The sequence below is a fragment of the Chiloscyllium plagiosum genome, unplaced genomic scaffold, assembly GCF_037043375.1.
Source record: "Chiloscyllium plagiosum isolate Xiang-an unplaced genomic scaffold, Cpla_swu_hap1 HiC_scaffold_26, whole genome shotgun sequence".
In the NCBI taxonomy this organism is placed as follows: Eukaryota; Metazoa; Chordata; class Chondrichthyes; order Orectolobiformes; family Hemiscylliidae; genus Chiloscyllium; species Chiloscyllium plagiosum.
The window spans coordinates 12508303-12652481 of NW_028270164.1; the positions used below are offsets into that span (position 1 = coordinate 12508303).

The window sequence follows — 144179 nt, forward strand, 5'->3', positions numbered from 1 at the left end:
TTCTTCAGAACTGCCCTGATGAGTGCAAGATGAAAAGCTTCAAGAAATTATGCCTTTTCTTAGCCAATACTCCTTGTGCTTTATGGCCCGGTTGTGGTGGGTTGATACAACAGAATTGCTTGCTAAGCCTTTTGAAACAACAGTTAGAAGGCAATTAAGTTATGGGTCCTTCCTTACCACGTCTGGGACTGTATGTCGGTCATTTAGGAATGACAACTATCATTTCCAAAACGGTGTTCATGAAAACATGCATTTACGTAACAGCAAAGTAGTTTCTTGATCATTGCTACTTATTTGAACTGACACCTAGAATGAAATGGAAACAGGCCATTTGGCTCTAAAAGTCCACACTAACCCTCCGAAGAGTAAGCCATCCAGACCCATTCCCCTGCCTTATTACTCTACATTTCCTGACTAATGCACCTAACCTACACACCCCTGAACACTATGGGAAATTTAGCATGGCCAACCCACCTAACCTGCACATCTTTGGGCTGTGGGAGGAAACCCATACAGACGCTGGGAGAATGTGCAAACTCCACACAAACAGTCACCTGAGGCTAGAATCAAAGCCGGTTCCCTGGTGCTGTGAGGCAAAATGCTAACCACTGAGCCACCGTACCACTCTTTTCAGCAGTATCCCAGTGACATAATGGTTATACTTCCCCCTCCCCATCTTCCTACCTTTCCCTCACCTTTGACGCTTTACATTGCCCTTAACGGGCTTAGCATGTAAAAAATTCGACTGGAAAACATCAGTGATTTACTAATGGCGGTTAATAGATAGAAAAAAAAGGATGACTTATTGATGGGAAAAACAAAGTTCAGTTGTATGTAAGAACTTTGGGCTTTTTATTTTAAATCACAACACTACGCTACATTACAAGAGTCAAGAAAGTGGTGCTGGAAAAGCACAGCCGGTTAGGCAGTATCCAAGAAGCAGGAGAATTGATGTTTTAAGCGTAAGTCCTTCATCAGAATTCCTCAGAAAGATACGGAGATAATGGTTCAAGTCCGATGTGACTCACCTTTGGGTTCTCTACATAGGTGTTGTCAGACCTGCTGACGTTCTTGAGCAATTTCAGTTTTTCGTACAGATTTCCATCATCTGCCTTAATATTCTTGAATGAGAGGTAGCTCCAAGAACCTCAGGCCCTCAGGACATGCTCCCTGTAACACAGATGCCAAAATGCCACCAATGCTTATAATGCAATAATAATACCATAATGCCATGGACATACTCAACAATATCGGCTGGGTCTTCACAGACAGTCTCGTGGTTTTGGGGGGAGCTTGTGGGGGGGAGGTGAGTGGGATGGTGATCCTGATCTTCTGCAACACTGCATTATGAGTCAAGTTTCCTGACTGCCAACAGTTCTTTTTTCCCTTCTGTGAATCATAAAGAGGGGATTTTCTGTGGCTAAAAACTATTAACGGAGCCTTTCAGGAAATCCCCGAAACAGGAAATTGCCTCATTCAGAATAAATCAAGCCCCACTGAAACTAAATTAAATGTGTTTTATCACACAGAGAGTACCCCAGAGTAGCACAATAGCATCTACCAACACTATAATTCATATCGAAATTACAGTATCTACTTTCCTCAGTTGGAGATCTCAAATGGAAGTTTTATAGTGTTTCAGATTAGATGGAAGGGGCTAATTGGCAGAGTTGGTGCTGGGAGGCAGTTGCCCCCCGGGCTCCCTCCTGGATGGAGGGCGTGCAGCATAAATTTACCAACCCAATTCCTGGGATGGCAGGACTGATATATGAAGGAGGACTGGATTGGCTAGGACTTTATTCACTGGAGTTCATTAGAGTGGTGGAGAGGAAATCTCATAGAAGGGTGTAGAGTTCTAGTAGGACTAGACAGGGTAAACGCAAGAAACATATTCCCAATGATTGGGGAGTCCAGATCCTGGAACACAGTTTAAGGATACATGGACAGCAGCACTCTCAAGGCCATGATTTGTTGCCCATTCATAAAATTGTCCCTGAACTGAGGCGGAGGGGCTTCTTACTTAGCTGGGTCAGAGGTGTCAGCATCTCTGTTATCACCTGTATCAGTATTTTATCAAGATTCATTAATTTAATTTTGAAATATATTGCTTATAGTCAAACTGGGTGCTGCAATATCTGAGGAGTAGTGAATGGTGCTGAACATTTTGCAATTATTGGCGAACGTGCCCAAACTTATGATGGAGGGAAGATCATTGAGGAAGCAGCTGGAGATGGTTGGGCCTAGGACCCTCCCCTGAGGAACTCCTGCAGAGATTTCCTGGAGCTGAGATGACTGACCTCCAACAATCTTGACCATCTTCCTTTGTGCCATGTACAACACCAATCGGTGGAGAGTTTTCCCTCGATTCCTATTAACTCCAGTTTTGCTAGGGCTCCTTGATCCCTGACTTGCTTTCTGACCATTTATCTATCCAGCACTTTCTGTTTTTATTTTATATTATGAACAATAATATTAACCAAGTACACTGAGGACTCCCTTTGTGATCGGACAGATACTTCTTCATTAGTAAAACATGCTTTGATTTTCTGCAACAATACTGTTACTTGCCAATTAGAACCTAAATTAGCATCCAGGGAAACAGTTCAGGGGTAACATTTATGTTGCAATTTATTAAGACAAATCAAATACATCCTTGAGACACAAAATATTGCAAATCTTGCCTTTTTTCTTATCATTTGCCCTCAAAACTTAATGGTTGCAAAAGCCCACACCGGAGAACAGGATACTAAGAAATGATTGCAGCTGGGCCTGTCTTTCTGAGAACTAGCTTCTGTTCTTAGCTCCTTATCATGTGTGAGAAATAAAATGTGGGCAGAGATCAAAGATAGTTCAACCTAATCTTTCACCAAACTCAGTGCAATTTCACGACCATCTGCTCAATTGCGTGTGTGAGTAGGTGAGTCCAAGAAATTGCACAGGGTGGTATACTTGATGACCCATTTTTATCATTTTCATTGGTTTAGCAGGTAAGGAATTTGTTATTGCTTTAACTCAAAAGGAAAAGTCATCATTGTCACTTCATTGCTTACAGTGAAGTTAGTTAACTGTGGTTACCATGTAGTCAAATATACATGATGTAGAGGAGCCGGTTTTGGACTGGGGTGGACAAAGTTAAAAATCACACAACACTAGGTTGTGCAGAATTATATTCGCAGATACATTCTATTCTGCTCAAAAAATGTGCAATTTGCAGGCAGTCAATGCAGACAATGAATCCATGTCATATTCTCTAAATTCCACTTTGGAACCAGTCTGACTCAAAACCTGACAGACTCTAACCTCACACCTTTGATGCGTTGTCTGAGCTGAGGTGTCACTATTTTTTTGTAAAGCCTATCTTGAGAATATAACTTAAAAGAAGTTCTGGGATTTACACATTACTGAACTGAAACCTGCAAGCTATTCTCAAAGATGAAAAACTTAACAGCAATCTAGGTTTCTTCAATACATCATTTCAGTTGCATGACACTGTAATCTTTTGCTATAAATTCTGTGTCTTTTGATCCTGCTCCATAACCACTTGATGAAGGAGCAGCGCTCTGAAAGCTAGTGCTTCTAAATAAACCTGTTGGACTATAACCTGGTGTTGTGTGATTTTTAATTTTGTCAACCATAGACTAATTGGAGAGGAGCATAGCTTTTTGCTAAAATGAACTTAAAACCTTCATTGTAATCAATTGGGAGCGTTCAACTAAGGGGAGCCAACTTACCCCTTCGCATTGGGTCATAATATTGAATCAGGTTAAGTGAAACTGAAAAATGAAACTGGGAAGCTTTCTTCAGAGAGTTGCAAGAATGTGGGGCAACTCAATCTCTGAAGACCAAAGCTATTGCATAAATTGATGGTTTCCTCTATGGTCTCTTGTTTAATCAAAATGCTGACCTGAATGCGTACAGCAGCATACTAACCCATGGGGAAGACTGGTCCAAATGAGGATCTTCACGTAGTACTTAATGTCTCCAAAATTCTTGAATTACACTGAATCAAGAAAGTTTTCACGGAGCATCAGGATTTGTTAAGAGTCATATCATGCACATTCATGCCAACAGCATGTAGGTGTAATATATTGTCATTGTCAATGGAAAATTATGTTTTTTGAGTTCGTGCCCTGGAAATTTCCTTACCAATATATATTTTACTATTCTCTCTCCTGTGTACCAAAGTGGAAAGGGTTTTCTGTTTTGCTTTTAAAAAAACTTTTATCAGCAGCAAAGTGTCATCGGAGCAGAAGTCATGACCCTAACCCCCTCCTCCAGCTTTCTCACTTTACTCCAATGTCACCATTCCTGGGTTGGCAAAAGTAATAAATCTGTGTGTGAAACTAGACTTTGAAAGATGAGAATTAAACTACATTTTTAGAGGAGCTAAAGTCCCTCTTTTCTCTCACCTCTTCTATCAGAGGATAGAGCTGATGTGAACTCTTTACCACAGAGAGTTGTCAAGGCAGAGTCATTGAATATATTTGGAGATCGACAGATTTTTACTCAGACAGGGAATGGAGAATTATGAGGAAAAGGCAGGAAGGTGAAGCTGACGGTTGTCAGATCAGCGATGATCTCATTGAATGCTGGAGCAGACTCGATGGGCTGAATGGCCTACTTCTGGTCCCATATTACATGGTCTAAAGTGAAAATTAATCAAACAAGCACCTACTATCTTCTATGACTGATGGCTAATCACTCCTTTCAGAGATGTTATCACAAATGTGACATGCAGACGGGTTCCTAAGGCAGCAGCTTGATGTGTATGTGAGACCACATCCTTGATGAATCTTTGTTTTGGGTTTTTCCACTGCTTTCAGTTGCTCTTCTTCAACACACAGGCTTTGGGCTTGCGTGTCATCAATGTTCATGACGAGTAATGCAGAGGAGAAGGAGGAGGGCGCGTAAAATCCCAGGATGGAGCGATAAACCTGACTATAGTTGGGACATGGAAGAGCTGCTGATTTTAACATCAGATTCCTGCCCCAAAGTCTGGGCTGTCATGTAATGAATACCTGGTCAGCAGTAGGAGGCACAGAACCCCATGGACAGAGGGCTACTGGCAGGGACACATGAGAACCTAGTAATCAGCAGGTTTGATGGGAATGATTGCAAGCCTGTGTAACTATCAGTTAAGAGTGGGTTAATGCAGGGAGATGCTGGGAAAGAAACAGGATCCATGCAATGTAACCTGACCACCTGAAGTACAGCCTCCCAATTCCATTGCTATCAGGTTAGCAGAATTACTAAGCCAATAAAGTGAACTTTAAAGCTCATTTCTTCAGGATCTTCTACTTAAGATTAACTAAACAATCTGTGGAACTTCAAATCTTAAGTGGCACTCGATTTTTGTATCCTACAATTCTGCCTGTCAAGAACCAAGTCCACTTTGAGACAGGGATCATGTTCAGTATTTGTCTTTGAATGATGTCCCATCTCAATGTTACATGGACCATATGTTTTTCTTTAATATAATATATTTCTCTCCTAGATTTTATATCCTCCTCTTGCCTTCTGTACTCTGCTGGTTTTCAACAGGACATGATGCTGCAGACATCAACTGATGGTGTGATTGTTTAGCCATTCTTTATCAGGCTTGAAGCTTCCTTCCATGTAGAGGCAGTTTCCATCAGAGGCAACTGGCAAAGTGTCTCAGATAATTAAAGGATTTGACACATAGGCTGGCAGTTTCACTCCTAAAGGGCATAAGTAAATCAGATGGCTTTTTTTCATTATCATCAGACTCTTAATTTCAGATTTTTATTGGATTCAAATTTCACCATTTGAACCCAGGTCCCCAGAATCTTACCTGTATTTCTTGAATTAATAGGTCTGGTGATATTGTCACTTGGCTGGCATTTCCCCTAATCAGCCTTGCTCTATAACTGATGAAAGAACAGGGTTGAAGGACTGAGTGATGTAAGTTTCTATGAGAGAAGAAACCTTGGGGGAATTTTCTTCCCAGAACATTATATTCATTTAACCAAAAAAATTTAAAGCCACAAGGTTCTACAAGTTGTAATTTCTATTCAAGTTTTTTTTTTAAGAAACTTGCTTTAAGTGAAGTGGGAGATGAGTGAAAGATGAAAAGGAATCAAGAATTGACCAAGTTATCATAGACAGAGGAGGGAGTGACATGGTGGCCCAGTGATCAGCACCACTACCTCACAGCACAAAGGAGCCAGGTATGATTTGGGTCTTGGGTGACTGTCTGTGTGGAGTTTGCATGTTTGCATGGCTGCATGGGCTCCATCTGGGTTCTCTGGTTTTCTCCCACAGTCTAAATACATTAGTTGGATTGGTCATGCTAAGTTGTCCTGTAGTGTCCAGGGATATGCAGTCTATGTAGATTAGTAATGGTGAACGTAGAATTACAAGGATAAGGGTAGGGGTGGGGTGCTCTTTGAAGGGTTGATGCAGATTCAACGGGCCAAATGGCCTCTATCTACATTGTGGGAATTTGAACACCCTGCACAGACTGAGGATAATCTGGTGCTTTCCTATTGTTGTGCACTGTACTGACTTCTTTGCCGTTTTGAATGGTTTAAAAGTAGACCCCCCACTCACCCATCTGAAACTTGCTTCTGGTGCACCTGCTCCTCTATTGTGTTTATTTTATGATGTGATTTGCTTAAATGTGGCCGACAATACAAATCTAATATTTCCTGTATGGTATTCCGTATTAACTGTGGAGCCTTTGTTCCTGTGACTCTTTCTGTATTGTGTTAAAATTACAAAAATAACCAGTTTTAAAAGAACAAATAAACCAAACTGAAAGACCTCTTTATTAATCTCAACAGCTGTGTGGCAGTTTTCCACTGCAAGTTTACTCAAGTAATTCATAAGATGCAAACGCATAACTTTAACTGAACTGTTGGAAGAAGATCATTGATTACTCACATATAAAAGACTGCAAAATGTGCTTAGACTTAGTCAGCTGAACAAAATGTGCTGACAGGTGATCTAGATGACTGTAACCCATTCATTGTATTCCACCACTTCTTCCGCTCCTTATCAGACACACAGTCCATGACTGAGAGGATGACACACATCATATAGAAGAGGGAATCAGTTATTCATTAGCAACATGCGGAAAGTCCAATGCTAGCAATATGGGAGGTTCAATAAGAAGCCATGGGACTCCCACTACAGGCGCTGTGGGTGGTCCAGATGGAGGGAATGTTGGAAATCCCACAGTATTATTCAAAGAAGAACCAAAGAGTTTTCCTCAGCATTCTAGCCCCATAGTCATTATCAATCAAGATCTCAAAACCATGAAGTGGTCTATCTCATTGCTGTCTGTGGAACACAAACTGTGTGCAAAATGATGACAATGCGCTTTTTATTTTACAATGGTGTCTGTACTCCAACATAGCTATGCTATTCCAACATACATTGGGATGTCCTGAGGGCAGAGTAAGCATTATAGAAATGGTGCAACCACTTTCTCATCACTGCACTTCATTACAACTGGGTAGGGTAAGCAAACTTGTAAATACTATCACCACATGCTACAGCTAACCAAGTGCTTATCCAATATAATTGTGACAACTACTGTTATCAGTACTGCAGCAACATTCTAATGATGGGAAGCTCAGAGCAACATCTGTCATAACTGCATCTCCATTCCACTTCAATCTCAATTCTTCTCCCTTCTGGGACTGTACAGTATCACAAATGCCAGGTTCATGCTTTCACACCAGGAAACACATGAAAAGAAGCAGCTGCAAACGGATTGAAAAAAATTTAATACTAGTCTAATACAATGCAATGTAAAACAAGTTTGGGACATGGGTTAGAAGAAACTGAGAGGTTCCCACAATTTATTTGGGGTTTTCAGGAACTGTGAGACATTATTCACACAGTCTTTCACTAATGATCCTCCAACACAGTTATGAAATTTGAGAGTGCTCCTATTTGTCTAATTAAATCACAACAGAAGTTATTTCTTTCCCTTCAATTACAGGTGCATTCAATAGTCTCATTTGAATGGTTTAGTCTTCAGTTTCACTCTGTAACTGATCTGATGGTGAGGATAGCCTCAAATTATACCTTGCAATTGATTTGATTACTCTTAAGTAGCACCTTGCAACTGGTTGATAGACAGGTTCCAATTCTCGCAAACGGGAGTTGATGTTTGGTCTACCACAACATGTAGATTCATGAATTGGATTGTTCACTATGATCAGAAAACTGAACAATAGTACACGAGATGGAACGCGATGTCCGTATGAGTTTCCATTAATGCTGCTGAGAATAGCTAAAATAGCAAGAGAGTGCAAACAGAAGCTTTGACATAACCTGTAGGCCTTTTTATAAAGTAGGGTGACTTCAGATTTTACTTTCTTTAATAATGGGTGACATAGATCTTACATATTGCTTATATACTTAGATACCTTGCAGGACTATGAACAGTGAACCAATTGAACAACTATTCCAAAAAGCTGGCACAGGTATGAAGGGCCAATGGGCCTATCTCTGGGTGCAAGATGCTTTTACTGTTTAAAAGTCTAGTTCAAAATACGTTCTTCCTTTGGTGCTTTAATATATTAGAAGCTGTATGTTAGAAGCTATTACTAAATATGTTATGGCAGGGCACTTAACATATTCAAAGTACTGAAGAAGCTGCCAAAACGTTAACTGATTTCTCTCCACAGAAGCTGCGAGACCTGCTGAGCTTTTCCAGCAATTTCTATTTTTGTCCCTGATTTACAGCATCCGCAGTTCTTTTGGTTTTTAGATACAATCAAAGTACTGAGGCAGAGTCAACATGGTTTTGAGAAAGGGAAATCAGGTTTAACCAATTTATCAGAGTTCTTTGAGGAAGAAACATTTGCAGTGGATAAAGGGGATGTACGGTGCTTAGACTTTCAGAAGACACTCGTTAAAGTGTCACATCAAAGTTTTTGTTGTAGAGAAGTAAAGCACATTAGCCTGTATAGAATAATGGCTGCAAAGAAGGCAACAGTGCATGTGCAAACTTATATCTTCTTCAGGTTGGCAAGGTGGAACAAATGGCATGCCACATGAATTAGTGCGGGAACTTCAACAGTTCTCAATTTATATAACAGTCTTAAATGAAAGAATAGAAGGGATGGTTACCAAATTTGCTCTCGATGCAAAAATGGGCAGGAAAGCATGGATACTACAGACAGATATGGATTGTTTAAGTGAGTGGACAAAATGAGGCACAAGGGATATAATATGGGAAAATATGACATTGTCCATTTTGGCAGAAATAATAAAAAAAGAATATTATGGGTGGCACGGTGGCACAGTGGTTAACACTGCTGCCTCACAGCGCTGGAGACCCGGGTTCAATTCCTGTCTCAGGCGACTGACTGTGTGGAGTTTGCACGTTCTCCCCGTGTCTGCGTGGGTTTCCTCCGGGTGCCCCGGTTTCCTCCCACAGTCCAAAGATGTGCAGGTCAGGCGAATTGGCCATGCTAAATTGTCCGTAGTGTTAGGTAAGGGGTAAATGTAGGTGTATGGGTGGGTTGCGCTTCGGCGGGTCGGTGTGGACTTGTTGGGCCGAAGGGCCTGTTTCCACACTGTAAGTAATCTAATCTAATCTAATCTAATTATCTAAATGGTGAGAGATTGCAAGGCTTGGAGATGCAGACAGATCTGGATAGTGCATGAATCACAAATGTATTAAATAATTAGGAACGCTATTAGAGTCATTGAGTCATAGAGATGTATAGCATGGAAACAGACCCTTCAGTCCAACCTGTCCATGCCGAACAGGTATCCCAACCCAATCTAGTCCCACCTGCCAGCACCCGGCCCATATCCCGCCAAACCCTTCCTATTCATATACCCATCCAGATGCCTTTTAAATGTTGCAATTGTACCAGCCTCCACCATTTCCTCTGGCAGCTCATTCCATACACGTACCACCCTCTGCGGGAAAAGGTTGCCCCTTAGGTCTCTTTTATAACTTTCCCCTCTTACCTGAACATATGCCCTCTAGTTGTGGACTCCCGCACCCCAGGGAAAAGACTTAGAATATTGTCATTGGAATATTATCACTTACCATGAGGGGAATTGAATACAAAAGTAGGAAGGTTATGCTTCAATTATGCAGGGAATTAGTGAGATCACATCTGGAGTATTGTGTACAGTAGTGGCCTCTTTATTTAAGAAAGGATGTAAATGCATTGGAAAATGTTTAGAGAAGTTTGATCAGACTAATATTTGGAATGAGTGGATTTTCTTATGAGGAACAATTGCACAGGCTATCTGCTGGAATTTAAAAGAGGAAGAGGTAACTTGATTGATACATAAGAGATCTTGAGGGTCATAATAGGATATATATGGAGAGGATGTTTTCTTTTATGGGAGAATCAATAACAAGGGAGTCACAGTTTAGAAATTACTCATTTAAAACAAAGATGAAATAAAATTATTTCCGTCATAATATGGTGAGTCTTTGGAACTGTTTTCCTGGAAAGGTGGTGGAAGCAAAATCTTTCAATATTTTTAAGACAGAGGTAAATAACTCTTTTTAAACAAAGGGGTGAAAGGTTATCCGTGTAGATGGGAATGTGAATTTGAAGTTACAGTCAAGTTAGCCATGGGAGCACAGTGACACAGTGGTTAGCACTGCTGCCTTGCAGCTCCAAGGACCCAAGTTTGATTCCAGCCTCCGGTGGCAGTCTGTATGGAGTTTACACATTCTCCCCATATCAGTGTTGGTTTCCTCTGGGTGCTCCAGTTTCCACCCACAGTCCAAGGATGTGCAGGTTAGGTGGATTAGCCATGGGAAACGCAGGGTTGTAGGTCTGGGTGAGATGCGCTTAGGAAGGTTGATGTGGACTCGATGGGCCAAACAGCCAGCTTCCACACGGTATGGATTCTATATAGTAGCAAATGGTGGAACAGGCTCAGGGGGCTGATGGACCACTCCTGTTCCTTGTTGGTATTTTTGTATATTATGGTTATCTTAGCAACAGGACATTGTATTATGGAATGGGATTCCACTTTCTCTTCCTCCAAATCTGTCGTGCACAATATAATTCACTTACACACAAGGTCAAATTTATCTGACTGCTGTGAAATTATAGGACAGATATGTGTATTGACATAAAATATCACTCTTCAAGTTATTGACTGATAGGGAGCAGCAATGTTGAGAATGTGAACTGTTTCCTAATACTGAAGGCATCACTGGATAGCACAAATGGCGTGCCAACATTAAGGAATTACAATTGTGGATTGAGCACTTAGAGGGTGAGGTTGCTGTTACCTGGACACAACAGATGAAAGATGAGCAGCGTGAAATATTCTGCTTTCTAGCTTTCACATCCTGGAATTGCATGAGGCACTGGAAGATCAGTTGATACATACAATGTATTATGACATTCAAGAACTATCAGGAGCTGTAATCTAGTGATGAGAGTAAAGATATACTCAACAGGCAAAGGGTAGCAGTGACAGGGAAGCTTCTGGCTGGCCTGTCCATAGTTTGCAATATTGATAGTCAGACAAAGCCAACCATTGCCTCCAACTGATAATGATTTTGCTGTTGCCATTTCTAGTATCTTGTGCTGCCTCTTTCTTTATTCCCATTACCATTCCTTCTTTTTTTCCCCACCTATATCCATTTTGTAATGTAGCCTGTTCTGCCTTCTGCTTGATCATAAGCTTTCTCTTTTCTTCTTTCCTCCCCTTCCCATGTTCTCTGAATCTCTACTTGGTTAAAACCCGTAACATCTCTAACTTGTCTCCATGAAAGGTCAGTGACCTGAAAAGCTAGCTTTGTCCCTTACCCAACAGATGCTGCCTGCCCTGGTTATTTCCAATGTTTTGTTGTTTATTATCCTAACAAAAACAATATGGTTCTTGATTTTAATGTCTGATTCAGCCAGGCTAATGTTAAACATGTGGTACCAGTGAGATTGCAGCTTGCTGTTGAATATAAGATGTTATGGGTGCTTTATTGAGCAGGAATAATGGTATAATTATTGTTGTATTCAACAAGGCAATTGATTTTTAAGGATAGTACTAAGATATGTAGAATTTCTGCCTTTCCAAAGCCATGGACTGCTTCATTTATCAATTGTCTTCTTTTGGAACAACTGTACTAGTTTAATACCAATGGAATAGCTTGTTAGGCCACTTCGGAGAATAGGTAAGATTAAACCATATTGGTGTGAGACCGGAGACTGATAAAGATTTATACCATTAAGGATGGTCTGAGTAAGTTGGTGCATTGCATGCTGTGGATAGTAATGCTGCTTCCATGTGGAGGAGTTGGTTGTTCAAGCTGATGAATCAGGTCCCAATCAAGCTGACTGCTTTGATGTCTCGCTGTGTTGCTGCACCAGTTCAGGAAAATTAACAGCATTTCTGACTAGTGCACATTTGTTGGCGATGACCGAATCTTTGGGGGCAGTCAAGAGATGAGAAGCCCAGCACTATGCTCAACTTTGGAATCTCTCAAGTTGCTCCAACATTTATGTGGCTTCTTCAGTTATGTTGCTAGTTAATAGTGACAATGTTAACATTGAGTGTTTCACTAATGGTATACCATTGACTATCAAAGAGGGGCAGTATTCTGCTCCTTGTTGGTGAAAGTCATTATCTGACAAATCTCTAGCATAAATTTTACTTGACAGTTAATAGCCAGAGCTTGAACACTTCTCAGCTTCAACCCCTATATGAGCTGCTGCTGCTTATAGAACTCCTTTCAAGAGTTCCTCTGCCATGATACTCCACACTTGTCTGTTTTGCCCCATTCTCACATATCCACTGTAGTTCGTCTACAACTGCACTACGTCATCTATCATCTAACTACACTTAGATCCACCTCCCTTTCTGATGCCTTCCACATTCCTGTGTAGATTTTCAGTACTGATCAAATGTCTGAAATACTGACATTTTCTTTCCTGAGTGTCACTATTTAAAGTTCTTTTTGTCCTTATATATTTCAAGCACCTCTGCAGTTATCTTATGTTTTATGTATGGAATTGTTAAGAATGCACAAAAGCATTCACACTTCAAAGGTCTCAATTTTTCCGAAGCATACAAGAAGTTGGCTAAATGCAGCATCTTATGCAAGCAGGCATGAATCGCCTATCAGAAGAGTTACAAGCAGATTTTTTTTCTGGTGCCAGTTTGCTATAATGGTGTAGCTGAAAAGCTGTGTGTAGATTCACAGCCAACAATCCATTTTATTGGAGTTCGTCCAAGTTACTGATACAATGTGCAAAAGGGTGGCCACACAATGCATCCAGCAGAAGATATGCCCAATCTTGATAAACATGTTTATTACATTGCCTGTTATAACTAATTATAGTGTATCTGAGATACATAATGGTCTCCAGTGAGACATAAGCTCAACTTAAGAGCGACACATGTTATGGTTAGCTACATGGACTAAACACTAGAATTATGGGTTCTGAAGAAGGATCGCTGAATTCAAAACATTAACGCTACTTTCTCTCCACAGATGCTGCCAGACCTGCTGACTTTCCCAAGAAATTTCTCGTTTTGTTCTAAAATAATGAGTACTGGGACACTGGTCTTAGAACAAATTCACTGGTCATTGCTTTAAGGAGTAGACCTTTATATCGTGATGGATGGAGCTTACCTCATGGTGTCAATTAACCCTTTCAGGTATCAAATACATTATAAAATACAAGCAGAGCTAGACTCTTTAGAATAATCAGCAAAAAGACACATTTCTGACCTAACGATTGAAGGAACATCACTAATAAGGCAGCTCAAGATGATTGGGCCTACTACACCGACCTGGGAAACAAATATGGTTGATATCTTGAGTAATAGTCCTCCAACCTTCACAATTCATCTTCCTTTTTACTGCAATCTGTGGCAGACCTTCCTCTGGTCCTGATAGCATCGACATTACTAGGACATATGGAATGCTGTTCACAGTTGATGGAATGCTGCTTTGATACCAAGGGCAGTCATTCTAACCTCATCCCGAGAGGCCAGCCCCAGGAACCAAGTTTGGATCAAGGTTTTTTTAAGAAGTAGGATCGATAGGTCCTGGTGGAACATTAACGGAGAATCGTTTTTTTTTAAATTTATTCATTCACCTGATTTGAACATCACTGTCTTGGTCAACATTGATTACCCATTCCTAACTGATGAGCCTTTTCATCAATTTGTTCCTGACTGTTACTTGTGGCATGCTACATTTTCATACATACTATCTTTGATGGATTGTCTGCCTCTGCTATGGAATTCTTGGACAAGTCTATAAATACTTGGGATAAGTCAATTTTAAATGGGTTACAAGTTGTGAGGATAAAGTTAAGGATTGGCATGCTTTGAGCTGGTGTTTGACCTAGTAATCTCTACTGTACTCTTACCATGCCAGCTTTCTTCAACTCCTTTTTGACGTGCTACCAGGATCTGATTGTGTGGGCGAGATGCATCCTAACTTCTCCCACTTTCCAGATCTGATGTACTAGCCATGTTTACAGAAGGGCCTGTTGCGTGTGTTTTGACCTTTATATTCAGCAAAGAGCTGCCAGTTGACTCTTAACAGTGATAAGAAATTATCTTTATCTATTTCAACACAAATAATACTATAATAACAAATACACTACAAACTAACAATCAATGGTATAAATCTAATTCTTAGTTCACAGGTCGACACAACATCGAGGGCTGAAGGGCTTGTTCTGTGTTGTATTGTTCTATGTTCTATCTTACACTTTAACTGAACTTAGAATGATTAAATACCACCACACAAGATTTTGGCCTTGATCCATGTGACAATAATCGGCTGGTCATCTTCTTCTGGTGGTCCCAAGGTTGACTCCTCTTCACGATTGTTAGTCTTAAGTTACTGCACCCAAGGATGGTGCTGCGGTGATTCTTACACCTGAGACCTTTGGGAGGGTCTTCGATTCCTACCAATGTCTCGATCAGGGCTTGATCCCCCTGATCCATCGGGTCCAATCAGACGTTGATGTGTTAATGGTCCTTGAGCCTCCATTCCTGAAGGCGTTAGGTGCACGTAGGTCAGGTAGCTTTTCCCAAATAAGGGTGTGAGTTGCCCCTTTATTCTGGAGAACAACTTAATGCTTCCAATTGCTCTGGGAATGGGCTGGGTCGATTATATATCATGCTGTCTGCAGCTGCAGCCTGTCTGGGTCAGTGAATTGTTTATTTCAGTGCTTTTAGCACAGATGCTTCTGGCCAATGCTTGGCTTGATTTCCCAACATGCTTTACTTATTATCCAGTTTTTCGTAAGTCTGCCATTTTAAGTGGCCCTTCCAGCCACATGCCTTTCTGCCTGGCAAAGCTTAGTTTGTATCTATAGTTCTTGCAATGCGTTCTCTGTTTTACTCTCAGATCCTTGGGGTTAGAGTTTGAGAAAACCGATCAGGAATCCTGTACTTCACCCGTGCAGTCATGGCTGAGGTTGTGCTACCTCTTACAAAACGTCGCAGAAAACCATCTCTATGGCCGGGACCTGATCTGCTAGGACTCTGCCAATAATCTGCTGCAGGGCACATTAGAAACATCAGTGTAACAAGTGACTAACAGCTGTCTTGCTGTACCATGGCTGCTCAGCAGATTAATAGATGAAAATGTTCCACTAGCTAGCCAGCTGCATAAGTGAAAGATGACACACACCATGCAAAGTGGAAAAAGTTACCTCAGACGGGCCAACAAACTTTTTCTGGACAGCTGTCCATCACCCAACGTCAACTCCCACTTAGTATAGTGCCATCAATTTCCACACTGATGTCCAAATGCAAAAGTTTCTCATGAATTACACCAACGGTGAATGACACACTAAGTCAACGGAAATCATAAGATAGTCATCAAAGTTGTGAAAAGCATCTTATTCTGAGCTGAATAGTGAGGTGAGTGCCAACACTGGCAGATAAGCAGCTTGAATTAGGGCTAACTGAGCAGCACAGGCGTAGCCTGGACAAGCAATATAGCAACTGAAAGAACCTGTATTTCTGTAATATCTTTTGCAATCTCAGCATGTCTCAAAAACACTTTACAGTCAGTGAAGTAAATTTGAGTTTTAGGTGCTATACTAATGGATGAATTAATAATGCAATAATAACTAATAATCTATTTTCATAAAACTTGGTGAGGGAGAAATATAACCAGATCATCAGGAACTGGAGTCTGTGTGTGATCTGGCTGTCTGTCTGTGTAATCATCTACTATGGTGCATAGTTGCATGTCCTTTTATTTGTCTTTACGATGATACATGTGAACATTACTGTGTCTATACATGTGTATGTGCGTGTGTGTATTAACCAGTTATGTGCACATCTTTATTTGCATGTCAGTGTGCTCTGCATGTGTTGTAGTTAAGGGCTTTAATTAGCTCAGATGGCTGAAAGGCTGATTTGCAATACAGATTGACACCAATAACATAGGTTCAATTCCCACACTGGATGAGATTAGCATGATGGACCTTCCTTCTCGACCTCTCCCCTCCTTTCATCTGTGGAATGGTGACCCTCACGTTATGCTACCACCAGTTCTCGCTCTTTTAATGAGAGAATGATCTTGTGGTCCATAGGCTGACTCTATTTTATTGTTTATAGATGTCAATGTCCACATGAGTGTCTGAAGATTTGTGTCTACTATAGGTAGGTATATGGGTGACTTTTCTTGTGCCTGTGCTGGAAATGTGGGTGCATTTTAGAGAAGGCATGAATTAAATTAAACAGAGAGGAATATTAAAGTATAGATTGGAAAGTTAATAATACAGAAATGTAATTATTGTAACTAGGTCAGCCAGCTGGTCCTCAAAAAATATGAGTTCCCTGACTGGGGCTGTTAATCCAGTCCAATCAGAGAGCCCTGGCTAACGTATGAATATGAGTGAAGGTCAAAGATACTGAACTCTGGTACCTGACTCTGAATGAGGCAGTACTAAAGTCAAGGACTGTTCATGTGTAAATCACTTGGGGCCTTGGTGACAGATCCTGGCCTCTGTGGAGTTATTTCAAGAAGATTTTAAGAAAAATGGAACAGAAAACAAAACATTCTTAACAAATAAACTATAATTAAAATTTTATGTAAATGGAGAGAAACTGCAGAAAACTGCAGTACAAAGGGACTTGTGCACAAAATACAGAAAGCTAGCACACAGGAGCAGCAGGTAATCAGGAAGGCTAATGGAATTTTTCAAGAAGGTTGGAGTATAAGAGTTGGGAAGTCTTACTGCAACTGTACATGGTGCTGGTGAAACCAGATCACATAGTCATAGAGATGTACACCATAGAAACAGACCCTTCAGTCCAACTCATCCATGCCGATTAGATATCTTAAATAAATCTAGTCCCATTTGCCAGCACTTGCCCATATCCCTCTAAGCCCTTTCTATTCATATTCCCATCCAGTTGTCTTTTAAATGTTGTAATCATACCAGCCTCCACCACTTCCTCTGGCAGCTCATTCCATACACACACCACCCTCTGTGTGAAAAAGTTGTCCCTTCAGTCCCTTTTATACATTTCTCTTTAATTTCATTTGCAAGTTAATGTTAGCAATGTTCAATGATCCGGAATGCATTCCTGACAGTTGTAAATGCAGAACCAGTACAGCACCCAAACTTAAGGTCCATAGTTCTGGACTTCACCACCCCAGGGAAAAGCCTTTGTCTATTTATCCTATCCAGGCCCCTCATGATTTTGTAAACCTCTATAAGGTCACCCCTCAGCCTCTGAGGCTCCAGGGGAAAACAGCCTCAGTCTAATCAACCATTCTCCCTAGCTAAAGCCCTGCAATCCTGACAACATCCATGTAAATCTTTTCTGAGCCCTTTCAAGTTTCACTGCATCCTTTCTATAGGAACAACACCAGAACTCCATACAGTATTCCAAAAGTGGGGAGTTGACCCCTTTATTGAAGAAAAGATATTATTTAATTCGAGACAAATTGGAGAAGATTAACTAGGATGATTCCTAGTGAAATCCTTCGCTAGAAACAGGATTCGGTAGAACTTCTGACCTCTCAGAAATGAGAACTTCCTTCTTGTTGGCTCTGTATGATTCGCCGAGTCTCTCACGAGCATTCGGCATAAAAAGTAAGATGAGAAGGATGTAGTGTGCGAGATAACCCAGCCCAGGCAACCTTAAACTTATTCACTGGCATCCGTTAACATAAAGGAACAGCCACTGTCGTCGCAACTAACTTTGTGGTCAGAGTGAACCACATGATGATATACATTGTGTAAAATTGATAGGAATTTGTTATGGAAGATAACTATGATGCAGTGTTTATCCACTTCAGTCCCTTGCCCCACTCATAAAGTTATTATAATTCTTAATTTATTGTCTATAGACTGAATTGCACTCATCCTCAGGGGATTCACAATTCAAGGTGTTTTGGGGAGCCAGATCCAAGAGCATGCTGTAATGATCATGTGATTCTCTTGTCATACAGTAAGAAGCCATTGTATGTCCTTCAGCTACCAACCCGAAGGAGAAATGTCGAACTTCCAGTTTGTGCTTCTAAAAGTGTGGATCTGTGTTGTAGCACCAGACTCCTCAGTACACGACACATCTGTGGTCAGAGTGAGAAGAATGATGATACACTTTGTATAAAATCAATAGGGATTAGCCGGGGTTTTAACACATCAGACTGGATTTGTTAGGAATAAGTGTCAGGAATCAAGCTAAAAAAAAAACTGTTTCACTGTAAGAGACTCAAATATCAGAAAAAAGATTCAGTGAGAGGGTGGAGCTGAACACAGGGTACAGCTGTGTTAGAATTGGGTCAGAATTTATTGGACAAGAGGATGGTTGACATGGGGCCCCAGTGTTACTTTCCCTGCTTTATTTCAGCAAAATTAACGTTATATTAAACATCTGTCAAATGTTATTACAGTCACAGTTACACATTCCCTGATTGGAAGATTACTAAGAGGATATAGAAGCACTTGGGGGAGTGGAAAGGATGAGACCAGAGCAGCTGGGATACGCCTGTTAGGAAAGAATGAACAGGCTAATTCTTATCCTGATTCTAATTCTTAATCCTTGAAAAATGAAGGAAGTGATCTTTAATAGAGATCTTTAAAATGATGAAAATGTTTGCTAGAGTGGACAAAGAATGTTTCCACTTGCAGGGACAACAGAACCAGAGACCATGACTGTAAAATAATAGTCATAGTGTCATAATGACCCTTCGGCTTCCTAAAGTGAATGAGTCCCATTGACCTGCATTTGGCCCATATCCCTCTAAACCTGTGTACCCATCTCTACTACGTCCTCTGACAGCTTGTTCCGTACACGCACAGCCCTCTGTGTGAAAATGTTGCCCCTCAGGCCCCTTTTAAGCCCTCCTTCTCTCACATTAAACCTGTGCCTGATGCAAGAAATCAAAGAGAGAATTCAGAAAATGTTTCTATATCCACAAAGTACTGAGGACATGGAACTTGCTACTACAGGGAGTAGTTGAGGCAAATAACAAAGATATTTGATATGCATGTACGGGACAGGAGAATAGAAGGTTATATTAGGGCTCTTGTGGTGCAGTGATACTATCCTTATCCTTATGCTAGGAAGTCTGGATTCAAGTCTCACCTGTTCCAGAGGTGTGCCATACCATGTCTGAACAGGTTAATTCAAAATATCTAGATTATGTTGATTGAATTACATGGGCAATGATGGGAAAAGACAGAAGTGAAGCATGAAAACTGACTATAGACTGTTTGTGTTGAATGCCTTGTTTCAATGCATTCAGAAGCAAACTTTCCTCTGTACATTCAAATACTGCAGGATCGATCAAGCTGCCTAAATCTCCACCAGAAATAACCCTTCAACTATGCAAACTGATCTAATTCAACTACTACTTCAAATGAAGCAACAACAGAACAATGCAGTAACCAGTTGGACTGCGGAATGTGCTCCCTTAGAGTATGGGGAATGCAGATTCAATTATGGCTTACAACAAAAAAATTGGATAATTATCTGAGGAGGAACAATTTGTTGAACAAATGGAAAATGGAGGACAGTAGCACTAGCTGTGATATATTTGGAGAGAGTCAGTAGAGCTATGATGGCTTCTTTTGTGTAGTCACCATCTGACATAAAAACTTTATTGCTGAAACTATCTCAAGATACTTTGCAGAGAAGTAAAAATCACATTAAAAGAAAGCAGAAGGAGACACCGATCACCATGGTGACTAGAAACTTAATTGAAAAGTGGTTTTCAGAAGGCTTTGAAAGTTGGGCAGGACAGGTTGATGAATTTAGGGAAGGCACTTTTGGAATACTGAGTTCAGTTCTGGTCTCCCTGCTGTAGGAAAAATGTGGAACTTGAAAAGGTTCAGAAAACATTTACAAGGACGTTGCCATGGTTGAACAGTTTGAGTTATAGGGAGAGGCTGAATAGACTGGGTTGTTGTTTTTCCTGGAGCATTGGAGGCTTAGGGGTGACTTCTATGGAGGTTTATAAAATCATGAGGAGCATAGATAGAGTGAATAGCCAAAGTCTTTTCCCCAGGTACAGAGGAGCCTCAATTATCCGAAGGACATGGGTGGGGAGTATTGCATTCGGTTAATTGAATGGTGGATAATTGAATGCTGGATGAGATAGTTTAGCCAAGCATTGGGACCTTGCGATCTTGCTGGATAATCTGAAATTTGGATAATTGAATGCTGGATAATAAATTAAATCTGGGTGGGATACTCTTCAGAGGTTTGGTGAAGATTTGTTGGGTCTACTGACCTGTTTTTACACTGTAGGGATTCTATTCTATTCTATTCTCTATAATCAAGGTTCCTCTGTATAGGGGTGTCCAAACGTAGATGGCAGAGGTTTATGGTGAGAGGGTAAATGTTTAAAAGGGACCTGATGGACAACGTTTTCACACAGAGGGATGGTGCCTTACAGAATGAGCTGCCAGAGAACGTGTTAGATCCTGGTACAAGTACAGCATTTAAAAGACCTCTGGATGGATATATGAATAGGAAGGGTTTAGAGGGATATGGGCCAGATGCTGGCAAATGGGACTAGATTAGTTGAGGAGATGTGGTTGGCATGAACGAGTTGGATGGAAGGGTCTGTTTCTCTGCTGTATACCTCTATGACTCTATGAAGTGGTTACAATTTCCAGCATTATAAAGCAGGGGGAGAGCTGAAAGACCACAAATAACAGATGTAAAAGAAGATTTTCCACAGAGTGAAGTATCCAAAGAGAGGAGAAGGAATTTTGATTCAATATCTGGAGAAGGCGAACCAAACAAGACCAGGAAGAGTTGGAATAGCCAAGCATGAGCTGATAATGACAGGATGTGGTATCTGATATTCTTTAACAAGAACAATGCTGACTCACGCACAATCTGTTTTTAAAAAACCCTCGTTCCATTTGATTGGAATTTCCTGTGAGACAGCCTAGTTCAGCCAAGTGACTGTCTCCTTTCCCTTGTCACAGAACACAAGGGGGGAGTTAGACATTACTGATCACAAGGAGGGCAGAAGTGGGAGATTGTTACTGATAGCAACTGACCATCAATAAATTAAATTCTCGTTGGCATTGAGGTAGGATTAAAATTTAATAAGGCCTGCAACAAAAGTCACTCTGGCCTCTTCTAACTAAAGTGTTTGTAGTGAGCTTCAAAAGAATCAAAGTATTCTCATTTGTATAAATGAAATAAAAGCATTTAGTAACTTGAGCTCTACAGTGTGAGGCACAACATAGTGTAGAAGATAGACAGCTGTTGGATTTGCATCGACAATGTCCTCACACCCCTTAAGAAATGCAGGTTCTTGTCCATTTATAGATAATGTCGCTATGCACACTCCTATCTAACTTACTGGCTACCTCAAAAAAAACAATTTGATTAACAAATATTCTTCAAACCCTTCAAAGGTCCATACTAAACCCATCTGATCAGCTTGTATCTGGACAAGCATAAGAATCTGTTTATGTCTTGTGCAAGTCTCTGTGGGATCTACATTCTAAGTACGGTAGCGCCTCGACATACGAACGACCCCATTCACGAACAAATCGGTTTACGAACAGGATTGTACGTAAAATTTTGCTTCAACGTAAGTACGAAATTCAAGGTACGAATGCAAAAAGCCCATGTGCGACCACGTGGTTTCATTGTTCTGCTTTGCTACGCACTTGTTGAATGCAAAAGCTCTCGGGCCCCATATGATCTCATTCAATTTGTCTTTGGCGCGTACGCTGTGAACAGCATTCGTTGCTACGTCCAAGCATTCTTACGCTTTTCCGAACAATGGGAAAAATTGATGCAGTTCACGAACTTATCGGTTCGCGAACCGGGTCCCAGAACGGATTAAGTTCGTAATTCGAGGCGCTACTGTAAATGTGAAAAGTTTCATCTGTTATTTGAAGACCGGACATCTTGTTTAGAGCAAAAAATGTAGGAAGAAACAAAGTCAGCATTTGGCTCAGACATTTTGGGATAGCTGGAAGAAGTTATTCTTTTGTTATTGGGCATTTTCCTCATTCAATGTGGCTGTTTCTGGCTGGGCCAGCATTAACTGCCCATCGCTAATGGTCCAAAAAACAGATAGGAGTCATCACATTTCTCCAGACCAGATAAGGACAGCTAACTTCTAAAGGACATTCATGAACCAGATGATTTTTACAATAAGGTGTGCAGGTCAGGTGAATTTGCGATGCTAAATTGCCCCATAGTGTGAGGTCAATTAGTCAGAGGGAAATAGGTCTGGGTGGGTTACTCTTCGGAGGGTCGGTGTGGACTGGTTGAGCCGAAGGGCCTGTTTCCACACTGTAGGGAATCTAATCTAATCTAATGTAATGTAATCTAATCTAATAATCATCAGAGTTTTCAGGATTGCTATTAAGCATTAAATTCAAATTTGAGCCATCTGTCTTGGTGGGATTTGAACCCATGACCTCATAGGTCTCTGGATTATTAGAGTCGAAAAGTGTGACTCTGGAAACGCACAGCAGATAAGGCAGCATCCGAGGAGCCGCAGAGTCGATATTTCGAGCATGAGCCCTTGATCAGGAATGTGGGAGGGGGATGTGAGGAAGGGGGTTGAGAGATAAATGGGAGGGTGGGGCTGGGGAAAGGTAGGTGGGATGGCGATAGGTGGATGCAGGTGGGGGGGTGATAGTGATAGGTCAGTGGGGAGGGTGTACCGGATAGGTGTGAAGGAAGGTGGACAGGTAGGACAGGCCAAGAGGGCAGTGCCGAGTTGGAGGTTTGGATGTGAGATGAGGTGGTGGGAGGGGAGATTTGGAAATTAGTGAAGGTCGATGTTGATGCCGTCTGGTTATCCATCTTCCTTCCTACCTATCCACTCCACCCTCCCCACCAACCTATCACAATCACCTTCCACCTACATTCACCGTCCCAGCTAACTTTCCCCCAGACCCATTCCCAGCCTCCTATTTATCGCTCAGGCCCCATCCCCCTCCACATTCCTGATGAAGGGATTATGCCCGAAATGTTGACTCTTTGTTTCTTGGATGTTGACTGACTTGCTGTGCTCTTTATACCCTTCCACTTTTCGACTTTGACTCCACAGCATCTGCAGTTCTCACTTTCTCCTCGTCTCTGGATTATTAGTCCAGTGACATTACCACTTTGCTACCACCTCCACGTTAATTTATTATCTATCCCTAATTCCCCTTGAGACAGTGGTAGTGAGCACTTTCTTGAAACACTGCAGTCCATGGTGCAGAGGAGGGTGTGAAATGGTAGTGGTAGGCCTGTGGGAATGGGGGAGAGAGAGGGGTGGTGTGGAGAATTGGTACATCTACAATGCTTTTCAGCCAGTGTTTGACCCAGCAGCTATGAGGGAACTTGGGGTTCAGCTATGCAAAACAGGATGGTGTGTGACTTGAAGGGGGAGCTTGGAATTAGTGTTATTCCCATTTATCTGGTGCTCCCGATCTTCTAGGGGGTGGGGACAGCAGGGTTGGAAGGTGCTACACACTGCTGCCATAATATGTCAGTGATGGAGGAAATGTTTAAGATTGTAGGTGTGTGCAAATGAAGTGGGCTATTCTTTATGAATGATTTTGAGCTTCTTGAGTGTTCTTGGAGCTGCACTCACCCAAGCAAGTGGAGAGTAGTCTATCACACTCCTGATGAGTGCCTTGTAGATGGTAGGCAAGCTTTGGTGAGTCAGGAGGCGAGTTATCCACGACAGGATTTCCAGTCTCTGACTTGCTCTTGTAGCCAGAGTACGTATGTGGCTGGCCCAGTTTAGATTCTGGCCTACGTTAAATCCTAGATTGTTGATAATGGTGAATTCAATGATAGTGACATCATTGAATGTCAAAGGTTGGTGGTTACATTCTCTATAATTACAGATAGTCATTGCCTGACATTTGTGAGATGTTAGGCAAAAGTGAGGACTGCAGATGTTGGACATTAGAGTCGAGAGTGTGTTGCTAGAAAAGCACAGCTGGTCAGGCACCAGCATCCAAGGAGCAGGAGAATCGATGTTTTGGACAAAAACCCTTCATCATTAAATAAGGCCTCCAATCATTAACAAGGAGGGTAGGAAATATGTAGGGAGCCTTTCTATAGGGACTTCCTGAAAACAGTTGACAAGATTTAACACAAATTTTTAGTAAAAGTGTATTGAATTGGAGAGCTTTGTGACATGTAGAATGCAGAGAAATGGGAGAAAGGAAACACATGTTGGTTGATGACAAGAGATTCTCCCAGGGGTCCATAATGAGGTCTCAGCTATTCACCAGATACATTAGTAGCTTTACTGAAGGAATAGACAACTGTATATCCAATATTACAATGCATATTAAAAGGCACTCAAATTGTGTAGTTAAGAACAGAACATTTCAAAACAACAAAGGCAGATTGAATCAGTGGACAAAATTCTGTTTGATGGAGCTTCACAGTGGGCAATCCATTTAGATCCAAGGTAGACAAAACAGTATATTTTCTAGAACTCTAAAAAAATTATTTTGTAGGATGTGGGTGTCACTGGCCAGGCCAAGGTTTATTGCGCAACCCTGATTACCCATTGAGAAGGTGGTGCTGAGTTTGCCTTCTTGACTGCTGCAGTCCATGTGGATTATTGGGACTTCCACAGTGCTGTTAGGGAGCTTCAAGATTTTGACAGCCTGACACAAAAGGCTTCATCTGGTTTCAATCTTTATTGATTTTTCTGTTGCACTTTGATACAACTGGGTGGCTTGTTGGGCCACTTCAGTGGATATTTAACAGTTAACAACATTGCTGTGTGTCTGGAGGTTTATGCAAATCAGAGCAGCTAGGAATGGTACACTTCCTTCCTGAAGTAGAAACGGAGAAAAAGATTTTCTTCTTTGAAAATCAGCAACGGTTTCATAGTTACTGAGGTCCAGCTTTTAAAACCCAAATGTATTATTTAACTTTAAATTCTATCAGCTGTTGTAGTGAGAGATAAACTGGTGTCTTTAGAACATTAGTCTGGATCTCTAGATTGCTAATCCCGTGACATTGATGCCACTGCCTCTCCCTAACGGGAGTAAAAGGATGCATTTGTTCATATATATAAATTATTAAAAGTTGGTGCTCATGTTGGATAATCAAGACGGTAGATTTTAATCAAATATTTAGTTTTAAGAACCTTAACCAGATGGCATCAAGAATACTGTGTGCAGTTTTTGAGAAGATACACTTCAGATTCACCAGAAAGGTGAATTACAGCCAGGAATTAAACAGCTAAGTTTAAGTGCTTAAATAAGGAACATTTCATTGTTGCTAAGCATGTAAGAGTAACAAAACCAGAAGGAACTGTTCTGGTGCAAACCTAATTCTGTGGTCTCTTCTGTATCTGCAACCTGCAAGAATTAAATAAGATAGAGTTTTCATTATTTCAAGCCTCAAGTGTGATTATTTAAACATCAAAAAATTTATATCATATCTCAAGGTTATCAAGACGTATGAATCAAAGCCAAGTAAATGAGGTTGAACAGGTACTGATCATCAAGGTCTAATTGGAATCTGAAGAAATACTGTCTGAAAGCTCTGCTCCTGTTGCTATGTTCCAATGTACAAAATCTACAGGCCCAACTTTGGCCATACAGACTGGTGAACAGAATTGAGATGCCTTGCTGCATTGGATTTCCTCATGAAGGACTTATGCCTGAAATGTCGATTCTCCTGCTCCTCGGATGTTGCCTGACTTGCTGTGCTTTTCCAGCACCACATTCTCGACACTGGTTCTGACTCAAGCCAGAATACGGGCACATAGATGGGTGGCACAGTGGCTCAGTGGTTAGCACTGCTGCCTGGCAGTACCAGGGACCTAGATTCGCTTCCACTCTTGGGCGATTGTCTGTGTGGAGTTTGCACAATCTCCATGTGTCCCCCTGTGTGGGTTTTCTCCAGGTGCTCCAAATCCCTCCCACAATCCAAAAATGTGTCATATAAGTGAATTGGCTATGCTAAATTGCCCATAGTGTTCGTGGATGTGTAGGCCAGGTGCATTAGTCAGGGGTAAATGTAGAGTAATAGGGTAGGGGAATGGATCTGGGTGGGATACCCTTTGGAGGGTCAATGTGAACCTGTTGGGCCCAATGGCCTATTTCCACACTGTAGGGATTCTATTCTAGATGCTTGATAAATTTGACAATGGGAAAGGAACATTAGAGCTTCTTTGTGTTCTCACTCAATATCGACAGCAAGTCTCTGCAGCAACTAGGCAGGGATTCTGCTGAGATTGGATGTAACAACAAACCAGAGCTCAGCCAACTTAACACAGGCTGACAGTTGGACTAAGATCTTCTTAGTCCAAAAACCCAGCACTAACTTGCCAAGTTCATTTATTTCCTGAATCAGAAGGGCTTGGAGAAAGTCAGATTTCCTTTTTTGTTCCCAATTGTAACTGGAGAGATCTCTGGCCCGACTGCAAGGAGTTGCAAAGAATGAGCAATTGAAAAATCCATAATTCACTCTGAAGGCATTGAGGGAAAGTAACAAAATAAAATGAAAAATAAAGTCAAGACAAAATGAAAGAATTTTTTAAAAAAAAGAATTCAATTAGCAAAATAGCCTGTTTTGTCTGCTATTCTCTGTGGAGTTAACAAGTCTGTGGGGATTTGAGTTAATGGGCTAAAATAATAGGTTACAAGGAAAGAAATGAACATTTTATGAGACATTAAATAGTGTGTGGTCAGTGAATGAATCACAAGGGGATGTAATGACTGTTGCTCATCCCCAGTTAAAATAGCTTTTTATCAATGATGCTTTACACATGAATGCAATACAAATAAAACACAGAGAAACCTTTGAATAGATTAAGAGGCTATCTCCAAATCACCTCCATGGTATTTAATATTATAAACAGAACCATTCGGAACTCCTCTGATACAATCTGATTCAATGTCCTCTTTTCCACTAACAGCCAGCAAAAATTATACACAGTCGAGTTTCCATTACATTAAACCTAAAGGGTGATTATTAAACACCACAAAATTCATGAACAAGCTTATCAAGAGAACAGATATAGATCAAAGGCAAGTAAATGCAATTGATCTGGTACAAATCTTCAAGGTCCAATTGGAATTGGATGGATTTCAGACTCAGAATGCTCTTGTCACTATGTTACACTTACAAAATCTACATTCTCAAATCTGATAATCCATACAGGTGCACAGGATTAAAATGTCTTTCTTCATGTAGCTAGGCTTTACAGTTCACTAATGTCCTTTTTAGGGAAGGAAATCTGTCATCCTTATCTCGTTAGGCCTAAGACCCACAGTACGGGTCGGCACGGTGGCACAGTGGTTAGCACTGCTGCCTCACGGCGCCAGAGACCCGGGTTCATTTCCCGTCTCAGGCGACTGACTGTGTGGAGTTTGCACGTTCTCCCCGTGTCTGCGTGGGTTTCCTCCGGGTGCTCCGGTTTCCTCCCACAGTCCAAAAGATGTGCAGGTCAGGTGAATTGGCCATGCTAAATTGCCCCTAGTGTTAGGTAAGGGGTAAATGTAGGGGTATGGGTGGGTTGCGCTTCGGCGGGGCGGTGTGGACTTGTTGGGCCGAAGGGCCTGTTTCCACACTGTGAGTAATCTAATCTAATCTAATCTAATGTGGCTGACTCAAAATTAATCTCTGAAATGGCCTTAGCAAGCCAATCAGATCAATAGGGCAATGAGGTCTGTCTAGGGCAATAAATACTTGCCAGTCAGAGACCCCTACATCTCACGAATTAATAAAAGAAGTAGCAGAACTAGTACATTAAGTGCATGCAAATACTCATGTGACTCAGCCAATGTTGTCTATCTCATGCGCTGCAGACAAGAATGCCCCAAGGCATGGTGTATTGATGAGATCATGCAGATGCTCTGACAATGGATGAATGGACACTGCACAACAATCGCCAGACAGGAATGCTCCCTCCCAGTCGGGGAACACTTCAGCAGTCGAGGACTTTCAGCCTCTGATCTTCAGGTAAGTGTCCTCCAAGGCAGCTTTTGAGATACACAACAACACAGAATCGCCGAGCAGAAACTGATAGCCAAGTTCCATACCTATGGAGGCGGCCTCAACCGTCATGTTGCGCTACATGTGGCCCCACCACACTGTTCTGTGTCTGTAAAATCTTTCTTACTCTTCTTTTTGACTTCATCACCTTAATAAATTATGATCTCTCTACCTTAATTAATTTGTACAGTTTTCGATTACTAGATGAATTTCATCCAACAAGTGAAAGAGAGTATTGGTATACAAACTTGTGTCAACAGCAAAGAACTAAAAGGGAATTGAAAGGGGAAGAAAGGAAGCAACTCATTGAGTCCTGTGGTCCCGACTAGTGCCATTGAACCGTGTTCCCTGAGATTTTCTCCGTTTTCACCTTAATATCCAGGTGTTTGTCTGTCTTTGTGTGTTTGTCTGTCTTTGTGTGTTTATCTGTCTTTGTGTGTTGTATGTCTTTGTGTGTTGTCTGTCTTTGTGTGTTTGTCATTGTGCATTTGTCTATCTTTGTGTGTTGTATGTTTTTGTGTGTTTGTCATTGTGTGTTTGTCTTCGTGTGTTGTATGTCTTTGTGTGTTGTCTGTCTTTGTTTGTAGTATGTCTTTGTGTATTGTATGTCTTTGTGTGTTTGTCTGTTTGTGAAGAGGGGAACTTACAAGTTTAAGTTGGACTGTTGTAAGGTCAAATTCATATTTACTAATTGCCATTGATTAAAGACAATGTGTTCATAATAAACAATTATTTTCTTATAAAGTACAAGAATGTAGTAATTGTTTCCTTTTAATCTGAGCCCATCAGTTAGGTAAACGGAGGACTTTGATCTAAATCTCTTCACATTAATGATAACTTTGGGAATAGTGGGGCTTGATTTCCAGTGTGCCACCTCAGTGATGAGAGTGTGGTGCTGGAAAAGCACAGCAGGTCAGGAACCATCCGCAGCATCTGCAGACCCCACCACAGCCGAGGATGCTGCCTGACTGGCTGTGCTTTTCCAGCATCTGCAGTCCTCACTTTCGCCAGCTCAGTGAATCCTTAAACTGTCCTTAAACCCCAAGGATTGCAGTAGTTGACAAAGGCAGGTGACCATCACATCCTTCTGGGTGATTAGAATGGGTAATAAAATGCTGGTTTAGTTAACAGCACACACATCCCAATAATGCATTTTTATTTTAAAAAAGCGCTAATTACATGATTGCACCAACACACCAAACTTCACTGTGAACAGAAATATCACAGTTTAGGCTGACTCATAAACTACCAAATTAGAAATAACAACTATACTGCATGATCTCTTTGTTGACTTCTCATTTAAATTGCAAACTGTACAGGACAGATAAATGTAACCTTTTAGAATTAAAAGTTCCAGCAATAGCAGAAAATGTAATCCATGTAAACCTTTCATTCTTGAACCACTGTAAATGTTGCTTCCATGACCTCTGAAGAATAGTAAAAATAAATTAGCTGGAGAGGTTTCGTTGTTGCCCCTTTGTTGGTTTATCCAGTTTAGGATGAGTTCCATTCATTGGGATTTTTAAAATGGCACAACCAATTGGCTCAATGAAACCCCACCAACGTGCATCCACTGTGGATCCTGATTTGCAAATCCTAATGAGGCTCTCACAGGAGAAGCTGTCATTTAAATCATACCTTGGTGAAAAAAATCAAGTTAGTTTTTTAAGAATTAACTCAGCATTGACCTATTGGCTTTCCAATTTTGTCTTGTTACCTGGTTATCTGAGTTTACTTGTGCATGAATTGCAGAAAACTGATATGCAGGTACAGCAGTTGAAAAGGGAGACTCATGGAATTTTGGCATTGATTGCTAAAGGAACAGAATATAAAACATAGAAACAAAGAAGATTGGAGCAGAAGGAGGCCATTCAGCCCTTCGAGCCTGCTCCACCATTCATCACAATCATGCCTGATCGCCCAACTCAATAGCCTAATCCTGCTATCTCCCCAAAACCGTTGGTCCCATTCATCCCAAGTGCAAAATCTAGCCACCTCTTGAATACATTCAATATTTTGGCATCAAATGCTTCCTGTGGTAATGATTCCCACAGGCTCACCACTCTTTGGGTGAAGGAATGTCTCCTCATCTCCATCCTAAATGGCCTACCCCAAATCCTCAGACTGTGACCTCTGGTTCTGGACACACCTACCATCAAGAACAACCTCCCTGCATCTACCCTATCTGGTCCTCTTAGAATTTTATAAGTCTCCATAAGATTCCCCCACCATTCATTTGAATTCCAGTAAAAATAACCCTAACCTAGTCAATCTTTCCATACACGTCAGTCCCGCCATTCCCAGAATCAGCTTAGTAAACCTTTGTTGTACTCCCTCAAGAACAACAGCATCCTTCTTCAAGTGATATTGAAAGGCAAGTGATATTGAAAACTGTACAAGGTATTAGTAAGACCTGGAGGTTTGCATCATGTTTTGGTTCCCTAACTTGAGGAGGGACATAGTTACCTTGGAGACAGCTCAGGAGGTTCACTAGATCGATTCCAGAGATAAAGGGTTTGCCTTATGAAGAAAGGTGAACAGGTTAGGCCTATACTCTTTAGAGTTTAGAGGAATGAGAGGAAATCTAATTGAGGTATGTAGAGGTCATACAGCACAGAAACAGACCCTTCATTTTTAGATTAGATTCCCTATATTGCAGAAACATTCCCTTCAGCCCAACCAGTCCACACCGACCCTCCGAAGAGTAACCCACCCAGACTCATTTCCCTCTGACCAGTGCACCTAACACTATGGGCAATTTAGCATGGCCAATTCACCTGACCTGCACATCTTTGGACTGTGGGAGGATACTGGAGCACCCGGAGGAAACCCACGCAGACACAGGGAGAATGTGCAAACTCCACACAGACAGTCGCCCAAGGCTGGAATCGAATTTGTGAGGCAACAGTGCTAACCACTGAGCTGCCCCAATTCAAGGAAATTGACAAAGTAGATGTTGAGAGGCAATCTAGTTGAAGAGGTCATTGTTTCAGGATAAGGGTTGACAGATTTAAAACATGTCGAGTTACTTCTCTCAGAGGATTGCGAATTTGTGGAATTCACTCCCCCTGAATGCATTGAATGCCAGGACATTGAGTAAATTGAGGGTGGAGGTGGACAGATGTTTGATTTAGTAATAGGTTGAAGGATTATGAAGAGTGGGAAGGAATGTGGAGTTGAGGCTAAGATGAGATCGGCCATGGGATCATATCAAAGGGCTGAATACCCTATTCCTGCTCCTAGTTTTTAAGTACCTGCCCTGTTCACATTGAGTGAAAGGCATGGTATTAAATTGAAAATTGCTCCTGAACTCTTTTAGTAATCTCTTTAAAGGGAAGTTAATAATCTGTTTATTATATATAACATTGCTAGAGGTAGAATTCCTACTATGTTCATTCCTCCCATACAAAGACTTGCAGTTATGTAACATCTTTCACAGCTTCTGAATGTCACCATCAATAAAGTACTTCAGCAGTGTTGCAAAATAGGAAATGCAACAGATTCTATGTGCACAGCAAGAACCCACATATAACAATTACCGTCTCATTGATCAGGGGTTGGGGGTAGTCAGTGCAGACTTGATGGCCAAATGGCTTCTTTCTGCACTGTGCGGATTCTGTGATTTTCCGCTGGCTGAGAGATGAATGTTGGCTATAAGAGAGACACCCCATCTCCCTCCATCTTGTTCTTTTTCAAAGTGCTTCTGTGGAATTTCCTGTTGAAGCTAGAGTGCAAATCAGAAGGAAGGCTGCAGAATTTACAAAAACTAGTCCCTTTTCTTTCTGCAATGTCATCTGATTACAGGCGTGAGTTTATTTTACATTAGACTTATTGATCAAGGCGGTAAGCTTTTGCCCGAAACGTCGATTTCGAAGCTCCTCGGATGCTGCCTGAATTGCTGTGCTCTTCCAGCACCACTGATCCAGTTATTGATCAAGGCTCCCATTCATTCAACTATTGCTCAACAGCAAACAGATCCAACTACCTCAGCGATCATCTGTGTTGGTGCTGTCATGACTTGTTTAGATTTTACATCAGTGACAGTTTAATTGAAAATAATTTGGCTTATCAAGATTTTTGTTTGATAAAACATTGACATAACATTGGTGAAACATGATCACATTCTCATCTTCACGCCAGTTTGAACTAATTGTGCAAGAGGGTTCTGTGGTAGTGTCTCTACCTCTGACCTGGATGGCTTGAGTTCAAGTTCCAACTACAGCAGAGGTGTGTCATGAACAGGTTGAATAGGAAATATCCAATCCTGCAAAACTATGTCAAAACAACCTTGAAATGAAATCTGATCTACGATCATTGTTATTTTTATACTGCACATACTGCAGCCGATAGGCAATCGGTAAATATGCATGAGTTTATTTTATTTGTTTTATGAGAAGTGGGCATCACTGGATGGACCAGCATTATCTATCCCTACTTGCCCTTGAAAAGGTGGTGGCAGGCTCCTTTCTTGGATCTCTGCAGTCCATTTGGTGATGGTAGACCACACAACATGATGTGGTTTTTTTTATTTGAACACAGTTGATTCATTTTCCGTGAGAGAGAAGCTTGAATGGTTTCATTGCAAAAAGTGACAGCCTTGGAACAATTTGCAGTCACTTTTCCTTTGCTTAAGAAGTCACATTAATTTTTCAATCAGTCACACTAAGCTCCACACTCAAATTATGACAACTATTCCTTGAACCTCTGTAATGGAACATCAAGCACTGATTAGGAAAATGATAAGCAGAGTACAATGTAGTCCTTTCAAGTAGGACTTGTGGAATCTGTAGATTGTCTGGGATTGCTTGTGGAAAACCTTAGTTTTGCGAGAATCAGACCGGCTGATGTCACAGTCGGAAAATGCTAAAAATAGCCAGCAGATCTGGCAGAGTCTACGGAGAAAGAAATTAGTAGTGCTTCAGCTCCATGGTTGTTTTTCAGATTCTATCAGATTTCAGGTATTTTAGGAGCAGAAGAGAATGTAAAGGCCATTCAGGCTTTTAAGGCTGGTCCACTATTCTGTAAGATTGTCTTGGCTTTGCTTTCCTCTCTGCACCCTAAACCCCATTACCCTTGACTTCCTTTGCTTGTCCATCAGAAATTTATCACCTCGACATGAGTAAATGCAAAGACCAGGCCTCCATTATCTTAAGGGGAAGGAAATTCCATAAAAGACCTTGTGAGGGGGAAAAAACATCTCTGACTTAAAAGGTGGTGCTCTTATTTCAACATAATGTTCCCTAATTTTAGCATCCCCCTACACAAGGAAACATCCTCCTGGTATCTCTGTCCAGTCCCCTCACGAGTTTGTGCTTCATTTGAGATTTGCAGCATAATAATGTTGCATTATTATGCCTTAGGCGCCAGATTACCAAAACGTGAACTTTAACTGCATACCGAATACTACAATATTGACACGACACTGTGCAGTATACATCTTACTGCAGGATAGTGTTTAGAGTTAAACTTCCCAACGGTTGGCAGGAGAGCCTGGGGGTTGTCAACACACCATGAAAGAATAAGACAAAAGACAAACCACATGGCAATTGGTACATTTAATCGGCAGTTGCTATGCTCTGTGCCTTGAATGCAATATAGAAACAGAAGCAGAAGCAACCTTCAACACAAGGCCAGCTCATGTCATGTCTCCTCATCAGGTGAAACACACACAATACATCAAACAATATCAAGGCAGTTACACTTCACTGGTAAACCATCCAACTTGTCAAAATGTGTCAGGTTTCAGAGGAAGCCAAGCATCAAGTACATCAGTATGTCACGTTTGCAGTATGGTTGTTACACTTAAAGCCTAGCTGGAAGGCTGAACTTAAATCAGCTTGCAAACCACCATGGCCTTCCATGAGAATGTCTGTAAATCTCACTGATGTGCTTCTTACATCACCACGCTCCAGCTGACATCAAAGGTGCACAAAGCTCTCTTCTTCAAATTAAAACACCACAACCCTTTGTTGAACCTGTTGCAAAGCCACATTTCGGAAATTTATTCGTGTTATGAATCCATCTCAGCAAGATATGCAATCAGTGAGCCAGCTTAAGTATTGCAAATCTTCTTTCTGGGTCACGTAGCCAGGGAGACTCAGTGGAGAAGGTTGTCTATGCACACTTTGTACAGCAAAATACAGAAGCTGTTTAAACTGGGTATACAGTTTTGGTTACATGCACATGAAAAAGCTTACCCCTGGTGTTTGAAGAACACAACAGATCTACAGGATTCCAAACTCCCAGCATTGCCCTAGCATTACTAGGAATTAAAGGTTAATCTTCAGGACAGCTAGGGAGAAAAATATTTGAAAAAAAAAAGCCTTTGGAAATTCTCTTTAGTTACAGGAGATGGCAAGAAAAGGGTCGATTGACCGGGCAGGGTAGTTGAAGCTGAAATGGTGTTGCTGGAAAAGCGCAGCAGGTCAGGCAGCATCCAGGGAACAGGAGAATCGACGTTTCGGGCATAAGCCCTTCTTCTCCTGTTCCCTGGATGCTGCCTGACCTGCTGCGCTTTTCCAGCAACACATTTTCAGCTCTGATCTCCAGCATCTGCAGACCTCACGTTTTTCCCAGGGTAGTTGAAGGCAATTGAAAGAAAACTTAAGGAATAAGTCAAACCTGAGTAGGTAACCCCATCTTCAGTCCAGCTTACATTCTGGTATGCTAATGGTGTCAAATACATAATTTAAACTATTCTGATATGTTGTTCCAGCATCAATACAAAACAAACCTGTCACCGCTACATGACTCCCTTTCACAAATTATACTATTCCTAGATTGGTGCTATTAGTTTCCCAATTAAATTTTTATTTTGTTGTATAATAATACTGTGACAAACGTGCAGTTGATAGTATTACCATTTTTGGAAGCTCAAGTGGATGAAAATGGCTCACAATAAAGTCAATGGCTACAGAATTCTGAATACAAAGAGCAATACCTCAAAAAGCAATGCAGCATAGAGTAAAAAAAGAACTGAAAGCAAGAGGGAGAAGGAAAAAACAGAAATTGAGAAGGCGGTTGATAACAAAGTTAAAGAGAGGTCTTTTTGTTTTTTAAAAGTAACTCAATAGTGGGACAGTAAAGAGATCAGAAAACATTTTTTTAAGAAATCCCAAATCCCCTTCATTGCCAAGTCTGTCCATACTCTATTTGCACCAAATCCCATTTACTTATCCTCCCTGCTTGCCAAGATATCATCATTTTCATTTTGATCATTAGAAACAGGAGCAGTAAAAGGCCATTTGGCCCCTCAAACATGCTCCATTATTCAACAGAATCATAACTGACCTGACTGTAACCCGAATGCTTGACCCCTCTGTCTACTTCAGCCTTGAATGACCTAGCCTCCACTGCTCACTCTGGAAGAGAATTCTAAAGACAAGACTATCTGAGAGAAGCAATTCTTCCTCTTAAACAGGAGACTCCTAATATTTAATCTGTGTCCCCTAGTTTGAGATTCCACCATGACAGGAAACAGTATCTCAGTGTCGATCCAGTCAAATCTTTTCAGAGTTTTACAAGTTTCAATAACGTCACCTCTCATTCATCCAAACTCAAAGAGTATAAGCTCAACCTACTCAACCTTTCCTCATAAGACAGTCTCTCTATACTTGGAATCAGCCAAGTGAACTTCCCCTAAACTCTTTCCTTGGTGGCACGGTGGCTCAGTGGTTAGCACTGCTGCCTCACAGCGCCAGGTTCGATTCCAGCCTTGAGCGACTGTCTGTGTGGAGACATTCTCCCTGTGTCTGTGTGGGTTTCCCCTGGGCGCTCGAGTTTCCCCCCACGGCACACAAAGATGTGCAGGTCAGGTGAATTGGCCATGCTAAATTGCCCATAAGTTAGGTGCATTAGTCAGAGGGAAATAGGTCTGGGTGGCTTACTCTTCGGAGGGTCAGTGTGGACTTGTTGGGCTGAAGGGCCTGTTCCCACACTGTAGGGAATCTAATCTAATAAAAATTATTTAAGGAAAGAAGTTAAGGTGCAATCTCACCAGTTCCTGTACATCTAGTGTCTGCCAACACTATTTATGGCCATTCCCTTCCTTAGCTCTATAGCTTCCTCAAACCCTGTGATCCTCAAAGATACCTGTGTTCCAAAATCTTGGGTCACCTATTCTAATATTTGACAGATTTGACAGATTTTGTTTCATGAAATCTTCCGTGGAGTACCAAAAGTGCTATAGAAATGTGGTTTGATTATTTTTTTGTTTTAGCAGCTATGGAAATGACAGTGGAACAGAGAGAACAAGGATCCAAACTGTGCCAGAGAAGCAAGTTCGTGCCTCCTGGTGCCTGCCAGCAGAGAGAAAAGAGGCATTAGAAGTGAAATCTACAGTCATCAGTTGAAAGTACTCACCACTGCATAGTGGAATAGGATTGAGGGGCTGAATGGCCCGTGACCTCTTATGATAGAGGCCAAGGAACTCATACATGTGGCTGCTAGAGGGAGTTGGAGGGATATATAACGGGGAGAAGCAGTTTTGGAAGCTTGGACTTGATAAAGGCATGGATTAGGATTTTGACATTAATAATTAGTGGCAATTGATAATACTGAAGAAAACCATTTGAGCAATGGAACAAAATCCCTAAAATAATGAAAGAAAAATGGACAAATAATGAACAATTACTGATTGTGTAAAAAAAAAGTGCTGAGATAATGGAAGCACAGATACACATCAATTTTCCAATGAAATTGGTGAAAATTCAACATCGTATGTCCACACATTAGTCAAGGAAGCTTGACGGCAGTACACTAAATTTCATTCGAACAAAGTTATTCTGAAATCACATTTTTCCATGAACACTGTGGAAATGACTTTAAAAATCTATTCATCTCAAGTTTCCAACATTGTCAGTGCTATCAGGGACCAACAAATCAAACAAAATTTCTTTATCAACAGAATTCTCATAGCTGGAAGAAGTTGTAACAGAGTTGAAGCAGAGTTACGATTTACAGATTTCAGGCGAGTCTCTTGATGTCTTTATGGTATTGGTTTGTTAGCGTGACAGTAATCCAGTGATCTGTGATTCCATTGGATTAGAAGCTATACAAGGACCAAGAGTTAATGGATTAATAAATCAACAGTGATACTGCATCAAGTTGACTCAGTGATGCTGTGGTGACCACAGATTGTTAACTTGATGTGACTTGGTGATGCCAGTCTATAAGCTCGATGAATATTGGTAACGTTTGAGGACTCTAATCAGTAACATCTGCTTTGGCTACTATCCTACTCTTTATGCAGTTTCTCTTTTGTAAATATAAAAATAATTTCTCATCAGGAAGCAATTGTTTGCAGAAAGTCTTGAAGGGCTGTTGTAGCTCACACTCCCCTTGATTAACTTGAAGCAACCAGGTATGGGGCAAGTTGGGTGAAATTATTTGGCTCACACTCTTTCTCTGTTTTTAAACACAAAACTGCTCATCATGCTGCCAGTACTGCCCAGCTGCTGATGTCACATCAAATACAAAGCCGCTTTGTTTGCTGCAGGGATCTTATATTGTTTGTTTTTTCACCACTGTTAATTCCAGTGCTCTAACTGCTTGGTGTGCAGCCAACTTTGCTGCAGCCAGTTTCCAGCACAATGTTCACAGTCACTTCAGGTCTCACTGAATATTTTGGGGAAATTTGAGGGGATTCCCAGCTGCATTAATATGTGACGAAAAGCCATTTGTTGCTTCATGGAAGCCAAGTGCCCATGATGTTCACAAAGCTGCAAGAAACAAGACAAGAACATTACCATCTGCAGGGAGTAAGACACTAAAAACAAGTAACTGTAGCATTTATTCTCAACATACTTGTGAGACCTTGCCATCAGTTCATTTCTACTCTGCTAGCTAGATGTATGAAGGGGTATGGAGCTAAGCAGGGTGAATGGAGTTGATGTGATGTATGAACAATGGAGAAGATTCAAGGGGCTGAAAGGTCTTCTCTTGTTCCCATCTATTTGCAAAATACAATGAGAAAAGTTCTTAAGGACTATCCTCATGGCTGTGTGCAAAATTGCAGCATGGCTAGAATTTCTTTAGGGGTCCTGAAGCATTTCTGATCGATGTCTACACCCCCATCCCAACTTTAAAATGGTAGAGGCCTCACTGTCATGACCATTTGCAAGAACTTGGAGCCTGCTTCTAAGAGGGGAGCTTGCTCCTTACTCAATAAAGCTAGTGTTGTCATCAAGTCATAGAGATGTACAGCATGGAAATGGACCCTTCGGTCTAACCTGTCCATGCCCACTAGATATCCCAACCCAATCTAGTCCCACCTGCCAGCACCCGGCCCATATCCCTCCAAACCCTTCCTATTCATATACCCATCCAAATGCCTCTTAAATGTTGCAATTGTACCAGCCTCCACCACAACCTCTGGCAGCTCATTCCATACATGTACCATCTTCTGTGTGAAAACGTTGCCCCTTAGGTCTTCAAAGTTTGTGAGAAGATTTGTAGCTCGGGTGCTTGTTGCTGTGGTTCTGTTCGCCGAGCTGGACGTTTTTGTTGCAAACGTTTCGTCCCCTGTCTAGGTGACATCCTCAGTGCTTGGGAGCCTCCTGTGAAGCGCTTCTGTGGTGTTTCGTCCGGCATTTATAGTGGCCTGTCCCTGCCGCTTCCGGTTGTCAGTTTCAGCTGTCCGCTGTAGTGGCCGGTATATTGGGTCCAGGTCGATGTGTTTGTTGATGGAGTTTGTGGATGAGTGCCATGCTTCTAGGAATTCCCTGGCTGTTCTTTGTTTGGCTTGCCCTATAATGGTAGTGTTGTCCCAGTCGAATTCCTGTTGCTTGTCTTCTGCGTGTGTGGCTACTAAGGATAGCTGGTCACGTCGTTTCGTGGCTAGTTGGTGTTCATGGATGCGGATCGTTAGCTGTCTTTCTGTTTATCCTATATAGTGTTTTGTGCAGTCCTTGCATGGGATTTTGTACACTACATTAGTTTTGCTCATGCTGGGTATTGGGTCCTTCGTTCTGGTGAGTTGTTGTCTGAGTGTGGCTGTTGGTTTGTGTGCTGTTATAAGTCCTAGTGGTCGCAGTAGTCTGGCTGTCAGTTCAGAGATGTTCTTGATGTATGGTAGTGTGGCTAGTCCTTTGGGTTGCGGCATGTCCTCGTTCCGTTGTCTTTCCCTTAGGCATCTGTTGATGAAATTGCGAGTAGCCACACACACAGACGACAAGCAACATGAATTCGACTGGGACAACACTACCATTATAGGGCAAGCCAAACAAAGAACAGCCAAGGAATTCCTAGAAGCATGGCACTCATCCACAAACTCCATCAACAAACACATCGACCTGGACCCAATATACCGGCCACTACAGCGGACAGCTGAAACTGACAACTGGAAGTGGCAGGGACAGGCCACTATAAATGCCGGAGGAAATACCACAGAAGCGCTTCACAGGAGGCTCCCAAGCACTGAGGATGTCACCTAGACAGGGGACGAAACATTTGCAACAAAAACTTCCAGCTTGGCGAACAGAACCACAGCCCCTTAGGTCTCTTCTATATCTTTCCCCTTTCACCCTAAACCTACGCCCTCTAGTTCTGGACTACCTGACCCCAGGGAAAAGACTTTGTCTATTTATCCTATCCATGCCCCTCATAATTTTGTAAACCTCTATAAGGTCACCCCTCAGCCTCCGATGCTCCAGGGAAAACAGCCCCAGCCTGTTCAGCCTCTCCCTGTAGCTCAGATCCTCCAACCCTGGCAACATCCTTGTAAATCTTTTCTGAACCCTTTCAAGTTTCACAACATCTTTTTGATAGGAAGGAGACCAGAATTGCATGCAATATCCCAACAGAGGCTTAACCAATGTCCTGTACAGCCACAACATGATCTCCCAACTCCTGTACTCAATACTCTGACCAATGAAGGAAAGCATACCAAACGCCTCCTTCACTATCCTATCTACCTGCGACTCCACTTTCAAGGAGCTATGAACCTGCACTCCAAGGTCTCTTTGTTCAGCAACACTGCCTAGGACCTTAGCATTAAGTGTATAAGTCCTGCTAAGATTTGTTTTCCCAAAATGCAGCACCTCGCATTTATCTGAATTAAACTCCATCTGCCACTTCTCAGCCCATTGGCCCATCTGGTCCAGATCCTGTTGTAATTTGAGGTAACCCTTTCACTGTCCACTACATCTCCAATTTTGGTGTCATCTGCAAACTTACTAACTGTACCTCTTATGCTCGCATCCAAATCATTTATGTGAATGACAAAAAGTAGAGGGCCCAGCACCGATCTGTGTGGCACTCCACTGGTCACAGGCCTCCAGTCTGAAAAACAACCTTTCACCACCATCCTCTGTCTTCTACCTTTGGGCCAGTTCTGTATCCAAATGGCTGGTTCTCCCTGTATTCCATGAGATCTAACCTTGCTAATCAGTCTCCCATGGGGAACCTTGTCGAACGCCTTACTGAAGTCCATATAGATCACATCTACTGCTCTGTCCTCATCAATCTTCTTTGTTACTTCTTCAAAAAACTCAATCAAGTTTGTGAGACATGATTTTCCACGCACAAAGCCATGTTGACTATCCCAAATCAGTCCTTGCCTTTCCAAATACATGTACATCCTGTCCCTCAGGATTCCCTCCAACAACTTGCCCACCACCGAGGTCAGGCTCACTGGTCTATAGTTCCCTGGCTTGTCTTTACCGCCCTTCTTAAACTGTGGCACCACGTTTGCCAACCTCCAGTCTTCCGACACCTCACGTGTGACTATCGATGATACAAATATCTCAGCAAGAGCCCCAGCAATCACTTCTCTAGCTTCCCACAGAGTTCTCAGGTACACCTGATCAGGTCCTGGAGATTTATCCACCTTTAACCGTTTCAAGACATCCAGCGCTTCCTCCTTTGTAATCTGGACATTTTGCAAGATGTCACCATCTATTTCCCTACAGTCTATATCTTCATATCCTTTTCCACAGCAAATACTGATGCAAAATATTCATTGAGTATCTCCCCCATTTTCTGCAGCTCCACACAAAGGCCGCCTTGCTGATCTTTGAGGGGCCCTATTCTCTCCCTAGTTGCCCTTTTGTCCTTAATATATTTGTAAAAACCCTTTGGATTCTCCTTAATTCTATTTGTCAAAGCTATCTCATGTCCCCGTTTTGCCCTCCTGATTTCCCTCTTAAGTATACTCCTACTTTCTTTTTACTCTTCTAAGGATTCACTCGATCTATCCTGTCTATACCTGACATATGCTTCCTTCTTTTTCTTAACCAAACCCTCAATTTCTTTAGTCATCCAGCATTCCCTATACCTACCAGCCTTCCCTTTCATCCTGACAGGAATATACCATTAGGTTGAAATCAGATGTGGGGACATTTTTACTCGATCATCTCAATTAGATCTCAATGTATGCTGGAGGATAGTGGAAGCAGATTCAATGTTAATTTTCTCATGGAATTGGATATAATTTGAAAGAAAAAATAATGCAGAGATCTGGGGAAACAATGGGAAATTGGGACAAACTGTTACTTTTTTCAGATGAATAGCCCGCGCATGACAAGGCTCCTTCATGATTCTGCACAGCTCTATGCCACACCAAAAGGTAAATTTGTTTACAAACTAATAGAATGCTTGGAAATAGAATAAATCATTGAGCTGAGGTTGCTGCTGAAGCACAGGAGCCAACTTGCATTTTGCAAACACCCTGAAGCAGCAATGCATTTATGATTTGATCATCTCTTTTGCAACATGGGTGGCGGGAAAAATATCGGCAGGGACAGTGGGCAGAAGCCACATTTTCTTCTTTGTGACAACACCCTTTATATTAACCTGAGAGGGAAGACTGAGCCTTAGGTTAACATCTCAACCAAAGGACAGTCAGAATATGTCTTTTAGCAGCCCGATGTCATTGCCACATTAGGACAGTTGCAGCACCTGTGAGGGTGTGGGATAAAACTTGAGCCAATTAAACAGTGAGACAGTGTGTGACACTAAACCTGCCAACAGCAGAATGGTGACTTGTATATACATCTCCACCCACTGGACAATTACATGCATTGGGAAATACAGTTTAGACTTACCGTTCTCCCGTTCCTTTATCGCCCTTAGATTTCCGTTGTCAGGAAACTTTTGCTGCAATGAGAAAATTGCAGGATATTGGTGGACAGCCTCAGCAATACTTAGACCTGTTGAGTGCCAAATCTTAACCAATTTGCCATTTGATAACATATAGAGTAAAACAGTATGCAAAGAAACCCTTCCATCCAACTATGTTTGTAAACTAAACTAGTCCCACTTGCCTGCACTTGGTCCATATCCCTCAAAACTTTTCCTATTCATGTACTTACCCTAATGTCTTTCAAACTTTGTAACAGTTCCTGCAACCATCACTTCCTCTGGCAATTCATTCCACACACGAACAACTCTCCATGTAAAAATATTGCCCCTCTTCCTTTTTAAATCTTTCTCCTCTCACCTTAAAAATATATCCCCTAGTTTTGAACTCACCTACCCTTGGGAAAAGATCCTTGTTATTCACATTGTCTACGCTCCTCTTGATTTTATGAACTTGTATACGGTTGTCTCTCAATCTCCTACACTCCAGTGAAAAAAGTCCAAGATTTTCTGATCCAGTTTTATATTACAAACCATCCGTGCCCAGCAACATCCTAGTAAATGTTTTCTGAATTCTTTCCACTTTAATAATATCCTTTATTATTAGGGCAACCAGCACTGCATACAGTACTCCAAAGAGGACTCACCAACGTCCTGTAAAACCTCAATATGACATTCCAATTCTTATACTCAAAGGTAAGGAGAAATGAGGGCAAGCATGCGAAACGCCTTCTTAACCACCCTGTCTACCTGTGACGCAAATTTCATAGAATTATGTACCTGAACCTTAGGACTCTCTGTTCTGCAACACCATCCTGGCCCCAACCATTAATTACATAAGTCCTGTCCTTGCTTGTACTTCCAAAATGCAATATCTCACATTTATCCAAATTAAACTCCACCTTCCACTCCACAGCCCATTGATCCAATTGACCAAGATCTTTTTGTACTCTTCGATAACCTTCTTCACTGTCCAATATACCACCAATGTTGTTGTCATCTGCAAACTTACTAACTATGCCTCCTATATTCTCATCCAAATCGTTTATATAAATATCAAACAAAAGTGGACCCAATACTGATCCCTGTGGAACACTGTTGGTCACAGCTCTCCAACCTAAAAAAAACACCCTCCACCAATACCCTCTGTCTCCTACCATAAAGCTAATTTTGTATCCAACTGGCAAGCTCACTCTGAATCACGTGTGATCTAACTTTACCAATTAGTCTACTATGGTTGCTAGCCCTCTCCCAGTGAATGTTAGTCATTTACAAAACCTGCTTAACCATAAGACCATCAGACATAGGAGCAGAGGTGGGCCCTCAGTCCATCGAGTCTGCTCCAACATTCAATGAGATCATGGCCAATCTGATAATCCTTAAGTGCACTTTCCTACTTTTACTCCAAAACCCTTAGTGATTCAAAATCTGTCTAGCTCAACCTTGTATGTTTTGAATGATCCCAGCCTCGTCAGACTTCTGCGGTAAAGAATTCCATACATTCACAACATTCTGAGAGAAAATAAGGTGTAGTCGTTTTTCTGAGATTATACCCTCCAGTCCTATACTCTCCAACAAGACTCTTCCTTTCCACATCTGCCCTCAGAATGTTTCAATAAAATTGTCTCATTTTTCTATATTCTAATGAGTACAGGTCTTATCTACTCAACATCTCCTCAAAAGGCAGTCTGACTATTTCCATGTCAGCTTTGTGAACCTGCTCTGGATTCCCTCTTATGCCTGTATATCTTTCCTTAGATAAGGAGCCTAAAACTATTCTCAGTATTCTAGCTCACTAGTGCCCTAAATTTTTTTTCTACATTTATACTCCATTCTGTTTGAAATAAAGGTAAACATTCAATTTTCTTTCCCTATTACCCCCTTAAGTTGGATGCTAGTTTTATGTGATTCATGGATAAGAACTCTTGATTTAAATAACTTAATGAGAATTTCATGTCACACCAAAGTTTAATTTGGAATAGAATCTCCACAGTATGAAAACAGGCCATTCAGCCCAACAATTCCACACCAATCCTACCACTCAGATCAATCCCCCACCCTATAACCTTGTATTCCTATGGCTAATGTACACATCCCTGAACACAATGGGTAATTTATCTTGGCCAACCCATCTAACTTGCACATCTTTGGACTTTGGGAGGAAACCAACTCAGACACTGGAAGAACATGCAAACTCCATACAGCCTGTCGCTCGGGGTTGGAATCGAGCCCTGGTCCCTAGTCATGTGAGGTAGTAGTGCTAACCACTGAGCCACTGTTTTTATGCTAGGTAGCTGGCTCATGAGGTGTGGTCACTGCTAACGAGGCAGAAACGTGGAAGAAGGGGACTGAGAAGCAACTGATGAGAAGATGGCGCCAATGAGGAGAGGGAGTTGACTCCTGGTCTCTGTGTTCTGCTGACAGAAAGGAAAGAGTGACCAGTTTGCTTTGTCATAAGCAGGAGGAAGGAGAAGCGTGTGATATATTTTAAGGAAACTACAGAATTGAAAATTTTGTCAAATTTTACCTGGTTTCTGTGTCGTGGTCTTCCAAGTCTTTATTCCACAATCTTTGCTTCAGCCTCTGTAACAAATAGAAACCAGATCACGTTAAGTCCAGAGGTGGCACCGAGATAATTTTCTCCTAATCCTTCCTCTCATTTCTCTTCACTCTCACATAACCTTTCTCAGCCAGCAGGATTCTACAGATGGCATGGCATGGTTCCAGTTTAAGTGCAGTATTCCATTAACCATCTGACCATGGTGACCCCATCTATCCTGTTGCTAATGTCCATTCCTGACAAGGGTAGTAGTCAGCATGGCATTAATGATGACAGCCCTGACCAAAATAATGTCCCAGAATCCAAGAAGCACAAATTCCTGAGAGAAATTCTGAAAGCAACAAATTGAACTGCACATCTTTGATGCTTTTCATGAATGTGGAGGAGTACAAGATAATGTATAAAGGTGAGCTCATCAGTAAGCCAGTTTCCTGTTATGTCACAGACAATAATGAACTACTTTTCTTTATACTTCTGTGGAATGTGGGTGCCATTGGCAAGATCAGCATCTGTTGCCCATCCTTAATTACCCTTCTGATAAATGAAATGGCTGAGTCATCCACATTGCAGTGGGTCTGGAGTTACACTTAGGCCAGACCTGGTAAGGATGGTAGATGCCCAAAAGGAAAGTAGTGGCAATTCCTGATACTCATCATGGTCACCGCTACTGAGGCGAGTTTTCAATTCCTGGTTGCTACAGAGTCATACAGCACAGAAACAGAACCTAAGGTCCACCCACCCAATGCTGACCATGTCCCAAACTAAACTACTCCCACCTGTCTGCACTTGGCCCATATGACTTCAAACCTTTCTGAGTCATGAACTTATCCAAATGCCTTTTAAATACTGCAGCTGTACCTGCATCCACCACTTTTTCTGGCAGTTCATTCCACACATGAACCTCTTGCAGTGCAAAAAAGTTGCCCTTTGTGTCCTTTTTAAGTCTTTCACCTCTCACCTTAAAAATATACCCCCTAGTTATGAACTCCCCATCCTAGGGAAAAGACCCTTATGTATGCCCCTCAGGATTTTATAAACGTTTAGTTTTCATTGAATTTAAATTCCACCCACTGCTGTAGTGGGACCTGAACCCATGTTCCCTGAACATAATTCTGAGCCTCTACATGATTAGCCTAGTGACGTTGACATTACAGTACCATCTCCCCTCACTAATATCACTGACAAGTTAGTGAAACAGAATTAAACCACTTTCTTCACTTGTTCTCTGGCTGGGTCTACCCAACTCTAATATTGCTTGATAAAATGGAGGTGAGCCACTTTTTTGAATGCAACTAAGTGGCTAGCTTGTCAGTCAGTGTCAGCCAAGTTATTCATGGTTGGGAGTCATTTTGTAGGCCAAGTAATAACAGCAGGTTTCTTTCCCTAAAGGGCACTTTGAATGAAATAATGCTTTTCACAATAATCTACTAGCTTCACATTCACCACCAATACCATCAGCTTTCTTTGAATGGAACCAAGATTGTCCAACTGCAATGGAATTTGACCTCAGAGGATTAGCCCAAACACTAGTATGAGTATCATGACCATTCTACCCCTCCCCTTTGTCGAGCAGTGCCCTGTTATAGTTCATCAGCCTAGAAAATGCTTTGAAACACACAATCATATACAACCTCGGCTTCCCCATCATTTTTCATTTATCCACATTCAGCCTCTTTATCTTTATTTTGGGTAAATTCAAATAATGTTGCTGTGAAAAAAGCAGTTCAGCACATGCCTGACTGTACTGAAGCAGTTGGATACTGTGCATTCAGAAGGTCTGTTTGTTGGCAAGGATATCTTAAGGTTATGCCAGGGTAACATTCCAAACTATATCTGACTGCTTTATACACTGTACTGGAGGAGATAGAGCTGGAATACTTGGAAAGGAATTTCCAGACAGCCATAAAATATAGGAGCAGAATTACACCATTTGGCCCATCCTGTCTGCTCTGCCATTCCATCCTAGCTGATGAAGTTTTCATTTAAGACAGTTGATGACAAGCTGCCAACAACAGGACAGTGGAAATTGGGAAGATGCAAGTGAGCAGAATAGCAGGAGCAGTGGGCTGTGAAGCTTGAGGTGGTTACCGAGATGGGGAGAGGCAGGACCACAGAGGCTATGGAGAATTTTAATCTGAACTGGAAGACGATGCAAGCCAGCAGTGACAGCATCATTTGTGAGCATTCAAGCAGGTATTACGCTATCCTACTCCAACCAGTGGATCATTACAGAAGGTTGTGGAATGTCTGGAAGCTGATAAATTGTTGCTAGGGAATTAAGGGAACAAGATTGACAGGCTTGAGGTACCCTGAGGTGTGACTGCAGATGTAGTCTCTGCCCTCAATCTCACTGTCTTGCTTGTCAAAACATGACGTGCTTTGTGTTTGCTATGGAAACTCTAGCACAGTGCAGGACTTGCTGGCTGACTGATGTTTTTGTGAGTCATGAACTTGCTTTTTCAGTCTGTGCGAGTGGGCCACACTCCACCCAAAGAGGAGCAACAAAAAAGAGAGCAGATTGTAGCCTATGATGACAACATCAGATTTTCTATAGCCCGCACTTCCTTCTACACATACTGTTTTGAATTCAGACCAACTACACTGGTCCCAGATCAGATCCCTACAGAAACCTAAGAGCAACTTGCCTTTTTAAAGCACTTCAGGAGGGGTGACCAATAACATGGCTGAGTGATGGGTTTAAGGATGATCTTATAAGTGGAGCAGGAGACGGAGAGGTCATAGGGATTATGGAACAGATTCAACAATGTGCTGTCCAAGGTGCAGTGGGTGTTGGTGGAACATAAGCAGGTAGACTCAGGGCATGGGAATTCAGGTGGGGATTTTAGGACTGAAAGGGGTTATAGGGGGGCAAGGTCATGAGAATCATTTTATATTTGAGATGTTAGGAGAATGAGACCCAATATAGGCCAGTGAGCAAGGACACTGCCCTATAACATAGAGAGTGAAGAATTAAGTTACATTAACAACAAGCCTATGCAAACAACTGCTCAAGGATTAGCTGAGCTGTCTTTTTCATTTGATATGACCCTCTTTACTCTCCATAGTGACACTGGGTAACTAGGGTGAATAGGTAACCTTGCTGTCCACCATTGTTAGGACACAGATGATATCAAACAAGTCTATTTCTGTTATTTATGGAGCATTTTTGCACCTTTTTGATCAGGTATATCACAATCCCCCACCACTTATTGTGGCATTGTGGTTATGGCATTGGACAAGTAATCCAGTAAGCCCAGGCTGATGCACTGGGGAAATGGTTCAAATCCCATATTGACAGCTGATGGAAACTCAATTCAATTAACAAGAATCTGAACTTGAAACTTAGTCTTCGAATTTGTGACCATGAAATGATGATTCACTGCTGTAGAAATCCATCTGGTTCACTAATGGTGTTCTATGAAGGATATCTACCATCCTTACTTGGCCTAGCCCACAGACCCACAGCAATGTGATTGACACTTAACCATCTGAAATGACCTAGAAAAGCAAGGGCAATTAGGGATGACGGAACAAACACTGCTCTTGCCAGTGACTTCCACATCCCATGACAATAATAAAGAAAGACACCCCCACAGAAGTAGCAAGGACTAGCAGACAGCTGGTGGAGTGATTCAGAATTCACATTTACAGTACCCTCAGGGCATCTAGAAAATGTAGACTGGAAATCTTCACTTGGAGTGGATATCATTTGAACTTCCAATATGTTCCATTCATTTCTCCTTGGCTTCAGTTGACTTTCATCGACATGGAAGTCTATATTCCACCACACCCCTCACCGGCCAATGGAACATTCCCCTCCCCCCATTTCCCCATGGTTTCAACCTGCTATTAAATACCATCAAATGTGTCTCTCCCAGCTTTGGCTTTTGCTCCACGTTCTGAAAGGCAAATTTAGCTCCCCTGAGTTATTAGTTCTTTTCGCAGTGACTAAATGAAACCCAATAGAAGCTTAAGATGGAACATGGGAGTCATGTCAGATTAAGAAGTGAAGAGAACAACTTCTTACCCTTATCTTGAAGTGCGAATGAACGAGTGCAGAGAGTGTGAGAACCAGTGCAACAGCAGTTCCTATGAATAGATATTGAAATAAGTGGGTGTTTGTGTGCTGCTTGTCTTCATGTAGACCAGCTTTTCCTGCAGCACCAGTAGGTTTACTGAGAGTCTGTGATGGAGATGCAGCAGAGATTGATGCAGGCTGCATATTAGGTACAGTACTTCCACCATTATTAACCTCTGTTTGCATTAAATTGCCAGTGCTGTTATGTGGGTCATCAGTCGTGCTGCCAAACAAGGGATCCTTTTTAGTAACAGTGCTTTTGTCTTCTGTGAGTACGTTGGTCACTGCAGACGTGGCTTCTGTGCTGGGAATAAGCTTGTAACCCGTCACACTCTGTATAGGAGACATCAAGGAGCAGAAAGGCTCTGGTGTGCTGACATTATACAAAGGTTTTGTGGGAGAGTCTCTGTAAAGATAGCTTGAATGTGATCCATTGTGCAGGTCAATCAGGCAACAGTTTGAAGCAATGGAGATCTCAGAGGCTGTGGGAATAAATTGATTAGATTAGATTACTTACAGTGTGGAAACATGCCTTTCAGCCAAACAAGTCCACACTGACCCGCCAAAGCGCAACCCTCCAGATCCATTCCCCTACATTTACCCCTTCGCCTAACACTACGGGCAATTTAGCATAGCCAATTCACCTAACCTGCACAACTTTGGACTGTGGGAGGAAACTGGAGCACCCAGAGGAGACCCACGCAGACACTGCGAGAATGTGCAAACTCCACACAGTCAGTCGCCTGAGGCGGGAATTGAACCCGGGTCTCTGGTGCTGTGAGGCAGCAGTGCTCACCACTAAAGTTGAGTACATTAATTACTTGGAAGAATGTTTTCTTTAAGATATTTGTCCACGTTCTTGAGCTGCTTTAAAGATTCTTTTCTGTCTAATTGGCTCATCCCCGTAATGAGTCCTTCGCAGGACATCATCCATAGAGGAACAGTACAATAAATGTATAGACCATGGTTAAAATCACTAGAAAGGATACTAACTGTCCCAATTTCAACAAACATTAACAGAAAGGAAATAATGTTGGTGAGATGGTGGCCATAAAGATTGAGAGCTGGAGAGAATAGCAGAGTTCAGTAGATAACACGATAAAGGACAATATTGTAGAGACTGGACCATGTACAATTGAAGAGATGGGGACTTTTATCCCTTTGTTATTTTACTGGATGTGGGTGTTGTTGGCAAGGCCAGCATTTGTTACCCATCCATAATTGCTATCGATCTGAGTGGCTTGTGGGGACATTTTAGAGGGCAGTTAAAAGTCCATCACTTTGCTGTGGGTCTGGAGTCACGTGTAGGCCAGGTAAGCAAAGTAGGTTACCTTCCCTTTAGAGCTTTTATGGAATATATTTTTAAAACAACAATTGATGACAGCTGTCACGGTCACCATTACTGACATCAACTCTATATTCCAGATTTAATAAATAAAATTAAATCCCACCAGCTACAATGTTGAGTTTTGAACCCACATCTCCAGAGATGGAGTCTCTAGATGAATAATCCAGTGACATTGTCACTTCACCACTATCTTTCCACTTAGCCCTTCAAGCCAGTTGCATCACTCCTAGCCAATCTACAAACTAACACCATAAACTTGTAATTGGCCATATTATGTAATATTGGAAGTTAATACAGAACATTATATAAGAGAGGAGATTGTCTGGGTAGAAGATTCTGCTCAAGTGTGCCACGTTCGGGAAGGAAGACTACACAGAAAATGTACAAAGTTCACAATTAAACTTCAAAGGAAGTAAAGAAGCAGGCAGATATGGAATTGAGATAAACAGAAGTTAGTGCTTTTGAAGTAAATCTAGGAGTTATTAAACTTTGGAAATAAAGGCACACAGCAGACAAGTTTAAGAACGAGGATGAAAGCTACAAGGATATGTGGAAAGTCTAGGTAATAGGGATTATAGTTTTTCAAAGGAAGTGTAATGAATTCTCTAGAGCCGTGAAATTCAAAAGAATCCCAGTTACCTTTCAGGAGGGAAAGATAGCCCTCTGACTGCTCTGTGGCTTGTTTTACTGGGTTGCACTGGTCAAATATGTATATATAGTGATTCAAGATAGCATGGAAGTAAGCAAACAGATCACTTTTACACCCAGTAACAACCTTCGTATCTGGTTTCGAGCATTGATGGGAGTTCTGTAAAACAAAACAAGGAAGTGTTTAATTCCAATTTTTAAACAAGGCATCCTCCAAATCCCAATGTATATTTTATAGTAAACATAAACAAAGTCCAGTTAAACAAATTTATATTGGACACTTTCCAAAGAATGATAACTAAATTGATCATTTGGTATAATTCCAGCACTTCAAGCTGCTCAATTATTTCAGCTTTTGTGCAACTCTCGCATTTACTGACAGAAACTATAGGGAAAACTAGGATGCCAAACGATAGATTAACGTCTCACCTCTAACCTCCAAATTCTCTCTCCATCAGCTCCTAAAGTCTATTTGTTCTGTGATTCATTGAGAGCAAAGCTGATCTTTGATCTAACTCCATTTGGCCCATGCCTGGTCAATAAACACCTATCAATTACAAGTTTAAAATGTACTAATTTATTAACAATCTTTGTGCACAGAGGCATTTCCTAATTTTGCTCTTTAAAGAAGTGGGTCTAATTTTTAAACTTTCTCCCTTAGTTCTGCAACTGGTACTTTGGTTCTGACATGATCTCAGACTAATGCCAGTATTGCACCAAAAGTTTTAAAATTATAAGTATAGTTAACATTGTGATAATGATTTGCTTATCTTGTTTAATGAAGCTGACTGAGGGATAAATATTGGCAGGATAGTAGGGATAATTCCTCTGTGTTTCTCTGAAATAGTGCCACAGCATCTGGTACATTCACTCAGGGTCTCAGTTTAAAGCTTCACCTGAAGCACCTCTGATAGTCTCATGCTCCCTCAGTTTTTATGTGCTCAAGCCTTAGGGTGGGTTCGAAACCAAGGACCATTCTGTTCAGAGGCAAGAATTTGACTGACTGAGCTATAGCTAACATTCTAGCTTTGTTCCCTTATCTGTTTCTCAAAACATTAGAACTTAAATCAAATTGCTCTTTAACCTTCAAGACTGTGGGAAATGGAAATGCAGTCAACGTAATCTCTCCTCATAATTTAACTTTAGATAGCCAAGTTGCAAACATGGTAAACCTACATTACACTCCCTTCGAGGTCAATATGTCCTTCCTAAAGAGCAGATTCCAGAATATGTATGCAGCAACTCAGATATATAACCAAATATCTTTGTGTCATGGTAGTATTTTATCTTGTAGATTGTTGTACATTAGAGGTATCTTCCACTGTGGGTCTTTACTCCTCACTTCGATTTCTCAGTATATCAAAATCTTTACTTGACCAGTTCTGCAGTATGAACATTTTTAGCCCTTTACTGATCATTGACATGTCTTACATTACAGCTTACATATATTGATAAATGTAAGTTTCACTTTGCTATTTTACTTAATGTAACAAAGCAATAACAAAGTATAATCATGGATAACAATTAAACCAGTCACAGAAACAACAAAGGAATAACCTAGATGTCAGCAGTTCGCTAACAATTCATTAAAATGTAAATGAAGACTGGTTTCTTTCAGTGACAATATTTTGAGATACAGTATCTGCTGAAATTTGAATTCAATGAAACTTGAATAAAAGCAAGTCTCCTGAAACTATGTAACTTACCATCATCATTTACTATAAAATCTCATTAATGTCCTTTAGGGAGGAAAATGCAGCAATGCAATTGATACTTAACTGCCCCATGGGCAAATGAGGATGGAAAACGAGTACTGGCCTCGCCAGATATGCTCATGTCTCATGAATGAAGTTTCAAAAAAGAGATATCATTTTCTTTAGTTAGGTGGGTAGGGGGCCTCTATATCAAAACACAACAATCTTAAACTGAGTTCAAATTCATGAATCAAATCGGAGAACACGTGAATGAATTAAAACAAAAGTTAAAATCAAAATTAATCAAATTAAAGGGACTCAGAAGATTTGAAATGGATATGAGGAGGAAAGAAAATTCAGAGATAAGACTGGCTATCCGGTTTGGAGAAAATTTGGGTCCTGAATCAATCGGCCAGCTGCCTGGGATTCATGACCTCTAATCATGGCAGCCACATAAAGATTTCTACTCATTTTGACCCTGTGTTAAGATTATGACTCTGTGACCTTCATCACCAAGAGTGTCTACTCCCAGTTATGTAACATCAATTGTCTCCACCCCTACCTTTCAGTTCATATGCTCAATTTTTATATGCAATCATCCAGGTCTCTGTTGGCTCTACATTTACTGTGTTGTACCCTCCCATGCTGTTTTGCAAACTTCAGCTCATCCAGACCTCTGCTGCTTGTATCCTAACTCACACTAAGTGCTGGTTCACCAGTTTGCATCAGTCTGGCAATGTCTCTGTTCCAAAATTCTCCCCCTTGTTTTCAAATCCTTCCCTCACGATAAACTACCTCAAAGCCTCAATCTAAATGCCTGGAGATCTCGTATTTTTCTCCTATTCTGGCCTCTTGCATATCCTTGATTTTCGTCACTTTATCATCAGCTGCTGAGGTCTTCAGCTACGAAATTCCTCTCTCCCATAATCTCGTTTCTCCTTTAAAGTACTCCTGCAAACTCCAGGCTCTGTCATGTTTGTCAAATTACAGTCCCATCAATCAACCTTGTATTAGTTTTTACATGAAAAGGTCAAGGCACCATATTCTACCAGAATATCAAGCTGCTCCCTCATTAGAGAGAGAGAACTGGGTCACTGCACCTCAGGTGAGGAGAGAGATTGAAGGGGTGGTGAGTCCTTCACAGAAACTCAGTACAGAAGTTGAATCCATGCTATCAGCATAACTCTGTATTGCAAATTTGCTGTCCAGCTAACTGACCTCCTATGCTATGCTTGTTTATATACACTGCAGCAATAAACTATGTGTATCTGGTAGATACTGACCCGAGCTTGTAAGCTGTATCCCTGTATGGGTGTTCAGGTAGCGAGAATGCTAAATCCATGCAATGTGAGCAACATATATGCTGTCACTGTAGCACAATAGCCTCTGTAAGTAGTGGTGACAGATTTCCTTCCAGATAGAACTGTGGCCTCTCTGCAAATAGCAGTCCTGCTGCTGCATAATTTAGGGGCTCCCTCTCTTATAGCATTGCTGTTAATGCAACTCCCTCTTCATATACAAACAACGCAGTCATGATTGTGCCTCCCACAGGAACTCTCAGGTATTAAAGAAGGGCTTGTGGTACTCACTGGATTTGGCCAGTTCAGTCGAATGCTGAGGTACATTCCCTACGCAAAAGACAACAGGGAATTCTGGGAGAAAGTATCACATGATTTGGCATGAATGCTGCAGTTGAGTCAGAAGGATCACACGGAGAGATGGGGGCCTGTCAACATAGCTATTCCTCTCACTGACTTGGCACTTAAATCTTGAGACTCACTGATAAAAGATTAGAGTAACGCTGGAAAAGCAGAGCAGGTCAGGTAGCATCCGAGGAGTAGGAAAATCGACGTTTTGGGCGCACACACACACACAAGAGGCAAACAAATGAAACATTGTAGTCAGGCACACAGTAAGGAAATAAATTCTTTCTCTGGAATGCTTTGTATATATTGACAGTCAGAAGCAGGACTTAAATGGTATGACAGTAAAAAAAAGGCAGGGTCTGAAGCAAATGCAATAGTGATTGAGAGTAGTTTATTGCAGTAACGGCCACAGATCAAGCAAGACTCCAAATATAGTTGAAGTTCTCTCAAAACAATGATTGATGCATTATCCTTCCTGACTGCTCTCCATGAAGCCTTAGTTATTTTATCTTCATCTTTCTCCTTCTCTTCTGCAATTGACCAGATCAATATCCTTGATTCACCAACCCATAGGACTCCCCTCCCCTTCTTTTTCAGAAACATTATTTTACAATTCAAAAATGATTTTTGGATCATTTCTCAGGTCTATGGAACACGATCCCACCTATCCTATGGTAGAATAATGGCTGTAACATGTCAGATTTCCACAATGGATGTGTGTGTGTGTGTGTGTGTGTTGGGGGGTGGTTCTTGACTGATGTTAATAACAGTCGAGAGTGTGATGCTGGAAAAGCACAACAGGAAAAGCAGCATTCAAGGAACAGGAGAATCAATGTATCGGGCAAAATTTCGGAATTCCTGATGAAGGGTTTTTGCCCGAAATGTTGATTCTCCTACTCCTCGGATGCTGCCTGACATGCTGTGCTTTTCCAGCACCACACTCTCGGCTCTGATCTGCAGCATCTGCAGTCCTCACTTTCTCCTCGTTGAAGCTAGTAGAATGTCTATGGAATTAGCTGTGCACCTGATTAACCATCTAATAACAACAACCGTACTTTGGAGGAAGGGAAAACAACATCAAAAATCGGATAATGGTACCTATCATAGAGACACTAAGGAAGAAATAACTACAAGGGAAGCTCGATTATCCAAACGAGATGGGCGGGCACTATTCGGTTAATCGATTAAATGCCTTTCCTCTGGGGGTCGGAGTTTTTAAAGTCTGCTCCCCATTCAGGAGACTGCAGCAGCACACAGCATGCGAACTCCTGCCTCCAACACCGCGCCCCACACACCTCCAGAACCCCGTCCAACCCCACCCCCCCAACCGCGTTCAACATCATTCCCTGCCCCTGCCCCCAACTGCGTCCAATATCGGTGACCCTCGCCTCCGTCCACCCCCGCCCCCTCTCCGGGGCTGCCCTGTACAGGACAATGTTGGAGAGATTATCTGGGGAAGGGGGGTTTTAGGGCATACCCCTTTGTAGAACTCCAGGGAAAGTGGGAGAGAGAGAGAGGGCGGAGGTCAGTCATTTGGAGACGGTGCCTGTTTAATCACTGTAAACAAAAGGTGCGAAACACGTCTTTGATGTAATGTTTCTAGCAGGACCTCGAGATCTCCTTCTGACAATCCGATTTTTGGATAATTGGTATTCAGATAATCGAGGTTCCCCTGTACATTGTGCATTTTCAAAGCATTCTCAGTGGCAGCGTTAAAAATGAGAATTCTGGAGTGAACAGCATGGAAGCAGCCAAGTGCCCATTTCAAATGGGTGAGTGTCACTCAGAGAGTTGTCTCTCAAGAATGGAGGGAATTCTTGAAGGAGACTTGGTAGCATCTAACTGCCCACTGGACACTTATGTGGCTGTCTGACTCAACAATACCTATGCACCACCTACAAGGGCCTGCTTCCCAAGAGCTATTGAAGAATGTAAGAAATAGGAGCAGGAGTAGACCAGAAGGTCTCTCACGTCTGCTCTGCCATTCAATACGATCACAGTTTACAAATGCCCTTAACTCTACCTTCTCCCTCTATCCTCCTTGTGCTCAATTCCCCTGAAATTTTTTTAAAAACTACCGATCTCCATTTTTAATATATTCATCATGGAACATCGACAGTCCTCGGAGGTAGAGATTTCCAAAAAGTCACTGGCTTCTGAGTGAAGCAATTTTCCTCCATTCAGTCACTGGGCTTTGGGGTAATCCTGTTTTAACATTGCTTAATAAGACAATAGCAAGAAAGATAAACACATACTTCATCAGAACAATGTGTGTGAAGTATATTCAGGAATGTCACCACTTGTTGAGTCAAATGGTAATTGCTTGAGTTCGTCTTAAAGTGGCTCATCAGGAGCTGAAGAGAGTTGTTGAGTTGCTCAGCAGTGACAATGATAAAACAGCGATCAGTCTGTAGGGAAGAAAATAATAAAATAATTAAAAATTGATAGGAGTAAGAAACAAGAGCTCTCATTATGACCATAAAATCAGGGTGAAGTGAGCCAGTGATCCTGAGCCAGGCCCTAACACTTGGATTGGGGTCTTGCAGATTCAAAAGGCACCAGGTTGGATTCACAAGATCAAAACGTACAAAGTAGGACCAGGAGTAAGTCATTCGGTCCTTCAATATGATCATGCCTGATCATCCAACTCTGTACCTTGTTCCCTCTTTCTCTACATCCCGTTTGATCAATTTAGCCCAAAGAACTATATCTAACTACAATCCATTCAATGGTTAGTCCTCAACTGCTTTTTGCTAAGGCATAGAATTCCACAGGTAAAGAAATTTATCCTTGTGTAGTAAATTAGCAGATAACAGAACAATGTAATTGACATCTCTGTCTCTAAGGTAGAGAGGGGAAAGTTGGCAAATTTCCACATTTGATCACCATCTTGTGAGCCAACTGCCTACCTTGATTGCAAGTATGAACACCAGAACAGTAGGGCAAACTATAATGTCCCACTGTCCAATAACCTTCTGACTATAACTAAGGTTACACCTCGAATGGATAATCACAAAATGACGGTCACAGAAAGCTGTTTGGAACCACAGACCAGCAGGAGTCACCTCAGGACAAATCAAAAGGCAGGAATTGGATGCTGTGGGTTTGGAATGTATTAACAGGATGTTAAGAGACATTAACATGTGTGCCACCTTGGCTCTGTGGTAGCACTCTCAATTCTAAGACAAAAGTTTTAAAAGTTCAAATGCCACTCCAGAAAACTCAGCATATTATCTCTGCTGACACTCCAGTGCAACACTGAGGGACTGTTGCATTGTTGAATATGCAATCTTTCTTTTAATGAGGATTTTCTGTGCAGAAACTAATTTCATACATGCATGCAGAGTAAGAGCAGATGCATTCATGAAATAATTCATTTAAGCACTTTGGGATAAAAATGAAAGGAAAATGTTCTAATCTTTTTCTATGAGCCATTGTAATTGTAAATAAAATTATTTGTATCAATCTCACCAGTAACAATCAGAAATTTTGGCACCAACTTTGATTTTTGGCAAGAGGATAGAATTTTGGAACAGATTATCACTTGAACAGTTCACTACTTTCTCAAGTGCTTTTTGGGTGAAGAGGTTTATTTTCAATTCCCTATTGGATTTCTTGATAAGTGTCTAACGTTAAATGAAGCAATATTTTGACAACTTCTACCATTTAGAAGGATAAGGGAGGTAGATACATCAGAACACCATCATCATTAAGTTCTCTTCCAAGTCACACACCCATTTTGACTTGGAATTATATTGCTATTACTTCATGACTGCTGGGTGAAAATTGCTTCCTAACAGTGTTGTGTGTATACCTGCGCCATGGCTACTGAAAAGAGGTGCCACATCACCATCTTTGCAAAGGTTATTCAAGATGGGAATGAAATGTTAGCTCTGTCAGTGATGCCCACATTCCATGCAAGAATGCATTTTTTTAAAAAGCGAACCTGTAGGGTTTTAAATATTGCTATTTTGAAGTTCTAGAAATATTTGCATGATGCTAATAAAAGATATCATTTTAGTCTTGCTCATGCTAATGGCCATTCAAGGCAATAGGCCTCACTTATACTGTAGATTAGTTTAAATTTGCTGAGGAGAAGGCAAGATCAGAGTAATCATATACCTTTAGTACAGGAATGACCTAGTGCAGACACAGTTGGCCTGAAGTCATATTTGTTGAGGATCAAATCTCCTTTGATGGCAAGACCTATTTGTAACATTTGGCAGGATCTACCTGGGAACCTGGAAGTTCTCCTCCAAGCCACTCACCATCCTGATTTGGAAATATCTCACCATCTCTCAGTGGTTAGCACTGCTGCCTCACAGCGCCAGGGACCTAGGTTCAATTCCACCCTCGGGCGACTGTCTGTGTGGAGTTTGCACATTCTCCCCGTGTCTGAGTGGGTTTCCTTTGCATGTTCCAGTTTCCACCCACAGTCCAAAGATGTGCAGGTTACGTGAATTGGCCAAGCTAAATTGCCCATAGTGTTCAGGGATGTGTAAAGTAGGTGTATTAGTCAGGAATAAATGTAGAATAATGGGGAATGGGTCTGGGTGGGTTATTATTTGGAGGGTCAGTGTGGACTGGTTGGGCCAAATGGGATTCTATTCCTTCAGTACTACTGGGCGAAAAACCTGGAATTCCCTCAGGAATCCCTACAGCAGCATTATGGACTGCAGCAGTTCAGGAAGGCAGCTCACCACCATCTTATTGAGGGCTTCTAAGTATGGTCAGCAAAGCCCGGCCAGTGATCCCACCATCCCAACCAAAACAAAAGGATCAGTATTGTAAAAGCCGTCATATTAAAAACAGAAAATAGTCAAACACACTGGCAAGCTAATATTTCTTGATTCCACGTTTATATTGTTGCGAAATTGTATTTAGATCTTATTGCAGTGGCTTTTGTACTGCACGTTATATAGTAACATTATTCAAACTGTGAAATAGAATAATGTAAAAATAGGCTGAATTTAAATGACACCTAATCCATGCTCATTCCCCCAAGTTTAAAAGCTGAGGGAACTCCACCTGAAGGACCAACAGTTGGCCCACACCCATTTACCATTGGCGGCTTTTCCATTCATTGATTCCAGGAAGTACTGCTCCCCTCAGCATTAGGAAATACTGCCTCAGACAGCCGTTGGCCAATCAGAGGCTGGAAGTTCTCCTGTACTGCCAGTGATATTACACAGGGCAGGGGAGGCCTTTGGTGACTGTGGGCAGTTTGCAGTGACAAGGCAAGGGAGTGGGATGGGAGAGCAGAACACAATGCCCAAGACTGGAGTCATGGCTGTGACTTGAGGAAAAACGGGTTTGAAAAGGAGGGAACTCTCCCACTCCCCCTTCTTCCTGAGTCTGAGGAGGGTATCCACCCTTCAGTTTGAGGAGGGTATCCTGTTGATTGGTCACTTGGCATGTACCACTCTTATAAAAACTCAACATAGTGTCATAGAGATGTACAGCACAGAAACATTGGTCCAACTGATTATTAACTGTCCATGCTGACCAGATTTCCTAAATCAATCTAGTTCCATTTGTCAGCACTTGGTCTAGATCCCTTTAGACCCTTCCTAAGTGGCCTTTAAGTGGAAATTAATTGCTTACTGAAGGGCATTAATTAGACTACTGGTGGATCACAGTCCAATGTCTCCTACTAGAAGAAAAAAAAGGCAATCTCATGGACACCTGTACAACTTTAATAGAACTAGACAGGGTAATTGCACAAAGGATGTCCCCAGTGACTAGGGAGAACCAGGGCTCATTGTCTAAAGATACAACTATTTAGGACTGAGATGAGGAGTAATTTCTTCACTCAGAGAGTGATGAGTCTGTGCAATTCCCTGCCTCAGGTGCATAATTGTTTAATTGTTCTGTTTCAACATTAAATCAAAGCAAGGGTCACTTACCAATACAGCAGTTTTCATATTTGTAAAGGTGTTGTACTTTATCATACTCGGGAGCAGATTATCATTCTGGGAAAGAAAGATCCAGTTAGGCCCTTAGAAACTATTACAACTGAGGCAACTGATGTCGATTGAAACTGAAGTGTATTGAGGAATGTAAGACAGTCAGGAAGTATTATATTAAGCACTATAAGCTGCATCAAAGTCAGCAGCACTACCGTGAGGGAATAAAAGCGTAGAGTGTAAATCATCATATATACTTGTGTAAAAATTAAGATTTTGAGACCAAATTTTTCATAAAACGTAGTGGGCTGACTACTGCTCGAGTAGTAGGCATGTTAAAATAAGAGTTACAGGATTTATAAGAATGTGGATGACAGGAAGTATGTCTGGCTGAAGTTACAGTGAAAATTGTGTGTTGCGTTGCTTTGTTTCTCTAACCAGATTGTTGATCTTAATCTGAAGCTGTTCCGTTAGCCATTTGAAGTCATCGGGGCTGTTGCACCATTTGTCTGTTGCAATAACAGGCAGAAATACCAGAAGACTCAAGCAGCAGAGTGCCTATAATAAAACACAGAAATGATCATGACCAGCCATGCCTAGCAACCAGTTGGATACATTAGCATGCACATATATACCATGGGAACAGGCCATTCAGTCCAACTAGTATGTACTGCTGTTCCCATGTCACACCTTCAATTCAATCAATATATCACTCTAGTACTTTCACTTTCATCTGGAAGACAGTTAGCTCGGTTGGTTTGCAACACAAAGTAATGCCATAACTTGGGCTCAATTCCTGCATTGGCTGAGGTTACCATGAAGGATGTGCCTCTCAATCTCTCTTTCCTCATCTGAGGCATGGTGACCCATAGGTTAAACCACCACCAGTCAAGTCTCCCTGATGAGAAAGCAACCCTATCGTCCAGTAAGATTGTGGTTATTTTACCTTTATTTCTATCTAGATTCCTCTTAGTATGTCGACAATAATTATGTGTGTCTTTTTCCTTTCATTAAACCTTTATTGTGAACGTAATGTCCATTGAAGTTAGTGCTAATGCAAGTCAGTGGTGATATCAAGCAATCTTGGGGCTAAAGAGATCAAATGATATGAGGGAGAAGCAGAAACAGGATGTTAGATTTGATTAGATTCCCTACAGTTTGGAAACAGGTCCTTCGGCCCAACAAGTCCACACCGACCCTCCAAAGAGAAACCCACCCAGACCCATTCCCCTACATTCATCCTTGACTAATGCACCTAACACTACGGGCAATTTAGCATGGCCAATTCACCTAACCTGCACATCTTTGGACTGTGGGAGGAAACTGGAGCACCAGGAGGAAACCACGCAGACACGGGGAGAATGTGCAAACTCCACACCTGAGACTGGAATCGAACCTGGATCCCTGGCACTGTGAGGCAGCAGTGCTAACCACTGAGCCACCGTGCCACCCCGTTGAGTTGGATCATCATGAATGGTAGAGCAGGATCGAAGGGCCAAATGGTCAACACCTGCTCCTATTTTCCATGTTTCAATGCTTCATTCATGGGTCAGAAACAGCAAGTCAGATGCAAAGCAACGCCTCCTCCATTAGACGTTACTGGAAGGTTTGCGTCACAAGAGAGGCTGGATAGACTGAGAGTTTTTTCCCTGGAGTGTAGGAGGCTGAGGGGTGACCTTATAGAGGCTTTTAAGATCATGAGGGACATGGATAGGGTGAATAAACAAGGTATTTTACCCGGGTGGGTGAGTTCAAAACTACAGAGCATAGGTTGAAGGTGAAGGGGGCAAGTTATAAAAGGAACCTGAGGGGTAACCTTTTCCACATATAGGGTGGTGCCTGTATAGATCAAGCTGTCAGAGGAAGGGGTAGAAGTGGGTACGATGACAACGTTTAAGATGTTTGAATAAAGGTCTGTTGGGATATGGGCCAAATGCAGTCAAGTGGGACTAGTTCAGTTTAGGAAACATAGTTGGCGCAGGTGAGATGGGCTGAAGGGTCTGTTTCCATACTGTATAACTCTATGATACTATGCTTCAACAATTCCCCTCAGCATAGGCCCGACAAGCAATCCTGGGTTTGTTTGTACATGCCAGGGGCTGACCGTGATTGTTCGCGGTTTTAGATCATCCACTTTTAACACGGCAAACCTATTGCACTGCAGCAACCACCTCTGATTTTGGCTGACCAGGAGGCACTCCCACTTTTACAGAAGGATTTACAGATTGATAATCATCTGATTGGCTGTGTTACGGCACACCTTCTGTGCTAACCACATAGTGGTAAGAACATTACCCTCTCCTCCACAAGATCTCAGGGTAATCCTGTCATTTCTCTGTGTGACCCTGTGGCAACAATTATTGTCAAATTCTATGCCCATGATGGTTGGAGATTCAACATTCAAATATATTTCACGAATCCATCCATAAGATATACAGAGCTTCTGTCTCATCTCTCTAAACTGGATTTGATCTCAGTTTGTACAAGTGAAAAGCCAACATCAGAATCCTTAAGTTAACAGCCTTTGTGTCTTTAGTAATTCTTTTGTTGTGACCGCAGGAAATTTATAGTTGACACTAAAACAGAAAAGACTTTGCTGTGTTTTGAAACTGCAACTGGATGATGTCGTCATTTGGAACCATGCACACCGAATCTAAATACTTCTCTCTGACAATCAATAGCTTTATCATGAAACAAACACAGAGAATGCTGGAGACCAGTCAGTCTATCGTCTGTGGTGGGAAATTGTTGAAGCTTTTGTCTTACATTGCAAATGATCTGGGCAAAGAGGAATGGAATAAGCCAGCACAGAGGTGCACCTTTGTAATTGAGTCCAACAAGCCATCAACTGCAAACTCTAGTCTGTCAGCTGTGCAGATTGAGAGGAGCTTGTGAGGGGGGGCCATGGTAGAGAGGCCCAAGTTCAAGTCCCACCTGTTCCAGAGACGTGGAAAAACATTTCTGACCAGGTGGCTGAGAAAATATCTTCACAGATTGACCGTAAACCAATTATCCTAAATTCCAAAAAAGTTCTAAAATGTAAAGATTTGCAGCTCCAGTGCTGGTCATTGTAGTTGTGGGTATGTTCACTGAGCTGAAATGTCACCTAGGCAGAAGTGGGAACTGCAGATGCTGGAGGTTAGAGTCAAGATTAGAGTGGTGTGCTAGAAAAGCACAGCAGGTCAGGCAGCATCCGAGGAGCAGGAAAGTCGACGTTTCGGGCAAAAGCCCTTCATCAGGAACCTTTTGTTCCTGATGAAAGGCTTTTGCCCGAAACGTCGATTTTCTTGCTCCTCGGATGCTGCCTGACCTGCTGGGCTTTTCCAGCACCACTCTAATCTTGACTGGGATGTCACCTAGACATCGGACGGAACATCGGCAAATAACATTTGCAGCTAGCTAACATTCCCACAACTATGACACGTTGTAAATCTTCAGGAAACTCAGTATTAACCATTGTTAATTCAGAAGTTCCTAACCTGCTTGACATTTACAAAACTGGGATTTTGGAGATGCCTGACTCTCTCAATTGGTTCCAATTAATAGACACTGCAGAGAATTTGAAAAATTGCCAGAGAAATCTAAAAGGAATTTGGGGGATTTTCTTTTGAACCGAGCAGCAAGGAAAGTACAGGCCCAAAGAAAGTTGTTTTCTAGATTTCTATATAGCAGGATTAAGAATTTCACTATATTCTATGGCCAAACACATCATTTTATAAAAATCAAAACAACTGCAGATACTGTAAATCAGACACAAGAACAGAGATTGCTGGAAAAGCTCAGCAGGTCTGGCAGCATTTGTGGAGAGAAATCAGAGTTAACGTTTTGGGTCGAGTGACCCTTTCTCTGAGTTCTGAGGAAGGGTTACTCAACCTGAAACGTTAACTCTCATTTCTCTCTACAGATGCTGCCAGACTCGCTGAGCTTTTCCAGCAATCTCTATACTTTTATGCCATTTTATAATTCTCCTTTGATTTTCATTTGATGTGCATTCACTACCACAGTCTATCCCAAATAATTACCTACCGAGTGATAGTTGAATATTCTTGCTCCTAACCTGAAGTTGTCAGTTAAAGTCCCACTTCACAAACTTGAGCAGATAATTAAGGATGACATTTCACTGTAGTTCTAAGGGAGTGCTGCACTGTCAGAAATGCTATCTTTTGGGTGAAATGTTAAACTGATGTAAAATTTTCTAGCAAGAAGTTCTTCCCAGCAAGCAGTCTGAGATTTATACCTCACCAAAAACCTAAAATGACAACCTGGCTATTCATTAGACTTGGGGTTTATGGGTGTTTGCTGCAGCAAAAATAATTGCCGCAATTTCCGTGCCTACGCTTCATTGACTGGAAAATGTTTCAGAAAATCCTAAAGTGCAGAAAAGTGCTACATAAATTCAATTTCTTCCTTTTACTTAGTCATGACTGAAAGCTGGGTCAGTTCCAAAGTCTCAATGAGAGATTGCTTTGCATAGCAATTGGCATATTGGCTTTTGCACACTTCATGTGGTCGCACTGGTTACAAAGGCTCAACAATGTCTCTTCTTCCTCAGGGAGCTGAGGAAATTTGCATAACGGTGAATACTCTTGCCAACTTCTATAGGTACGCCATCGAGAACATTCTGGATGTATCACTACCTGGTATGGCAACTGTACCATTCAAGATCGGAGACGGTTACAGAGAGTGGTGAACTCGGCCTGGACAATCACAAAGGCCAACCACCCATCTAGAGAATCCATCTACCAGGCTCAATGTCAAGGAAAGGCCACCAGAATTCTCAAAGATCCATCCCACCCTGGCAATGTTTTTCTACAACCTCTACCATCGAGGAGAAGGTGCAGAAGCCTGAACACACTCATCAGCTGGTTTCGAAACAGTTTCAACCCTACTGTTCTCAGAATACTGAATGGACTCACAAACTCTTATCATTTGCCTGTACCTGTGTTTTTGTTTTTGTCGTGTTTACCTATTATTTACTCTCTATGCTACTTAACTCTGTGATCTTCCTGTGTTGCTCACAAGACAACACTTTTCACTGTGTTCGGTACACGTGACAATACATTCAATTCAATTCAATTCACACTGACCTCAGATCTGCACAATGGAAAATATTTTCCACGCAACACAAGTCACTTCTGCACTGGTTTCTTCAGCTCTGCTGTGAAAACTGAGTATTTAAGAACTTAAATATGCCATTCAATTCCCCCCTTCCTCCCACATTCAGATACAACTTCATTTATCTGCACCTCAACTCCATCCCCATCTTCATCTCCCTATCGCATTCCCAGCTACCTTCCCCTCAGCATCACCCCCCTCCCATTTATCTCTCAGCCCCCTTGAGACACCCCCAATATTCCTGATGAAGAACTTATGCTTGAAATAACGACTCTCCTGCTCCTCGGAAGCTGCCTGACCTGCTGCGCTTTTCCAGCGCCATACTTTGTGACTCAGATCTCCAGATTTGGCAGTCCTCACTTTCTCCTCAATACCCCACCCCTTATAAAAGCTATTGTCTCAGTCTTGAAATTTTCAATCAATTTAAACTCATTCAGGTGTGGGAGGGATGCATGAAAAATCCCAGATTTCTGCTTCCCATCACCTTACACTTGTGTAAGTGTTTCCTTACAGAACCCATGAATGGTCTATTTCCAATGTTTAAGCCATCAATCTGTGAAACCTTTGTATTCCTCTTCTCCATCAGAGGAATACGTTGCTCTCTATCCACTCAACTAGCTCCTTTAATCACCTTACAATTAGATCATCCTGCAATCTTCTATACTCAGATCCTCGTCAATACAACCATCCTTGCAATTTAATCCTTTCAGTCCAAATATTGTTCAATTAAGTCTGTGCTCTTCCTCACCTCATCATTAAAGAAACATGGTGCTCAGAACTGAATGCAGAACTTTAAATGGGTCTGCATTTAAGAGTTTACCCAGATTTTAATACCTCTTTCCGAAAAACTTTAAAACTCACGTTTCCATGTGATAAGCAATGAGCACTTACTGTTTGTCAGCAAAAGTGATCAATTTATTAAGAGTAGTTGACATGGGCTTTGACTGTGATCAAAAAGCTTATGATTTGACCTTTCTGAAACTGTAAAGGGAGTGCAGATATTTGGAATCCACCTGCACTGCACTTTTCAACTCATATCACGAGTAACACCTGCCATTATAATGTGGTGAAAATCACTGCACTACATATATGCAACATTCACACCCTTCTAAGAAATAATTGTGTGCCATTTCAAAGGAGGAATTAACCTTGGAAACAACCGTGTTGACACTTTAATTGAGCTGGGGAACAGTCGAAACTCATGTGTTAACCCACTTGCATGCTAAGTCTCCTACCTGTGACAAACGACAGTATCACACAGCAAACATTTTCAACATTACCATCTACTAAGTCAATTACATCTTGCCATAAGTCTTCAACTTACATCATTCAGTAGGTTGCAAGCTAGTAGTGAGGGAGAGAGAACCAGGATTCTTGCAAATGCTCATATATTTGCACAGTGATAAATAGATGAATGAACAAATGGAATTAAGGAAAGGATGGGCAGAGGGATGGATGGTCTTTACCAAACTATGCAGTGGGCAGGGTTAATTAAAGTTTAAGTTTCATTTTCATACAAAATTATCCAGTTTGATGAGTGATAGTTAAAGTCTGATGTCTCTAATGATCGTTTTCAGCAAAATGCAGCAAGAATTCAAGGATCTAGGTTTCTGAATTGCATAACCACATTGGAACCACGACAGAAGACCAATGAGAATTTTACATCATCCATTACCAACACCAGTCAATTGACTGGTAAGAACTGTTCATGATTCTCAATCTCTTGGATCATTTAAATGCAGGCAGATCCTCAATCTTAATGCTGCTGGGAAAAATCATCCACTTATTTCCAAACACATGACATGCAACCTCACAGACACCAACTTAATTAACTATCAGCAAAAGAAAAGGAGATTTCAAAATCACCCACAGTTCCAAGTCCAGAATTCAAACACTGTGGTAAATATCAACCGAAAACAAATCAATGGTTAACTATTGGTATCCCAGGCAGCATCCGAGGACAGGCAAAATCGACGTTTCGGGCAAAAGCCCTTCATCAGGAATAAAGGCAGAGAGCCTGAAGCGTGGAGAGATAAGCTAGAGGAGGGTGGGGGTGGGGAGAGAGTGGCATAGAGTACAATAGGTCAGTGGGGAAGGAGATGAAGGTGATAGGTCAGGGAGGAGAGGGTGGAGTGGATAGGTGGAAAAGGAGCTGGGCAGGTCGGACAAGTCCGGACAGGTCAGGGGATCGAGTTTCTGGAGGTTAGAAGCTAGGATGAGGTGGGGGAAGGGGAAATGAGGAAACTGTTAAAATCCACATTGATGCCCTGGGGTTGAAGTGTTCCGAGGCGGAAGATGAGGCGTTCTTCCTCCAGGCGTCTGGTGGTGAGGGAGCGGCGGTGGAGGAGGCCCAGCACCTCCATATCCTCGGCAGAGTGGGAGGGGGAGTTGAAATGTTGAGCCACTGGGCGATGTGGTTGATTGGTGCGGGTGTCTCGGAGATGTTCCCTAAAGCGCTCTGCTAGGAGGCGTCCAGTCTCCCCAATGTAGAGGAGACCGCATCGGGAGCAACGGATACAATAGATGATATTAGTGGATGTGCAGGTAAAACTTTGATGGATGTGGAAAGCTCCTTTGGGGCCTTGGATGGAGGTGAGGGAGGAGGTGTGGGCGCAGGTTTTACAGTTCCTGCGGTGGCAGGGGAAAGTGCCAGGATGGGAGGGTGGGTCGTAGGGGGGCGTGGACCTGACCAGGTAGTCACGGAGGGAACGGTCTTTGCGGAAGGCAGAGAGGGGTGGGGAGGGAAATATATCCCTGGTGGTGGGGTCTGTTTGGAGGTGGCGGAAATGTCGGCGGATGATTTGGTTTATGCGAAGGTTGGTAGGGTGGAAGGTGAGCACCAGGGGCGTTCTGTCCTTGTTGCGGTTGGAGGGGTTGGGTCTGAGGGCGGAGGTGCGGGATGTGGATGAGATGCGTTGGAGGGCATCTTTAACCACGTGGGAAGGGAAATTGCGGTCTCTAAAGAAGGAGGCCATCTGGTGTGTTCTATGGTGGAACCGCTCCTCCTGGGAGCAGATACGGCGGAGGCGGAGGAATTGGGAATACGGGATGGCATTTTTGCAGGAGGTAGGGTGGGAAGAGGTGTAATCCAGGTAGCTGTGGGAGTCGGTGGGTTTGTAGAAGATGTCAGTGTCAAGTCGGTCGTCACTGATGGAGATGGAGAGGTCCAGGAAGGGGAGGGAGGTGTCAGAGATGGTCCAGGTAAATTTAAGGTCAGGGTGGAATGTGTTGGTGAAGTTGATGAATTGCTCAACCTCCTTGCGGGAGCACGAGGTGGCGCCAATGCAGTCATCAATGTAGCGGAGGAAGAGGTGGGGAGTGGTGCCGGTGTAATTACGGAAGATCAACTGCTCTACGTAGCCAACAAAGAGACAGGCATAGCTGGGGCCCATACGTGTGCCCATGGCTACCCCTTTGGTCTGGAGGAAGTGGGAGGATTCAAAGGAGAAATTGTTAAGGGTGAGGACCAGTTCGGCCAAACGAATGAGAGTGTCGGTGGAGGGGTACTGCTGGGAACGTCTGGAGAGGAAAAAACGGAGGGCTTGGAGGCCCTGGTCATGGCGGATGGAGGTGTAGAGGGATTGGATATCCATGGTGAAGATGAGGTGTTGGGGGCCGGGGAAACGGAAGTCTTGGAGGAGGTGGAGGGCGTGGGTGGTGTCTCGAACGTATGTGGGGAGTTCCTGGACTAGGGGGGATAGGACAGTGTCGAGGTAGGTAGAGATGAGTTCAGTGGGGCAGGAGCATGCTGAGACAATGGGTCGGCCAGGGTGGTCAGGCTTGTGGATCTTGGGAAGGAGGTAGAACCGGGCAGTGCGGGGTTCCCGGACTATGAGGTTGGAAGCTGTGGGTGGGAGATCTCCTGAGGTGATGAGGTTCTGTATGGTCTGGGAGATGATGATTTGGTGATGGGGGGTGGGGTCATGGTCAAGGGGGCGGTAGGAAGAGGTGTCCTCGAGTTGGCGTTTGGCTTCAGCGATGTAGAGGTCAGTGCGCCAGATTACCACTGCGCCCCCTTTGTCCGCTGGCTTGATGGTGAGGTCAGGATTGGAGCAGAGGGATTGGAGGGCTGCGCGTTGTGAGGGTGAGAGGTTGGAGTGGGGGAGGGGGGTCGACAGGTTGAGGCGGTTAATGTCCCGGCGGCAGTTGGAAATGAAGAGGTCGAGGGCAGGTAATAGGCCAGCGCGGGGTGTCCAGGTGGATGCAGTGTGTTGGAGGTGGGCGAAGGGGTCCTCAGAAGGTGGGCGGGAGTCCTGATTGTGAAAGTAAGCTCGGAGGCGGAGGCGACGGAAGAATTGTTCGATGTCACGGCGTGTATTAAATTCATTGATGCGTGGACGGACGGGGACGAAGGTGAGTCCTTTGCTGAGGACTGATCGTTCGTCCTCAGTGAGGGGGAGGTCTGGGGGGATGGTGAAAACTCGGCAGGGCACCGGCACCACTCCCCACCTCTTCCTCCGCTACATTGATGACTGCATTGGCGCCACCTCGTGCTCCCGCGAGGAGGTTGAGCAATTCATCAACTTCACCAACACATTCCACCCTGACCTTAAATTTACCTGGACCATCTCTGACACCTCCCTCCCCTTCCTGGACCTCTCCATCTCCATCAGTGACGACCGACTTGACACTGACATCTTCTACAAACCCACCGACTCCCACAGCTACCTGGATTACACCTCTTCCCACCCTACCTCCTGCAAAAATGCCATCCCGTATTCCCAATTCCTCCGCCTCCGCCGTATCTGCTCCCAGGAGGAGCGGTTCCACCATAGAACACACCAGATGGCCTCCTTCTTTAGAGACCGCAATTTCCCTTCCCACGTGGTTAAAGATGCCCTCCAACGCATCTCATCCACATCCCGCACCTCCGCCCTCAGACCCAACCCCTCCAACCGCAACAAGGACAGAACGCCCCTGGTGCTCACCTTCCACCCTACCAACCTTCGCATAAACCAAATCATCCGCCAACATTTCCGCCACCTCCAAACAGACCCCACCACCAGGGATATATTTCCCTCCCCACCCCTCTCCGCCTTCCGCAAAGACCGTTCCCTCCGTGACTACCTGGTCAGGTCCACGCCCCCCTACGACCCACCCTCCCATCCTGGCACTTTCCCCTGCCACCGCAGGAACTGTAAAACCTGCGCCCACACCTCCTCCCTCACCTCCATCCAAGGCCCCAAAGGAGCTTTCCACATCCATCAAAGTTTTACCTGCACATCCACTAATATCATCTATTGTATCCGTTGCTCCCGATGCGGTCTCCTCTACATTGGGGAGACTGGACGCCTCCTAGCAGAGCGCTTTAGGGAACATCTCCGAGACACCCGCACCAATCAACCACATCGCCCAGTGGCTCAACATTTCAACTCCCCCTCCCACTCTGCCGAGGATATGGAGGTGCTGGGCCTCCTCCACCGCCGCTCCCTCACCACCAGACGCCTGGAGGAAGAACGCCTCATCTTCCGCCTCGGAACACTTCAACCCCAGGGCATCAATGTGGATTTTAACAGTTTCCTCATTTCCCCTTCCCCCACCTCATCCTAGCTTCTAACCTCCAGAAACTCGATCCCCTGACCTGTCCGGACTTGTCCGACCTGCCCAGCTCCTTTTCCACCTATCCACTCCACCCTCTCCTCCCTGACCTATCACCTTCATCTCCTTCCCCACTGACCTATTGTACTCTATGCCACTCTCTCCCCACCCCCACCCTCCTCTAGCTTATCTCTCCACGCTTCAGGCTCTCTGCCTTTATTCCTGATGAAGGGCTTTTGCCCGAAACGTCGATTTTGCCTGTCCTCGGATGCTGCCTGAATTGCTGTGCTCTTCCAGCACCACTGATCCAGAATCTGGTTTCCAGCATCTGCAGTCATTGTTTTTACCTTATTGGTATCCCAGATTGGCTCATTCTATAAAAATAGATCAATCCAATACGAATCTACAGGACACAAAGTTCTTTCAGATGATATCAGATTTGGCCCATAGTATCATCTGGCCAAAACTGTCCCAGACTGAATAATGACAATTGGAAGACACGAAATATGGTAATTGCTACTTTGATCAGTTGATGCAATGAATTAGCTTAGCTTTTCCAAACTCTATTTATTGACTCAACAGGTCCCAAGGACATCCAGAAGATGAACAGACCATTTGGCCTGAACAAGTTAATTCCCTTTCTAGACTTCTTCTGAGACTACCAAGCAGATGTAAAAACTTAAAGATTGTAATACTCCAGAAAATTTCTAGAAATTCTAACTGATTCATGCAAACTTCAGGATATGATTTCTGATTCATGCTGTTCACCTCCTACGAATTGCATTCTGTGTTCATGCTGTCACCAGCACTGGAAAAATATCAAATCCACATGGTATTTCTTTGTGCAGTTAGACTGTGGATGATGCCAGAGTGAAGGCATTCAGTGCTTAGTCTCATCCTAGCTTTGATTTGGAGGAGTTGGTATTGGACTGGGGTGGACAAAATTAAAAATCACACAACACCAGCTTATAGTCCAACAGGTTTATTTTGAGGCACTAGCTTTCAGAGCACTGCTTCTTCATCAGGTGGTTGTGAAGCAAGACCATAAGACATAGAATTTATAGCAAAAGATTAGTGTCATGCAGCTGAAATGATATATTGAACAAACCGAGATTGAGTCTTTCATCTTTTCGAATGGGTTTGCTAGTTGGTTTAATATGTAAATCCCAGAACTTCTTTTAAATCATATTCTCAAGATAGTTTAATGCTTTAATACAAAAAGTGCCATCTTAGCTCAGACAATCCATTAAAGGTGCCTGTATCCCAATTTTGAGTCAGGCTGGATCTATTTCCAAAGTGGAATTTACAAAATATTACATGGAGGTAGGTTATGCATTTTTTGAGCAAAGTAGAATATATCTGCAAATATAATTTTGCAAAATAGAATTACAGTGAAAACTGTGTAATGTTGCCACACACAGCACCATATTAGTTACCACCAAGTAGTAAAAGATACACTTAAAGGTTAAGCATTACGCTCAAAAAATAAGTAGAAAAATAAATAAATAATAGTTAACAATAATGTAATTCTTAATATGAACTGGAAAAATTAAGCAATTAAGTTAAAAGTTCCACAATCTTTGATGAATCCTCCACACAGCTCACTCTCTGGGAAACCTCAGCTGCCTGTTTTCAATGCCGCTAACACTGCAGATACTCAATGCTCCCACATTGGCCCACAATGCCGTCGCTGCTGCCTCCCCATCTCCTCCTGCTGCCACTGGATCATTCATTCACTCCGAAAGGCCCCATGACCTAACTTTTTTTAAAAACGGTGCCAACCATCCAATAAAAGGCAAACCCAAAGGCTATCATCAGAGAAGGAGCATCCGCAAAGGAGTGAACTATTCTGAGTGTCTCTGGCATACCCAGGTGCCCCGGGAGGGGAAACTGACAAATAGCAATGGCAGAAAGAGCATCTGACCCACTGGTGAACAGCAAACACTATCTGTGGCAGGGTGTGTGGGTCCAGTATTGGGTTACTAATGAAGCATTAGTGCAGGCTTCTGGATTACACTCAAGTAGCATGACCACTACATCACCATCTCTCCTGTGCCTCCATATTCAAGTCAAGTGCAACAGCCTCTCAGTGTCAAGCCTCTTCAGAATCCTGCAATTTTTTTAGTGAGATCATCTCTCATTCTTCTAAACTCTGGAGAACATCAACTCAATTTCCTGAGCTTTTTGTCATAGGACAACCCTCTGAGCAGGGGGACAAAGCCAATCCAATGTAAGCCTCTCTGCATATACTTTATTAGGCTTTATTACGTTGCTACATTACAAACACCTTGGAGAAACTTCAAGTGCAGGTTAGTGTTACCAGCCTATAATTGCTGAGAATTCTTTACAAAAGGATAGTTACTCATAGATAAAACCAATAACCCACCTGGCTGGCCTGAAGGACAATGGCCATCAGTAAGGAGGTCACAACAAAGCACTGGGGCTAACCAGTTAGTTTGCAGAAGTTACTAAAAGTGTACAAACAGCGCACTGACAGCTGTGTTTTATCAGAGCCCACTGTTTTTTTGCTGTGTCACACTATTGCTGAGGGAATATTGGAATGAATAAAGCAATGCATTACTAATCCACCAGGAAGTGAAAATTCCTGATAGCCACAACCCACAAAAAACTCAGCAATGACATCCAGGCTCTGTCTGAATGAACAATAAACACCTGCACATTAACATAACAGACAGAATCCCTACAGTGTGGGAGCAGGCCCTTCAGCCCAAACAGTCCAAGCCAACCCTCCAAGCAGCATCCCAACCACAACCATCCCCCACCTTATCCCTGCATTCCCATGGGCAATCCATCTAACCTGTACATCTTTGGATGTGGCAGAAAATCTGAGCATATGCAGGAAACCCACACAGACACGGGGAGAATGGGCAAACTCCACGCAGTCAGTCACCCAAGGGTGGAATTGAACACAGGTCCCTGGTGCTGTGAGGCAGCAGTGCTAACCACTGAGCCACCGTGCCGAGGAAAATTTCACATAAATAAAATGAATGGGCAGATAGGTACAAGGATGCCACTCTGCCCTTCATGCCCGTGACATCATTCAATTATCATGGCTGACCTTAATTGCAAGTCCTCCTTACCTACTTTGGTTCTGTTTCATTGGCTGCTATTGTTGAAAAGAAATTTATCAAATTCAGAAGTAAACTAATCTCAGATCTTTTTTTTGTGGGGAAGAGAGATTCAGATTGTCAGGATGCTTCGTGTGAAGAAATGTTTCTTGATATTACCACTGCATAGCCTAGCTCTAAATGGAAGCTTTCCATTCTTACTCTGGTCTCCTATACACGAGAAAATAATTTTACCTTAACTACCCACTCCTTTCATCATCTGGCATTACAATGGTCAAAGTTCAAGGCAAATGAATCCCTCCTCAGATACAATAGGATTGAAGGAACAAGAGTAGTCCATTCAGCCCCTTGAACCTATCCCATCATTCACCAAGATTGTGGTTGATGCGTGGCTTAACTCCACTTACTTGCCTTTGATACCTTTGTTTAACAAAAACACCCTCTCTATCAATGTCTGGAATTGAACTTGGGTTCAAAGAGAGGTTGGCATAACTTAACATTATCTCTATCCTTTTGCATAGTCCAGAGAGATAAAGGCTAACATTCCACTATCTCATTCATCATATTGTGTCCAATAGATAATGACTAAGATGAGAGGGGTATAATGCATTTCCCTTTAACCCCACTACTCCACTGACCATAACATAAATGTAAACATTTTACCCAGTTACCAATAGGGTGGCATGGTGGCTCAGTGCACTGCTGCCTCACAACACCAGGGTCCCAGATTCGATTCCAACTTCGGGTGACTGTCTGTGTGGAGTTTGCACATTCTCCCTGTGTCTGCGTGGGTTTCCTCTGGGTGCTCCGGTTTCCTCCCACAGTCTAAAGATGTTCAGTTCAGGTGAATTAGCTATGCTAAATTGCCCCATAATGTTAGGTGCATTAGTCAGAGAGAAATGGATCTGGGTGGGTTACTCTTCAGAGCGTCGGTATGGACTGGTTGGGCTGAAGGGCCTGTTTCCACACTGTAAGGAATCTATTATCAATTAGATACCTTATATTCAGTTTAAAATAAACAGATCCATCAACCAGCTTCCTATAAGAATTCAAAGAATGTATCAAATTTTGACACATAATCATCTGATGAAAATCCCTGAGAAATGATCCTAAGGGATATTTCAACATACAATTCCTAGGACAATGATATTCTTCTCTTTGTTTCTCTTGTGAGAGCTCAATATTGGAACTCAAAAGAACCCAAGTTCAGGAGTCCTTAAGAAATCCCGAATTAACTGTATGAAAGATTGGGATTATCAAATGGTATATGGCCCACATTTTAATTCTCACTATTTATTACTAGAGTTGTGCTTACTGAGTGCATGAACATTTGTCTAGATATGTGTTAGCTAGGCAAACTTGAAATGCTTTTGGTTACCCTTACTGGTGTTCTTGGCATTGAGGCATCCCGCTCTTTCTACATCAGACACTGAGCAAATTCCGGGATCATTTCTGGGTTCTGCATTGAATAAAACAAGTATGTCACTTCAATCCCCCACCCAGATTCAATCAGTCCAGTTGTCTCGGAGGCAGAAGCAATTTGCCTTGTAAGAAACCTGATTTTGAAACTGAAATTTCCTCCCACATCCTCCACATCAATGAAGTACTGCACAGAAATAATGAAAATATTTCTGTCATATCGACTGCGATGTACCCCAGCTTAAACTAGCCACGGTTATTAGGACCCGGCCTTTGACAAGTATAAGTGTATAACCAGCACATGTAATTTGCAAAGAGATTAGGAGTCATGCAGGATTTGACTTATTCCTGGAGCTTCCATCTCACAACATCCCCATCCAGCCAAGCAACCATTCTGCCCTCATCTCCAATTGATTTTTAGCAAATAACGCACTCAAAGAAAATAAAATAAAAACATTTGGTTCTGGTGCCTCTATGATATTTCCTTAAGGGCAGCTTTCTGCAGTGTCCAAGAGATTAATCTGTAGTTCTCAGAAATGCCAATCCTGGAGACCTGGCAGCTCTGTCCAGGAAGTTGCTCACTGCCTAAACACAACAAAGCAATAAGCCATCTCTAGTTGATACATCTCACACACAACTTGCATCACTAGCACTGCGGTTTATTTGGGATTTCAAACCCAGTTTCCTGTTGAAATGTCTCCTGTTCAAAGAATCTGGTTTCATTTTCATATTCATAGGTCTTCTCTCAGGTTTATCTTGAAATAAATAAACAATGCCTTGAATCACCACTGTTGTTCCAACATCCTCAAGGATGTTTTTCAGTGTACCTATTGGATTATGGGCAGTAATGGACCATATTGCCCAGCATGGCAACATACATCATAGAGTCATAGAGATCTACAGCATTGAAACAGACCCTTCGGTCCAACCCATCCATGCCGACCAGATATCCCAATCTAATCTAGTCCAATTTGCCAGCACCCAGTCCATATCCCTCTAAACCTTTCCTATTCATATACCCATCCAGATGCCTTTTAAATGCTGTAATTGTACCAGCCTCCACCACTTCCTCTGCCAGCTCATACCATACACACATGGAAAAAGTTGCCTCCTAGGTTCCTTTTAAATCTTTCCCTGCTCACCCTAAGCCTATGTCCTGTTGTTCTGGACTCCCCCACCCCTGGGAAAAGACCTTTGTCTATTTATTCTATCCATGCCCTTCATGATTTTATAAACCTCTATAAGGTCACCCCTCAGCCTCCGATGCTCCAGGGAAAACTGCCCCAGCCTATTCAGCCTCTCACTTCAGCTGAAATCCTCAAATACTGGTAAATTTTTTCTGAACTTGTTCAGGCTTCATAACATCCTTCCAATGGGAAGGAGACCAGAATTGCACGCCATATTCCAAAAATGGCCTAACCAATGCTCTGTACAGCTGCAACATGACTTCCCAACTCCTATACTCAAATCTCTGACCAATAAAGGAAAGCATACCAACCACCTTCTTCACTATCCTATCAACATGTTTCAGCACACACACTGTTCCACTGGGGTCACTGGTTAGTGACCAGGCCTCGGAGTCATTAGAGTTAACTCATCAACCCTCCAGATTACTCATCAATCTGATGGAGGCTGAGGGTCCTCCTCCTCCTCCTCCTCCTCCTCTTCCTCCCAATTGCACCTCTCTGGCTAAGATAAACTCACTCAGTAACAGAACCAGGGAATTCCTGATCTGAGGGTCTCAGTTAAACACAACATTGAAGCAAGGGGACTTAAAAGTTTTGTCTTTGGATTTCCATGAACATGTGCAATATTAAGAGACTGACCAGTTCTCATCCCTTTCCCTTTCTAGTTAACACAACCGCAGGTTCAATGATTACTGCAAATTTATGTGGATGCTGGAGGTAAGGAATTAAAAACAGGAAGTGCTGAAGAAATTCTGCAGGTCTGGCAAAGCCTGTGGAGAGAGAAAACAGAGTTGCTGTTTTCAGATCAACATGACTTTTCTTTGTAACCCCAGAGTTTGATGCAAGAATGATATTGGACTTGAAATGTTTCTCCCTCTGAAGGACTTGCTCCTCCCCGTGGAGAATGTCTTCCCCTTTGGGTTAATCCCATAAATTTTAAAGTTTGACTCTATTCTGATCACATTGCTTGAGCCAAATTCAGGGGCTGGCCTCTGCACGACTTATTACAGGAAGATTAGAAGGAAAACAAAAACCTTGTCAGGTCAGAGTTTAGATTTTATCAGATGTTGCAATTTTCACATTGGGTAATAATGCTCCACTGTCGTGACATGGTTGAAATATATAGGCACAGCTCATTGGTAAACTCCTGCTTTTCCATGGAGCCCTGTGTCTAAAGTTTGGGACATAAATTACATACTGTCAAACTATGCAAATCACAGGTCCATCTACAATTGGGCCCATGAAATAATATACACACATTTTAAAGACGTTCTTTGGTTTTAGCCAGAAGAGAGAAACACACATCACACACAGATATGTTTCTCTCTTTTACTCTTTTTCTTTAGCTACATCACTACAATCTCACCATTTAGTACACATGCAGAGCACTGATCATAACTGTAAAACAACAAAGTGCCACTTCAGTTATGAAGATAGATTAGAGAGTTTAGGGCTATTTCCATGGAACAAAAGAAGGTTGATAGGAGATGTGATCAAGGCATTCAGAATCTTGTGAGGCCTGGACTGAACAAATACGGAGAAACTGTTCACACTCATGAAGGGACCAGACACACGAGGACACAGTGTTAAAGTAACTGGCAGCAGGGACAAAGGTGACATGAGGAAAAATATTCATGCATCTAGTGGTTAAGTTCTGAGATACCTAGAATATGTTTTCCTTCAAGCCAGAAGTAGTCTATGTAGATTGGAATATCCACATTTCAGTTCTAATTAGAAGACTTGTGTTGAATGAACAATATGAATTTTATTGCATTATTGTAACTATTGATTTGATTTGATTGATTATTGCGACATCTACCTCAGTACAGTGAAAAACTCTGTTTTGTATGCAGTATAGGCAGATCATAATATACAAAGACACCAAGATCATAGGGTGATTGAACAGAGTGATGAATACAAATTTACAGTTATTTACAGGCTATGTGAATATGACCTACTTTCCAATAGAGAATATAGGAGCACATTACCTCAGGTCTGTCCCATACTTTACCCTGACCAGATTCCCATAGTATCATCACAGTGGATGGTGTGCTCTGTATTCAATCAACTATTAACCCTTTTAGACCCATATACAATGGAACGCATTGCCTGAGAATGTGTAGAAAGAGGTTCAAATAAGGCACTCAAAAGGCAACTGGACCGCTGTCTGAAAGAATGTTCAGGACTACGTGGAGAAGGCAGGGTTTGGCACTAAGTGAATTATGAATTTGGAGAGCATTCTCCTGTGCAGAAGTGATGGACTGAATGGCAATTTTCTTTTATTCATTCACAGAATGGTGGCATCGCTGGCCAGGCCAGCATTTATTGCCCATCCCCAATTGCCCAGAGAGCAGTTAAGAGTCAATCATATTGCTGTGGATCTAGAATCACATGTAGTCCAGATCAGGTAAGGATGGCAGATTCCCTTCCCTAAAGGGAATTAGAGAAACAGACAGGCTTTTATGACAATCAACACTGGTTACATGGCCATCACTTTATTCCAGATTTTTACTGAAATCAAATTTCCCGGCATGGCAGGATTTGAAACCATATCTGGCCAAGTGATATTACCACTATGAAACCATCTCTTCCTGCATTGTAACCTTCTGTGATTTCAGGAACTGAAAAGGTAAAACAAGGGTAAGTTGCCATAGTCTTAGAGGACCACAGTGCTGTTCTCTCTTAGATAGAGAGTGACTGGTGGTGAGGTTACCCTGAGAGTCACTATTCCTCAGGCGAGGGGAGAGGTTGAGAAGGTGGGACCTTCGTGGTGACCTCAGCTGGTGTAGGAATTGAACCTGTGCTGTTGGCTTCACTCTGAAGATGTAGAAATTACACTCTCCATGGCAAGGATTCAGTCACTAGCTGGAAGTGTTCCTTTCAAACGCTAATAAAAGTGGTGAAAGTAGACTTTTACAATCTGTCTCCTTTTCTGGAAGACCTTTTCACTTCTCTATTTTTCAAGGTTTTTATGAAAAAGCCTTAAAAGAATGACTGACATTTACATAGCGCCTTTCAGATCCTCAGGATCTCAGAGAGTGGCAGTAAATTGTCACACAGCAATATTCCACAAACATCACTTTGCTAAATGACTGTTTAAAGTTAATAGAGTCATACAACATTGAAAGAGGCTCTTTGGCTCACCATGTCTATGCTGACCAACAAATGCCAATCTGCACTAATCCCCTTTACCAGCAGTTAGTCCATAACATACTACGCCCTGGTATTTTAAGTGCTCATCCAGATGTTTCTTAAATGTTGTGAGAGTATCTGCCTCCACCACCCTCGCAAGCAGCATATTCCATATATAGGATTCCTACAATGTGGAAGCAGGCCATTCAGCCCATGGTGTCCACACGGACCCTTCGGACAGTATCACACCCAGACCCAACCCTATCCCTGTAACCCGGCATTTCCCATGGCCAATCCACCTAGCCTGCACATCTTTGGACTGTGGAAAGAAATCAGAGCATCTGAAGGAACCTTGTGCGGACATGGGGAGAATGTGCAAACCCCACACAGACAGTTACACGAGGCTGGGATCCAACCTGGGTCCCTGGTGCTGTGAGGCAGCAGTGCTAATCACTGAGCAACCGTGCTGCCCTATCCACCACCTTTGGGTGAAAACAAAATTTCCTCAGGTCCCCTCTAAACCATTTACTCTTCACCTTAAACATATGCCATCAAGTATTAGACACATTTGCCATGGGGAAAAGATTCTCACAGTCTACGCCTCGCATAATGTCTTTTGGTGAAGGAAAACATAGAAACATTTACATCCACCTGACACAGAGTTGTGAAAGATTAAATCTCTGACATTGCAGTACTCTCTCAGGGCTGCATTGAAAAGCCTGACTTTCTTTAAAATCACCCAGAATTTCTAAGCAGTGGTTTAAATGTATGGAAAGCTGTAAGCCTTCTGCAGGCAATCTCCTGATCCATGCAGGTAAAGACCAAATCAGTTCTGTGATCAGAAGCAACACTAAACAACAAACCCTCCAAAATATGCCAATCCTTTCAAAACCAGAACTAGTTAAATAGTGTATGACTTGAGTTGAACCTAATCTATATCGAAGTGCTGGTATTGGACTGGGGTGGACAAAGTTAAAAAATCACACAACACCAGGTTTTAGTCTTCCAAATAATACTGTTGGACTATAACCTGGTGTTATATGATTTTTAACGTTATCCAATCTACATTGTGCAGTTCCATCCATCTTTATTGAGAACTTTGATTGAGATTCGTCTTCACACTAAAGTTCTGCAATTAAATTTCTATACCATGCAATGTTTTGTATGAGCAACTTCCCTGTATATGAGTTCACCAGAGCCTCTCACGTCTTCTAATATCTGGTTCTAATTACCATGCTGCAATTTAACCACAAACAGTATCACATCTCTAACGAGAATACTGTACTATATAGGCGACAGGGGTTAAAGAACAGTGCTGGGAGTGGGGTAAGGGGCAAGTAGTGGCTTGATATCCTAACTGGTCTTCCTGAACTTTCTCTAACTGGTCCAATTTTACATCAGTGAACAGATATGTAAATGTCTTTCTGCCATAAAGTTTCTAGTTCAGCCTGTTCATTAAAGTGTTGCTTGTGCATTTTCTTTCTGTGGCCTTGCTTGACTCAATCATGTGACAGAGAGCAATCTTTACACAAATGGAATGCAAATGCTGGTACCAGCAGAATGGTTTGTGGCATTTTGGAATGTTAGATGACTGAAGTGATCCTACCACCACTCACATGACTAATCAAATAATGGCTTCACAAATAGTCAATTACTCATAAGGAAATTACTCTTGGAATTTCCAAGGCTTTCTCTAATAACAGGTTTAGAGAACAAGAACATCACTGTAACTAGAGAAGGGGTCCTTAGAACTAGCAACACACAGAGAAGTCATTTACCTCCTGGGATCAAGCTTGACTTCCACAGCCCAGAGAAATGCATCATTTCCTGCCAAGCTTCCAGTGAAAGAAGTCCCAAAGAAATTCCAGCTGATAGCATTCCCCTATCATCACCTTTCACCGTTTAAATAAAAATCTCTATCAAATCTCTACTTAGACTCCTCTGCTCCAGCAAAAATAGTCCGAGCACCTAGTGCTAACAGCAAATTACGGCTGGAATCTGTACTGACAGCAAGAAAAGGCTGGCGATCAGTGGGTCAGGCAGCACCCATGGAGAGAGAGCCAGCTAATGTTTCAAATTTAAATTCGAAATGTTAGCTTGCTCTCTCTCCATGGATGTTGTCTAACCCACCGCGATCTCCAGCATTTTTTGTTTTCATTATTCTGGCACTCATCCCCTGGCATAGTTTGAGTCTTTCAATCCATTCCATTCCTGAAACTGCTTTTCCACTGACCCCAGATTTATTGCACTGCACTTGACCTTCATGTTACAGATGTAATGGAAATGCAGTTTAAGATGATTTGTGGTTAGAAGTGCATTGATGAATATTGCTTGGAAATGTATAATCTACTCAAGTGGAATAGTTAACAGTCCCTCTCTTCCATCCCACTGTGTAAAGGGTTGCTAGAGGCCACTCTTCTCTGTAATGGATCACACAGTAAAAGCAAGATGGGCCATTTTGAGGAACTTCATTTTAATACAGAAATATGGATATACACTGAGATCTAAAGGTGGCTTTCATTGATTATCTGTTCTATTGCTTTTGCAATTGATCCCCAAGCTTTGGATAGAGTGGATATTGTCAAACACTATTACTATCCTGTAGTAAGGAGGATATTCCAATGACCACATCTTAACCCAGAGTTGGAAATTGTGCAGTTATCCTTTGGGAAAAAATGACAATTCTTTTTAGCCCTATATCTAAAAGTGGCAGAGATATCTCTTATGTTAATTATGCCACATAGAAATACTTTCCTCCGGAAACCGATACTAATCTATAAATCTTCAATATTCCTTCTGAACAGAACAAAATAAACAGCATCTTCCCCTCAAGAAAAGCTCACTCTGTGAACGACCACCTGCCCCTGTTGATTCTCTCACCAATTAAGGACAACTAATGAAGGTCCCACCTTCTTAACCCTGCCCCTTGACTGAGGTGTGGTGACCCTCAGGTATGGCGAGTCTATTCACAAACCTCCCACACTAACCCAGCCTCGACCAACTTCATTCACATAAGCAAAACTGAGCCTTCAAAGATAAAAAAAAGTGTCTTGCATTTGTAGAGTGCCTCCATCAAGTAGCCACTGAACATTCTAAAGTGCTTTCTAGCCACCAGCCTGATGATCTGTTTTCTTTTTCCATGATCTGATTGAGGGATAATTAATGGCCAAGGCACTAATGGCAACTTTGCTCTTCCTTGAAACAGTGCTCAGGAATCTTCTACATTCACTTGACAGGGCAGGAGGGCCTTTGGTCTAACATCACATCCAGAAGGCAACACCTCCAACAGAGCAGCATGCCCTCTCTACTGCACTATGGATTCAGCCTTGATCCCTCCAATCCCGGGGCAGGATTTGAACCACAGCTTTCTGAGCTAAGGGAGAGGGCTGTACTGACTAAGCCCCGGCTAGCTAATACACAGGGGCCAGATTAAGGCTTGTTCTGCGCAGTCCTGAAAAATATGCAGTTGGGTTTTTTGAGAATGGCTCCAGGGATGAGGCACATCAGGTAAGAGGAAAGATTTGAGAAGTTGGGACTGTGGAAGATTTTGTAGGAATGGAGGCTTTCACAATCATGAGGGGTTTGAATAACATAGACAGAAACTGTTCATGACTGAGGGCACATAGAGTCATAAAATAGAATCACTGAATCCCTAAATGCAGAAACAAGACCCTTCAGGCCATTAAGTCTGAACCATCCCATGCTTGGAGCCCCGTATAGGGTGTTTTCCCATGGCTAACCCACCTAATCTGCACACTACAGGGCAATTTGGTTGGCATGGTCAATCTACCTAACCAGCATATCTTTGGATAGTTCTGCACAGCTTAAAAAGAGCGGTGCAAAAGAAGTAAATGTATAGTGAGAAATTTTTTTTTTACATCGCGACGGTTTGGGTTTGGAATCCACTCCCTGAAATTTTGATGGAGGCACAATTGAGGCATCCAAAAGGGCACTAGATGATTATTTATGTAGAAACAATGCACAGGGCTATGGGGAAAGGGCGGGGGATTGGTGCTAAGTAAAAAAGACTAGACAGCTGAAAGGATGTGTATGTGTGTGTGTGTGTTAGTAAGTGAAGGTCATGCGTGTGCACGTGTTGTACGTGACAGAAGGGAGCACAATTTTGATTTCCCAATCTTGTTTGAGAAGATATATTACTTAACGCTGATAAGAAAGCGCCGGACTGGAAGTAGAGGGAAGGAAATGGGATCAGGGACCTTAATCTTCACTGCTTTAGGAATCAGCAAATATTATGGAAACATGTTTATTTACAGCAGAGGAAAGGCTATTGTATCTTTGGTGGCTCCATCGCTCCAAAGCTATCCTCATTGACCAATGCCTATGGTCTAGCATTTCATTCTTCTTCAAACTTTTATCCAATTTGTCCCAAACCAGTGCATTCATCTCAGCTTGACTACTTTCATAGTACAGCAGACCGTCTGAAAGCAATCATCGTGTGCAGAAAATTCTTCCAAAAACTCTCCATATTCTGTCAGCAATCATTTTAAATTGATGACCCTCTTAACACTGTCACGCTAACTAAAGGAAATCTCCTTTATCTCCTCTTCAGGCTATCAAAACTTTTTGTAACATTAATAACTGGCTTGTGTAGCCACAAGCTTTGTAGCATGAGGGTTCCAATTCTGAACATTGGAGAAGTGACTCTCCTCTCTGCTGATAGTTTGTGGCCTGCATTGGTTTCCCCCGTTGTTTATTGGTTTTCTGAAAGCTCTTTCATTGACACCACTGCACATGACACTGTTCTCTGTCAGTACATTTCTCACTAAAGCAAATAATTTCATCCTTTCTTCACAGTTTCTCGCACGTGGCTGCAGGTGTCACTGTTAAATCATTATGTACCTCAGCATCTTAATATCCAGTCCAGTCTCATTTTGCTACAACAACCAATATCAATCTAAATTTCGTTTACTTACTGCAATACTGGTACTCCCAGAATCTTTAATCTAATTTCTTACTGAAGAAGGCCCAAAACGTCGATTCTCCTGCTCCTTGGATGCTGACTGACCTGCTGCGCTTTTCAAGCAACACATTTTTCAGCTCTTATTAAAAACTGCCCATCCACAGCATGACCTTAGTGAATGATTTTGAAAAGAACTTTGACTAAGATAAGGGAAAGTAAGAGAATCCATTATTAAGAAGGTAATAATGGGATTTTTTAAAAATCACAATGCAATCAGGCAGAGTGAACAAAGCTTTGGATAGAAGACATTGTGTTTAACTCATCTATTTAATCTTTTTGACAATGTAACATTTACAGTAGACAGAGGGGAACTGGTAGGTGTAGGTACTCGGATTTTCAAAACACATTTGATAATGTGCCACATCAAAGGTTGCTGTATAGGGATAGAGTGCATGGTACAGGGAGTATTATATTACTTGGGATAAGTGGTTCATTTTGAGGTTGAGAAGCAGGAGCTAGTAGAGTGCCGCAGGGAACAGTGCTGCGCTGCCGACTATTCACAATTCATGGCAATGACATGGATGAAGGACCAGAATGTATGACAGCTACATTTGCTAATGATGTCAAGATGGGGTAAGAAAGTAAATTGTCAAGAGGAGTTAGAGAGGGATATGAACAAGTTGATTGAGATAGATTTGTAGTATCTAAATCCAAATTTGTCCATTTTAGCAGGAAGAATAGAAATGGGTGGCAAGGTGCCTCAGTGGTTAGCACTGCTGCCTCACAGCGCCAGGGACTCGGGTTCGATGGGCGACTGCCTGTGTGGAGTTTGCACATTCTCCCCGTGTCTGCGCGGGTTTCCTCTGGGTGCTCCGGTTTCCTCCCACAATCCAAAAGATATGCATGTCAGTTGAATTAGCCATGCTAAATTGCCACGTCAGGGGTAAATATTGGGTAGGGGAATGGGTCTGGGTGGGTTACTCTTCAGAGGGTCGGTGTGGACTTGGTGGGCTGAAGGGCCTGTTTCCATACTGTAGGGCATTTAATCTAATGTAATCAAAAGCAATTAAAATGGAGAAATCAATATTTAAGAGGCATTTGGGTGTCCTAGTAAATGAATCACATACAGTTAGTGTGGAGATCCAAGTTATTAGGAAGGCAATGAAATGGTGGGGGGGGATTGTGACTGTTGCAAGGAAAAAGGAATGTGAACGTAAGGAAGATATACTGGTGAGACCACATCTGGATTGCATTGTACAGTTTGGTCACCTTATTTGAAAAAAATATATAAATACTTTTGAAGCAGAGGAAGTTTACTAAAGTAAGCCCTTGGGTGAAGGGTTATCTTACAAACAATGGTTAAAGTGGTTAGGCCTAAATCCACTGGAGTTTAGAAGACTGAAGAGCTTGAAGGTGTCTGACAGGGTAGGTACCAGGAAGATGTTTCCTCTTTTGGAAGAGGTTAAAATTAAGGAATGTAGATTAAGAAGAAGAAGTAGAGATCTACCCTTTAATTTTGTTCAAATTCCCTACAATTTGGAAACAGCCCAACAAGTCCACACCGACCCTCCAAAGAGTAACCCACCCAAGACCATTCCCCTATACTTACCCCTGACTAATGCACCTAACACTATTGGCAATTTAGCATGGCCAATTCAGCTGACCTGCACACCTTTGGACTGCGGGGGGAAACCAGAGCAAACCTGGGGAGAATGTGCAAACTCCACACAGACAGTCACCTGAGACAGGAATTGAACCTGGGTCCCTGGTGCTGTGAGACAGCAGTGTTTATCACTGAGCCACTCAGTCAATGTGCTGCTGCATCTTAAGCAAAGATACAGAGATTTTCTTTCTCCCAGAGAATCATTAGAGTGTGAAATTCTTTTCCCCAGATGATACACATAAAAATTTAGAAAATAGGAACCGATGTAGGCCATTTGGTCCTTTGAGTCTTCTCTGCCATTCGATTTGGTCACGATTAATCATCCTACTCAGGACCCTGTTCCCAGTTCTTCCTACACTCTTTGATCCCTTTAACCCTGAGAACTAAAACCTAACTCCTTCTTGAAAGCACTTGATGAATCGGTCTCAACCACTTTCCGTGATAGTGAATGTCACAGGTTCATCACCCTCCAGGTGAATAAATTCTTTCTCATCTCAGTCCTAAACAGTTTACCCTGCATCCTTAGACTGAGCCCTGGTTCTTGAACTCTGGTAATGGAGGCTGGGTTTTTAAATTTCGTCAAGGCTGAACCTGGCAGATTTTTGATAGCCGAGAGTGATAAGAATTCTGAGGTGGCAGCAGGAGATTGTAGTGGAGATCAACTAGATCAGCCATGATCTTACTAAAGGCTGCAACAGGCTCAAAAGGCTAAATGGCCTACTCCTGCTCCTGTATTCCATATTCCTGTGGCATTCTCTGTAGTGATGAGTTCAAAATTACACAATACTCAATCTGTAGTTTAACTAATATTATGTATAAACTTATTTTTATATTTATAGTCCTGCACTGTCTGTCCTATTTATAAAATCCAAATTATGTAAGACTTCTTATGGCATTACTTGCATTGAAACATTTTGTGCATTTTAGTCTCTGTTTGCCCACACTCTTTACTGCCTTCTCATTGATGTAAACTCCCATTTTAACCCAAAACACAAGACCAGGCTTAGATGAATCAAATGGCCAAATCAAGTTGTATTTCTCAGGCATGGCATATGTGCAGGATACTGAAATTTCTGGATTTTGAGAGGATCCATCTAAGGTGGGCATGCAGGGCTGCAAATGTGACTGCATGTGACACACCTTGAAGCATGCATCGCAAATTTAATATCTTATTTGTTGGTCATCCGTGAAGTTTGGAGTTAAGACAGTGAGTAGATATCAAGAGAAGTAGAGACGGAGAGATCAGAATTTCATAAGTAGATTGTCTGGTCACTTCTTGTTTTTGATGTTTATGGGAGCTTGCTGTGTGCATATTGCTGTCATTTTGCTTGTTACAGTAGTTCAAAATTACTACAATGATAGAAACATAACTTGTTGAATCCTGAATCTATGAAATACACTGTGAGAATGAAATGTAGTTCTTTCCTTCTTTGCTGCTTTCTTTGCATTTTAATCTTTCATTGGATTAGGGTCTCCTTGCCATGACCACACTTATATTGACAGTGGTGGTACAGTGACTCAGTGGTTAGCACTGCTGCCTCACTGCAGCAGGGACCCAGGTTCGATTCCTGCTTTGGACGACTCTGTGAGGAGTTTGCACATGTGTGGGTTCCCTCTGGATGCTCTGGTTTCCTCCCACAATCCAAAGATATGCAGAGAGGGTGAATTGGTCATGCTAAATTGCCCGTAGTGTTAGGTGCATTAGTCAGGGGTAAATATAGGGTAGGGGAATGGGTCTGGGTGGATTACTCTCTAGAGAGTCGGTGTGGACTTGTTGGGCCAAAGGGCCTGTTTCCATACTGTGGTGAGTCTAATCTAAAATGAGATACTGACTCCGCAAACTTGTCATCATGTAGTTACACCTCCCTGCAGTATAGCATTAAAGATTATATATGGTGATGATTGGGAAGGGGGTGGTGGTGAGTATATTTGATGATCATCTCCAATTTATACCAGTTGTGTCTTTACTTAATAACTGAGTGGTCTGTTTGCCCACTGTACTGTATTCTAAATCTTCTAGATTCTGTAAGGAAATAAGAATGGAAAATCTTACAGGAGGTGAGCACTGAGGAAAGTTTTTGATGCATGAAGATAGACTGAAATTTAGAGACCAAGCAATATTGCTCTACAAGATGCATAATTATGGGATGATGGCCATTATTCCTTAAAACATTGCCAATAAATGGGAACAATAGGAATTATTAGCAGGAAATGGTCAAGGTCCACATCATTTATCGTCCACCATCTTGGTAGTCTCAAGATACAACAATAATGCCGATTATGGCGATTCATCTCTTCCAGTGAGTCTACAACTGACTGAGAAGCTGAGGGGAGAAAAACCTGGTGATGAATAGCTTTGGAAAGCACGGATCCAAAATCACTTCTTCCTCACAAATGTGCCACATTTAGCATAAATATCTAAAAGACTTAAGTAAAAGTTTCAAAATATTTGTTTGCTTGACAAAAAAAATTGAAATTTTATCAAAAATCATCATACTGCCAGCACTGGAGAAGTAAAATCCTAGACTTCACAAACATTTAATAGAGGGATTAGATACAAACCCACCTTCTCCACATTGCTAGCTGGAGGGAAATGGGCACTAATTTACAGCTAACAGCAAATGAGGAATTAGAAGCAACCATAATGTTATTGTGCGAGGAACAAGAGACTGACAATACTCAATGCTACGTTGTAATGGACTGACAGAAAACCAAATCCATTGGAAACAGAATCCAAAAGCAATTCAAACAAAACTAAATTTTGTTGTGGATGCCATCGAGGAGCACAGAGCCAGTGGGGCTGTATTCTGTAGTAGCTACATTAGCAATGTTAGAAGAGTAAGTTCCCTTGTTATGTAAATTATACTTTGACGGTTAAACATTGAATGGAAAGTCTGGACACTTCAAATTCAATTTTGGTAAAGCCTAAATAATACTCACTATCTTATTGTCAGCCAAGCACAATCTAACAGTACTTCATCCAAGTCACTGTTAGATGAGGGATTTGCAAAATTTTGCTTAGTTATAGAGTCATGGAGATGTATAGCATGAAAAAGACCCTCCGATCCAACTTGTCCACGCCAAACAGATATCCCAACCCAATCTAGTCCCACCTGCCAGCACCTGGTCCACATCCCTCCAAATGCTTCCTATTCATATATCCATCCAGATGCCTTTTAAATGTTGCAATTGTATCATCACTTCCTCTGGCAGCTCATTCCATACACTTACTGTGTGAAAAAGTTGCCCCTTAGATCTCTTTTATATCTTTCCCCTCTCACCTTAAACCTATGCCCTCTAGTTCTGGACTCCCCCACCCCAGGGAAAAAAAAACTTTTGTCTATTTACCCTATCCATGCCCCCCATGATTTTATAAACCTCTATAAGGTCACCCCTCAGTCTCCAATGCTCCAGGGAAATCAGCCCTAGCCTATTCAACCTCTCCCTATAGCTCAAATCCTCCAGCCCTGGCAACATCCTTGTAAATCTTTTCTGAACCCTTTCAAGTTTCACAATACCTTTCCGATAGGAAGGAGACCAGAATTGCACGCAATATTCCTACAGTGGCCTAACCAATGTCCTGTACAGCCGCAACATGACTTTCCAACTCCGGTACCCAATTCTCTGACCAATAAAGGAAAGCATACCAAACGCCTTCTTCACTATCCTATCTACCTGCGACTCCACTTTCATGGAGCTATGAACCTGCACTCCAAGGTCTCTTTGTTCAGCAACACTCTCTAGGACCTTACCATTAAGTGTATAATTTCAGCTAAGGTTTGCTTTCCCAAAATGCAGCACCTCACATTTATCTAATTTAAACTCCATCTGCCACTTTTCAGCCCATTGGCCCATCTGATCAAGAACCCATTGTAATCTGAGGAAAGCTTCTTCGCTGTCCACTACACCTCCAATTTTGGTATCATCTGCAAACTTACTAACTATATCTCTTATGCTCACATCCAAATCATTTATATAAATAATGAATAGTAATGGACCAAGTACTGATCCTTGTGGCACTCCACTGGTCAGTTAAAACGAAACTGATTGTTTTAGGAATTGTTTCATAAATATAAAAGTTAATAACTAACCATTAAAAATTAACAATAATGAATTAAGGCATTTATTCTCTCAATATTACTTTCAATCTGATAAGCACAATTGTTACACTGAGGGGAGACGGAGACGGGAAGGAGAATGACAAATGTAGTTCTGCTACCAAATGTGCAGAGAATAACTTTTTCACACAGAGGGTGGTGTGTGGATGGAATGAGCTGCCAGAGAAAGTGGTACAATTGCATCATTTAAAAGGGTACATGAATAGGAAGGGTTTAGAGAGATATGGGTGAAGTGCTGGCAAATGGGACTGGATTAGGTTGTGGTCTGTGGTCGGCATGGACGAGTTGGACCAAAGGGTCTGTTTCCGTGCTGTACATCTCTATGACTCTCTGACTCTATAACTACAGAGCACCATGTAATGTAGTACAGAATACACTGATTTGGGAACAGTGAGAAATTATGATCGACAGTAACATTAATCTTATTGAATCCGATGCCTCTGATCCTCATCTCCACAAACATTCATTCCCTACTACCAACCACTCTGGTCTTTTGACACCAAGGATTTGTGCATTCAATCTTAATTTTTCCTCATTAATTATGGCTTCCTGAATACTATGCTTTGTCATTCCCTGGTAAAACTCTCCATCTATTATGTAAAAAATTGCAAAAGTATGAACATAATTAAGTTTTGTTACAATGTTGGTGAGACCAATCTACTGTTCCATATACAGTTTTGCACTTTGTATTTAAAAAGAGATGTAAATGAATTAAAGGCATTTTAAAGAAGGCTCGCTCAACTAATAGCTGGATTTGAAAGCAGAGGATTACCTTACAAATAAAGATTGGACAGCTGGGTCTGTATCAATTGGAGTTTAAAAGAATGAGAAAGGATTTTATTGAAACTTATCAGAGCCTGAGAGGAGTTGACAGGGTGGATGCTGAGAAGATGTTTCCCCTTGAGGAGAGAATAGAACAATTTAAAAATTGTGATCTCCAATTTAAGATTTCTTCCCAGGCAAACAGAGTGAAAGGCTGTTGGTTGCGAGTGTGAAGAGTTGAGGAAGGAGAGAGGATATAGTGACAGGAAGGAGGAGTGGGATTGTAAATGGTCGTGATTTTATAAAGACAATAAGTTGGGAGCTATGGAATGTAAACATTAACAATGACCAGGTATGGAATTGTTTGGGAATAATTTATTTTTAAAAATTAGAAAATGTCTTATTTTCCTCTTGCCATTCATGGAAGGGGGGAAATCTTGCTGGTAGATAATTTTATAAATATCAAGTACTCTTCAGCACCCTGGCAGAATGTGGAGCACAAAGTCGGATATACTTGTTGCTTCATTGGGAAAACCAAGCAACCTCCTGACAACTATACTCAGCTGAACTCATCTGTCTCAGCCTTGTTCTCTGAATTTAAAGCTTGTGGATTCATATGCTGTTGTTGAACATCAGTACATAATCTGAAGTTAGTATTTAAGTACTGAGAGAGTGCTGTATTGTCAGAGGTTCTCTGCTTTGGATGCAGTACTGGAGCGAGGCATACTGGGTGTCTGATAGGTAGATGTAAAAGGTTCCACATCGTCATTTGATGTAAGTGGGGCTCTCTTTTTGTGACCCTGGTAAACCTGCATCTCTCAAATCACATGGATAGATTAAGGTTAATTATCCCACAGCTTCCTGGGGTTATGTTGGTCTATAAGATAACAGTGGAGAAAGTGAGGGCTGCAGATGCTGGAGATCAGAGCTGAAAATGTGTTGCTGGAAAAGCGCAGCAGGTCAGGCAGCATCCAAGGAACAGGAGAATCGACGTTTCGGGCATAAGCCCTTCTTCAGGAATTCCTGAAGAAGGGCTTATGCCCGAAACATCGATTCTCCTATTCCTTGGATGCGACCTGACCTGCTGCGCTTTTCCAGCAACACATTTTCAGTATAAGATAACAGTGGCTACACTGCAACAGTAATTAATTCTCTGAGGAATATTGTGGAATGCCTTGAGGATGTGAAGGTGTGCTACAAAAATGTAAGTCCTTTTATCCTCAGAAATTATAATGATCACTGGGATAAAGCATTGCAGAATAGTATGCTTCTTATAAGGGATTAATTGCAACATAATTTAACAATTGTGTCATCAGCAATTATGCAATATAGCAGAAGGTTTAGTTGGAACAGTGACATAATTGTAATATATTGAATCCCAGCTGTTGTTATATTTTCCTTTGGTGAGCTGAGACAACACAAAGACCACAGAACATTAATTACCCTGGATGGACAGTGGGCTATTGATAGATTGCGATTTCTCATGTAAATCATTCCATATCAACGGATTCATGTCTATTGAAACATTTCAACAACTCTGCTTTAAGGCTGCTCTTCCTCTAATCTGTTATCTTTCCTCGTTTACTTTGTTGGAGGAACTGCAAAGGACAGAGAATCTTTAAGATCCTGAAATAGTTTGACAATGGTTTTGACCATAAAGAAGATATTTCCAATTGTTGGGGAGACCAAAACTAAAGGTGTGAATATCATTAACACACTTAGGGTGAAGTTAGATAAATAAATGAGGGAAAGAAAAACAGAAGAATACTCAAATAGACTTGGATGAAGAGGGGCAGTAGAAAGCTCATGTATAACATGAACAATTGGTTTGAAACAGTTGGTTTGTTTTACATTTTATGCATCTCTATAAAAGCAAGAATTCAGGCAAGTCAAATTAATTATTTTTATTGCAATTAGTATCTTAAAAATCTCCTTTTATACATACATAGCAGGATGATACACATGAATGTGATCAGATATTGTCGGGTATTAAATGGTTTTCACTTGCTCAATGAGGAAGAAAATTACTGTTTATAATGTAACACTTTTGGACAATCAACTCTGATTACAAACCACACCCACACCAACTATAGCATGGCTGGATGAGTGAGAAAACTTTTACCACTGAAACACATTTTAACGGTAACCTCAACAGGGGATCCCAATGTCACCTAAGTTAATGTTTTAACTTCCAGCATGGCTATCCCTGAGCCTGACTGACAACCTATGCCAAACTGTTGGCAGTGTTCTGCCCCTTCCTAGAGATTTGTGGAGATAGATTAGATTAGATTCCCTACAGTGTGGAAACAGGCCCTTCGGCCCAACAAGTTCACACCAACCCTCCGAAGAGCAACTTACCCAGACCCATTCCCCTACATTTACCTCTGACTAATGCACTTCACACTATGGGCAATTTAACATGGCCAATTCTCCTAACCTGCACATCTTTGGACTGTGGGAGGAAACCAGAACACTGAGAGGAAACCCACACAGACACAGGGAGAATGTGCGCTGGGTCACTGGCGCTATGAGGCGGCAGTGCTAACCACTGAGCCACCGTACCACCCCAAACACCAGCGATACGGTAAGCTGGGGTTAAGTCTGAACACATACTCCTAATTTAAAGTAATGGGCTGCTTCAGTCTCATTATTAGGTGGAGTACGATATTTGGACTTTAGATTTTACAATTCATGAAGAAAAACCTTAAACTTCAGACTTTGAAAAAAAAATACACTGCAACTTTGGGCTGTGCTAATGCAGGTATCTTTGTCATACTTATAATAACTTCATAGAATTGCTACAGTGCGAAAGGAGGCCATTTGGCCCATCGAGTCCACACTGTCCCTCTGAAAAGTATCCCACCCAGACTCTCCATCCCTGTGCTCCCCATGACTAATCCACCTAACCTGCATAGCCCTAGAGACTATGGATAATTTAGCATGACCAAGCCACTTAACCTGTATGCCTTTGGACTGTGGGAGGAAACAAGGGCACCCGGAAGAAACCCACACAGACAGGGTAAAAATGTGCAAACTCCATACAGAGAGTCAGCCAAGGCTGGAATGGAACCAGGTTCCTGGTATTGTGATGCAGCTAACCACTGAGCCACCCAATTTAACACACACAATATCGCACAGAAGCTAAGAAATATTTCAGACAGAGGATATAGGTCACATCCTTCTTTACTTATTTATCGCTAGATTGCCAGAGGTTCAGGCATGATATTTTTTCTCTCTCTTCTTGCGCTGACTCCAACTGCTGTATGTCACCTCTGCTCCTTCCTGATAGGCCACTCTCAAAGTGAAAACCAAGGAAGCCACTGCTAACAGAAGATGTGGTTCTGAGGGGCAGCATACCCCAATTTGTTCCTCAGGCCTGGGACAGTGTTTGTGCACACTGGGATAGATTTTTACCTTCACTGCCTGGGACTGGAAATTCCATAGAATGTAGAGTATAGAAGCAGACCATTTGAGCCAGCTAGTACATGGTAATCTTCATTCTCTTCTGAAACATTCTCCATCTGCTCTTCAGCTAATCCAGTCCCCATCACCATTAAACCCTGCTCCCTCATGTCTTTAACCTTAAATGAGAAATGCTTACAAAAAAGAAATGTTCAGATGTGTGTACTTTTTGGGGCCATTGCAATGTCTTGAACCCATATTCTAAATGTGACATCTCAGAAATGACCTTTCTCTGAGGTTGAGGTTGAGATGTTTATTTGTGTTTTAGGAAGTTTTCACAATTGTCTGGCCACACTAAAGCTATAATTAAGGCTGACCATTCAAATGTGTAACATACTGACCACTGCTATTCTTCCTCACTGAGCAAATAGAAAGCAAATACAGTTTCAAATCCGATACTGAATGTGAATTATAAGTCACACCCATGTGTCTTCCCCTCCGTATGGCTGCTACACTGTGTATTACAGTAAAGAAACTTGATTCCTGACACCGTTCTTGAATTTCTATGTTTGCAGATTGTAAGGTTCAGTACCCAAACAACACATTCAATCCAATTGGAGCATGGCAGTTTTATTGCTCCACATGAGCATTCAACTGATCCATTTCTTGCAAACCTGTCAGTCATTCTCTATTCACTTCTCCTTCATAAGTTTTTCTCACTTTCCTGTAAATGTGCAATGTTGTTCACCTCAATTACTCCTTGCAGCAGTGAGGTGCACATTTTAACCACTTTCTGGCTAAAGAAAGATTCCTGATTTCCTTCTTGGACTTATTATTAACTGTTTTATAGTTATGACTCAGTTTTGGTTCACCCATACATTCTACACCTACTCTATCAAATCATTTCATAGTTTTACATATATTTAGTCGGTCTCCAATTAATCTTTGCCTTTCTTCAGAGGAGAACCACAGCTAGCTTTTCTTGATAGTTAATCTGTCAGAAGAAACTGCACAGTTGATACTGTTGTAGTGCCCCTATCTCTGAGTCAGAAGGCCTGAGTTCAAGTCCTATCTACTCCAGAGGAACATCATTGAAGAAGAGCCGTACCAAACTCAAAACATTAGCTCTGTTTCTCTCTCCACAAGTACTGCCAGATCTGCTGGGTTTCTCATAACAAAAACCGCCCACCTCCAGGCTGAATGATATTGTTGATGGTTTCCTCTTAAGACCATAAGAAATAGCAATAGCAGTAGGCCATTCGGCCTCTCCAGCCTGATCTGCCATTCAATAGGATCATGACCAATTCGACATTCATCATGTCCACTTTCCTTAAGCACTCTGGGCCATTCGGTACCATTCAAGGTGCTAGGTAAGTGCAAGCAGTTGTTGTAGGGATCTGTGAGCTTATTAACGAAGGAAATATTCCATCATATTCACTTTTCAGACAGTGATCAGTCACAGAGTCATACAGCAAGGAAACAGAGCCTTTGATCCAACCAGTCCATGCCAAGTATAATTCCAAACTAAACTAATCCCACCTGCCTGTGCTTTGGCCCATATCCCTCCAAACCTTTCCTATTCATGTACATATCCAAATGTCTCACCACTTGCCCTGGCAGTTCTCCAGCCTAACCTGTCGTTTTCCTATTCCAGGATACATTGAAGCCCTAAACAACTCACGGCAGAGGATTTCAAATTTCCAGTTATAGACTGGAGAGCTAAAAGGCCTTCCTGAATGAAGAGAGGAAACAAATGCTTTAAACATGAGGTTAGGTAAACACTGGAGTCTGCCAGCTCCAACTCTATTAATGAGTTCCTGCCGAATGTCTTCAGGGACAATCCCTAAGCAAGTGCAACACAATCTGAAAAAAATCAAACAATGATGTATTTAAGGGCACCCAATTATATTTTTTTTATTCTCACGTGGGATGCTGGGCATCATCAACAAGGTCAATATTTGAGATTTAAGATTTAACTTCTGTGACTGAGAATCACATTTAGTCCAGGGCAGGTAAGGATACCAGAATTGCTTTCCTAAAGTACATTAGTGAACCACATGGGTTTTTAATAACGGTGCTTACAACTGAACTGGCTTTTAATTCCATTTTGTTTTCCCAAAAATTGAATTTAACTTCACCATTTTCCAAGATGGATTTAAACCCATACATCCAGAGAGTTACCCTGTCTCTCCTCACCCACAGATATTACCACTACAACACCACCTCCCCTTAATGCCTGTAGAAAGAAAGGAATGGGAGGAAATGTTGATAGAGTGAGATAGAGTAAGGTGGGAAGAGATTTGTGTGGAATATAAGGACTATGGGGCAAGGCAGGAGAATGGGGTTGAGAAATGTATCAACTATGATTGAATGGCAGAAGACTAGATAGGCAGAATGTCCTAAATATGCTCCTATAACCTGCATGGTCACATACATGAACTAGTTGAGCTGAAAGACTCTTAAATTCCAAATTGCACATCATTCAGAGCTTATGCTGATTATTAAGCAAAAATGTAACAACAAACTTCACACCCACAGTCAGAATAATGTAGAGTTGAAGGAGATCACTCAGTACATCCTATCTGCTTGGGTTTATTTGATAAAAACTATTGGATTAGTCTCATTTCTCTTGCACTTGGCCCACAGCCCAGAAGATCATTCCTTTCCAAGTAAGAGAAGAGTCTGGGGCCTCTTTCTCTACAACAGCAACCTCTGGGGAGGACAATAGAACAGTGGCTTTTAACATTGTGAAGGGGTTCGATAGGATGGGCCCAAAAATGTTTCTGCTGGCAGGCATGCCAAAAGTCAGGGGTGAAAAATTAAAGGTGGCCATACTAAACCCAAAAGGGAATTTAGGCGAAGCCTCTTCACCCGGAGATGTGAGTTTGCAGACACAGAGAGAAGTTGTGGTGAATAGAAGCAAAAATGCCTTGAAGGGGAAGCTGAATGAATACATAAGGGAGAAGTAGATTACAACACGTGCAGGTAGAATTAGAAGGTGTGGAGCTTAAAGAACACCACAAATCACATCAGCTGAATGGGCTGTCTCTCTGCTGTAAATTCAATGTCAAAATCCAGCTGGCTTTAAATATTTAATGTCGGACCTACTTCAGGCCAAACAATTCAGCTTATAATGACCCATGTTATCTGTATCTCTTAGAAATTTCTCCTCATCCCCGACCGTCCTTTTTGCTTTGGATGAGAGAGGAAGAGTCGAAAAGTGTGGTGCTGGAAAAGCACAGCCGGTCAGGCAGCATCCCAGGAGCAGGAGAATCAATGTTTCGAACATAAGCTCTTCATCAGCGCCACACTTTTTGACTGATCTCTAGCATCTGCAGTCCTCACTTTCCCCATGAGAGAAAATGAAAGCAAATAGGTCTGGCATTAAATATTTAAAGCCAGCTGGATTTTGACATTGAATTTACAGCAGAGAGACAGCCCATTCAGTTGATGTGATTTGTGGTGTTCTTTAAGCTCCACTCCTAATTCTACCTGCACGTGTTGTAATCTACTTCTCCCTTATGTATCCATTCAGCTTCCCCTTCAAGGCATTTTTGCTTCTATTCACCACAACTTCTCTCTGTGTCTGCAAGCTCACATCTCCGGGTGAAGAGGTCTCGTCTAAACAAAATCAGAAAAAGCTGGGAGAAACTCAGCAGGTCTGGCACCATGTGTGGAGAGACAAACGGAGTTAATAGTTCAGCTCGATAACTTTCCACCCGAACTGAGGAATGGTCATCACCTCATGTCTGTCCCTCCACAGACGCTGCCTGAATATTTTCAGCACTTTATGCTTTGATTTCTAATACATTTACTTGAAAAATGAATGACTGGACACATCGATGCATTTATATTGTATCTGAAGGATACAATGCAAACTGGATTTCCCCATCGGGCCATATTATGGAGATTAAAGCGGCAGGACTTAAATCAAGGTTGTCAGATGTAGAATGCTCATCAGTTGTGTAACACTGATGGGTTAACATACATTAATCTGAAAGAAAGAACCTGAGAGGGTATTATGATGCATTAGCAGTGTCCCTACCTTTGGGTTAGGAGGTCCTGTGTCGAGTCGCATGCGTACATGTTAGGATAAGTTTTTGTTTTAATTTGTTTTTGAAAGCCTACTAGAGTTTGCACTATATTTCTCTTCATTCCTCCCATGTCATTTCTGATAAGCCACTCTCTTCTGGATGCCTTCCTGCTGCCCCTCATCCCAGGGGTATCACGAAGGGACAGTGTAATTCCCAGCAGGGAAGGGGAATGGGATAAATTCAAGCGCAGACTGATCTCCTCCCCCCTCCCCAAGACTGGGCGCTGCAGACCGAACTTCGTTTCTTATTAACAGCGAGGCCACGCGTTCCTGACCCACACTCTCCCCCCTGACCTGAGGCATAGCAACTCAAAGAAGCAAGGGGTAATGAGTACCTGGACACACACACACACAGAAAAAAGATCAGATCTCCAAAGGCTGGAACTGACTTAAAAGCTGAACTTATGTAAAAACACACACACCACGAGAGAACCCAATAGCGACACTCGCGAGAGAAAGTGAAAGCAGAATTAAAAGATGGGGCCGAACAAATAGATCAGTAATCAAATAGCTTCGTCCCCCCCCCGCGTTCAGGTGAACCCAGCCCCAACACCATGCATCCACTGCCAAATTATTATTTCTTATTTTTGCATTGCATTTCAGAGCAAAGTTCCCCTTTTACAACCCAACCCCCCCCGCAGAGGGATCTTCATGTACCGAGCGAAAGACCTCTTTACCTGGAGTTTGCAGAGGGAAGCTAATTTCTTCATAGGGAGTAGATGTTTGGGTGTTAACTCCTGGTCTTAAAGGTCTTGATCTTGAGGAGCAGGTCACATCGCTGGGAGGCTGGTGCTAACACATATCCCGATCGAGCGCTCGGACATACACACACACACACTGACACAGACAAGACAGCGAGTGAAATGTACTAACCCACCCCCTCACATGTGATTTCCCAGCACAGTTGTGTAGTTTGTCCGCGTTGGCTCGGTAACCGGCGTCTGTGCCTGAGCTGGGGTGGGGTGGAAATGATTTTACTTCGCACCATCCCCAAAGTTAATCCTGGGCGAAGGACAGCCCCCACCATCCAGTCCAATACAGAGTCTCCAATACTGCCCAGGGCACTCCACAAATATACTGCCCGCTTATAGTCCCGGAATACAATGTGGAATCCATTCCCAGTGTTCCGCACCGTGTCCTCGGATACACTGCTCAGTAACTTCCCCACATTTAAGCTCCAGTAGACGTCCCTAATTCAGAACGGTCCTTAAGATAATGTGCTTGTCTAGTGTGGGTCACACCACACTGTTCAATGCAATGTTTAATAGAGGATTCAGTCTAACTGCAGTGCAAAGTTCTGCATTGTTATACCAGTGCATGTTGCGTATCAACACAATGTTTAATTTACTCTCCAATCCAGTGTCTAGTGGAATGTTCAATCGTTCCAGTTCCTGTTGAGTGATCAGTACAATCTCAATACATCCAGTGTTAACCCATTCAGATGTCAGTAGAGAACCGAGGAACAGGAAGAGGGCTCTTAATGCTTAGAGAGATTGACCTGCCATCAAACTCCACATATTTTCCTCTACCTCATATCCCGTTGTACCATCAGTGAACAAAATCTAGCAATCTTAGATTTAAAACTAACAAGTGACCCAGCATCAATTACCTTTTGCAGTTAGAAAGCTCCAAACATCCCATCCCTTTGTATGACAGGTATAGACAAGATAGATTGAGGGAATCCTCAGAAGAGTATAAAGGTAGTAGGAGAATTCTTAAGAGAGAAATCAGGAGGGCAAAAAGGGGACATGAGATAGCTTTGGCAAATAGAGTTAAGGAGAATCTGAAAGGTTTTTACAAATATATTAAGGACAAAAGGGTAACTAAGGAGAGAGTAGGGCCCCTCAAAGATCAGCAGGTCAGGCAACATCCAAGGAGCAGGAGAATCGACGTTTCGGGCATGAGCCCTTCTTCAGGAATGAGGAAAGTGTGCCAAGTGGGCTAAGATAAGAGGTAGGGAGGAGGGACTCGGGGGAGGGGTGTTGGAAGGAGGTTAAGGTGAGGGTGATAGGCCGGAGTGGGGGTGGGGGCGGAGTGGTCAGGAAGAAGATTGCAGGTTAGGAAGGTAGTGCTGAGTTCAAGGGTTGGGACTGAGACAAGGTGGGGGGAGGGGAAATGAGGAAATTGGAGAAATCTGAGTTCATCCCATGTGGTTGGAGGGTTCCTAAGCGGAAGATGAGGTGCTTCTCCTCCAGCCATCGTGTTGCTAAGGTCTGGTGATGGAGGAATCCAAGGATCTGCATGTCCTTCATGGAGTGGGAGGAGGAGTTGAAGTGTTGAGCCACGGGGTGGTTGAGTTGGTTGGTCCGGGTATCCCAGAGGTGTTTCAGAGAACATCTCTGGGACACCCGGACCAACCAACCTAACCACCCCGTGGCTCAACACTTCAACTTTCCCTCCCACTCCACCAAGGACATGCAGATCCTTGGACTCCTCCATCGCCACACAACGGCTGGAGGAAGAGCGCCTCATCTTCCGCCTAGGAACCATCCGATCACAAGGGATGAACTCAAACTTCTCTAGTTTCCTCATTTCCCCTCCCCCCACCTTGTCTCAGTCCCAACCCTTGAACTCAGCACCACCTTCCTAACCTGCAATCTTCTTCCTGACCTTTCCGCCCCCACCCCCACTCCGGCCTATCACCCTCACCTTAACCTCCTTCCACCTATTGCATTTCCAACGCCCCTCCTCCAAGTCCCTCCTCCCTACCTTTTATCTTAGCCCGCTTGGCACATTTTCCTCATTCCTGAAGAAGGGCTCGTGCCTGAAACGTCGATTCTCCTGCTCCTTGGATGCTGCCTGACCTGCTGCGCTTTTCCAACAACACATTTTCAGCTCTGATCTCCAGCATCTGCAGTCCTCACTTTCCCCTCAAAGATCAGCAAGGCGGCCTTTGTGTGGAGATGCAGGAGATGGAGGAGATACTAAACAAGTATTTTGCATCAATAATTATTGTGGAAAAGGACATGGAAGATATATAATGTAGGGAAATAGATGGCGACATCTTGAAAAAAGTCCATATTACAGAGGAGGAAGTTCTGGATGTCTTGAAACGCATAAAAGTGAATAAATCCCCAGGACCTGATCAGGTGTATCCTAGAACACTGTGGGAAGCTAGGGAAGTGATTGCTGGGCCTCTTACTGAGATATTTGTACCATCAATAGTCACAGGTGAGGTGCTGAAAGATTGGAGGTTGGCGAACGTGGTGCTATTGTTTAAAAAAGGTGGGAAGGACAACCAGTGAGCCTGACGTCGATGGTGGGCAAGTTGTTGGATGGAATCCTGAGGGACAGGATGTATGTGTATTTGGAAAGGCAAGGACTGATTAGGATAGTAAACATGGCTTTGTGCGTGGGAAATCATGTCTCACAAACGTGGTTGAGTTTTTTGAAGAAGTGACAAAGAGGATTGATGAGGGCAGAGCGGTGGACGTGATCTATACTGACCAGGGTAATGCTGAGGTTGGCGAGTGTGCGATGTTTGCAATGCCATGTCAGGGTTGGTCATTGCTTAGCAGTGATCTATATGGACTTCAGTAAGGCATTTGATAAGGTTCCCCATGGGAGACTACTTAGCAAGGTTAGATCTCATGGAATACAGGGAGAACTAGCTATTTGGATACAGAACTGGCTCAAAGGTAGAAGATAGCAGGTGGTGGATGGAGGGTTGTTTTTCAGACTGGAGGCCTGTGACCAGTGGAGTGCCACAAGGATTGGTGCTGGGTCCTCTACTTTTCATCATTCATATAAATGATTTGGATCTGATCATAAGAGGTATAGTTAGTAAGTTTGCAGATGACACCAAAATTGGAGGTGTAGTGGACAGCGAAGTGGGTTATCTCAGATTACCATGGGATCTTGATCAGATGAGCCAATGGGCTGAAAAGTGGCAGATGGAGTTTAGAATAATGTGAGGTGCTGCATTTTGGGAAAGTAAATCAGAGCAGTACTTATACACTTAATGATGAGGTCCTAGGGAGTGTTGCTGAACAAAGAGACCTTGGAGTGCAGGTTCATAGCCCCTTTAACATGGAGTCGCGGGTAGATAGGATAGTGAAGAAGACGTTTAGTATGCTTTCCTTTATTGGTCAGAGTATTGAGTGCAGGAGTTGGGAGGTCATGTTGAGGCTGTACAGGACATTGGTTAGGCCACTGTTTTAATATTGCGTGCAATTCTGGTCTCCTTCCTATCGGAAAGATGTTGTGAAACTTGAAAGGGTTCAGAAAGGCTTTACAAGGATGTTGCCAGGGTTGGAGGATTTAAACTATAGGGAGAGGCTGAATAGGCTAGGGCTGTTCTCCCTGGAGCATCGAAGGCTGAGGGGTGACCTTATAGAGGTTTATAAAATCATGAGGGACATGGATAGGATAAATAGGCAAAGTCTTTTACCTGGGGTGGGGGAGTTTCTAACTAGAGAGCACAGGTTTAGGGTGAGAGGAGAAAGATACAAAAGAGATCTAAGGGGCAACCTTTTCACGCAGAGGGTGGGATGTGTATGGAATGAACTGCCAGAGGAAGTGGTGGATGCTAGTACAATTGCAACATTTAAAAAGCATCTGGATGGGTATATGAATAGGGAGTGTTTGGATAATGGGCCGGGTGTTGGCAGGTGGGACTAGATTGGGTTGGGATATCTGGTCGACATGAATGAGTTGGACTGAAGGATCTGTTTCTGTGCTGTACATCTCTATGACTCTATGGCTCTATAACTGAACAATCATCTGTTTCAGGTTTGGCGGTTATTTAAAGGTGTGAATTGGAGGCGTAGGGAAGGTCTTGGAAAGGTGTTCATCCTCATCGATGATGTGTTGGAGGCTGTGAAGAACATGGTGTAATCTCTCCGCTCCTGGGAAGGATTGGACAGTGAAGGGTACCCTAATGGTTGCATGCCATGTCTGTCTCCTAAGGAAGTCGTTATAGTTTCTCGCTGTGGCACATCGGAACTGGCAATCGATGGGTTGAGCATCGTACACTATTCTTATGAGGGTATCCTTCAGCACCTTCAGGTGTCTGTCGCAACCACCAACCTTAAACAGATCATTGTTCGCCATGGCATGGCAACCACTGCAAGACATGTCAGAGTGTCGACATGGATGCCACCATTACACGTGGGGACACCACTCACCATGCACGCGGCAGGTACTCATGGGACTCGGCCACCGTTGTCTATTTCATATGCTGCATGGTACATTGGCGAGACCAAGCAGACACTACGACAACGGATGAATGAACACCACACAACAATCACCAGACAGGGATGTTCCCTCCCAGTCAGAGAACACTTCAGCAGTCAGGGACATCGGCTTCAGATCTTTGGGTGACCATCCTCCAAGGCAGACTTCGGGACACACAACAACGCAAAGTGGCCAAGCAGAGGCTGATAGCCAAGTTCTGCACCCATGGGAATGGCCTCAACTGGGACCTTAGATTCATGTCACACTTCAGGTGCCCCACAACACTATACACTCTCTCTCTCAAACACACACACACTCTGACGTACTCACACACTCACGCAGACCCTGTCTCATATACACACACTCTCTTATACACACACATACAACCCCCACACTCACACCCATGTAAACACCCTCTCACAGGCTCATGCTCCATCACACTCACACACACACACACTCTACCAAGCATACAAACACGCAAACACACACTCTCTCACATGCATTCACACTCACTCTCTCTCTTTCATGCACGCACAAATGCATACAAGTCCGTGGGGTGAATTTGCATTTGCAGAATTATATTTGCAGATACACTATTTTGCTCAAAAAGTGCACAATCTGCAGGCAGTCAATCCATGTAATATTTTATAAATTCCTACTTCAGAAATAGAACCAGTCTAACTCAAGATTGGGATACAGACAGATTCTAATCTCACACCTTTATGAATTGTCTGGGCTGAGATGTCACCTTCTTTGATAAAACCTTAAATTATCTCAAGAATGTGACTTAAAAGAAGTTCTGGGATTTAGTATTAATGAACGGAGCCTGCAACCCATTCTAAAAGATGAAAGACTTATCAGTAATCTAGGTTTGTTCAATATATCATTTCAGTTGCATGACACTGTGATGTTTTGCTATAAATTCTGTGTCTTATGATCCTGCTCCACAGCTACCTGATAAAGGAGCAGTGCTCCGAAAGTTAGTACTTCCAAATAAACCCGTTGGACTATAACGTGGTGTTATGTGACTTTTAACTAAGTGCTTTGCAGTTAATACCCTGTCATTTTCACTTTCTTTCTCATCGTAAGTGTGTGATAGCTTTGTTTTTAAAAGGGCAGATACAGTATGTCACCCATATGTAGCCAAAATAGTTTGCAAATAAACTTTGTACTTGAATAAATTTATTTTTGGTAATAAATCAGTTATTTGATATTGACTAAAGAAACCTGACTGTTGTTAATATTACATCTGACATAGTTTGAAGCCTTTATAAATGGCCACCTCACCAACTTGATTACATATAAAAGTTGATAAGACATTTGGAAGAGTGGGACCAGAAAGGGAAGTAGGAAACTCTCCAATCTCGATCATTACAGGGAAATAAAATAAACAAAATGACTAATATTTCATGACCATTATATGTCGAGGACTAAAGTATATCGAGGTATGGAAGTTATGTTACATAGTATCTAGTACCGTTCAAATAATGTTTTAAGTGCAGTTCCCAAATAGAATATTGAGTGGGAATTATCTAAACAATATCCAGTACATTTCATTATACACCTTGTCATGGGAAGTGGTGGCCAAGTGGTATTATCACTTGTGTCTTACTCCAGCAGCTCAGGTGATGATCTGGGGACCCAGGCTCAAATTGCAGCACAGCAGGTGGTGGAACTTGAATTCAATAAAAATCTAGAATTAAGAGTCTAATGATGACTAACGAATCCGCTGTTGACTTTTTTCAGGAAAAACCCATCTGGTTCACTAGTGCTCTTTAGGGAAGGAAATTGCCATTTTACCCAGTGTAGCATACATGTGACTCCAGACCCACAGCAATGTGGTTGACTCTTAACTGCCCTCTGGGCAATTTGGCAGTACATGCTGGCCTAGCCAGCACCATCCACGTCCCATGAATGAATTTTTTTAAAATGGTCAGTTGGGTTTTGTAAGGTGTTCAGTAGAGTTCCTAACTGTTTAGCATAGAGTTTGGTTCAAATTTTAGTACTGACCCCAATATTCCTGAGTGCTGCAATCAGCACAGTTTACAGTCCAATCTCTGACTCAGTATCTGGTAGAGTTTCCAATGTAGTATTCAGTCATATCTCTGATACACTGCTCTGTAGGGAGGTGTTGGTATAATCTAGAACCTGAGGCTAATATTCTGGGGACATGGGTGCAAATGTTACAATAGCAAATGGTTAACGTTTGATTTCAGGAAAAATCTGAAATGAAAAGCTAGCCTCATGCTATTGTTTGTTACTAAATCTCCTGATGCAGAGTTTGGCTTAATGTTTACAACAAAATAAAGGACTGTGGATGTGGGGGATCTGAACAAAAACAAAAAGTGCTGGAGAAACTCAGCAGGTCTGGCAGCATCTATAGCAAGAAATATAGAGTTAATATTTTGACTCCATTGTTTTTCTCTCCACAGACTCAGACAGACCTGTTGTGTTTCCCCAGCATTTTCTGTTTTTTTTAGCTCAGTGTTTGTTTCCAGTAGAATGTTGTTACCTTGGACAATGTCAATGAGATTCCTAAAATTGCATCAAACATCAGGTATAGGTTTATTATCATCCTCAATACAGGTGTCCATTATAGCATCTTTGGTAATTTTGCGTGAGACAATAAGTTGTTTGCATGATTCACTGTAGTTGTTAAAAATGTGTCTATTACATACATGATAATGGAACCACAAATTTAATTAACAGGGTATCTTATGACATAAGAATCTGGTCTACGTAGCTGCCAAAGGTAAAATAATTAACTAAGGAACCAGTCTGACTTGTGTGTGCTTCTTATTTATCAATTTTAAAACAGACTTAGCTTGATGATCTCTGTTGTTGGCAAGTCCTACATCAATACATTGCGTTCAACTGGGTTAATGCATAGCAGTAATGTGTCATCTGATTGCAAAACAATTTAATTTTAGTGTTCAATGTTAACTGTTGCATTAGGAATCAGGGTAAAAATTGGAATTGCTGATACCCATTATAAAAGCTAATACCTATTTAAAATGCAGTTATAGGAATTAAGAGTAGAAAAAGTTAACATGAAACGTAACAATAGGAGGCCACATTTGGAATACTGTCATAGAGAGGCACTGGAGAAGGCACAAAACAAGTTACAGAAATACCAATAGATTGAGATATTGTAACTAACAGTGTTATTAAAACTTAACATTTAATAATCTTTGTGAACTCAAGTTTGAAGGATTGCAGATACTTGGATTTCTTTTTAATGATGTCAATGAAAGGGCTTGGGTCTTTTTCTTAATAAGGCAATTCTCGGCAGCCACATATCTCGCGTTAATTGCTTGTTTAATGGAGAGCACCTGCCTGGGTTCACTGTCAGGTTCCGGTTTCTGCTTTGGATATTGTTTGGGATAGTTGGGAAGAAATCTATTGAAAGAAAGAAGCCTCCCAGCTCATTTCTCCTGTTTCTGGAAAAGCTGGTTACTAACAGAGCCCTGGTCCAGCTGCCATCACATGAGAATCCCGTGAAAGAGTTTTCTGATATTTTGTGGATGACTGCATCCTCAAAGGTCCCCAGAGACAACTGCATATGTTCAGCAATAGCTGTTGTTTTGTGCCAGGATGTCAGACTAACAGCCATCAAACATCTCACCCTTGTTGTTCTCTCTTCAAGAACTGAGACAAATTAAGAACGGTTACGAATAAAACCAAGTGGGAAATCAGGAAAAACACTTTTACCCAGAGAGTGGTTAGAATGTGGAACTTATGTAATTGAGTTGGATAGTGTAGATACATTTAAGAACCCAGACAAACACATAATGGAGAAAGGCATTGCCCTGGCTTGACTTTTGATATGTCTTCTTTCTACTCTGAGCTCATCGATTTCTTTACACATCAATTGTGTGCCTTATATATTCTCATTTACACTTTCAAAAACATAGTCTCGAATTCAATTCATTGGATTCTGGGCAGGATACTAGTTCTGGGAATGTTTCACAATCAGAATGATACAGAAGCAACTCAAGTAGTCAAAGGAAACTCCTGGCTCAAGGGTCTGTTTCAGCAACATTTTTACACTGTCTTACTTCTTTGATGTATGAAGTTTATTACAGCACCGTGGGTCATGGCTTTCTCCTGCTGTTTGATACCATGAGCTGGTTGCTCCTGTATACAAGTCACAGAAGTTAATAGTGAAACATACAATAAACAATATGGAAGGTAAATGGTATGTTCACCCTAACAGCAAGCCATTGTTCCTAATAAATTAGGGGGGTTGAGGAAGGATGCAAGAAACAAGTTGCAAAAACACTCACTGAAAACTAACAATTTGTTCCTTTTAAGTTATTGTAAATGTACTATCACACAAAAGTATTTTCAGTTACTGCTTCATTAAATATATGAATTAAGAACAGAGGAGACCATTCATCCCTAGAGCTTGCTCTGCCATTGAATAAACTCAAGGCCAATCTGTTTCTGTTTTGAACATCACATTCCCATCTACAGCCCAATAATCTTTGCTTTCCTTGCCTAACAAGAATCTATCTAACTCCACCTGACCAATATCAATGAGTCGACCTGCGTTGTGCTCTGTCACCACAGATCCTGAGGCTGAACAACCATCTGAGGGGAAAACGTTCTCCTCATCTCTGTCTTAAAAGGGTTACCTTGAATTTTAAAACTGTGCCCTTAATTCTGGACTCAACCCCAAGAGGAAACAGCATTTCCACATCAACATTGTCATGACCATTCAGAATTGTATGAGCTTCTCTCAAATCACCTTTCAGTTTTTTAAAACTTCCAGTGAAAACAAGACCACACAGTCCAACTGATTTCAGATAGTGACTCAAGCATGAAAAAACCATTTAGTTTATACTCTGTCTTGTTACTCTTCCTGCCAAAGTGAACAATTTTCACATATTTCCACATCCTGCTTTATTGGCCAGATTTTTGCCCACTCACTCATCCTATTTAAATGTGTCTTCAACTACCAAAATCTTCACAGCAAATTGATTTCTGAAAAATTGCCAACAGTATCTTCGCACCCCTCATCCAAGTCAATAATATAAATTGTGATAAGTTGATTTCAGACCCCTATAGGACATTACCTGTTTGTCCTGCTATTTAAAAGAAGACCCATTGTGTATAACTTCTGCCAATAACCAAGCTCCTGTGCATTTTAACCCAACACCATGTGCTTTTACATTATGCAATAACTTATTATGTGACTTCTTGTTAAATGCCTTCTGGAAATCTAAGTATGGTACATAATCAAGCTTATGCATTCAAATGAGAGGCTGCATACAACAAGAATAATTTGACAGGACAGTATAAGAATAAGGAAGTCTTGCTGCAATGGGGAAGATGATGGTGTAATAACTATATCATTTGACTAATAATTCAGAATCGGGCTAATGTTCTGGAATCTTGTGTCCAATGGTAAAATTGGAATTCAATGAATACTTGAATTAATCTTGTCTGATGGTTATTGTAAAAAAATCATGAATGCTCTTCATGGAAGGAAATCTGCTGTCCGTATCAAGTCTGCCGTATATGTGACTCCAGATCCACAAACAATGCGATTGGCACTTAACTGATCTTTGAAATGGCCTGGCAAGCCAACTGTATCAACTGAAGCAAAGGACTGAAACTGGATGGACCACTTGGCGTTAACACCGGCACTGGAAACAACCGTGGCAAGTGCAACCCTGCTAACCTTGCAAAGTCCTTCCAACTCACATCTGATTTGTGCCAAAATTAGGAGAGCTGTCTCACAGACTGGTCAAGCAACAGCCTGACATGTTATAATTACAGAATCACATCTTGCAGACAAAGTCCCAGGCACCACCATCAATATCTTTGGACGTGTCCTGTCCCACTAGTAGGAAAGACTCTTCAAAGATAGTGGCAAAGAAGTGTAGTCAGGAAGGTGTTACTCTTGGGGTGTTCAACATTGACTCTCATGATTTGGAGATGCTGGTGTTGGACTGGGGTGTACAAAGTTAAAAATCACACAACACCAGGTTATAGTCCAACAGGTTTATTTGGAAGCATTACCTTTTGGAGGGCTGCTCCTTCATTAGATGGTTGTCTCCACAACCACCTGATAAAGGAGCAGCGCTCCGAAAGCTAGTGCTTCCAAATAAACCTGTTGGACTATAACCTGGTGTTGTGTGATTTTTAACATTGACTCTGAAAGCCATGATGTCTCAAACAAACACGGGCAAGGAAACTTTGTTGATATATTAGAACTCACTCACATCAAACACAATTTGAATCATTGAGGGTAGCAAGGTCATAAAATATACTCTTTATAGGGGCCTTCAGTTCCAATCTTCAAGTGTGGCACAGTAGCCTTACAACTGACCCAACTGGCTGAATCCTAAAAGATCTATTTGCTAGGCTGGGTCTACAGCAGGTGGTGAAGAAACCAGCTCAAGGGAAAAATCTACTTGAACTTGTCCTCATCATTCTACCTGCTGCAGACGTGTCCATCCATGACAATATTGGCAGGAGTGATCAACACACAGCCATTGTGGAACCAAGGTTTTGCTTCAGTCTGAGGATACCATCGATTGTGTTGTGAGGCACTACCACAGTATTAGTTGGGACAGACCTTGAACAGACGAGCAACTTGAAAATAGACATTCATGAAATATTGTGGGCCAGAAGCAGCAGATTGTATTTAACTACAATCTGTAACTTCATGGGCCCCCGCACAGCCCCCCGCCCCCACCACCAACACCCACACACTCCCCCTCCCACTGTACTATTATTGTCAAGCCATGAGATTAACCCTGGTTCAATACAGAGAGCAGGAGGGCAGGCCAGGACCTGCATCAGACAAATGTTAAACTGTGTTGTCAACCTGCTAAAACTACAATACAACATTGCTTGAATGCCAAACATCAGAAACAGTCCTGTTACTGAATGGTGGTGGGAATTAAACAACTCATTGGAGGAGGAGGGTTCACAAATATCACCATCTTCAATAATGGAAGAGGCCAGTACATCAGGGCAAAGACAAGGCTGCAGCCTATAGTGCTGAGCTGATGATCCATCTCAACCTCCTTCTGAGGTCCCTGGCATCACAGATGACAATCTTCAGCCAATCTGATTCACTCCATAGGATGTTGTGTAACAGCTGAAGACATTAGATACTGCAAAGGCTATGGGCTCTAACAACTTTCTGGCAACGCATGGAAAACTTGTTCTCCACAACTACCCAATCCCTCCCTGCGCTGTTCTTATACAGCTATAACACTAGCATCTACCTTTTAAGTGGAAAATTGTTCAGGTATGTCCTGTTCACAAAATGCAGGAGAGCACCTGAGATGTGCTAAATCAGGAAGGGCATAGGTAGAGTAGACAGGAAGGCACTTTTCCCCTTGGTTAAGTGATCAATGACCGGGGGATTATAGATTTAAGGCAGGAGGTTTAGAGGGAATGTGAGGAAAAGATTTAGTGGGAGTTGGGGAATCTGGCATTCACTGCCTGTAGGGATGGTAGAGGCAGAAACTCTCATAACATTTCAGAAGTATTTAAATATGCATTTGTGATGCCAAGGCACACAAGGCTATTGTCCAAGTGCTGAGCAATAGAATAGTTAGTTGCTTGTTTTTGACTGGAGCAGACTCAATAGGCCAAAGGATCTTTTTAATGCTGTAGACCTAAATGACTTTATGACTCTAATCTAACCCAAATAATTACTGCCCCATTACTCTTGCTCATCAACAACAAAATGGAAGGAGCCATCAAAAGTGCTATTGAGATATGCTTGCAAAGGAATAACCTGCTCATTAAAGAACAGTTTGGGTCCATCAGGGGCACTCAGCTCCTGATTTAATTATATCGTTGATCCAAATATGGACAAAAGAACCGAACTCTAGAGATGAGGTGACAGTGTCTCTTCTTAACATCAAGTATCATTTAGTGGAATATGTCATGAAGGAGTCCTAGAAAAGCTGGAGATCACAGCGGGTCAGACAGCATCCATGGAGAGAGAGAGCTAACGTTTTGAGTCTAGATGGCTCTTCACTAGAGCTGAGGTGAAGTGTGGAAGGAGGCAGCATTTATGGAGGGAGAGCAGTGGGATGTGGAGGTAGTGAATGTATGATGCTGGTGAAGAAAAGGTGAACTATCAACATCCTTTCTCCACCAGCACCCAGCATCCACTACCATCACTCCACTGCCCCCAAGCTATAGCATGAAAGCCGTCCCCTCCACATTTCACTTCAGCTCTGATGAAAACTCACCTAGACTTGAAACATTATCTTGCTCTCTTTTCATGGATGCTATCTGACCTGCTGTGATCTCCAGCATTTATTGTTTTCTGTGCAGATTCCAGCATGTGCAGTAGCTTGCTGCTAGCAAAACAGTAGCATTCCTGATGAAGGACTTATGTCCGAAACATCGACTCTCTTGCTCTGCAGATGTTGCCTGGCCTGCTGTGCTTTTCCAGTGCTACACTGTTCAACTCTGACCTCCAGCATCTGCAGTCTCACTTTCTCCTGAAGTGGATGACATTTGGGAGGTGCTGGTGGCTGGTGGAGTGTGTGCGCGCGTGTGTGTGCTTGTGTGTGCCTCTGTGTGTGTGTATGTATCTGTGTGTGTGTGTGTGCGCATGCGCATGTCTGTCTATGTTTGTGTGTGTATGCGCGTGCACGTGTCTGTCTGTGTGTGTGTGTGTGAGACTCTCCATTGGTTGCATTCATACCTGACCCAAAGGTTGATGGTCATGTTTATTGGAAGTTGATCATCTCAGTCCCGAGAAATGAAAACCCAACCATCTTCTGCTGCTTCAACAATGACCTTTCCTCATTGCAAATTTCAGCATCATTCATGCCTCCTTAGGCACTAAAGCATTCCAGCTCCACATTTACCAAGACCTGTATGATATCCAGGCTTCAGCTGATTTGGGGCAACTATCTTTCATGTTACAGAAATGACAGGGAATAAGGATCTCCAAAACCAAAGAATCTAAACATCGTTGTTTGATCTTCAGTGACAAACATCACTGAATTGACCATTTTCAACAACTTTGGTATTATCTTCTCCGAAAAAAATTTACTGGAACAACAGCAACAAGCCAGGGCCATGAACACTGTGGTCACCTTTAAAAAAAAATGAGAGAAAGAGTAAAAGAGGAAAGAAGCAAACAAGCCCCACTCCAAATAAATGCCAAATAAAAACAGCAGCTGCTGTCTATCGGAGACAAAAATCAAAATTGCGGGAAAAGCTCAGCAGGTTTGGCAACATTTGTGAGCAGAAATCAGAGTTAACGGTTCAGGTCAAGCGATAGTTCCTTAGAACTGATAGTAGCTGGGAAAATGTCAGTTTAAATGCAAAGTTAAAAATCACACAACACCAGGTTATAAGCCAACTGGTTTATTTGATTTTTTTAAATTTCAAAAATATTCTGTATTCATAAAATATTTTGATGGTCTGTACAGTTGGTCATGCCATACATACGTAAACATTCAAATTCTTTGCATACAGAGATCAGAATTTATCATTTGTATATACAAGTCGTACATTTATCAATCATATATCCATATATTTACTGGTTTATTTGATAGTGCAAGATTTCAGAGCTCTGTTCCAGGTAACCAGCGATCACAGGACACCGAATTTATAGTAAAAGATCAAAGTGTCATACAGGTGATGTGATGTATTGAACAAACCTATATTGCTATTAAGTTTTAATCACTTAGAATGGGGATGCAGGTTTCAATTGATATGCAGAAGATAGGATGGAGGGAAGCAATAAGGAGTAAACGATTGGTGGGGATAGAGCCCAAAGAGAGAAAAGAGCAATTAGACAGACAAGAGTGGATAATGATCAGGCTTGGAAGGTGATTAGCTGTAAATGAGACTGTTCGTGGCTAACAATGGGTTGTGTGGAATAGCAGACGATGTTAAAACAAGGCTTAATTGTAACGATTGGTAATATTGGAGAGCACAGGCACTAAAGTTATTGAACTTGATATTGAGTCTGGAAGACTGCAGGGTCCCCAGGCGGAAAATGAGGTGCTGGCCAGAGGATGAAGTGGAAACAGAGACTGGTGCAGCCTTGAGCCAGCATGATGCTATGCAGCTGCAGAGAGAGGAAGTGCTAGTTTTGCATGGCTTCCTTGGTGAAATGCTGCCTTAATGCCAAAAGCAATCACTTTTGGGAGTTCAGCTCTTTTCTCAGGCCGTTGCTTGACTAGTCTGCCAGATAGCATACTCTCCATTTTTTGCACAAAGTCCCAGACATTGCGAAGAAAGTCTTTGCAGGATTGACAGGTTTGTGTTTGTTGTTGTTATTTCCTTGGTCAGGACTGAACAGTCAATTTGGTTTCATTCTTTAGTTTAGGTTTTGCAACTGTTGTTACAACTGAGTAGATGACATGGCTATTTCAGTGGGCAATTAAGTGTCAATTGCTTTGCTGTAGGGTCTGGAATCACGTGTAGGACAGATTGCATTCCCTAAATGGGATTATTGAACTAAATGGGTTTATAACTTTGATAATAATGGTCATTATTAAGCACTTGATGCTCGGTTTCTCAATTGGATTTAATTTTGGCATCTGCCATGGTGACATTCAAATCCATATCCCCAGAACATTAGCCTGGAGCTTTGGGTTCCAGTCCGTAATGTTGTCACTACACCACCACCCTTCTAAACACCAGTCAACTCCCACATATAATTAACTGCTGCTGAGATAGTTTTTTTTCTGGCTCTATCTAAGTGTAAAGTAAATAAAACTTCTGGAATTCCATTCCACATTCATTTTCCAGCCAACCATTAACTATCCCACCAAGCCTTCCAAAAACTTATCCAATTGTCAATAAGTCAAAACCAATACGGAACAGGAAATTGCCACAAACCACAAAATGCTATTTAATATAAAACTGCCCATCTACTATTTACACTCAATAAGTAATGCCCTGACCTGGTCACACCTCCCATTATGTAACTGTTGCAATATGTTGGAAGTCAGAAACAGGAAAAGAGCAGTTACTTTATTGGGAGTTTTCTATGGGCCCCCCCAACAACAGAGACATGAAGGAGCACATTGGGATGCAAGATTTTGGAAATGTGTAGAAGTAACAGGGTTGTTGTCATGGATGATTTTAACTTACATAACACTGATTGGAACCTACTTAGTTCAAAACGTTTGGATGGAGCAGTTTTTGTCAGGTGTGTCCAGGAAGGGTTTCTGATGCAATATGTAGATAGGCTGACTAGAGGGGAGGCCATATTAGATTACATTACAGTGTGGAAACAGGCTCTTCGGCCCAACAAGTCCACACCGACCCGCCGAAGTGCAACCCGCCCATACCCCTACATTTACCCCTTACCTAACACTATGTGCAATTTAGTATGGCCAATTCACCTGACCTGCACATCTTTGGACTGTGGGAGGAAACCGGAGCACCCGGAGGAAACCCACGCAGACACGGGGAGAACGTACAAACTCCACACAGTTCCTGAGGCGGGAATTGAACCCGGGTCTCTGGCGCTGTGAGGCAGCAGTGCTAACCACTGTGCCACCGTGCCACCCACATATTGGATTTGGTGCTTGGCAACGAACCATGCCAGGTGTCAGATCTCTCAGTGGGAGTGCGTTTTGGTGATAGTGACTACAACTCCATGACCTTTACTATACTCATGGAGAGTCATAGAGATGTACAACATAGAACCAGACCCTACGATCCAACTTACCCATGCCGATCAGATATCCCACCCCAATCTAGACCCATCTGCCAACAACCGGCCCATATCCCTCCAAACCCTGCCTATTCATATACCCATCCAAATACCTTTTAAATGTCACATTGTACTTGCCTCCACCACTTCCCTTGGTAGCTCATTCCATACACGTACCACCCTCTGCGTGAAAAAGTTACCCCTTAGGTCCCTTTTATATCTTTCCCCTTTCACCCTAAACCAATGTTCTCTAGTTCTGGACTCCCCCACCACAGGGAAGAGACTTTGTCTATTTATCCTATCCATGCCCCTCATAATTTTATAAACCTCTATGCGGTCATACCACAGCTCCGACGCTCCAGGGAAAACAGCCCCAGCCTGTTCAACCTCTCCCTATAGCTCAAGTTCTCCAAGAGGGATAGGAGCAGATGCTATGGGAAAGTATTTAATATGGGGAGACGGAATTACAATGCTATTAGGCAGGTACAGGGGAGCCTAAATTGGGAACAGATGTTCTCAGGGAAATGCACAACAGTAATGTGGAAGTTGTTTAGGAAGCACCTGCTGATAGTGCTGGACAGGCTTGTCCCACTGAGGCAAAGAAATGATGGTAGGTTGAAAGAATCTTGGGTGACAAGGGATATGGAACATCTCGTCAAGATGAAGAAGAAAGCTTACTTAAGGCTAAAGAGGCAAGGATCAGACAGTGCTCCAGAGGGTTACAAGGTAGCCAGGAAGGAACTGAAGAATGGACTTAGAAGAGCTAGAAGGGGACATAAAAAAACCTTGGCGGGTAGGATTAAGGAAAACTTTAAGGCATTCTACACTAATGTGAGGAACAACAGGATGGCTAAAGTGAGGGTAGGGCCGATCAGGGATAGTGGAGAGAACTTGTGCCTAAAGTTGGAGGAAATGGGGGAGGTCCTGAATGAATACTTTGCTGCAGTATTTACTATTGAGAGGGAACTTGGCGTTTCTAAGGACAGCATGAAACAGACTGATATGCGAGAACAGGTTGAGTTAGGAAGGAAGAGATTATTGCACCTTTAGCAATGATTTTTGCCTCCTCACTCTCCACTGGAGTAGTACCAAATGATAGAAGGGTGGCAAATGTTATTCCTTTGATCAAGAAAGGGAATAGGAACAAGGAAGGGGACATCCATCAAAGTTTTACCTGTACATCCACTAATATCATTTATTGCATCCGTTGCTCCTGATGCAGTCTCCTCTACATTGGGGAGACTGGACACCTCCTAGCAGAGCGCTTTAGGGAACATCTCCGGGACACCCGCACCAATCAACCACACCGCCCTGTGGCCCAACATTTCAACTCCCCCTCCCACTCTGCCGAGGACATGGAGATCCTGGGCCTCCTTCACCGCCGCTCCCTCACCACCAGACGCCTGGAGGAAGAACGGCTCATCTTCCGCCTCGGAACACTTCAACCCCAGGGCATCAATGTGGACTTCACCAGTTTCCTCATTTCCCCTTCCCCCACCTCACCCTAGTTCCAAACTTCCAGCTCAGCACTGTCCCCATGACTTGCCTATCTTCTTTTCCACCCATCCACTCCACCCTCCCCCCCCCCCCGACCTATCACCGTCATCCCCTCCCCCACTCACCTATTGTACTCTATGCTACTTTCTCCACCCTCACCCTCCTCTAGCTTATTTCTCCATGCTTCAGGCTCTCTGCCTTTATGCCTGATGAAGGGCTTTTGGCCAAAACGTCGATTTTACTGCTCCTCGGATGCTGCCTGAACTGCTGTGCTCTTCCAGCACCACTAATCCAGAAACAAGGAAGGAGATAGTCAACATGGTTTTGTCAAGGGCAGGTTGTGTCTCACAAACCTCATTGAGTTTTTTGAGAAGGTGACCAAGCATGTAGATAAGGGTAGGGCAATTGATGTGGTATACATGGACTTCAGTAAAACCTTTGATAAGGTTCCACATGGTAGGCTGTTGGAGAAAATTCAGAGGCATGGAATGGAGGGTGATTTAGCAGTTTGGATAAGAAACTGGCTTTCTGAAAGAATGCATCGAGTGGTGGTTGATGGAAAATATTCAGCCTGGAGTCTGGTTATTAGTTGTGTGCCACAAGGATCTGTTTTGGGACCACTGCTGTTTGTCATTTTTATAAATGACTTAGACGCAGGCATAGGTGGATGGATTAGTAAATTTGCAGACGACACTAAAGTCGGTGGAGTAGTGGACAGTGTGGAAGAGTGTTACAGGTTGTAGGGGGACTTGGATAAACTGAGGAATTGGGTTGAGAGGTGGCAAATGGAGTTCAATGCAGCTAAATGTGTCGTGATGCACTTTGGGAAGAATAACAGGAAGGCAGAGTACTGGGTCAATTGAAAGATTCTTGGTAGTGTGGATGTGCAGAAGGATCTTGGAGTCCATGTACATAGATCCCTAAAAGTTGCCACCCAGGTGGATAGTGCTGTTAGGAAGGCATAAGGTGTGTTAGGTTTCATTCGTAGAGGGATTGAGTTCCGAAGCCGCAATATCATAAGACCATAAGACATAGGAGTGGAAGTAAGGCCATTTGGCCCATCGAGTCCACTCCGCCATTCAATCATGGTTGATGGGCATTTCAACTCCACTTACCCGCATTCTCCCTGTAGCCCTTAATTCCTTGTGACATCAAGAATTTATCAATCTCTGCCTTGAAGACATTTAGCGTCCCGGCCTCCACTGCACTCTGCGGCAATGAATTCCACAGGCCCACCACTCTCTGGCTGAAGAAATGTCTCCGCATTTCTGTTCTGAATTTACCCCCTCTAATTCTAAGGCTGTGTCCACGGGTCCTAGTCTCCTCACCTAACGGAAACAATTTCTTAGCGTCCGTCCTTTTCAAGCCATTACTTCCTCTCGAGTGAGCTGGAACTATACAAAAAGCTGGTGCGGACACACTTGGAATATTGTGTACAGTTCTGATCCCCATATTTTGGGAAGGATGTGGAAGCATTGGAAGAGGTGCAGAGGGGGTTTGCCATGATGTTGCCTGGTCTGGAGGGAAGGTCTTATGAGGAAAGGCTGAGAGACTTTAACCTGTTGTCATTGGCAAGAAGAAGGCTAAGAGGGGACTTGATAGAGAAGTACAAGATGATCAGAGGATTAGATAGGGGAGACAATGAAAGTCTTTTTCCTCAGATGATTAGTTCAGCATGTATGAGGGGGCATAACTACAAATTGAGGGGTGATAGATTTAAGACAGATATCAGCGGCAGGTTCTTTACGCAGAGAGTGGTAAGGGCATGGAATGCACAACCTGCTAATGTAGTCAACTCAGCCACATTAGGGATATTTAAACAATCCTTAGTTAAGCACATGGATGATTTTGGGATAGTGTAGGGGGACAAGCTGAGAATAGTTCACAGGTCGGCGCAACATCGAGGGCTGAAGGGCCTGTTCTGCGCTGTATTGTTCTATGTTCTATAACCCTGGGAATTACAGACCAGTCAGTCTTATGTCAGTGATGGGCAAAGTATTGGAGAGGATTCTAAGACACAGGAGATATGACGACTTAGAAAACCATAGTTGTTTAGAGATAGTCAGCATGGCATTGTGAGGGTCAGGTCATGCCTCACAAACCTTACTGAATTCTTTAAGTATGTGACAAAACAGATTGATGAAGGTAGAGCAGTGGATGAGGTGTACATGGATTTTAACAAAGTATTTGATAAAGTTCCCATGGTAGGGTCATTCAGAAAGTAAGGAGGCATGGAATGCAGGGAAACCTGTCTGAGGAGCAGAAGCCCTTCAAAAGAGCTTATGTCCAAAACATCGATTCTCCTGCTCCTTGAATGCTGCCTGACCTGCTATGTTTTTCCAACACCACATTCTTGACTTTGATCTCCAGCATCTACAACCCTCACTTTCTCCAGGGAAACCAGTCTGTCTGGATACAGGATTGGCTGGCCCATGGAAGACAGAGGGTGGTGGTAGATGGAAATCATTCAGCCTGGAACTCGGTGACCAGTGATGTTCTGTAGGGATCAGTTCTGGGGCCTCGACTCTATGATTTTTATAAATGACTTGGATGAGGAAGTGGAAAGCTGGTTTAATAAGTTTGCCGATGACACAAAGGTTGGTGGAGTTGTGGATAGTGTGGAGCAGCCATTCTCAGTGGGGGGATATATGGCCCCCTTAGGGGCTCTGGCACATTGGAAGGGGGCCACAGATTGTAAACTGTGAGAGGGGGAGCCCCAAGTGTTTATGGGGCCTCTGGTAACTGAACCGATGAAATACCCAGGCAACAACTTTGATTGGAGTCAATAGTTTCCCTCCTATTTATAATATCTCTCCAACGCACTGTTTGAATTCAGTGCACATGGTAAATTAATTGCTTAAGCTCCTCCCACACAGCGTCACTTCAGTCAGTCGTGAATCAGACTGTATTCAATCAAGGGCTCTTGCCCATTATCGCTATACTTCATTATCCGAAGATCAGCCTGTCTTGCTAATCCTTCTTATCCTAGTTCATTTTTTCATTATTTTCCTTGTAAAAGTACCTCATGATTATTTTATTATTTTCAGAAATATTTCTACCACTGAGTTGCTTGGGAAAAAAAATGTATCGGCAGCATTCATCGTATGGTTTCATCATATCTCTGCAAAACCCATCTTTGCCCATGTGTTTGAACTGCATGACCACGTTGCCAAATGAAAGCATGAGACCAAGCCAATTGAAAAAAAAAACATTCTGATACTCACATCCAGATAAGAAGGATAAGCCCTTAGATTTCTTCAGAAACCTTCGAGATAATTTCGAGAAAAGGCCAACGCTGAAACAAATGCTTACTCAAACGTCACAGACATGAGAGAAGGGCCTCATTGCATCATGCGAAATTAGTGAACTGATAGCTAAGACTGGAAATGTTCACAATATTGATGAGTCACTTATTCTGCCTTCAGTGTCCATAATAATATCTGATGTCATGAATTTGACTCGAAGAGTGTGGTGCTAGAAAAGCACAGCAGGTCTGGCAGCATCCGCGGAGCAGGAGAATCAACGTTTTGAGCATAAGCCCTTGATTGACAGTGCTTTTCCGGTAACACACTCTTTGACTCTGATCTCGAGTATCTGCAGTCCTCATTTTCTCCTCATGAATTTGAGTGCCAGTTCAGGCTATTGCTTTTGTAATTCTACTGTTGTCAGAAGAATCTATGAGTTTGCACAGGGCATTGAAGAAGGATTGTTCAGTTCATGACAATTCAAGAAATTCTCTTTACAATTAGATAAAATGACTTTTACAGATAACAGCACTCCTCTCATGGTTTATGTGAGATTCTGGAGCGGAAACAAACTAATGGAAGAGATGTTTGCCAGGAACATTAAAATGGATACTAAGGGACTGTCGATTTTTGAAGAAGTCAAAAGTTAGTTAGGTGAGAACAATATTCCAATGGAGAATGGCATAGTGTTAAGGGTTTAGATTAGATTAGATTCCCAACAGTGTGGAAATAGGCCCTTTGGCCCAACTAGTCCACACCGACACTCCGAAGAACAACCCATCCAGACCCATTCCCCGACATTCACCCCTGACTAATGCACCTAACGCTTTGGGAAATTTATCATGGCCAATTCACCTGACCCACACATCTTTGGACTGTTGCAGGAAACTGGAGCACCCGGAGGAAACCCACGCAGACACGGGGAGAATGTGCAAACTCCACTCAGACAGTCGTCTGAGGCTGGAATCGAACCCGGGTCCTTGGCACTGAGAGGCAGCAGTGCTAACCACTGAGGAGAGGAATTTGTTAAGTGTGTACAAGAAAATTTTCTGATTCAGTATGTGGATGTAACTACTAGAAAAGGTGCAAAACTTGACCTACTCTTCGGAAATAAGGTAGGGCAGGTGACTGAGGTGTCAATAGAGGAGAACCTTGGGGCCAGCGACCATAATTCTATTAGATTTAAAATAGTGATGGAAAAGGATAGACCAGATCTAAAAGTTGAAGTTCTAAGTTGGAGAAAGGCCAATTTTGACAGTAGAAGGCAAGAACTTTCAAAAGCTGATTGGAGGCAGATGTTCACAGGTAAAGGGACGGCTGGAAAATGGGAAGCCTTCAGAAATAAGATAACGAGAACCCAGAGAAAGTATATTCCTGTTAGGGTGAAAGGACAGGCTGGTAGGTATAGGGAATGCTGAATGACTAAAGAAATTGAGGGTTTGGTTAAGAAAAAGAATGAAGCATATGTCAGGTATAGACAGGATAAATCGAATGAATCCTTAGAAGAGTATAAAGGCAGTAGGAATATACTTAAGAGGGAAATCAGGAGGGCAAAAAGGAGACATGAGATAGCTTTGTCAACTAGAGTAAAGGAGAATCCAAGGGTTTTTTCAAATACATGAAGGACAAAAGGATAACTAGGGAGAGAATAGGGCCCCTCAAAGATAAGCAAGGCAGCCTTTGTGTGGAGCCACAGAAAAAAGGGGAGATACTAAACGAGTATTTTGCATCAGTGTTTACTGTGGAGAAGGACATGGAAGATATAGAATGTTGGGAAATAGATGGTGACATCTTGAAAAAAGTCCATATTACAGAGGAGGAAGTGCTGGATATCTCCAAACACATAAAAGTGAATAAATCCCCAGGACCTGATCAGGGATACCTTAGCACTCTGTGGGAAGCTAGAGAAGTAATTGCTGGGCCCCTTGCTGAGATATTTGTATCAACAATAGTCACAGGTGAGGTGCTGGAAGACTGGAGGTTGGCTAACGTGTTGCCACTGTTTAAGAAGGGTAGTAAGGACAAGCCAGGGAACTATAGACCAGTGAGCCTGATGTTGATGGTGGGCAAGTTGTTGGAGGAAATCCTGAAGGACAGGATGTACATGTATTTGGAAAGACAAGAACTGATTAGGGAGAGTCAGCATGGCTTTGTGCGTGGGAAATCATGTGTCATGAACTTGATTGAGTTTTTTGAAGAAGTTACAAAGAGGATTGATGAGGGCAGAGCGGTAGATGTGATCTATATGGACTTCAGTAAGGCATTCGACAATGTTCCCCATGGGAGATTGGTTAGCAAGGTTAGATCTCATGGAATACAGGGAGAACTAGTCATTTGGATACAGAACTGGCTCAAAGGTAGAAGACAGAGGCTGGTGGTGGATGGTTGTTTTTCAGACTGGAGGCCTGTGACCAGTGGAGTGCCACAAGGATCAGTGCTGAGTCCTGTACTTTTCGTCATTTATATAAATGATTTGGGTGCGAGCATAAGAGGTACAGTTAGTAAGTTTGCAGATGATACCAAAATTGGAGGTGTAGTGGACAGCGAAGAGGGTTACCTCAGATTACAATGGATGGGTCAATGGGCTGAGGAGTAGCAAGCAGAGTTTAATTCAGATAAATGTGAGGTGCTGCATTTTGGGAAGCAAATCTTAGCAGGACTTATACACTTAATGGTAAGGTCCTAGGAAGTGTTGCTGAACAAAGAGACCTTGGAGTGCAGGTTCATATCTCCTTGAAAGTAGAGTCGCAGGTAGATAGAATAGTGAAGAAGGCGTTTTGTATGCTTTCCTTTATCAGTCAGAGTATTGAGTACAGGAGTTGGGAGGTCATGTTGTGGCTGTACAGGACATTGGTTAGGCCACTGTTGAAATATTGCATGCAATTCTGGTCTCCTTCCTATAGGAAAGATGTTGTGAAACTTGAAAGGGTTCAGAAAAGATTTACAAGGATGTTGCCAGGGTTGGAGGATTTGAGTTATAGGGAGAGGCAAAACAGGCTGGGGCTGTTTTCCCTTGAGCGTTGGAGGCTGAGGGGTGACCTTATAGAAGTTTACAAAATTATGAGGGGCATGGGTAGGATAAATAGACAAAGTCTTTCCCCTGGAGTCGGGGAGTTTAGAACTAGAGGACATAGGTTTAGGGTGAGAGGGGAAAGATACAAAAGAGACATAAGGGACAACTTTTTTCACAGAGAGTGTTATGTGTATGGAATGAGCTGCCAGAGGTAGTGGTGGAGGCTGGTACAATTGCAACATTTAAGAGGCATTTGGATGGGTATACAAATAGGAAGGGTTTGGAGTGATATGGGCCGGGTGCTGGCAGGTGGGACTAGATTGGGTTGGGTTATCTGGTCGGCATGTATGAGTTGGACTGAAGGGTCTGTTTCCATGTTCTACATCTCTATGACTCTATGATTCTATAATTGCTTGCGCAACCGATGTTGCTGCTTCTATGTTTGGTCAATACAGATGATTCATTGCTCATCTAAAAACAGTTATACCTTCTGTGTTTACTATTCATTGCATCATTGACAGGGAGCACCTAGTAGCTAAAAACTTTGGAGGAAGCCTCAATGTTTCATTTTGAGTTGTTATAAAGGCTGTAAACTTCATCAAATCCCATGCCTTTCAGGATTGTCTTTTTCAGCAGCTGTGTGTGAAGACTTCCGGATGTTGGTGCTGCATAATGAGGTGAGGTGGCTTTCCAAGGGAAACTGTCTTCAACGTTTTGTTCCACTCTGGGACACCGTCCCATGTCTGGGAAAAAGCATGTAGAAAGACTCATTGATGCTCAGGCAGACATATTTTATGTGGCAGATATCTTTCAGAAACTTAATTTGTTGAACAAAACCTTACAATGCAAAAACATTAACCTCGTAGATTGTAAGGAAGCCATTGTTTCTTTTAGCAAGTCTATTGGCATAATATAGGATGTTGAGAATTTTTCCAATTTCCACACCTGAAGACGATCGCAGAGATACTGAAGGACGATGACCTCACCATTTATTTATGAAACATCTAAAGATGATACAAAAGGGTATGCAAGAAAGATTGAATGATTGAAACCTTGGTGTCCTGGATTGGGTTTTGAATCTATTCGAAGTACAAACCATCCAAGTTGAGGCAGAAATCCAAGAGAGGTTAGTTGATCTTCAGAGTGATATAACTGCATGTTGCCAGTTCAGTCCGTTCCAAAAACATTTGGATCAAAAGTGATCTGCCAAATAAACTTACAACACTGGGAAAAAAAGCCCAAATATTTTTTACTGCCTTTTTGTCAACTTATTTGGTTGAGAGCGGATTCTGCAAGGTAGCTTCCTTGCCAAAATGTAGGAACAGAATTGATATCGCACCAAGAGGTGACCTCTGACTGTCCTTGTCTAATTTGGAGCCTGATATCATGAAGCTTAAGAAAAGCACCAAGCTCAAGGTTCACATTTGGCCTGACAGATGTTTAATTCCACGCAGTCTTTTTTTACGTTTTGTCCAGTGTGTCAGAATGTTCAAGTTTTCTGGGTTTTCAATTACAAAATGATTTTCTGTCTATCTGTTTGTGTTGTACCTCTGTTTGAAAGGGGGAACCTGGAACCTGAGAAGAGTTCCTAGGGAGGCTGTGGCCAGAATACAGTCGAGAATCACTGGTGTGGAGGGCTGTTGTAAGTTGCAACGGGACATTGACAGGATATCGATCTGGGCTGATAAGTAGCAGAAGGAGTTCAACCTGGAAAAATGTGAAGGCATTCACTTTGGATGGTCAAATACAGGGTTAAAGGCAGGATTCTTGGCAGTGTGGAGGAACAGAGAGATCTTGGAATCTATGTCCATAGATACCTCAAAGTTGCCACACAGGTTGATAGGGTTGTTAAGAAGCATATGGTGCATTGGCTTTCATTGGTAGGGGAATTGTGTTTAAGAGCTGCAAGGTTATGCAGCAGTGCTATAGAGTCCTGGTTAGACCACACTTGGAATACTGTGTTCAGTTCTGGTTGCTGCGTTAGAGGAAAGATGTGGAAGCTTTATAAAGAATGCAGAGGAGATAAATGAGGATGCTGCCTGGACTGGAGGGCATGTCTTACAGAAAGGTTGAGGGAGCTATGGCTTTTCTTATTGGAGTGAAGAAGGATGAGAGGTGACTTGATAGAGGTGTACAAGATGATGAGAGATAAACAGGGGAACCTCGATTATCCAGCATTCGATTATCCGAACTTCAGATTATCCGGACAAGATTGCAATGTCCCGATGCTTGGCTAAACTGTGCTATCCGGCATTTGATTATCTGAACATTTGATCATCCGAACATTTGATTATCCAAACAAAATACTCCCTGCCTGAGGCGTTCAGAAAATCAAGATTCCTCTGTAAAGTGGATAGCCAGATACATTTTTCCATGGTAAAAATGTCTATCACAATGGGGCAAAATTTTAAGGTAATTGGAGAAAGGTTTAGGGGAGATGTCAGAGGTAGGTACTTTACACAGAGAGTGGTAGGGTGGGGAATGCACTGCCAGTAGTGGTAGTAGAGTCAGATACATTAGGGACATTTAAGTGACTCTTGAACTAGGCACGTGGAAGTTAGTACAATGAAGGGTATGTAGGTTAGTCTGATCTTAAAGTAGGATAAAAGGCCAGCACAACATCAAGGCCCAAAGGGCCTGTACTGTGCTGTACTCTCCTATGTTCTATGTTGCAAACCAACCCAATTCTCCATTTGTGCTTTCATCTATGTCCAACTCTTCCAGTTCTCCCATGATAAGTTTCCCATTATTCAGTCTACCTGGACATCAGCTCATCAAAAACTCTGCTGAACATATTTTAATTCACCCCAAGCCCAATGTATTCATCCATCAATCCTGAGTCCCTGGTCTTGTATGTCTTGATTCTTGAATTTGTATTCTAAAGTTCCTGCATTGATTGGTTCCTGCATTCCTTGGTAACCTCCTCCCCCATTACCAATTCTTAAAGCCATGAAAAAGTCTGCAACCCTCTGAAACTGGCTCTTATCGATCCCCCTCTCAAGGAATAGCTATTTCTTCAGATAACCAGCATGAAATGCTCTGCAGGTCATTCCTAAACCATTCCATCTCTCTCCTTCTTTATGCTCCTTAAAACCTCTCCCTTTGACCAAACTGTCACCTCCTCTATTGTCTGTTTCTTTGGCTCAGTGTTGATGTCTGTTGGATTATACTTTCCCAAGGAGCATCTTGAGTCAATTTACCATATTACCATACCATTTTACCATATTTGGGGTGGTATGATGGCTCAATGGTTAGCACTGCTGCCTCACAGCACCAGGGTCCCAGGTTCAATTCCAGCCTTAGGCGACTGTCTGTGTGGAGTGTGCACAGTCTCCCTGTGTCTTGGGTTTCCTTCGGGTGCTCTGGTTTGCTCCCACAATCCAAAGGTGAATTGGCCATGCTAAATCGCCCATAGTGTTCGGTGCATTAGTCAGGGGTTAATATAAGGTAGGGGAATGGGTCTGGGTGGGTTACTCTTCAGAGGGTTGGTGTGTACTTGTTGAGCTGAAGGGCTTGTTTTCATACTGTAGGGAATCTAATCTAATGGTGCTATATAAATGTAAGATCCTGATGTTACTTGAGTTTGTAAGTAACTTCAATGTACACTGACCCCTTCCATTAAATTGACAGAAATTTAATGTTGAAAGCAATTATCCTAATGTATTCTAAAATAATGTGGGTGGCAGGCTAATTTGAAGTCTGGAAGGTTTGACCTTTTATGGCTATGCTGTTGAGAAAATTGTTCTCTGAAAATGTAGAACAGGCCGCCTCTGGTGTGTGCAATCGAGAAATTGCAGTAACCACATCCACTTTTGGTAGAAATGAAACTCAGGATTGATATACGTTTATGTATAGTGCCCTGCTCCTTTGTCAGGTAGCTCGTTAACTGATGAAGGAGCAGTGTTCCGAAAGCTTGTACTCTCAAACAAACCTGTTGGACTATAATCTGGTGTTGTGCAAGTTTTAACTTAGATTATTGTTAATTACACTGTTCAGTCATGTAGTGATACACTATCAGCTCAGCTGGACTTGAAGCCTGATGTGGAGACATGACCACTGCACCACAATAGCCCTTCATTAGAAACTATACCTGATCCGTGGAGGATCCGTATCGATGGATTCATATCACACAATGGAGGCTGAGATTTGTGGATCTTGAGAAGAGGTCACAGTGGCATTAAGACAACTGGGCAAAGGTGAATGATAATATGTCAATTAAGCTCTAAGGCCAGCTGCACCTTCCAAACCCATGAACTCTATGGTCTAGAAGGATAAGGGCAGCAGATATATGGAACACCACCATTTGCAAGTTCCTCACCAATGTATGTACTATCCCAATGTGGAAATATATCATTGTTCCTTCAGTGCTGCTGAGTCAAAATTGAAAATCCTTCCTAATGGCATTGTGGGTTGACCTGAGCATCTGGACTGTACTGGTTTAAGAAGGCAGCTCATCACCACATTCTCAAGGGCAACTAGGGATGGGCAATAAATGCTGACCCAGACAGTAATGTCCACATTCACATAGAATTTTTAAAAACTTCTTCATAATTTCCAATCTTAAGGTCTGTTCAAATTCTAAACTATGAACTTTGCAGGCCATTTACAAAATAACCCTGCAAGGACTGCAACAAAAATTACATTGGACAGATTGGCAGTAAACTACCCACCAGGATACATGTACACCAATTAGCCACCAAAACACATGACCAATTATACATAGACAATGAGGGACACATGTTCGACTGGGACAATACATCCATCCTGGGATAGGCTTAACAAAGACATGCACTGGAATTTCTAGAGGCCCGGCATTCAAACTGGAACTCCATCAACAAACATATCGATTTGGACCCCATCTACCAATCTCTCTGAAAAAGAACCAGAAATGATATCACCCATCACAACAGACCAAGACTCACAAATCGCAAGTGGGACAGAACACCAGCCCTTCACCGGAGGCTCACTGATGATGTTACATGGCATGGTGATGAAATGTCTGAGAACAAATCTTCCAGCTCAGTGAGCAAACTGACAACCTGAATTTCATTCTGTACAGGGCAGATACAAACATAGAGGAGAAAGTGAGGTCTGCAGATGCTGGAGATCAAAGTTGAAACTTTATTGCTGGAACAGCACAGCAGGTCAGGCAGCATCCAGGGAACAGGAGATTCGACGTTTCGGGCACAGGCCCTTCTTCATTTCCTGAAGAAGGGCCTGTGCCCGAAACGTCGAATCTCCTGTTCCCTGGATGCTGCCTGACCTGCTGTGCTGTTCCAGCAATAAAGATACAAACATAGACAAGGGAAAGGATACAGAAGAGCCAAATTAGCTGAGATCAAGTATCTAAGCATGCATTGACAAACACATTCTCCTCACTTCACGTTTTGATTGTAGTGAAATCTTTGTCAGCTTTAGTTTTGCAGGGAATAATGCATCCAATGAACAACATGATTCAAGCAAATAATTTAAAACTTCTCAGAAATGCTGAAGCAGTGGAGTCGTAGAGTCATAGAGATGTCCAGCATGGAAACAGACCCTTCTGTCCAACCCGTCCATGCCGACCAGATATCCCAACCCAATCTAGTCCCACTTGCCAGCATGCGGCCCATATCCCTCCAAACCCTTCCTATTCATATACACATCCAAACTTAAATGTTGCAATTGTACCAGCCTCCACCACTTCCTCTGGCAGCTCATTCCATATATGTACTACGCTCTGCGTGAAAAAGTTGCCCCTTAGGTCTATTTTATATCTTTCCCCTCTCACCCTAAACCTATGCACTCTATTCTGGGATCCCCCACCTTAGGGAAAAGACTTTGTCTATTTATCCTATCCATGCTCCTCATCATTTTGTAAACCTCTATAAAGTCACCGCTCAGCCTCTGATGCACCAGGGAAAACAGCCCGAGCCTGTTCAGCCTCTCCCCATAGCTCAAATCCTCCAACCCTGGCAACAGCCTTGTAAATCTTTTCTGAATCCTTTCAAGTTTCACAACATATAATTTTCTGAATGTGAGGCTTGCTCATTGGGGAAATGTACTAAACTGTAACCTTTGAATCTTACAACACAAAAGGAAGCTGTTGTGGTTCCAGTTTCTGATCTTTGATAACATTTTCCAATTTGTCCCTAGTTTAGACACATAGCTGTTCATTTTTTTCTGTTTACTGCTACCTATCTAACTCCTCTTTAAGAGTTATAATTTATCTGCCTCCATGATTCTTACTCGGTTGTTGACCAACCAGGTCGTACCCTCTACCTGTCTTCACCCATTTCCACTTCACCAGCTGCCCCTGCCCACCCCCTTTATCTGCAGCTCCCACCCACACCCACCCCACTCCAGAAGAAGGGTTATACCTGAAACCTTGATTTCTGCATCTCTTCATACTCCTTGGCTTGCTGTGTTCTTTCAGCCACCTGCCTGTCTACTTCATGATTCTTACGACCTGTGTAATCAATCTTCTTCCATTTCCCTCTGGTTAAATTAATTCTGTTCTTGAAGGAAGATTAAAAGGTTGGTGTTGTGATTGGCACATTTTGGCGGCGAAGCAAGGAGTGGGGGGCACCTTGGGAAACGGAGTTATTTCTCAGAATTGACAAACCCACCCTCTCCAAAATTGCAATTTCTAAACCTGCAGTGTTCAATTGTTTTGCGTTCACCTAACTGAGGCTGTTCATGGTAAATACTGACTGTTCTTGATTGGTTAATCTTGGGTGCCCCCACTCTCCCACATTATTCATTCGTGGGATATGAATGTCACTCTCGGCCAGTGTTCATTGTCCATCCCTAATTGCCCAGAGGGTATGTAAGAGTCAACCATATTATTGGGGGTCCGGGTTTACATGTAGGGCAGATCAGCTCATGATATGAGATTTCTTTCAACACTGATGGAACTAGATGGGCTTTTATGACAATTGACAGTGGCTTCTTATTCTAGATTTTTAAAATTGCATTCAAATTTCATCATCTGCATTGGTCGGATTCAAACCCATGAAATGAGAATATTAGCCTGGGATTCTGGATTACCACCCAAGACATTGTTTCCACATCATTACCTCTCTCAGAGCAAGGTAATCAAAGTGTAGAAAGAGTTACAAGTTAGAGCAGCATAAACATCTTAAGGCTTTGTGAATAGCACCAATGTTACAAAGGTGCTTTATGTTTAATATTGCTTGGAGGACTTGCGTTTTGAAGGATTATGGATCAAAAATTATTTATTGCAAGTTTCGTGGAACTGCATAAATTGGTTTATTTAAAAGAAGTAATTGGCAGTTCACTGTGCATATTGAATTTTTTTCAACAAGGTTTCCTGTAAATCACATGATTGGTGATAAATGCTTGCTGTGCTGTGGACACCTGCTGGTTTTCAACAGGGACTGTCTTGGAGAGATTATTTTCTCTGGTTCATTTAGAGGAACCTTGCTAAGGATAAATTACAGTTGAGGGGAAGCTTTGTAATGATATAAACAAAGGGGAATGTGTGTAATTTTAAATTATAATTGCTTTCCCCTTGTGGGAAAAGATCTGCCACCCTGCCTACCCATAATAGGCCACACAGAACATTGGAAAGCAAACTTGGCCAAACTATACCAAAAACACCCAGAATACCTCAGCAGGGACCAAGCAGGCTGACAAGTGAAACCACACTGTATAGTACTTGGGGTGCCAACTCTCACATGACCTCAGGGCACTATCTCGAGAGAGAGTCGCAGCCATCACTCAGCTTCCACTGCCAGCCACAAGACAGTTGCATGTTTTCCTGGGGATGGTAAGTTATTGCAGGCACTGGATCCCAGACCATTGACAAGCCCCTAAGCGAGGCTCACGAAAGCAGCCTGTGAAAGTGACCTGGACACCAAAGATGGAACAGGCATTCACTGAATTAAAACAGCGACTGGTCTCTGCTCCTGCCCTGGGGGTCCCAGAGTACACTCAGTCCTTCTACCTATACATCAACGAATCCAAGGGATTTGCATCCGGCATCCTAACACAGCTCCATGGGAACCCCCAGAACTCTGTTGCTTTTTACACTTATTGCCTGCTACAAGGGGAATGCCGGTGTGTTTGAGAGCTGTGGCAGCAGCCGTGGTAACAGTAGAGAAGGCCACCTCCATTGTCCTAGATCACCCATGCACTGTTTTGGTTCCCCATTCGGTCTCCCTGCTGCTAAATCCTGCAGCAACCCAACATTTCACTGCCACCCGGAGTACTGGCTATGAGGTCACTTTATTATCCAAAGCTAACCTATCCCTACAACGTGTCCCAGCCCTGAACACCACCACCCTGCTCCCACTCACTCAGAACACCACTACGGACAATCACAACTGTTTAGACCTTGTTCAGCAGATCGTCACCCCATGCCCTGACCTCTCTGAAACACCTCTAGACAATCCTAACCTCGTACTCTATATAGATGGCTCCTCCTTCAGGCCCTCATACCATTGCACACTGGCAGAATATGCCATCTGCTCCCTTTTCACAGTCCTAGAATCAGCTCCGCTGCCGGACAGCACATCTGCACAGGCTGTGGAGCTATTTGCACTCACTAGGGCTTGTATCATTGCCAAAGGTCACAACAGCAAACATTTATACTGACTCCAGATATGCCTTCGGAGTCATTCATGATTTTGACACACTTTGGAAACAGAGAGGCTTCATCACGTCAACAGGGAGGCCACTACAACATGCCGTGCTGATCTCTAACCTCCTGGAAACAGTTCTGTTACCCTCAGCCCTAGCAATTATCAAACTCTCTGGCCATACCTCTGCCACTGACCCTGTCACCCTCGGGAATGCCTCAGCTGACACAGCAGCCTGGGAAGCTGCACTGCACCCCACCATCTATGTTATGCAGGCTCTCAGAATAGCAAAGGTCCCAGTATCCCCTGAGCCTATGGAGGCAGTGCGAGCTGCCCAACAGGCTGCTCCACAGCAGGAAAAGGACAGTTGAGCCCACACTGGGGCCACGCAGTCACCTTTTCTACAGCTGCTAATACACCCTGTTGGCCACATCGTTTGCCCAAGAGCCCACCTGCACATACTGGGCCTAGCAGCCCACGGCATTGGCCACACTGGCAGGAGGGGCATGATACATACTGTAACGCAGTCTTGGTGTGCACCAGGATTCGCTGTCGCTGCCCAAGCCCTGCTGTCACAGTGACTTATCTGCCTGCAGAACAATGCAGGAAAGCCTGTTGCCAAATATGACCACCTGCTAGTTCCTGAGGGACCTTTCAGCCACTTACAGATTGACTTGGCACACATGCCCCAGAAACAGGGTTACAAGTACATCCTGGTCATCATTGACATGTTCTCCAAATTGGTAGAAGCATTTCCCACAAGAAAGAATGATGCTTGTACGGTAGTAAAATGCCTTCTAAAGGATGTCATCCCCAGATTTGTGGTTCCCAATAGCACAGAGGCAGAGAGGGGGGCTCACTTCACTGTTAGGCTTACAACTGGCATTGGCAAGGCACTAGGGATACCATGGCGACACCACATCCGCTACCATCCCCAGTCATCAGGCATGATCGAACGGATGAATGGCACCCTTAAGACCACACTGACCAAGATCACCCAGGAAACAGGACTAACCTGACCAGATGCCTTGTCACTTTCCCTCTATACTCTACGTGGGCAGGCAAACCGCATGACTGGGCTCACCCCTTTTGAAGTACTGATGGGAAGCCCACTGCTACCAAATCCCCAAAACTCTCCACAGTTACAGACCTTCTCCTGACACAAGAGGCCTGCTAGATCACGTCCAGGCCCTTAGCAGGAGTATTAGTGTTGCATGTGACCAGGTCAGGGCCATTTTGCCTACACCCCAATCAATGCCCATTCATCTGTTCTGACCTGGGGACTATGTCATGGTAATGTCACTAGAAAAGGATTCTTTCCCCCTAGGTGGAATGGCCTGTAGCTGATCCTGATGATGACCCGGACAGCTGTGAAACTGGAAGGACAGCCTGAATGGACACATGCCACCTGCTGTAAGAGAGCTCCACAACCTATGAACAGGGACCAGGCAGAAGACACCACTCTGACCACCAAGGATGGATCCAGCAGCCAACACCATCAGCACCATCAGCCTGATCTGTCTGACTGTCACACTGTGGCTTGCTGGTAAACAGGGACAAGGGGGCGAGACATTTAATAATCCGCCATGACTTGCGGGCCAACACTTTCCTGAGAATGGCCCATGGCTATGCTCAGAGATTTAATCAGACCTGCTGCTGGGTCTGCACTAGGGTCCCCGCCCACTCTCATGGGAGTATCCCCTTAGCCTCAATCCCCTTCAACATCTCTGACGTGGTGGAATGGTGGCTAGACCCAGACAGGTCCCACACTGGCCATGCCCAACCACGGGGACAACAGCCCAGCCCGCTGGAAGTCGGCAGGGTACCACCTGGACAAATTTAAAGGGTGGTTTTACCCAGCCTGCAACCTCTCCCATGAGCCCCCAGCCCTGACCATTGCTGACACTAACACACACGGACCACCTGCGGGATCCATCTGTATGAAACGCACACATCCATCCGGATGGGAGGCTGGCTGGAGCCGGTGCACTGACTTCCTGCTCCTAACTCCTGTAGCACGCTGATCTGCTGCAGAAGGCAGCATTTTAGACCTACAGGTTCTCAACAGGACCACCCAGAGCACCACCTGCTTCACTGTCTGGACAGGAACCCAGACCCACCATCTCCGGACCTACAACAGCACATAAGTTATCTGTGGCCACAAAGCCTACCCTTGGCTGCCATTGTTCTGGGCTGGGAGTTGCTACGTCGAGTATGTGGTACTGTTCATTTATCACTCCCAGTTCTCTCCCTTCCAGCCATGACCCGTAGCCAATGAGCCCTCACTGCCAATGAAGCAGCTCTCTACCTCATGGCAACCCCCTAAGCAACCCTGAGGTTACAGATAGAAGCCGCCACACTAAAGGAGGTGATGAACTCCCCAGCTGAAGCATTCACCCAGATCAACGCATTTGCCATTCGTATTGTCGCTCTGCAGAACGCAATGGCCCTGGCCTACCTGCTTGCTGCAAAAGAGGGCACATGTGCCCTCATTGGCACTGACTGCTGCACTTACATTCCTGACCTCAGCAACAACATCACAGACCTGGCCCAACATATTTGGCAGGCAGCTTCTACTGCATGAGGAGAACTCCCACTGAAACCTATGGGACTGGGCAGCCTCCTGGCTGGGCTCATAGGGTACAGCCCTACTACAGGGACTGATACCCTTCATTGCCATTATTGCTGGGATTGTGGCGCTGGTCATGGCCATCTGAACGTTTTGTTCACACCTGTATACAATCCTGCTACCCTCTGCACCCCCGTCACCACTTAGCCGAGTACAGACCAACTGGGGGATCATCCCTGTCCCTGAGATAGCCTCTGCTGGGCCAGACTCAGACACCGAGAGCTATCTGTCTGATACTGAGCACCCCCACCCGACAATCCCCCTGACTTCGGCTATATTACCCCCTTCTCATCCCTCCTCTAACCAAAAACAAAGGGTAATTGTGGGAAAAGATCTGCCACCCTGCCAACCCATGATAGGCCCACACAGAACCCCTTAAGAAAGCAAACCTGGCCAAACTATAGCAAAAACACCCAGAATGCCTCAGCAGGGACCAAGCAGGCTGACAAGTGAAACCAGACATCACTTGCAGGCAAGGGAAAACACTTCCCAAAACCCATTACAATACCAGGTCAACATAGCTGTCCCAAAGCCACACAAAGAATAGGTCAGACGGAGAGGCATCACCAAGGACCTCACTCCCAGACAGGACAATGGAAGCACCTTACTGTTTCAAAAGAGACATTCTCATCTATCTGCTAAGAAGACTGGAATCTCCTGATCCCATTGATACTGTCAGGATGTTGCATTGTATTGAGAATCAGGACATTCTTTGATAACTGTTCTCCAATTATCATCATTGTAACTAGATTACTCAATTTCCAAATACAGTGTATCTTTCCCCATTTTAATTAATCTTATTGTACAAGATTCCTATAAAACCTGGCTTCATCCTCAGCTTGAGGAAGAGAATTCTCGGCTATCTGGACAGACTGTCGCTGCTGTTTCAGCTTAGTCAATTTCTCTTTCATGATGTCGCCGTACGAATAAACTGTTTGTCAATTTCACTTTGAACTGTGCTTTGTGATTTCTAATTTATTGGGGTAATTTCTCTGACACCCCTCTTTAGAATGATAGAACCTCTACTGTGCAGAAAGAGTCCATTTGGCCATTGAGTCTGCACTGACCTTTCAAAGAGCATCTCACCCAGACCCTCCCCTGCCCTGACTTAGTAATCCTGCATGTAGGTTTTACAGTGGCTAACCTACCTAAGCTGCCCATCTCTGGACATGACCGGGCAACATTTAGTATGGCCAATCCACGTAACTCTGTACATCTTTGGATTTAAACCCTACATAGAGAGGTATGGATTAATTTATCCCTTTTCCACTTTAGTCATATTGCTTACTGTAGTAGGTTCAGTAAATTTGTGGTTTGTAGATTCCAATTTTGAAACAAACTGCATCGCAGCTGCCTTGAAGTTTTCCTCCTCTCTCTACAAGAATCTCAGGGAGTCCCTCTCCCACTGCAACTCCCAGGTCATTTCTTCTGCCCTGAAGCTCTTCAACCATGTCATGAAACAACTCGACTCTATGCTACTTTCTCCCCACCCCCACCCTCCTCTAGCTTATCTCTCCACGCTTCAGGCTCTCTGCTTTTATTCCTGATGAAGGGCTTTTGCCCGAAACGTCGATTTCGTTGCTCCTTGGATGCTGCCTGAACTGCTGTGCTCTTCCAGCACCACTAATCCAGAATCTGGTTTCCAACATCTGCAGTCATTGTTTTTACCTGCATCGCAGATAAGCTTTATTGAGAAATCATTCAAATTGTGAGGGGATTACTTCTCTATTCCATTCACACACACAGACACACTGGAAATTAAGGAATACAGAAGAGGAGAGGAGATAATTAATAGTTTTGACAAATCCAGAAGTATTAAAATCAATTCATGGAACTATAATGTCTCGGAGATCGGTGCCTAATGATAAGTTCATGAGTGGTGAGCTGATCTGAGTACCTTTGTGCAGGCTGAGTATAGGCTTCTTTTCAACTTGGATGAAGCATTTGGTATAGACTGCAGGTTTAGCCCGGGGTCCAGCTACTCATGTGAAGATCAAACAACAACTTCCTTTCAATCACAGGATTTTATATTTATGGAATTCAACCATCTCCAATTTCAGTCGAATAAAAGGCGGGAATCTCAGGTGCTGATTGAAAGGTCATAAAGCTGACATTGTAGCTTTTCCTCCACCTTAAGAGTTCCTAATATGAGGTGATGGGGTAAGTAAAAGCATCCACACCTAGGTTTACCATAATGAGTCTTGATATTTTCCAAAGCTGAAGGCAGATAATACATAGAGCATTCTACAGTACATCGCAGGAAAGGGCCATTCGGCCCACAATGTTGTGCTGAACATGATGCCAAATTAACTTAATCCTTTCTACCTGCTCTTAGACTGTATGCCTCCATTCTTGGCATATTCCTGTGCTTACCTAAAAGTTCCTTAAACTCCTGTATAGTATCTGCCTCCACCACCACCTCTGGCAGTGCGTTCCAGGCTCCTACCATATTCTGTATCAAAAACTTGCCCCTCACACCTCCTTTGAACTTCCCCCACCCCCATCACCTTAAATGCATCACCTCCGAGTCATTTGTGTCAAATTTAGCTGGAAAGACAATTGGGTTTAATAAGCTTTTGAAATTAAATTATATGTTAAGTTTCATTTTATAAGTTGGGTTCATGGATTTGCACACAAAACATTATTGTTTTATTTTAAGATACAGAATTTAAACACAAAATATAGAAGGGAATAGCATTATCTTTAGGACTTCTCTTCATGCCCTCTGGTCTTCATCCTTGGCAGAAAAAAGATCAACTTCATTTTAAAAAGTACGTTCAAGGAGAAAAGAAGGACCACGTGTTAAAGTGATAAACAATCATTTTCTCATTCATTCCAAAGAAACCACCTGATGAAGGTGCGGCACTAGTGCTTCCAAATACAGCCGTTGGACTATAATCTGGTGTTGTGTGATTTTTAACTTATACCAAAGAAAAGCAGTTTTCTTGGCAATAACACAATTTCAAGGTATTGTTTTATGAATGGGGGTAACAGCATTAATCACACAACATTGGCATCCCTCCAACTGTTATGTGGACATGGGTTGGGCGTCAGGCAGGGTTTATGCTGATGTTGGGGGAGGAGGTTTGAATTGTCCCTGTGAATTTTCTTAGGGAATGAGGATTTAGTATGGCCTGAAGCTACAGTTACGTAGGCTGGATTGGAGTATTTCTTTTAGCTGATACTCACCTCCATCTGGAAATTTGTGAGTGAGTCATTATGACCTCTTGAAAGTCAGGGTGATCCAAGCTTTATTTGTTTAGTTTCTTATTCTTTCTGATTGTAGGAGTAAAATCTTGGACTGCTCCTGAAAGAGTGCTTAATGCATTCAATTTATTTGTGTGTCGTGAGTAGGTCAACTCCAAGTTAATAAAAGAATTAGATGCCGGTGATCACAGTATTTGCTTCACATTGGCAGTTAGATTAGATTACTTGCAGTGTGGAAACAGGTCCTTCGGCCCAACAAGTCCACACCGACCCTCTGAAGAGCAACCCACCCAGACTCATTCCCCTACATTTACCCTTTCACCTAACACCTCGAGCAATTTAGCATGGCTAATTCACCTAACCTGCACATCTTTACACTGTGGGAGGAAACCGGAACACCCAGAGGAAACCCGCGCAGACTCGGGGAGAATGTGCAAACTCCACACAGATTGTGGGAAAGTACATTCTATTTTCATATGAATAAAAGTCAAATTTTCAGATGCTTAAAATCTGAATTAAAAACAGAACCCATAAGAGAAACTGATCAGGTCTGGCAGTATCTGTTGAGAGAGAAAACGTTTTGAGTCCAATATAACTCTTCTTTGGAACTGCATAAGAGTCATAGTTGATTCGAAATGTTAACTGTGTTTCTTTCTCCACCCTTGATTCTGGACATGCCTGGGTTTCTCTTGAACTTCCTGTATTTATTTTATCTGTTAGTCTCTGTCTATTTTGCATAATTTATCCATGTAGCAGAAATTCTCCAATTTCTGGAGACTATCATCTGTCAAGTGGTTGAGCAGCGGTATGGTCAGCGTACAATTTCACAGATGTGTCAGTGATTCTAAAAAAATCTGTCCTGCCATTCCGAAGAAGAGTGATGGACTTGGAATATGCAGACACTGCCAGACCTGCTGAGTGTGTCCAACATTTACTGTTTTTAATTCAGATTTCAGCACCTGGACTGCTTTACATTTATGCGCATGTACTTTCTGACGGCTGCTAATGTTGTGCAAATGCTGTGATCAAGAGTACCAAGGGATGTGTAAGAAGCCAGGGGAGGGCAGAGGTTTGAAACAGAAAGTCTAGGATTTTGCGTTTCCAGATATTAAATGGAATAAAACAAAGAACTGGAGAACTGGAAGACACAAAAACAGAAACTGCTGGAGAAATTCAGCAGGTCTGGCTGTAGCTGTAGAGAGAAAATAGAATTAATGTTTCGCAACCAGTGACCCTTTTCCAGAATTGTTCTTCCAGCAATTTCTGTTTCTGTGTGTTTCAAATATTAAGTGGAGGATGTGTTTGAATTTAGTTTTTCTGCAGGTTTCATGTTGGATTGATTGGCTGTTTGCGTCTGGTGCAGGCTGAACTGCAGTAAGCCGAGGATGAGGCAAGGAGTGGACAAGGAGTGGTTGTGGTGAGCACAGTTGGTAGGTATGGAGAAGGTGGAGTGTATGGTTGCGGGGAGGCGTGCAGAATAGGGATGTCGGGGCCAATATGTGGAGGACCAAGGAATCATTTCAAGGATTTACTGAAGGCTTCTCCCAAGAAATCCAGCATAGATATTAATGCATGTGAGACCCTTGTAAAGATTTACAAGGATGATGCTGTGGTTGGAGGTTTTTGTGCTATACAAAGAGGCTGAATAGGCTGGGGCTATTTTCCCCGGAGCATTGGAAGTTGAGGGATGACCTTAAAGAGGTTTATAAAATCATGAGGAGCATGGATAGGGTGAATAGTCAAGGTCTTTTTCCCAGGTTAGGGGAGCCCAAAACTAGAGGGCAGAGGTTTAAGGTGAGAGGGGAGAGATATAACAAGGACAAAGGGGCAACTTCTTCATAAAGAAGGTAGTGCATGTATGGAATGAGCTACCAGAAGTGGTGGAGGCTGGATACATATATATATATACCATCCAGCTGCCTTTTAGGTAAAGTTTAGAGGCAATGGGTCACATGCTGGCAAATGGGACGAGATCAATTTAGGGCATCAGGGTCGGTGTGGGTGAGTTGGATTGAAGGGTCTATTTCTGTGTACATGTCTGTGATTCTATGATTGTTGATGATGATGATGATAATGATGATGATGACTCATTTGGTTCACTCCTGTCTGCCCAGCAGAGATCCTGTAGAGGAGGTGGGGTGATTCAAGTCTCCAGTCCCTCCTTCTTTGCAGATAAATTCCATGTTCATGAATGTCACAATTTCCCTTCACATATTCCCTTAGGAAAGCTGTATTGGGATTTCTGCTTTGTCCTTATTTAGAATTGCCAGATGTACTGCAGAAAAGACCACTTGGTCATTGGGATTTCTGCAGCAATGCACATAAAGGGGATATGCCACATCTAAGGTTACTGCAGAAAATCAAATCTCAGACACACACATACACACACGCACTCACACTGACACATACATGCACACATCCACACACACTCACACTGACACACACACAGACACATACTCAAGCTGACACATATAGTATTCACACTGACACATATATACAGACATGCTCACACTGACACACACTCACACTAGCGCACAGACACTGACACACACATGCACATATCCACACATACACACACACAGACACACACATACTAAGACTCACACTGACACACTCACACTTACACAGACACTCACACTGACACATACACACTCACACAGACACATACATACAGACAAACACACACACACACACACACACACACACACACACACACACACACACACACACACACACACACACACACACACACACACACACACACACACACACACACACACACACACACACACACACACACACACACACACACGATTTGGTTGAGAGTGTAAGTCTGGCCGTGGCACCACTCTAATCCAGAAACTGGTTTCCAGCATCTGCAGTCATTGTTTCTACCATCATGGAATCATGACTGCCCCACCTCATCTCATGCTATGAGATTTTACCATCCAGTTAAAGAGGACAACACCTCCTCAACTGAGCATCTTCCCTTAAAATGTCACATTCTGCAGTGCAGCGTGGTCCAAGTGCTTCACTGAAGTGTTGGCCAGTGTTCAGGTTTTAATTATTGGAATGGGTCTGGAGTTCACATAATTTTGAATTAAAATGAGAGTATTCCAAGGAGCTGAAACGTGATGAGAACCTCCCCTCACCCCACCGCCCCCCCCACCCCCGCCAGCTTCAGCTCCAGAATCATGTTTACTGAAAATGAATTTGGCAAAGTTTACAACATCTGCAAAAAGTTTGTGAGTTAAGCCTTTTGCTTGGAATGGAGATTTGGGTCACAGCCAGTCAGAATCTTGCAGAAAACTCTCAGGACCTTTGTTCATCTTTTGGAATTTAGGCTCCAATAGCATGGCTGAAAGATGATCAATAATCAGCCGGCATTTTTAAGCAGAGTCACAGTTGATGCTTCAATAAAATCAGCACGACTACTAAACAATAGGCCACCAGTAAAACACTTGCTGATATATCTGATAGAATCTCATTGTATAATCCTCTCATTAAAAACTCACCCTTCATCCCTGTCTCCTTGTTAAGCCATCTTTCCAAAATAACTTATTTTCTCATCAATGTTCTTCAACGTTAAAATACCACATCTCAGATGAAAACTTAAACTTTTTGAATCCTTCCAATGACCATCCAGTCAATTACTATCCACATTTTCTCTTTAAACTGTAATTTTCTTTTCCTTTAATTACTTATTCAATTCCACTTTTAAGGCTTCGATTTCAATGATATTCTTTCACAGCACGAAGGCATTGCTGGAAAAGCCAGCCTTTGTTGAACATTATTAAATGCTCTGGAGCAAATGGTGGTCAGTCACTGTCTTGAACTGTTGCAGTCCATTCTGTATAAGTACACTCACAGTGCTGTTAAGAAGGTAGTTCTCAGCAATTCGACCCAGCAACACTGAAGAAAAGCAACTTTTTCACACAGAGGGTTGTGTGTGTATGGAATGAGCTGCCAGTGGAAGTAGAGGCTGGTACAATTACAATATTTAAAAGGCATCTGGATGGGTATATCAATAGGAAGGGCTTAGAGGGATATGGGCCAAGTGCTGGCAAATGGGATTAGAACAAGTTAGGATATATGGATGAGTTGGACTGAAGGGTCTGTATCTGTGCTGTACATCTCTATGACTCTAAATGGTGAAATAGTCCCAAGCTGGGACACTATGTGGCTTGGAGAGGAACTTGCATGTGATGTTGTGCTTCAAGGACTTCAAGTTTATTTCTAATTGTTCAGATTAAAAAAAGCACCAACTGACAACAATTGCTACATTGGCTAATGGTAGAACTTACACGTTGAAAAGGTAATGTCTAAGGAACCATGGTGAGTTGCTGCTGTGCATCTTGTAGATAGTACACACTGCTGCCACGTGCATCAGTGAAGAGTAAATATTTAAGGTGGTCGTTGGGGTGCAAGTCAAGTCAGCTGTTTCGTTCTTGATGGTGTTGAACTTTTCCAGTGTTGATGGAGTAGTACTCATTCAGGCAAATAGACGATATTCAATCACACTTGTTATGGACCAGACCAAATATATCACGGAGGTAGCCTAGACACTAACTTTTATCTTATTTAATGCAAGTGTAAGTTGCTGTGTTCCAAATGTAATTCAATTGGTTATACTCCTTAGCTTTAAGCGAAACACACTTTATTCTTATCCTACAGTTAAAATACCAACAGAAGAAAGAAGACTTTAACTCTATTGGAAAACAAATAAACTGCAACTGTTCCAATATCATAACAACCCATAAACACACCCTTGGCTAGAGTAAAGTCAGTAAAACAGGTTGTCGCACATGCGATTCTGGCAGCAGAGAGAGAACCCCAGCTCTTAGCTATAGCACAGAGAGTGAGAGGGAGACAGCTTCCACAATCAATGTCAATACCCCAACAACTACTGAAAGCTAAACTAAAATCCTGTTTCTGCAGGAGCTGGACTCATAAGAACAGCATCTTCCCTCCCACTATTAGACTAATGAATGGACTCTCTAACTTCAAATAATGTTGATTTTATTAATGGTGATCTTAACTCATACACACAGCCTGTACGGTGCACCCTGTATGCCTCACTCTGTCCAAGTTTTTTTCACTCTATGGTCTGTACATACTTGCTTACTATAATCTGCCTGTACTGCTGGAAATAAAACTTTTCACTGTACTTAGGTACATGTGACAATAAATCAAAAATCACCCATTCAGGCTGCTTCTATTGTTCCAACTTTAGAAAAAAAAACTAAGGTCTCACAAGCTGTTTATTTTATTGGCTTAGAAGAGACATCTTAGCACCCAAGACTCAAAAACCCTCTCCAAAACAAAACCGGGACAAAATACATCTCTTAAAGCCATAGTACGGTTATACACTCCAAACCTTATAGACAGGCTTTAGACAATCAGGTAGTGATTCTCAAGACACTGTTCAAAAGGGCCACAACACACTGCAGTACACCTGAACTGCAAAAAGAGGATGAAGAACACCTATATAATGTATTCGCCAAAAACGGATACCTGCGCAATTTCATCAACAGATGCCTAAGGGAAAGACAACGGAATGAGGACATGCCACAACCCAAAGGACCAGCCCCGTGTGGGCGGCACGGTGGCACAGTGGTTAGCACTGTTGCCTCACAGCGCCTGAGACCCGGGTTCAATTCCCGCCTCAGGCAACTGACTGTGTGGAGTTTGCACGTTCTCCCTGTGTCTGCGTGGTTTTCCTCCGGGTGCTCCGGTTTCCTCCCCCAGTCCAAAGACGTGCAGATCAGGTGAATTGGCCATCCTAAATTGCCCGTAGTGTTAGGTAAGGGGTAAATGTAGGGGCATGGGTGGGTTGCGCTTCGGCGGGTCGGTGTGAACTTGTTGGGCCGAAGGGCCTGTTTCCACGCTGTAATGTAATGTAATCTAATCTAATCTACCATACATCAAAAGCATTTCTGAACTGACAGCCAGACTACTGCAACCACTAGGACTCATAACAGCACACAAACCAACAGCCACTCTCAGACAACAACTCACCAGGACGAAGGACCCGATACCCAGCATGAGCAAAACCAATGTAGTGTACAAAATCCCATGCAAGGACTGCACAAAACACTACATAGAACAAACAGGAAGACAGCTAATGATCTACATTCATGAACACCAACTCGTCACGAAACGAAATCCTTAGTAGCCACACACTCGGATGATTCAATCAACAAGCACATCGACCTAGACCCAATATACCGGCCACTGCAGCGGACAGCTGGAACTGACAACCGGAAGCGGCAAATACAAATCACCATAAATGCCAGAGGAAACATCACAGAAGTGCTTCACAGGAGGCTCCCAAGCACTGAGGATGTCACCTAGACAAGGGATGAAA

At 42.6% G+C, this 144179-nt stretch overlaps 1 protein-coding gene across 1 annotated transcript; it reads right to left on the reverse strand.

Annotated features, from left to right (window-relative positions):
- Window positions 1-33940: 33940 nt before the first annotated feature.
- On the reverse strand, window positions 33941-99764 carry LOC122563059 (uncharacterized). The gene is made up of 9 exons (XM_043716414.2): window positions 99477-99764; window positions 60799-60918; window positions 60361-60426; window positions 56710-56862; window positions 51106-51274; window positions 49068-49600; window positions 45008-45063; window positions 42447-42498; window positions 33941-38123 (listed from the first exon to the last, which is right to left on the reverse strand). Exons 1-8 carry the CDS (start codon window positions 99507-99509, stop codon window positions 42471-42473), a joined length of 1158 nt encoding a protein of 385 aa, XP_043572349.1. The 5' UTR covers window positions 99510-99764; the 3' UTR covers window positions 33941-38123; window positions 42447-42470.
- Between the last annotated feature and the right edge of the window lie 44415 nt (window positions 99765-144179).

Excerpts from the sequence above, each read along its gene's own strand:
- LOC122563059 (XM_043716414.2), bottom strand. The coding sequence starts at position 99,509 with ATGAAGAAATTAGCTTCCCTCTGCAAACTCCAG. Across the intron at positions 60,427-60,798 it reads AGATTAAGATCAACAATCTG|AATGATAATCTGCTCCCGAG; the intron begins GTTAGAGAAACA and ends TTTCTTTCCCAG. Across the intron at positions 51,275-56,709 it reads ACACACATTGTTCTGATGAA|AACTCCCATCAATGCTCGAA; the intron begins GTATGTGTTTAT and ends TTTGTTTTACAG.